At 46.4% G+C, this 144,179-nt stretch overlaps 2 protein-coding genes across 6 annotated transcripts; one reads left to right on the top strand and one right to left on the bottom strand.

Annotated features, from left to right (window-relative positions):
* Positions 1 to 27,257: 27,257 nt before the first annotated feature.
* On the bottom strand, positions 27,258 to 121,305 carry FZR1 (fizzy and cell division cycle 20 related 1). Of its 5 annotated transcripts, XM_078669956.1 has the most exons (15): positions 94,152 to 94,271; positions 83,731 to 83,891; positions 77,199 to 77,250; positions 73,196 to 73,321; positions 67,607 to 67,670; positions 67,290 to 67,417; positions 66,631 to 66,713; positions 64,275 to 64,458; positions 63,770 to 63,835; positions 63,003 to 63,105; positions 42,084 to 42,268; positions 41,754 to 41,987; positions 41,563 to 41,667; positions 40,444 to 40,536; positions 27,258 to 32,506 (listed from the first exon to the last, which is right to left on the bottom strand). In XM_078669956.1, the coding sequence occupies exons 4-15, from the start codon at positions 73,310 to 73,312 to the stop codon at positions 32,465 to 32,467; spliced, it is 1,404 nt and encodes a 467-aa protein (XP_078526082.1). In that variant the 5' UTR covers positions 73,313 to 73,321; positions 77,199 to 77,250; positions 83,731 to 83,891; positions 94,152 to 94,271; the 3' UTR covers positions 27,258 to 32,464. The 5 variants fall into 5 exon arrangements, with proteins under 5 accessions (XP_078526082.1, XP_078526078.1, XP_078526081.1 ...); XM_078669952.1 differs by lacking the exons at positions 83,731 to 83,891; positions 94,152 to 94,271 and adding an exon at positions 121,169 to 121,305; XM_078669955.1 differs by lacking the exons at positions 77,199 to 77,250; positions 94,152 to 94,271 and adding an exon at positions 121,169 to 121,245.
* Positions 121,306 to 121,510: 205 nt separating this feature from the next.
* On the top strand, positions 121,511 to 136,823 carry DOHH (deoxyhypusine hydroxylase). Its single transcript, XM_078669958.1, has 4 exons — positions 121,511 to 121,881; positions 124,917 to 124,993; positions 125,741 to 125,978; positions 133,123 to 136,823. Exons 1-4 carry the CDS (start codon positions 121,608 to 121,610, stop codon positions 133,437 to 133,439), a joined length of 906 nt encoding a protein of 301 aa, XP_078526084.1. The 5' UTR covers positions 121,511 to 121,607; the 3' UTR covers positions 133,440 to 136,823.
* Positions 136,824 to 144,179: the final 7,356 nt, after the last annotated feature.

Below are 144,179 nucleotides of genomic sequence, written 5' to 3'. Positions count from 1 at the left end.
CACCAAACAGGCGACTGCCATCAAATGGCATGTCCATGAGGGCATTCTGGACGTCCGGTGAGAAGTTGGCAGATCTCAGCCAAGCATGGCGCCGAATCGCCACAGTCGTGGACATAGCCCGTCCCAGCGAGTCGGTCGTGTCAAGACCACACCGGATCGAGTACCTCGCCGCATCCCGGCCCTCAACCAAGGCCTGGTTGAGCTTGTCCCGCACTTCCTGCGGGCATTGCGGCAAACACTCCGCGACCGTATCCCACAGGGAGTGGGTGTAGCGGCCCAAGAGGCATGCGGTATTACAAGACCGCAGTCCAGCGCTCAAAGAGGAAAAGACCTTTTTCCCAAATTGGTCATACCGCTTTGATTCCCGATCGGGCGGGGCCGATGGAAATGCGGACTGCGAAGTGGAGGCCTGGATCACCAGACTCTCCGGGGAGGGATGGGTGGAGAGGAAGGCAGGGTCGTCCGAACACGGACGGTGACGCCTGGCAACGTTCCGGTCAACCGGTGCACCGGAAGCGGGCCTAGACCAGGTGCCCAAAAGGACATCCGTCAGAGCCTCATTAAACGGCAGCAGAGGCTCCTGAGGGCATGACTGCGGTTTAAACACTTCGGTCAGAATGTTTGGTTTGACCTTAGCGACGGGGAGCTCAAGGCCCAAGGTCTTGGCAGCCCTCAGCAGGACCACCGAATAGGCAGCCCCCGCCTCAGACGCCACAGGGGTCGGCGAGACAAACCCAGTGTTGGGCGACTCGTCCAGACCACTGGCATCACCCAAGTCACCTACCCAGTCCACATCATACTGGCAGGCACGGGATAAAGGGTCCTCAGACCCCTCCCAACCCTCTCCATACTCGTCCTCATCGCCGTAGTCTGGGTCGACGATATAGACTTCGGGGTCAATGGGCCCCATCGGCGCCGGATCCGGCGTCGGACGACACCGGTCCGACTCCGCGTCAGGAGTCAGAGGGGGAATGGGGGTGGCGCCGCGCGGCGCCGGGGACCCGACGCCGGCCGGAACCGACGGCGGAGTCACTGCGCCGCGCGGAGGCAGTACCACGGGTTGGCCCAAAGGAACCGACGCCGGAGAGGCCGGTAGACCAGCCGGCGACGAACCTGAGGGGCCCAGCGGCGCCGGGGCGGGAGCCACCGGCGGCGTCGAGGCAGGAGCACCCGAACCGCTCGGGCCCCCAGACGGGACCGACGGGCCCGCAGGCGCCGTAGGCCCCGCCGGAGGAGACCTCGCCGGAGGAGACCTCGCCCTCATAGCCATGAGGAACTCCTCAATCTCCTCGCGCGACGCGCCTTCCCCAGGGACCGACGGGTATGGGGTAGACGGCGCCGACGACCCACGCGGGGCCGCGGGGGTGGGGCCACCCGAGCCCCCGGCCGCATCACGCGGGCGTCGGGGGGAGTCGGGGGTGCGATGACGACGCCCCGACCTCTTGTGATGCTTACCTGACGAACCGGAGGAATGGTGGCGACTCCGCGATCGTTCCCTCGACCGCTCCCTCGACCTCCGACCGGACCGGGACCGCTCTCGACGCGGGGCCGACACTCGGAGCTCGAGAAGCTTGCGGGACCGCTCCCGCCTAGCTTTACCAGTCAAGGCCCGACAGTCGACGCAGGACTCCACGTCGTGGTCCGCGCCCAGACACCGGAGGCAGAGTCGATGGTGGTCGGTGACCGACATCAGGCGGTCGCACTCGTCGCAACTCTTAAACCCAGGCATCCTACCGGCACCGTAGAAAGATTTAAGTTAACAAACACTTGGTCAAAAGACCGGAGTACTGCTCTTCGGATCTGCGCTAACTGGCGCGGAAAAAAGAAGAACTGACGTCAGCGCGCGGAGGCGGCGTCTATATACTCCAGCGACGTCATCACGGCGCACGACGCCGACGACGCGGAGCCGCAGGGGACGCCTGCAGACGACGCCTACCGACGCGCAGGGGTACTGCTACGCAAAAGTTTCCGGATCCAGACTGACGCCTGGGGATATTCTAAGGTAAGGAATAAGGTAAGGAATCTAATACTAACCTGTTTCTTTCAGATAACAAGGATCCTGTGAGAGGTTTCGGGGCATCACCCCTCATCAGCCAGGCTAGCTTGAAAGCGGTGGCATAGCGAGCACTGGAACTACGTCTGGGCATACCCTTCCCACATAGGGTGAAAATGCAACACAAAAAGAATGTTGAATATTGTCAAGCGTTCACCTCCAGTCACAGATCTGGGTAAAATCCATCGTTCTTTTGCTTGCAACATCATTACAGTTTGGAAAAAAACATGCATGCCAGCTTTCTCCTGCAGGCATGAATCAAGTCAGGGGGCACCACAAAGGTGGTTACAGGACCAAAATACTACGTAAGAAGGAAACGTGGTGGATAGAAACTCTACAGACTGTTGATCATGGTCTGAATATGTATAGAGAATTTCACAGCAGAATATATATATATATATATATATATATATATATATATATATATATATATATATATATATATATATATATACACACACACACCAGGGAGAGTTTAAAAGAATCAGAGGATTCCTCTTTTAAAAGAAAATGCTGGGGGAGGCACGTAATCACTTCCACGTCTCTCCGTGCCTCCCTTCTCCTGCCCATCTGTGACGACAGCGAGCTGCACTAACGCACAAGTTGCTACTTGTGTAACGATAGGCCCATGTACCCCGGTGCTTTTTGAGATTAAAGATTGATTTGTGGCTTCTGGAAATTGCCCAGCAGTTCCCACAACAATAAAGTTTTGCATAAGTGAAGAAAAAACGTATGCTGTGGTTTGGTTATGTGGCAAGATGAAGGAATACTGTCATTTTCCGTCACTTTTTTTAGCGCCTTTGGAGAACCTGCAGATTCACTCAAAAAGTAAGTTTTTGTTTATTTACCTTAGCACACATTTCGCAAAAGCACACACCCACTGACTGATTTAGTGATTTAGAGCAATACTTCAGCCTTCTACATAGGAGAGTGTTGTAGAAGGAAGGTTTTACTCAGTCAGCAGAGCTAGCATCTCGGTGGATGACTGCTGCCCAGGCCCTAACTCGTGGCCCTAACTTGGCAACGAAAGGAGCAAAAGGCAGCCGTTTGCTGGCGCGGGGCCGAGAGGCCCAAGGACTTGGCCGTAGCCCTGGAGTCCTTAAAGCGCTCAAGCGCATGGTCTGCCTTGTCGCCAAAGAGGCGACGGCCATCGAACGGCATGTCCATAAGTGTGTTTTGGACATCAGCCGAGAAGTTGGCAGATCTCAACCAAGCGTGGCGACGAATCGCCACCGTCGTTACCATCGCTCTGCCCAGTGAGTCAGTAGTGTCCAGCCCACACCGGATGGAGTACCGTGCCTCATCTCGGCCCTCCACAAGGGCCTGACCGAGCTTAGCCCGTACCTCCAACGGGCATTCTGGCAGCACGGCCGCGACCGTGTCCCACAGAGGGTGGGTGTAGCGGCCCAAGAGGCACGCGGTATTGACTGACCGCAATCCCAAACTCAGGGAGGAGAATACCTTTTTCCTGTAATTCTCGTACCTCTTGGATTCCCGGTCGGGGGGAGCCGACGGGAATGCAGTCTGGGAATTGGAGGCCCTGGATAACCAGACTCTCAGGGGTGGGATGGGTGGACAGAAAGCAAGGGTCACCCGGAGCCGGGCGGTGGCGCCTGGCCACGTACCAATCCACAGACTGCCCTGTGGCGGGCCTGGACCAAGTGCCCAAAAGAACGTCTGACAAGGCCTCATTAAACGGCAGCAGAGGCTCGGCCGAGCTTGACTGCGGTTTAAGAACCTCAGTGAGGAAGTTAGTCCTCACGGCCGCGACGGGGAGCTCAAGGCCCAAGGCCTTGGCCGCCCTCATCAGCACCACGCTATAAGCAGCCCCCTCCTCCGTAGCCATGTTAGGAGGGGAGACAAAACCAGTGTCGGGCGAAGTGTCCAGACCACTGGCCTCCCCAAGCTCTCCTGTCCAGTCAGCAGAAGACTGACACTCACGTGCCAGAGGGTCCTCAGACCCCTCCCAATCCTCCTCATCACCCACCGCCTGGTACTCAGGCTCAAAAGATGGGGCCGGGTCATAGAAATAGAAATCTCCCATCGGCGTTGAAAGCGGTGCTGGACCCGAATCGAGGGCAGGGCCAGGGACGACGTCGTACTGGGACGGCACCGGGGGCGACACCCGTGGGGCCGACGCCAGCGAGGTCGACCGGCAGTGACCCGGATCCGGACCCAGAGGGTCCCTGCGGCGTCGGGACCGAATTCGCCGACGACGCCAGGGCCAAATCACCCGACAGCGCCGGGGCCGGAGCGCCCGTCCCGCGTGGGGACCCAGTCGGGGCCGCTTGGCCCGAAGGTGCCGCGGAACCCGACAGAGGAGCGAGCGACCTCATGGCCATGAGGAAGTCTGCAATCTCCCCCGGCCTCGCGTCCTGCCCAGGGACTGGCGGGTGTGGAGCAGGCCGCGACACCTGCGGCTCCAGTGGAGCCGCGTGGGTGGTGTCGCCCGAACCCCCGGCTGTGTCGGGGGGAGTCGGAAGAGCGATGATGCCTCTTCGACTTCGCGTGCCTCTTACCGGAGGACTTCGAGCCCGAAGACCGATGACGACTCCTGGAACTGTGGTGGCTCCGGCCCCTCGACCTCCTTTCGGACCGGGATCTCGAGCGGCGGGGCGGACTGCCAAAACTAGAGTCGCTTACGGGACCGCTCCCGTCTAGCTTTAGACGTCAGGGCCCGGCAGTCGGAGCAGGACTTGTTTTCGTGGTCCAGGCCTGAACAGTGCAGGCACCAGTGATGGGGGTCAGTAACCAACATCAGTCGGATGCAGTCGACGAAGGGCTTGAACCCGGGCATCCCTACCGGCAATTGACTACGCCCATCTCTTTTTGGATGTTGACTTATTTGCGCAAATTGAGAAGCAAACAGATTTGTGTGCCAAACTATTTCTGATGGAGCATGGGGTCACTCTCGGGCCTCATTCTTGGGCTTACAAGTGGACTTCCACTTCATTAGAAGAGTTGAAGATATTTTTGGACCTTCCGTTCAAAATGGGGTTAGCGCAGAAACCAACCTTGCAGTCCTACTGGTCGCATTGGTTTGGGTAGCCCCATCTTCGTACCGTACATAAGCAGAGATTTTATTTTGCTATTACAGCTCATGTCAATGACAAATCGGCTGCACTGTCCCGAGACCATCCAGACCATGACATGTTCAAAATTCGGCCTGTCGTGGAACATTTGTCTGCCAAGTTTCCAGAGATTTATACTCCTGGAAAGAACGTAGCCATCAATAAGTCCCTGATCCTGTACAAAGGGCTACTGCTGTTCAGATAGTACATTGCAAGCAAATGAGCTTGCTATGGCATCAAGCTGTACATGCTGTGTGACGAGCTCTACTGGCTGTGTGAACAGCTTGAGAGTGTATACAGGGAAGGACTCAACTCTTAAACCCTGTAGGTTGTCCATCCCCGCTAGAAGTCACAGAGAAGATTGTATGGGAGCTTGTTCAGCCACTCCTTCACAAAGGTTATAACCTTTATGTGGACAATTTCCATACGGGAGTAGAGCTGTTCAGTGAGCTGTACGAAGCTGGCACTGTGGCCTGCAGTACAGTACATTATCGTCGCAAAGGATTCCTGCAGGAGCTTGTTTGTAAGAAGCTCCAGAAATACCGAAGCACTGCATTGCATTCCAACGAACTGCTCGCAGTGAAGTTCTCGGATGGGCATGACATGTATGTGCTCACTACAATTCATGATGAGAGCACTTCCCCAGTCACGGTCAGACGGCCGTAGTTCACAAGCCCACCGGTATACTTGATTACAACAAGTACATGGGTGGAGTGAATAAGAGCCTTCAGGTTCTTCAGCCATACAATGAGAGTCATAAAACTCGCACTCAGTACAAGAAACAGTTCATCCACCTGATTGAGATGGCAACATACAATGCGTACGTTGTTTATCGTCAGACAACCACAGGAAGACTCCTGCCTTTCCTCGACTTTCTGTTGTCCGTCATTGAAAGTCTTACTCCTACAGAAGCAGCAACCTCCACTTCATATGCTCTGGAGGATGTGGCAAAGCTGCAGGAGCGACACGTTGCTAATTGCATTCCCGCAACAGCTAAACAGATTCAACCATGTAGTCACCGTAAAGTCTGCTGTAAACATGGCAGGAGAGTCGTATTTACTGTCGCTAGTGCCCATCTCACCCAGCACTCTGTTTTTAAAATGTCTTTATAATGTACCATACAAAAGTGAAGTATTGGGAAATTGACTGAAGTGGAGCTTCCATTACGTAAACCTTTCAATGGCTTTACATGGATACCTACCTTCCATGGGCCACTACTTCACTAGGCAATCTGCCGTAGAATTTCTGTGCCTCTACTTTAGGAAATCATGGACTTGCTTATGGTCTGTTCAACAGCCGTCGGAATGTGGTTGGTGTTGTGTTCACCAATTGACAAGTGCTTTGTAGTCCCCACACTGCCAGTGGCGTAAGGAACATGTTGAAGGGGCCCTCTTGCAAGGTACATGGAGGGGCCCCCACTCCAGATTTAATACAGAGCTCCCAGGCCTGAGTACTGTGCTTAGGGGGCCCACTGCACCTCTGGGGCCCCAAATACCGTAGGGGCCTGTGTTACACCACTGCACACTGCACAGAATGGTGGACGGAACATACGCCACGTTGTCATAGATTAACCTGTGTGGCAAAATTGTATGTAAAGGCTCGACTAGATTGTGAAGTGCTTTTTCAGGAACTTATGTATACAGCACAAGGACCATCCTGATTGCCCACAAGAACCAGAGTAAGTGAAATAAGAAATATATCCAGTGGGATTTATTCATCAACACTTCCACTTGCTTTGAAAGTGTGTAAGGAGTAGTTTCTGTCCTGTAACTCCAGTTCTGTAGTAGGGGTATCTCTGTTATAGTCATAATATAGTGAATAGTCCCGCCCATGTGCGTGGACCCCGGAGCAATCAAAAATAATCTCTTACAGTGTCAAAAAATGCAGAAAAGCATAGACACTTAAGAGAGAATTTAAAGACAGATAATGCAGCCTAAAAAGGCTACACTGTCCAGTACTTCAACTAGAAATTCCACCATAAAATCCACAAAACAGCAAAAGCCTGTACAGATTTCCATTGCTTTAACAGCAAACTCCCTCAGGAATGATAGAGAGAAGAACCTGGACAGACAAGCCCCATAGGCTGCCATTATGTGGGTCAAAACAGGATACTGTGCCTTTAAGAGAACTTTCCAGAACCTTCTCCCAGTATCCCAGAATGCATAGCAGGTCCAACTTACTTTCAGTTCTTTTTGAAGGCGTAACACGCCAGACCTGTAGCATTCCGTACATGAATATCTCTCTCCACCGGGGAGGAGGGCGGGCGCTTATGACTATAACAGAGATACCCCTACTACAGAACTGGAGTTACAGGACAGAAACTACTCCTTCTGTAGTAGGGGATCTCTGTGTATAGTCCTAATCTAGTGAATAGAATGGCAAGCCCATCCCCACACCAAAGCGGCGGTGGAGAAAAGAGAAACAACACCACTATTGTGCGAACAGATTTCGCAGCGAAGCCTGTCCAACCTGAGCATCTGCCCTAGCATCAGAGTCCAGGCAGTAATGCTTAGCAAAGGTATGAACCGACTTCCAAGTGGCCGCCTTGCAAATTTCTGCAATCGGAACATTACGGAGCAATGCTGTCGTGGCAGCCTTGCCCCTGGTGGAATGAGCCTTAGGCTTACCTCCTAAGGTCTTATTAGCTTTTTGGTAACACAGCTGTATGCAGGACACAATCCACCTAGAGATAGACTGCTTAGAGGTCGCAAGACCCGTCCTGACAGATCGATAATTGATGAACAATTGGTCTGACCTACGAATATCACTGGTTTTATCCAGATAAAATTTCAGCACCCTCCTAACATCCAGGGAATGCAAAGACCTTTCCGCTGGAGATGAAGGATTCTGAAAGAACGTAGGTAAAGATATAGTCTGGTTGATATGAAAATCAGAAACAACCTTGGGAAGAAACTTAGGGTGAGTACGCCTAACAACCTTAGCAGCATGAAATACAGTATAAGGTTCTTGGCAACACAACGCCTGAATTTCACTCACCCGGCGGGCCGATGTAATGGCCACCAGGAACGCCGCCTTCCAGGACAGGTGCTGCAACGAAGCCTTATGAATAGGTTCAAAAGGCTCCTTCATCAATCTGGACAGCACCACATTCAAGTACCATGAAGGCGAAGGAAGTCTGACAGGAGGGAACACTTTCTTCAAGCCTTCCAAAAAATCTTTGATCACAGGGATCTGAAAGAAGGAAGTCTGTGAAGGGCATTTCCTGTAGGCAGTCAAAGCAGCCAGATGAACCTTAATGGAATGGACATTAAGGCCAGACTGCGCCAGATGTAGCAGATATGGAAGGATGACATCTTCCTTGCATGTCGTAGGGTCATAGTTCTTAGACTTGCACCATATGCAAAACCTCTTCCACTTGTAAGCATAAGAAGTCCTAGTGGAAGGTCGATTAGCCTCCTTCAGTATGTCCATACAATCCTCTGGGAGATTCAGATGGCCATATTGCACTATTTCAGGAGCCATGCCGCCAAACTCAAAGACGAGAGGTTGGGGTGCACCATTCGTCCCCCGAACTTCGTGAGAAGGTCCGGCCTGCACGGCAGCTTCATGTGAGGAAGGAGAGACCGGTGAAGCAGGTCTGTGAACCACCACTGCCTGGGCCATTCCGGGGCAATCAGAATCATCTTCGCCCTGGAGTGGGAGAGCTTGATGAGAACCGCTGGAATCAGGGGAATGGGTGGAAAAGCGTACAGAAAGCTGTTCGACCAGTTGATCCATAACGCGTTCCCCAGCTGGTAGTACCTGGAGGCGAAGTCTCGGCATTTGCTGTTTTCGGCGGTGGCGAACAGATCTACGTCTGGAGTGACCCACCTTGCGAAGACTTCTCCTAGTACTTCGTCGTTTATGACCCATTCGTGGTTTTCCTGAATCAGTCTGCTCAGCTCGTCTGCCTGAACATTCTGCACACCTGGCAGATGAGTGGCTGTTATCGAGAGTCCTCGAGCCAGAAGCCAATGCCAGATCGCCTGCGCCTCCTGAGACAGAGTGCGTGATCTCGAGCCCCCCTGCTTGTTGAGGTAATACATCGTGGTCGTATTGTCCGTCTGTACAAGCAGAGAGTTGGTCCGGAAGGACGGGTGAAAAGCCTTCAGCGCCAAGTGAACAGCCCTGAGTTCCAGGAAATTGATGTGGTACGTGGACTCCGACGGGGACCACGTCCCTTGAATCTGCAGATCTCCGGAGTGCGCTCCCCATCCCAGGAGAGAAGCATCCGTCACGATAGTCTGAGTGGGAATGTCCTTGTGGAAGGGAACCCCTCTGAGGAGATTCTCCGCTGAACACCACCACTTCAGAGACTGAAGAGCATGCAGAGACAGTCGTATCTTGTCGTCCCAAGAGCCTCTCCTCTGATCCCACTGATCTTCCAAGCACTCCTGCAGCGGTCTCATATGCAGCCGTGCATGTGGTGTCAGGAAGATGCAAGATGCCATCGACCCCAGCAGAGAAGACACCGTCCTCACTGTCGTGGATGGAGTGGACATGAGAGCCTGAGCCTTCCGAAGGAGTGATAAACGTCGCTCTTCCGAAGGAGACACGCTTGCCGACAGCGTATCGATGGAGGCTCCCAAGTACTGGATGCACTGGACCGGAGTCGGGACAGACTTGGACATGTTGATGTGCAACCCCAGCTTGTTCAAGAGAACGCACGTCTTCTGGAAGTGTGCTTGAGTTTCCGAGAAGGAGGAGGCCTTGATCAACCAATCGTCCAGGTATGGGTAGACAAACACCTTGTTCTTCCTCAGGTGTGCCGCTACCACTGCCATGCACTTCGAGAACGTCCGGGGCGCAGACTTCAGCCCGAACGGAAGTACCGTGTACTGATAGTGATTGCCGCCGACTTGAAATCGCAGAACTTCCTGTGTTTGTGTGCAATGGGCACATGGAAGTACGCATCCTGTAGGTCTATGGCGCAAAGCCAGTCTCCCCGCTGCAGCTGAGGATAAATCTGATGCAACAACAGCATGCAAAACTTTTCTCTGCGAATCCATTTGTTTGCCTGTCGCAAGTCCAGAATGGGCCTGAACTCGTTCTTGTCCTTCTTGCGGACCAGAAAGAACCGGGAGTACAGACCTCTTCCTCTTTGAGACAGAGGTACCTCTTCTATCGCCCTTTTCCTTAAAAGGATGTCGGCCTCTGCCTGGAGCTCGCGCAGTTGATACTGCGAGCTGACCGGAGGAATCGATGGAGGAGGGCTGATGAACCGAAGACTGTATCCATTGCAAACAATATTCAGCACCCACTTGTCCTGAGTAATTTTTCTCCACTCTGCCAGAAAAAATTGAACGCTTCCCCCCACCGGAGCGGGTAACGGACGAAGGGGAAGTAACCGCTCAGGGTCGAGACCCAGCCGGGCCCTTGGTCGCGGTAGAGTACTGCTGTCCACCTCTACCCCTCTGACGTTTCTGGAAGGGTCTTCTGTATTGCTGCTGTTGTTGCTGCTGCTGCTGTTGCCCAGAAGACTGTCCCCTTCCTCTAACCTGCGACCCGAACCGTCGTTGGAACTGGCCGTAGGGTTTCTTTTCTTTGGGCTTCTCCAAGCCCACAGCCGTCAGGGTTTCAGCCTCGGCCTTCATCCTGGCCATTTCGTCATCTGCGTGTTTCCCGAAGAGGGTGTCGCCGGAAAACGGCAGATTTGCCACTCGTTGTTGCGCTTCCGGTTTGAGCGACGTCAGCCGGAGCCAAGCATGGCGTCTCTGATTGATACCGTGGCAGTATCCATGCGCGGCAAACAGGGAGATATCCGCCGCGGCACTGATGGCCTGGTTCGAAACCAGCATCCCTTCCTGGACGATCTCCATGAAGTCCTCTTTCCTGTCACGCGGGACAAGGTCCGCAAACTGTTCCATGGAATCCCACAGTGCACGGTCGTACCGCCCCAACAACGCCGAGTCGCTGGAGGCCTTCATCGTCGTGGAAGACGTCCCACACGCCTTCCGGCCAGCTGAGTCAATCCAGCGGCTCTCCTTATCCGGAGGCACAGTGGAGGACGGGGAGGTAGCATGTAGTTTCCTGGCCGCCGTCACAATCACCGAATCAGGCACTGGGTCCTTCCGTAAGAAGGCCGGGTCCGACTCTGGAGCCCTGTACTTCTTGACAAGCCTGGAGGGAGCGGCTTTCACCACCGCCGGCGTAAGGAAGAGCTGTTCAGCAGGCTCAACCAGTCCTGGCACCAAAGGCAGTAGGGGGCGAGACAGGTGCTTCGTGTGCAAAGTCTCGAAGATCACAGAAGTCGTGGGCGTAGGGACCGTCACCTTGATCCCCAACTTCGCCGCCCCTCTCAGGAGAACCTCCTGGAACGTGCCAATGTCATCTATCGGAGATACCCTCGTCTCCGGTGAATCCGACAATGTAGGTGAATATGAACGGGTCCCAGAGGCCGAACGGGACCTGGACCTATGCCTCCTATGGCGATGTCTGGATCTCGAGGAGGATCCGTGTCCACTCCTAGATCTGTCTCTCCTCCCTGAGCGTGACCTCGATCTCCTGGGTCTGGGACGCTCCATCGGCTTCCCCGGGTCGGACGTCTTGGGCTTAGGAGGAACCTTTGACTTAGGAGTTTTCTTCGGAGGTGTCGGAAGTCTGGGCATCGACACCGATCTCGGTGGAACCGGAGCCTGTGGTCCTGCAGGTAGAGGAGGCAATGGAGGAGGGGTCGGAGCCCTCGGAGGAGGACCTCTAGGCAAAGGAGGAGGAGGAGGAGGTGTAAGAGTCTTCTTCGGGGTATACACCTCTGAGTACGCCGTTCCCGGCGAACCACCATCCTGTCCTGACTGAGGGGAGCCCCCCACAGTCCTCGGCCTGTCCTTACGACCCCCTGACGTCGAAGACCGGTGTTCAGACGTCGAACGTGGTCCCCTCGGCGTCGACCGGCTTCTATGCCTCGACGTCGATCCCGACCAGATGGACGAACCTCTAAACCTCGACGACGAGCGCTTACGCCTCGACAGCGACCTCGACCGCCTCGACGTCGACTTCTTCTGCGCCGGAGACCTCTTCCGCCTCGACGGCGACCTCGCCCTCTTCGACGGCGGCCTCGACGACGAGGATCCCCTCGACGATGACGATGTCCACACCCTCGACGGCGAACGGCGGTGTCGCCTCGACGGCGAGCGCCGACGCCGGGTCCTCCGATGCCGTCCACTCGACGCCGAAGAAATCGACACCGGGTTCGACGGCGGCCTGTGTAAGTCCCTCGACGTGCGACGTTTTCTTGACCCAGAGCCCTGGGGAGACCGGGAACTGGCCGTGGACCTTCCTCTCGACGTCGTGGTCAGAGCAACCGACCCAGACAGAGACCGTGGATGTTTGCTGGACTTCCTGCCCCTGGGGAGCCCCCCAGAGGCCTCAGCATGGGCAGTAGAAGCCCCTCCAGACCCATCTTGAGCCTTCAGTCTTCTTTCTTCCAGGCCCTGAAGTCTAATCTTCCTCCTGTCCTTCAGGGTCCTGCCAGAGAAGCCTCTACAGATCACACACTCCTCAGGGATGTAGGAAGAGGGAAGGCAGAGGATACACACCTCATGGGGATCTGACTTGGCCTTCTTCCTGGAGCACTCCGGGCATTTGTCAAATAATGCAGGCATTATGGACAACAAAAGGGTGCAGAAAACCAAGAAGAAAGTCACCAAAGTACTTTAAAAGTACACAAAATCGAATTTAGTGAAAAAACACCAACAAAACCCTTGAAAAGGGAGAGCTCAATGCTCCAGGGTCCTGCTTGCAGGAGCCGGAAAAAAGAACTGAAAGTAAGTTGGACCTGGTATGCATTCTGGGATACTGGGAGAAGGTTCTGGAAGATTCTCTTAAAGGCACAGTATCCTGTTTTGAGCCACATAATGGCAGCCTATGGGGCTGGTCTGTCCAGGTTCTTCTCTCTATCATTCCTGAGGGAGTTTGCTGTTAAAGCAATGGAAATCTGTACAGGCTTTTGCTGTTTTGTGGATTTTATGGTGGAATTTCTAGTTGAAGTACTGGACAGTGTAGCCTTTTTAGGCTGCATTATCTGTCTTTAAATTCTCTCTTAAGTGTCTATGCTTTTCTGCATTTTTTGACACTAAGATTTTTTTTTTTTTTTTTTTCAAAAACCTTTATTGTGCTTGAGAAGGAGAACAAATACGGGCCTACAACCAGCAGGCCGGCCACGATACTGTAGGCACAGATGTAAGCAATGCAATTCCCCAGCGGCATCAGACAATACAGCATCAATTAGCAGCAGTTACACTATACGGGAGCAGGTCGCCAAGGATAGGAGCAATGAGGTTTAAGTTTTTTAAATATGATCTAAATAGAAGTCAGTGAAGAATAGATTCAAGAAGAGCTGAGTCCGTACAGTAGCTTCACAACACGGGTAGGCAGCATAATTAGGATCAACAATAGAGATAAACACCCCATGGTATGGCAGTACAATGCAAACAACAGGAGTATCAGTACACATTTATGCACCACCTACAGCGCCACCCACTCCCCACTAATCCCATGTCAGACCCAGAGCAGAAAAAGAACAAGAAAGCGCAGAAACGATAGAAAAACAAGGCCCATAGAAACTAAAAAGAAAAACTAAATCCATCCCCCCACCCTACAACAATCCGGAGGCTACGGCCTACCCCCCCCCCCGGTAAAGTGCCTGTCGCCCTCTAAAGAACCCGAAATATAGAGAAGAGAAAGAAAGAAACGAAAAGAAATAAAGATTCTCACTCATGAAGAGGAGAAAAGGTAAAGAAAAAACTCTCACAAGTGATAAAGGGAGCAAGGAAGGACAGTCCCAGAACTCCCAGTAAAGAAGGGGGGGGAGGAGCCAATACAACAACAGAACTCCCGGACACCCAGCCAAAAAGGACCCATACGCCAGTAGAATCGAAAAAGGACAAAGGCCGAAAAACAAGGGGGTTACAAATGCGGTACACAAGAGCACAAACCGGACCCATGAAACACCACCCCAAGTGTAGAGTAGACAACAGGACATGAGCCGCTCCAAACCACAGTCGAGGTGTCAGGATAGACAAGAAGCAAATTAAATGTGAGGAGCTGAAGCGTTGATACGCGCCAAAAAGGCGCCACAGTTATGAACCACAGAAAATAGGCCATTGCAAGTGAACAGTCGGAACCCCCTAGCTCTACATCAGTCGCAAACGATAACTACATCATGGTACCCGCCCGAAACCCGCCCCAGCCAGAACAAAGATTAAGATGGCCGCCCCAGGCAGGGCAGAGACAAAAAGAAATAAAATGGACGCCACCCTGTACAGGCAATCCCCCGTCCCACGGAACATTGCTGGCAAGTCAGGCACCCAAAATTATTTCAACAGAGCCGACGGCTCGCTAGGTACAGGATAGCCTGTTGTAGTGCCGACTACGCCGCAGACAAGAGTGCTATGGTAGAATGGATGCACTGCGAGCGAGAGCTGAGCCATAAACAATAACATCCAACCAGCTGGAAAATCAAGTCGCACTCTGCGTGTGGTCACACAGCCCCCCTTACAACATCTCAAACCCAACCCCCATCAGGTAAGAGAACAGTACAGCAAAGAGACCGTCTAACCCTGGCCCGACTTCAGACGCCCTCCAGTACATAACCCTCCATGAGTGTCGATCCCCTCCACAACAAAGGAATAAGATGGAAACAAAAAGGAGGGGGTAGACTCACGAATACAAAATGGAAGGCGCCACACATCCACGAATGTATCGGTCACAATAAAAGGAGTCACAAAAGTACTCAGAGAAAGCAGATACAACAGGGGGAAAGGCGGAGGCTCTGAAGAGATAGTTTTCAAGGGGGCCAGGAGTAGAATAGACAGCAGTCCCATCTCCGGTAATAGCAGCGAAGGTGATGAAACCGCAGCCGACTGTGGGAACAATGTATCAAAGGCAGAGTCGATGTGCGATCGTCCGCAAACGCCAGTCACGGCAGAACTAAACTCAGTCCAACTGGAAACACTCGGCAACACAGTGTCATTAGCAGGAATCATCAAGGGAGCGATCAGTGATTGACGAGAGCAGCCCCTCCGAATCTGCGCCAGGTCCAAGGCAATGTCGTCGAGCGTGTCACTTAACCCCTGGGAGCCTCGCAGTAGCGTCGCCCGCAGGTCACACAGGGCCGACAGGATATCTCCATAAGACAGAGTAGGCAGCGCGCCCCCACTGCCCACAACACCGGTTGAAGCAGGCAAGGCGATCCCCGGCACAGCCACGATATTACGAGCAAGGGGCAATGGCGGACGGCCATCCCCGTCCCACAAGTCAGCGGGGACATACATGGCGCCCACAAGCCAGTAGTAGGAGCCTGGGGGGTGCGACACGGGGCAGCAATTACTCCGTCTCCTACCGCTGCGAGTTAAAATATAGCGTCGCCAATGAGGAGCCCCCGTCAGCAGATTCAGGCAGTTAGGGCAAACGGGCGGTCAGCCAGATTCGGGAGAGTCCCGCAATGGATTCGAGTCATCCCCTCTCAGCACGAAACAAAGGAGCCGGAGTGCCGTGCGGCCATCCCTGTAGTGCTTGTCGATCACAATGTGTGGCACTCTGCGGCATCCGAAACGCTGTCGACCACGTTCCAGGGAGAGCTGCCTCTGTCAGGATGCGGGCGCTCTGCAGGCAGGTTTCTCGTCCCCACCACGCCGAGGTCCGGTAGTGAGCGGCGAGGAGCGCTGGGGCAATGGCGTCGGGACGGGCACCCGGCTATCTAAGCCTTCCGGACGAGCTGAGAGTCCGGCGGAACACGGGCGATTGCAGCACTTCGCCCCCGTCAAAGCAGTCGACGGGTCGGGCAGGATAGTAGGCAGGATAGCTTGACGGGGCTCAAGGGCTGGCGGAGCCGGGAGCCTACGCGTCCGCTCCGGTCGCCATCTTGGCTCCTCCCCCCACTGTAAGATTTTTGATTGCTCCGGGGTCCACGCACATGGGCGGGACTATTCACTAGATTATGACTATACACAGAGATCCCCTACTACAGAAACTCAATTACTAACGTGTATCAAAAGCAATGTTATTGAGAAAGGGTACTGGACACAATATAGTGTATGAGGATTGTTTTCAAGTCTTTAGTATTGGTTATGAATTGGTTATGATACAAGTTAGTAAATTCGTTTTCACACTTTGAAAGCAAAAGTTGAAGTGTCTGTGAACGAGTCCCACAGGACATTTGTTTGACTTATTACTTTAGGAAACCTAGGTCAGTATTTATCAGCGTGTTTGACTTAGTTTTGATGGTAGATAGGCTTGCTCAATTTCAGGAATGAGCCCTCTGAGAAAGGCTTACTTGGACACCCCCAAATTGCATCCACAAACTGGAAGGAGTTGGATTTAGCACTGAAAGTGCGCTGAAGACGCATGAAAGGCATGTTTTCCTGAATCTCGTGGTTGTCATGGAAGCCATTAGTAAAGGTTAACTAGGCATTAATTCGATAATCTTCAGACAGAAGGAAGCGGTTACTGGACATGTGGTAAAATATAGTCCAGTTGATTCCGTTCAGTGGAGTATGAATGTGATAGCCCTTATATGGCGGTGGTATGTTGATGTGAGTGCACTGATCTGTTGGGATGGGCCAGTGGCATGAAAGTCTTGTGTGTGGTGCGTTAATGGCAAGCGAATGGACCATAAAGCGGTTGGTGCGCCTTGAAGTGGCTTTATGGCTCACCTTCAGATGTCTCGGTTTCAATATTCACATACTTTGATAAGTATTTGTGCTTTGAAGCCTGTACTTCTGGAGGTGCTAAAACCAACCAGTGCAAGTGGTGGATTAACTTTAACAAATTAGTACCAGATTTATATCTGTGGCGGTAAGAAGGCCTTTACTGAACTTTTTTATTTTTGGTCATTATGGGTAGCTATGGATTTTGGGCCCTAGCTCAGCCGGCATCTAGGCAAACCTGCACATTTTAAAAAACATTTCAATCAAGGGAATCTAGGGGTGCATGACTTGTGTGGCTCTCACCAGGTAATATTACCTAGAAGCTGCTGCAAATGCCAATCGTTGGTAAGAAACACACATTTTCATCACATTTCTGTGACAGAAAGACATGGAATGTGTGGAGCCACAGGTTTACTACCACCCTGAGTTCTCCAGGTCTCCCGATAAAAATGCTACCTCACTTGTGTGGGGTCATATGTACGCGAAAGGGTAGAGCCCAAAATGTATTGTTGAGGCATCAAAATTATTGATCACAAAATGACCTGGTTTTGCAAACCCGTGTTTTTGGTCCAGTGCTTGGCAGCCATCTAGGGAAACCTATCGAACCCAGGCATTTCTGAGAACTAGACATCCAGGGGATTCCAGGGAGGTATGGCTTGCGTGGCTCTCCAACGTTTTCTTACCCAGAATACTCTTCAAACCTAAAATTTAGCTAAAAAAATCATATTTTCCTCACAATACTATGTAGGAAAGTAGAGGGATCACCGAGCCGGCACAACTTTCCTACCACTCAGCATTACCCAGGTTTTCGGATATACATACTACTTCACATGTGTGGATGGGCCAAGTGGTTGCTACAGAAAGCAAACCTTTAGTACAGCAAACCATTTGTGGATGCCATATTTAGGAGAAAAAACAAACACTTATCTGGAGCACTTTTTCCCTACTAAAAATGTTGCTATATTTTGCCTACTTTCTCGGTTCCCTCCAAGGGAATCCACAATCCCTAGGTACCATTAGACTACCCAGGATGTTGGAAAAAAAGTTTGCAAATTTGCAGTGGATACCTTATGTAGAAATAAAATTATGGAGCCCTAAGCGCAAACTACCCCAAAATGTGCTCAAGACTGGAAGAAAGGGGGGGGGGGGTTAGAGAAGAGGCCCAGCAATTACAGACATTTGTGAGTTTTTTAGTTAAATGAATTGGCCCACACTGTATCCCACAATAGGGCAAAATCCCTTGAGAGTAATACTTCATAGTGGCTACCTGTTTTAAATATAACTGGCTAGCATGGTAAACTAATATGTAAGGCTCCCTGTTTTCCGTTTTTACTGATTTTTACAGATAAATACAGACAGAAAACCTTTATTTTCATGTCTATTTTTAAATATGGATAAAAACGGAAATTAGGTTGCTTTTTGAGTAATTCTAATTACTGTCTGCCATGACTGCCAGGCTGTGTGGATTGATAGGTAAGGGGGCTAAAAAAGAAAGGAATTTTAGTAAAGAGGCTTTAACAGAAGTAGATCTGCACGAGGTTGATACTCAAAATGTGCATATTTTCTTCTAAGTGCATTGATTTAACTTTTGCAGGTGCTTACAGCATTGAAACCTGGTAGGCATTCAAGCATGAGTGCATATTTACCGGTTAAATAAATGTGGAAATATACTAATTTCAGCTTTATTTTTCCACAAAACCCATCATAAATATGGATAAATACAGATAAAATCACCCAAAAATAAATATGGATAAATACAGACGGAAATTTCAAAAAAATAAATACCATAAAACCGGGAGCCCTACTAATATGCCATGATACTAACGTAAATGAATAAGGAGAAAAGAGTTTGTGGCTGCTATTACCATGACTTTTGGCGAATACATTTCATTAAAATAAATTATTTTCTTGGTATTGGTTTAGAATACGTTTATGCGTCTTTGGGTTTATTCCATTTAGATTTGTACTTCTGATTTTTATGAAGGATCAAGTGGTGAAAATTGAATAGAAAATGAGGGGAATCATAATAGTAATTCCACCGCATATGATCCAATCCTGGTTTTGAAGGTAGTTTTGTATGGATTCGTTGGTTGCTGGAGTGTGAAATTAACACACAAAGTGACTGTAGGCGTATTTAAAGGTAATGGAAAATCACAGTAATGGTTTGTTAGTTCGAGAACAGAATGTTGAGGGAACAAGTCACGTCGGTAAGTGATTAGAGTTGGCGGAACCATAACTGACAGATTTGGTGCTCTAAATGGTACTTGTGGCAGGCTCTTGACTTTACATACTATTGTTTGGAGAGAGTTGGTTAATCGTGTTCTAGACACCCTCATATACTAATGTGGACTGGAAGATGGAGTAGTTTCTGTTCTGTAACTCCAGTTCTGTAGTAGGGGTATCTCTGTTATAGTCATAATCTAGTGAATAGTCCCGCCCATGTGCGTGGACCCCGGCAATCAAAAATAATCTCTTAAGTTGTCAAAAAATTGCAGAACTGCAAAGACACTTAAGAGAAAATTTAAAGACAAATAATGCAGCCTATATCCACAGGCTACACTGTCCAGTACTTCAACTAGAACTTCCACCAAAAATCCACAAACAGCAAAGCCTGTCCAGATTTCCTTTGCCTTTACTGCAAAACCCCTCAGAAATGATAGAGAGGAAGGCCTGGACAGACAAGCCCCATAGGCTGCCATTATGTGGCTTAAACAGGATACTGTGCCTTTAAGGAAACCTTCTAGAACCTTCTCCCAGTATCCCAGAATGCATAGCAGGTCCCACTGACTTCAGTTCTTTTTGAAGGCGTAAAACGCCAGACCTGTAGCATTAATTACATGAACAATTCTCCACCGGGGAGGAGGGCGGGCGCTTATGACTATAACAGAGATACCCCTACTACAGAACTGGAGTTACAGAACAGAAACTACTCCTTCTGTAGTAGGGGATCTCTGTGTATAGTCATAATCTAGTGAATAGAATGGCAAGCCCATCCCCACACCAAAGCGGCGGTGGAGAAAGAACATGACGCCACTACTGTGCGAACAAATTCCGCAGCGAAGCCTGCCCAACCTGAGCGTCTGCCCTGGCATCAGAGTCCAGGCAGTAATGCTTAGCAAAGGTATGAACCGACTTCCAAGTGGCGGCCTTGCAGATTTCTGCAAACGGCACATTACGGAGCAAGGCTGTCGTGGCAGCTTTGCCCCTGGTGGAATGAGCCTTAGGCTTACCTCCTAAGGTCTTATTAGCTTTTTGGTAACACAATTGAATGCAGGACACAATCCACCTAGAAATGGACTGCTTAGAGGTAGCAAGACCCGTCCTGACTGATCCATAATTGACAAACAATTGGTCTGTCCTACGAATATCTTTGGTTTTATCCAGATAAAATTTCAACACCCTCCTCACATCCAGGGAATGTAAAGATCGTTCCGCCGGAGAGGAAGGATTCTGAAAAAACGTAGGCAAAGTTATGGTCTGGTTGACATGAAAATCAGAAATAACCTTGGGAAGAAAGTTAGGGTGAGTACGCATCACAACCTTAGCAGCATGAAAGACAGTATAAGGTTCAGTACAACACAACGCCTGAATTTCACTCACCCTGCGGGCCGATGTAATGGCCACGAGGAACGCCGCCTTCCAGGACAGGTGCTGCAACGAAGCCTTGTGAATGGGTTCAAAAGGCTCCTTCATCAATCTGGACAGCACCACATTCAATTCCCAAGAAGGCGAGGGAAGCCTGACAGGAGGGAACACCTTCTTCAATCCTTCCAGAAAGTCTTTGATCACAGGGATCTGGAAAAAAGAAGTCTGTGAAGGGCATTTCCTGTAGGCAGTCAATGCAGCAAGATGAACCCTAATGGAATGAACATTAAGGCCAGACTGCGCCAAATGTAAAAGGTAAGGAAGGATGACATCTTCCTTGCAGGTCGTAGGGTCATGGTTCCTAGACTGGCACCAGATACAAAACCTCTTCCACTTGTAAGCATATGAAGTCCTAGTGGAAGGTCTCTTAGACTCCTTCAGTATGTCCATGCAATCCGCGGGCAGATTCAGATGTCCATACTGCACTATCTCAGGAGCCATGCCGCCAAACTCAAAGACGAGAGGCTGGGGTGTAACATCCGCCCCCGAACTTCGTGAGAAGGTCCGGCCTGCACGGCAACCGAATGTGAGGAAGGAGAGATCGGTGAAGCAGGTCCGTGAACCACCACTGCCTGGGCCACTCCGGGGCAATGAGAATCATCCGAGCCCTGGACCGGGCCAGCTTGATGAGTACCGCCGGAATCAGGGGAATGGGTGGAAAAGCGTACAGAAAGCTGTTCGACCAGCTGATCCATAGCGCATTCCCCAGCGACCCCGGCTGGTAGTACCTGGAGGCGAAGTCTCGGCATTTGCTGTTTTCGGCGGTGGCGAACAGATCTACGTCCGGAGTTCCCCACCTTGCGAAGACTTCTCCCAGCACTTCGTCGTTTATGACCCATTCGTGGTTTTCCTGAATGAGTCTGCTGAGTTCGTCCGCCTGAACATTCTGCACACCTGGCAGATGGGTAGCCGTCACTGTCAGCCCTCTGGCCAGGAGCCAGTGCCAGATCGTCTGCGCCTCCTGTGACAGAGTGCGAGATCTCGAGCCCCCCTGCTTGTTGAGGTAGTACATCGTGGTAGTGTTGTCCGTTTGCACAAGCAGGGAGCTGGTCTGGAAGGACGGAAGAAAAGCCTTCAGTGCCAAGTGAACAGCTCTGAGTTCCAGGAAGTTGATGTGATAAGTGGCCTCCACCGGAGACCACGTTCCCTGAATCTGCAGAGTCCCGGAGTGCGCTCCCCATCCCAGGAGAGAAGCATCCGTCACGACAGTCTGCGTGGGAATGTCCTTGTGAAAAGGAACCCCTCTGAGGAGATTCTCCGCCGAACACCACCACTTCAGAGACTGAAGAGCATGCAGAGACAGACGTATCCTGTCGTCCCAGGATCCTGTCCTTTGATCCCACTGGTCCTCCAAGCACTCCTGCAACGGTCTCATGTGCAGGCGTGCGTGCGGCGTCAGGAAGATACAAGAGGCCATCGAACCCAGTAGAGAAGACACCGTCCTCACTGTTGTAGATGGAGTCGACATAAGAGCCTGAGCATTCCGAAGGAGAGATAATCGTCGCTCTTCCGAAGGAGACACGCTTGCTGACAGCGTATCGATGGAGGCTCCCAAGTACTGTATGCATTGGACCGGAGTCGGGACCGACTTGGCCATGTTGATGTGCAACCCCAGCTCGTCCAAGAGAACGCACGTCTTCTGGAAGTGTGCTCGCGCTTCCGAGAAGGAGGATGCCTTGATCAACCAATCGTCCAGGTACGGGTAGACAAACACCTTGTTCTTCCGCAGGTGCGCCGCCACCACCGCCATGCACTTCGAGAATGTTCTCGGCGCAGACTTCAGTCCGAATGGGAGTACTGTGTATTGATAATGATTGGTGCCGACTAGGAACCGCAGGAACTTCCTGTGTTTGCGCGCAATGGGCACATGGAAGTATGCATCCTGTAGGTCTATGGCACAGAGCCAGTCCCCTTGTTGCAACTGAGGATAAATCTGATGCAACGACAGCATGCGAAACTTTTCCCTGCGAATCCACTTGTTTGCCTGTCGCAAGTCCAGAATGGGCCTGAACTCGTTCTTGTCCTTCTTGCGAACCAGGAAGAACCGGGAGTACAGGCCTCTTCCCCTCTGGGACAGAGGCACGTCTTCTATCGCCCTTTTCCTTAACAGGGTATCGGCCTCCACCTGGAGCTCTAGCAGCTGAAACCGCGAGCTGACCGGAGGAATCGATGGAGGCGGGCTGGTGAACCGAAGACTGTATCCATTGCAAACAATATTCAGCACCCACTTGTCCTGAGTAATTTTTCTCCACTCTGCCGGAAAAAATTGGATGCTTCCCCCTACCGGAGTGGGTAACGGATCCGGGGGAAGTAAGTTCCTAGGGCCTAGACCCAGCCTGGCCCTTGGGCGTCGGAGCCGACTGCTGGCCTCCCCTGCCCCTCTGGCGCTTCTGGAACGGCTTACGGAACTGTTGTTGCTGTTGCGAATGTCCCGAAGCCTGGCCACGTCCACGGCCTTGTCCACCGGACCGCCGTTGGAAAGAGCGGTACGGCTTCTTTGTCTCCTTAGGCTTCTCGAGGCCCACCGCCGTGAGCGTCTCGGCCTCCGCTTTCATGCGGGCCATCTCGTCGTCCGCATGTCGTCCAAAAAGAGACTTGCCGGAGAACGGCAGGTTGGCCACCCTCTGCTGTGCGTCCGGTTTCAGGGACGTAAGACGGAGCCAGGCGTGACGCCTCTGGTTGACCCCATGGCAAAACCCATGAGCAGCCAACAGGGAAGAGTCCGCTGTCGCACTGATGATCTGGTTGGCCACCAGCATCCCTTCACTCAGCACTTCCTGAAAATCCTCACGCTGTTCACAAGGCAAGTGCTCCGCAAAACGCTCAAGGGAGTCCCAGAGGGCGCGGGCGTACCGACCCAACAGCGCCGTGGCACTCGCAGCCTTCATGGAGGTGGCGGCAGTTCCACAGACCTTTCTCCCTGCCGAATCCATCCACCTGGACTCCTTATCCGGGGGAACCGTGGATGACGGAGCGGAGGCATGTTGTTTGCGTGCCGCCGTCACAATGACGGAGTCCGGAGGTGGTTCCGCTCTCAGAAAAGCCGGATCCGAATCCGGGGCCCGGTACTTCCTCAGCAACCTAGATGGCGCCGCCTTTGTCACCGCTGGGGTGAGGAAAAGGTCCATAGCTGGTTCCTCCAGGCCCGGTACCAGAGGAAGGAGAGGGCGAGACGAGTGTTTTTGGTGCAACGTCTCAAAGATCACGGACGTCTTCGGCGTGGGCACTGTCAGGGGTATGCCCAGCTTCGCAGCGCCCCTCAAGAGGACATCCTGGAACGCCACCAGGTCATCAATAGGGGACACCCTCGTATCCGGTGATCCCGACAGGGTAGGAGAACGATCCCTGGAGCCAGATGATCCCGTGCGGGAGCGAGACTCGCGCCTCCTATGGCGGCGTCTCGACCGCGAGGACGATCTGTGTCGCGACCTGTCCCGTCTCCCAGAGCGAGAGCGAGAGCGAGACCTGCCAGTCCGTGGCCTCCCCACCGGTTTCCGTGGTGGAGTCTTCCTCGGAGCCTCCTTGGGCGCAGGTTTAGGGGTCCCCTTAGGAGGTACAGGCAAAAACGGCAGCGAAGTGGACCTCGGCGGAGGCACCTCCGGCTGCGGTGCCGGCCCACGCGGAGGGACCTGTGGCGGCGGGTCGTCCGCTGGAAGTGGAGGCAGCGTCGGAGGATCCTCTTGAGGCAGAGGAGGAGGAGGAGTGACCTCCTTCGGAACAGGTGTATGCGTCGACCGAGGCCGAGAAGGAGTGTACACCGCAGAGTACACCGTGCCCTGTGATCCTTTAGGCGAAGAGGGCTGAGAGCCCGCCCCTTCAGCCGGAGACCGCTTCCTCTTGCGTCCCCCACTGGAAGCCGTGTGACTCCTGGGACTAGAATCCCTCTTGCGACGTTTTGGAGAGCCAGACCGACTCCTAGACGTCGACCTCCGTCTGCTCGACGTCGAGCGTCGCTTTTCCGGCGTCGAAGGGCGTTTCCTTGACTCCGGCGTCGAACGCCGCCTCCGCGACGTCGACCTCTTCTTCCTCGGCGTCGAACGCCGATCCCTCGACGTCGAGCGCCGACTCCTCGACGTCGACCTCTTTCTCCTCGACCTCTTTCTCCTCGACGTCGCACGCCTCCTCGACGTCGAACGGTCCTTCCTCGACGACGAGCGTCGCCGTCGTCGTCTGGATGTTCTCGACGTCGAGGATCCCCTCGACGTCGACCGGCGGTGTCGCCTCGACGGCGAGCGCCGATGTCCATGACGTCGGTATGAAGCCCTCGACGTCGAAGACGACGTCGACGGCGGCTTCGTCCACGGTGGCTTCGACGTCGAGTCGTCCCGATGTCTCGACCCGGAGCCCCGGGGAGAAGGGGAGCACACCGCCGTCATCCCTCTTGACGTCGTCGTCGACGCTATCGACGTCGACGGAGACCGGGATCGCTTGCTGGGCTTCCTGCCTCTGGGGAGCCCCCCAGAGGCCTCAGCAGAGGCAGAGGGAACCTTCCCTGACTGCCCAGACCCACCTGCAGCCTGCAGGCGCCTCTCCTCAAGGCCAGACAGCCTGATCTTCGCCCTTTCCTTCAGAGTGCGAGTTGTAAACTGCTGGCAGATGACACACTCCTCAGGGACATGATCTTCAGGGAGGCAGACGATGCAGATATCATGTGGATCACCTCTGGCCTTCTTCCTCTCACATGCTGGACACTTCACAAAGAGGCCAGGCATTTTAGAGCCCTAAAACACCTGAAGCAGCACACAGAAGAGAAGAGAAAACCAAGAAAGTAAACTGCAACACTTTTAGAATGCAAAAGTGCCAAAACATGCAATAACCCCTTGAAACAAGGGAGAGCTCAATGCCAGGGTCCTGTAAGCAGGAGCCGGAAAAAAGAACTGAAGTCAGTGGGACCTGCTATGCATTCTGGGATACTGGGAGAAGGTTCTAGAAGGTTTCCTTAAAGGCACAGTATCCTGTTTAAGCCACATAATGGCAGCCTATGGGGCTTGTCTGTCCAGGCCTTCCTCTCTATCATTTCTGAGGGGTTTTGCAGTAAAGGCAAAGGAAATCTGGACAGGCTTTGCTGTTTGTGGATTTTTGGTGGAAGTTCTAGTTGAAGTACTGGACAGTGTAGCCTGTGGATATAGGCTGCATTATTTGTCTTTAAATTTTCTCTTAAGTGTCTTTGCAGTTCTGCAATTTTTTGACAACTTAAGAGATTATTTTTGATTGCCGGGGTCCACGCACATGGGCGGGACTATTCACTAGATTATGACTATACACAGAGATCCCCTACTACAGAATACCAATTATGCTGGGTTTTTAATTTTAGTTCTTCGGGGCCGGTAACTCCTAGTATGTTATTCGTTTATTAGGAGGGTGGAGATTTTTGATGGAGATTATTGAATGGTGATTGTGCCCATTAAATGATGGCAAATTTAGATTTATTAGCAGGAAGGTAAGAACAAGGTTAGCAGTCACTACACAGCCTACTATAGAATGTTGTGATTAATAGATGTATGCGCCTCAGTTTTGATACATCCAAGTTGTAGGTGTGAATCAAGTATCAGTGTTGGTATTTCACTTGAGTGATTTGAATCTCTTATTTATCAGCGTTCTATGGGTATTGTTTTAATTTACATTTATGACGGACATCAGACTTGAAGTGAGATATGGTGTTTATTTGAGGGCTTTCAAGGTATACGAATCTGGATAAGGTAGAATATTTTTTTCGGTCATATGATAGGAAGAGTCCTAACTTAGTGATGTTGTGGGACAATTAACACACAATACTCTCAAAGGAACACAAAGGAACGCTACTGCCAAACTGTTGGGTGCTGGAAGAAAGAATTGCGAGGGATGTGGGTCTGGGAGCATGAAAGGAACCCCATGCTATCCACCCCACCAAGTATAAGTAACATAAATACTAAATAACATATTGCAAAAGCTTTGCATGGTTTCTTAATAAAAGATTCCAGTTTCATCTGAAATGTAATATGTTTTTGACTGTGTTCCGTGATGCCAGGTTTGACAGACTATGGTAGAATGGAAGAATTCCAGGGGGTCATCATCAAGAAGAGGGTACCATGATGGAAAGGTCTTTCGATTGTAAAGGAAGTTGGCTGTGAGACCCCAAACCTTTGATTATGCTTGCAAAGGAGGACGAAGACTTCGAACAAAGGATCTGTCAGGAACCCTTTTGACCTTCTTAAGGGCATAAACCCATAACGGAGGCATAGCTGTTTCCTAGCAAGTCTCATGGGAGAGAAAAAAAAAGAAAAAGGATTCCCATGATACAAAGTAACTTGGTCATTTGAGCGCTATCACCACACTCAAGTAGGCCTACGTAGCCATTGAATTTTGATCTATTCACCAATTATTACTTACCTGATAGAGAAGAAGCTGGAATAAAAACTGGTGCAACAGACTGGATGTCAATGACCCAGGCAGTGGGATTTGATTTGAGTGATAGTTTCAAGATTGTTGTACCAGTATGTCACACCCTTAGCAGCACTGGTTGGGTCACAACATAGCTGAAAAGAAATTTACGCACAATTTCTTTTAACCCTCCTCAGCACTGGATCCCACTTTTAATGAAGGTGCAAAGTCAAAGAATTTAACAATCAAGGTTTCCACTAAGCCGCCAGATTTCTCAAGATTGGTTACAAAAGAAAGAACTGAAAAAAAAGGATTGGGAACACTTTCCACATATTCAGCTTAAACACCAAGTTGAAACAAGGAACAGAAGAGACTTCAGATAAAAGAAAAAAACACAATCAGAACTAGCAACAAGTTCAATAATGTCTTGCACCATTTACTTTTTATAGAAACAAGATCAATAAGACAACAGACACCAAAGCATAAATTCACAATCGGTTTAATGTCAAGGACATTTCTGTACACGAAGTTCACAATATATAGTCCCACCTTCTCGGATGTATGAAACCCAGAATGTCAGGCGGTCCATATACAATTCTCTTGAATTTACTTAGAGGAAGAACGGTCACTTAAACCAAACAACTGTACAACCTGGTTATTTTTTTTCTTTCTTTACAGCTTAGGCTCTGAAAAATATGTTGATGTGTTTTACCGTCCTCCCTAATTTACAACCAAATATTTAACACATTAAGACTACCAATCAGCAACACAGGATCCAGGACAAAAACTACAAACACGCACAACCATGCACACAGACCCCAACACTGGATGGCAACCTAAGTAGGAAAAATGCCAAATACTGCTCTTTTTATGCCATGACGCTTTCCTGATCTCACCAAAAGTGCCAAGAACACAATGTTCAATAGCGACTTCAGTTCAACGGGTGTTATGTACCGCTTTGAATTCACACAATGCTGTTTTTCAAACCTAGTACTGGCTAGCACTTATTTCATAATGATATTATTGGGACTGATGTCAACGATTGATTTGACCGTACTAATGTTGACCTGACGAGTGGAGTAGCACTCTAGGCGGAAGTTGGTTAAGGCCTCCTATGGCAATGTGACATCTCTCCTGGCTTCCTCATGTTTGGTGTATGGGATGATGCAACACAGCTTAGTAAGTGTTCCAAGCACCTCATTTGTCAAAATGCACCTATGATGGCTTTGCATGTCTTCTAACCATCTTTTGTAATTTTAAAATAAACAGGAAAAAACATGACAATCTTCAATCATGTCACCTCTTCAGTGCTCCAAAAATATTGTAATATAAAAAATATCAAACACTTGCTCACTTGAGCTACCAAAGCCACTAAACAAAACATCTCACATCTCTAGGATATACACTTGAGAGATAGACTAAATATTTTTGCAATCTTCAATATCAGGGTTAATAGCCATGATGTCTTTGTTCCATTTTCTATCATTCTATTCATTGTAGAGGGTATTTATTTTTAGCATACGTCATCATTGCAAATTGTAGATACTAAAGGCAAGGAGAAAGTCAATTTTTAAATTAAGGCTTTGCCACCACAAAAGTTTAAGAAATGGCTCTGTAAAAATGTAATCAAATTGACAAACTGGAAAAGGAACCACAAGACCTGGTCTCACATGCGTCATTACAAACGAGGGGATATAAATACACTTTGTGATTTCCTTTTGAATGTGTCAAGATCTTGTATTCAAATGCAACACCATTCAACCAAAGCAATTAAGATAAACTAGTAGGGAATACGGCCAAGGCCACATAAAAAAAAAATGGGTGGGCTATCATCCTTTTAGTAAAAAAACAGAATCTCAGATAAACCGGTTCAAAGACAAATGGTACAACTTTAAGGAGAAACTAAGAAGCGTAAACTGTCAAACTTTAGGTTAAGAAAACAGTTTGCAGTGTAGAGAGCATGAATCGCAATCATTCCCAAACCTGTGAAACTGGCTTAATTTCTAAAATCACACTAAACGGTAAGGAGGGTTTGCCCGAGGATTACAGCTTACATTTGGAAGAAAGAAGTTATTTCAAAAATAGTGATGTAAGGCTTCTGTGAAGTCTCTATGAACAAAATATTTATCAGCAGCCCTGCTGCCCTAGCTCGAAAACAACTGTCGCCTAAAATCGGTATGGAAAACCAATGGAGACTGTCTCCTAAAAACTAGAAGGCAAAACAAAAAGCAAACATTGCTAAAAACAACTGTGCAGTGGGTGATTAATGGCATCACAGAGAAAGTGAGCTTTCTACATCAATCTTTACAATGGAATGTTTGGCACGGTTCAATGTATCCATGAAAAACTTGTGGGCAAATTAGTTCTATAAGGCTCCGTGTCAATTTTTCTTTGCGCTACGCCAATGTTAAGGCATGGGTGAGTCGACTGAGAGAACAGCAAGGAAGAGTAAGGCTGCTCAAGAGCAACGTAGAAGCAAAAGCTGCAGCAAACTGAAAAGTCATTAGCTCTTCCAATGTCAACTTGGCCAGCGTGCCCAGGATACGCCTGTCCCGGACGGGAGGCAGGTCCTTCGCTTTCCTGGGCGTGAAATTGTGGAACAGCCTTCCGGTGGCCCTGAGGCTAAATAGAGACCTACTTTCCTTTAGGAAGAATTTGAAAACTTGGCTTTTTAATCATTAATCTGCGTCTTTTTCACTCTTTCCTCCCAGCTGTCTAGGCGCCAGGACACTCTAGCTCGAGTAGCTGTGCGCCCAAACAAATACCCTATTACATTTCAAACATTAACTAGCTCTTTAAGAGAATGGGCTCTTTTTAATTCCCTGTTTCCTAGTGTTCACAGTATCCAGCACACAGAAGCGGGGAGCCGATGGGCATTATCCAGCAAGATGAAGGGTTCAGAAAGTAGACATCTGAACTTGGAATGTACTTTAATGCAGAGGATGTGCCTGTAAATCATGGCTTTTTCTTAACAGGAATGGTTAATGCCACTCTGCGAATTAGGTTTTGTGTTCCAACTGTTTCACTTTAAACAAGGAACATGTGTTCTCTTTTTGTCTCACTCTTCCAATAACCATCAACCCTGGCACTGGTGACCCCTCGCTGGGTCCAAACATGTGGCACATTTTTCCGAAATCTATATCCAAGATGGCAGACGGAGCAAAGAGAACATACATGATGGGAAGGAGGCAATTAGAAAATTGTTAGTCTCAATAAACAAAGAGGGCATTTCTTTAACAGGAACAATTAATATAATAAGATCCAAACCAGTACAGAAAATTGACTTTTTTAGATTTTTTTTTTCTCAAATCAAGCATCAGTCAGGATGTTGAGAGTGAATTTAAGACTAGTTGAGCACACTACCTTTAACAGCACGCTGGTAGTGTGGCGAACAAATAGCTATTGTCCCACATGTAGGTGAATGACTGAAGCGGTCTTTTTTAAATAGTAAGAGTGGATCCAAAAGCAAGAAAGGCGGTACAGCCAAGGTGCAAAGTATATTCTGAAAAACTGACTGAACTTAAGCTCGCTCAGTCATAGAAAAGTCAGAATGCCTCACCACCTGGCAACATTTTCCTCCAAATCAGTATTGAAGTTTATCTTTCAATATCTAGCATAGTTCTTGAAAGACACAAATATTAAGTGCTTCCATTTGCCTGATCCTCAAAACATGCATACATCAAACATAATAATATATTAAAAAAACTAAGTTAACAGCAACTGAGCCAGCGTTAGATGCCAGATGCCCTGTTAAGGCAGGTCCTAAAACAAGTATTAAATAGGGGCTGTTGTGTTTCTTTCACAGAAAGATGTAGAGCAAAATGCAATGTGTTGTCTCAGTGCTGACATGTAAATGATTAAATAAATACCCCCCCATATGTGTAAGGATTTTGTTTTGCTTTTTTTTTTTTTTTTAAATCAAGTGATACACTTTCTTTGACCCCCTGATCTGCTCAGATTTAAAGTCGCTTATCAGTTTTTAAAAACTTGAAAAACAAACTATTTTCCATGTCCAAGAAAGCAGAAATCTTTAAAAATAATCAGAATTTCAAACGTTTTGAAAGATAACACTCAGTTGGAAAGATTTGGAGATCCCAGTCATAGAAGGCAAGACACCTTAATTCAGATCTTTCACCGGCAGGTTGGTTACAGCACAGTTTAAGTGGAAAGCAAAGATCAGGCTTCTCTTAAGACGCCAAAGTGAAAGTCATGCAGGGACACGTGCAAGACTGATGGATACGCTCTCTATACGCTCTCTACAACATTCCCCTGTAGCCATCCAGGTCTGCCAGGTACGCCTCCGGAGTTACACTCAAAAATGACATTGCACCCAACTAAAGACAGCAAACAATAATAAAGTTTAAATTACCTGCGATGATTTGCCCTCACTTTATCACTCAAGCACTAGTCCTCAATGCACTCACTTCCTGTCCGAGAAACATAATTAGACTTCTCTCCCTAAAACCAGCTCCCTCTAGTTTTTCTAGCTTTACTTTTTCCTGCCACTTTCTCACATGCCCACTTGTACCCCTTTTCTACCACCCTACACACTGCCATTTTCCAATCTTGCAACTCCAGCACCTGCTGCTCCACTATTTGGTTAACTGCTCAGAAAGCTGCTGTCGGCTTCAAAAGATCGCAGAGAAATCAAATATATAATTCGCTCCAGCAAGAGGAACTGATGCCCCGGGATGGTCAGTAAAGCCACATTACACATAGAAAGCAAGAAAAGCGGAAAGTCATTTGAGCAAACGTACAGCTAATCTGAAGATGAGACACCACCAGAGGCGGCCCAGCCCATAAAATAACAGAGCATCAAAGTTGGAGGATTTGCAATCACTTTGAAGAAAAAATATTAAATATTATATCGTTCTTACTCAACTATTTAAGTCAAATGATAATTGGTTACATTCACTTTTGTTTTGGTTACCTTCAGTCTACTGAACTTGGATTCCTTAGTTTGAGCAACTTTAAAAAAAAAAAATAACTATTTGCTGGTCTTTAAATCTAGCTTACTTTTGTATACTTATTTACTCATCTTGGCTCCCAATGGAAAGTTCAAATTTGCCATAGTGGGGATCCAAGTAAATCCACAAAGCCAAGTTACAATCTACAACAAAACATCCAAACGGTACAGTTACACCCCTCCCTCATTTATGCAGTGTGAATGTCCACGTGAAAGGTCGTATGGTCTACGGTTCCACTTACTGAAGCTCTGTCTGTCGATAGCCTGAATCCAGATGCATGGCATGTTCTTAAGATTGTGCAACTGTGCTGGAGAAACAAGGTTTTGGACGCAAAATGCAGAGTAACCCACTGCGGAGCTCCTAGTCTTCCCAAAGAGTGATCGCTCGTTCTGATGACTGTCCACACAGCCAAACCGATGTGCAAAGTAAAGATGCCATGATACGTCGTCCCACTCATCTGCCCTTAATCTTTATGCAAACGGAAAAAAACTTGAGGCCATTGGCGACTTTCCCGTTCTCACCAAACAATGTCCAACACGATTCACAAAGAGTTATTTATTAGGATCTCAAAAGGGTCCACAAAACGTCTGCTTTCCCTCCCTTGCCCCTGTCCATTGAACACATCCGGCTCCTCAATGCTCAGATCCATCATGCACAGAGATATAGATTTGTGGTGTTTCCCCCAATGATTCACAACTGAATTATGTCCAAGAGTCAAGGAGTTTATCGTATCCTGGTGAAGAGGTTAAGTACTGAAACAGACTCCTAGAAAAACAAACAAAAAGTGAACAACAATTAATGACAATGTTAATGTCTGAACATGAGGCTTCAGGCTGTAGCATAACAAGGTCTACTGTACTGGTACTGGTCTGTGTCTTAATCTTTCTACAAATTGCAAGCATGCCAAAATCTTACTGTGACACTAAGATGATGTTTTGGAGTCCTCACCACAGAAAGGGGAGGTGGGGCAGTGAGGAATTTACAATTGTATAAAGAATCCCTGTGGAGAGCTGACTCTCTATATAGTGTACTTAAGCACAAGTTACTACTTGTGTAACGATATATCTGTAAGAGACATTAGTTAGTGATAGATTCCTTACCGTAGAATATTCCCAGGCGTCAGACTGGATCCGGAAAGTTTTGCTTAGCAGTACCCCTGCACATCAGTAGGTGGCTTCCTGCGGCTCCCTGTCCATCAATGGCGTCGTCAGCACCGAGATGATGTTACGGAGGGTTCCTAGGCGCCACTCATGCGCGCGGACGTCAGTTCTGTACATGACTTTCCGCGCCGAAACGCAGAGCCATGCAAGATACTGACCATTGGTGCATAAAACTAGGGCCCTAAAAGGGTGACCTTAACCCTAGCAATCAGTTCGCAGAACGGGGAGGACGGGTGGGGCGGTAAGGAATCTATCACTAACTAATGTCTCTTACAGATATATCGTTACACAAGTAGTAACTTGTGCATCTGAAAGAGACACGTTAGTGATAGATTCCTTACCTTAGAATAGATACCCCAGCAATACCAACCCGATGGTGGGTCTGCGAGCAAAATTATACCAGGAAGTCACGGAGCACAGATCGGCCAAAGAAGCTGTCTCTCCGGACCCGACTGTCAAGGCAGTAATGCTTGGTAAGAAAAGAAGAACGGGTCCTTAAAACCACCTTGTCCGGATGAATAGAAAGGAAAGGAGGTTAGAAGAAAGAGTCTGGAGCTCACTCACTCTTCTGGCAGAGGTGATAGCAACCAGGAAAGCAGTCTTTAAGGTGAGAAGACGCAAAGGACAGTTATGAAGGGGCTCGAAGGGAGCGCACATCAGAAAAGTCAAGACAAGATTTAAGTCCCACTGAGAAATTATGAAGGGTACGGGTGGAAACGTATGCGTAATGCCTTTAAGAAACGGTTAACAACCGGGGACTTAAAAAGAAAAGGCTGATCTGGAAGCCATAGAAAGGCGGAGATGGCCGAAAGATAACCTTTGATACTGCCCAGAGCAGAGCCCTGCTGGGCCAAGGAGAGAAGGAACAGAAGAACCTCAGAAAGAAGGGCAGAAAGGGGATCCACAGCCTTCGCTGTGCATCATGCCACAAATCTGTTCCACCTGCAGGGATATACCGTTTTGGTGGCGGGACGTCTGGCTGCCAGAATTACATCACAGACTTCAGGAGGAAGATCGAAAGGTGTCAACTGTCGCCGCTCAATCTCCATGCATGGAGGTGGAGGCTGGACACGTTCGGGTGCAGAACCGTCCCCTAAAGCTGCAACAGAAGAGCCTCCCAAAGAGGCAGACTGATCGGGGTATCGATGCTCATACTGAGTAGCTCGGGTTATCACACTCTTCGAGCCCAGTCCGGAGCCACAATAATGACTTGGGCCCGGTTGCACCTGATCTCCTTCAGCACTCCGGGCAGAACTGGTATAGGCGGCAAAGTGTACAATAGACTGCAGCTCCACTGGCAACGAAAAGCGCCTCCGAGCGAGGCCCGCCTTGGAAATTTCAATGCGCAGAACTGGCGACAGTGCGCGTTCTCTTCGGTGACGAATAGATCTAACCAAGGCTCTCCCCACTGCTGAAAAAGACCTTGCGCCACGTCAGAGTTCAGACGCCATTCGTGACCCACCCGCATCTTGAATGTCGTCCACCCAATCCTTGTCGGAATCACACTGCCGGACACAGGGGTCCTCGAAGCCGTTCCAGTCCTCATCCGGCTCCGGAGTAGAGGGAGCCGGCTGCAGTGGCAGGGCCGGAGAAGTGGCAAGCGCCGTCTGGAACGGCAGCGAAAACGGCACCGGCCGGGGCCGAGCCGGAGCTGTATCCCAATTCAGATCCCAGGCCGGAACGAAATGGTCTGGGAACCAGGGCAGGGGTGGGGGTGGGAGAAACGGCACCCAGTGCAGCGCTGGGGCCGGAGCAAAGTGCAGCGCCGGGACCGGAGCCAGCGGCGCTGCACCCTGTGGCGCCGGAGTCGGAGCCGCCGGACCAACAGGATCTGGACATGGGATCACGGGGCCCGAAGGTGCGCCGGCGGGAGCCCGGGGCCTAAAAAGGGGGTCCGTGACAGCACAAAACTCTTGCATCTGTTCGGGAGTGGCCGACGGACCCGGGTATAGCGGGTAGGCCGCGGGACCCGCCGGCTCCAGAGGAACCGCAGGGGCGGATCCCCTGTCCCCCTCCGGGGAACGACAGGGGAACGTCGGAGATCAAACACGCTTCTTTGACTTCTTTTCATGGCGGCGCTTACCTGAATCTGAAGGCGAAAACTTGGAGCCCGAGGAGCGACGGCTCCAGTCCCGCGAGCAGTCCCTAGTCCCGGAGCTGGGGTGAGGAGTGCCGGACCTCCAGCAACTTCCGGCGCCGCTCCCGCAAGGCCTTTGGGCCATGGCTCGACAGTCCGGGGAGTCATGGTCGGTCTCCAGGCAGTAGAGGCACACATCGTGGGGTCCGCCACAGACATGTTACAGCGGCACGACCCACAAGACTTAAAGCCAGGCATCCCTACGCGCACCAGGAGACAAGAAAAGGAGCCAAAAAGTCTCAAAAAGGTAGTAAAAAAAAAATTACTGAGTTACGTGCTCAATCCGGATCTGTGCTTTTGGCACGGAAGAAAGACAGAACTGACGTCAGCGCGCATGGGTGGCGCCTAAGTACCCTCCGTGACATCATCTCGGCGCTGACGACGCCAGTGACGGACGCCGAGCCGCAGGACGCCACCTACTGACGCGCAGAGGTACTGCTAAGCAAAACTTTCCGGATCCAGTCTGACGCCTGGGGATATTCTAAGGTAAGGAATCTATCACTAACGTATCTCTTTCAGATATGAGGTACACTGTGTGTGTAGTCTCTCCAGGCAACCCTTATTGGTTTACAGAGGCAAAAACAAGAACCCTAAGCTGTCTCTTTTGTGGTACTGTAGGCGAGCAGTTTAGACTATCAGAGAGTAGTGGTTAGCATTTGTGGTACTTACAGAGGCAATAAATGAGACAGACACTGAAAGAATACATCCAATACCAATTTAGAAAAGTAACTCACATTTTTATATGCATGTTGATACCAAGAACTTTGTAAGCAAATCAGAAGTTTTTAAAATATCGAATTTCACAGGTAAGTAAAATGTTCGATATGATGAGTCTTTCCGTGCAATGCTTTCCAGCGGGAGAAAATAACTTGAACGGTATACAGGTACTTGCAGTAGGTCTCCGTGGGTCCCCTTCAGGACTTAAGGTGGTACAGGGGTAAGGTCCAAAGTACTTCCAGCAGTTAGAGTTAACCTGCCCTGGGGTGTCCGGATGCAGATCCGGTTGGGAGCCTTACACACTACACCAAAGGAGAGCAGGGGTGCCACCTAAAAAACAGCTGCATAGTGGGAATTGGGGACAAGTCAGGAGCTCCCATGGGGGGGGCGTGGAGGGTGGGAGGGAAATTCGGTTCACAAAGGTTCTGGGAGCAAGGCATCACACCACACTGTTTAAGAACCTGGGCCAGGGTGTTCAATTGCAAGGGGTTTGGTCGGCTGGGCTGGTGCGTCGCCGGGCCTTCAGGTTGTGTTATGGCGCTGCGTAGTGGTGCATCTTTGAGTGCCTATAGGGGAAGACGCCAAGTTGGAATGTTGGTTCTATGCGTACCCCAAATTAGCTGTATTTGGAGGGGGCTATGATCAGACAATGTGCGGGCTAAGTACTCTGCACGGGGCACTCTGGACAAGGCTGCCGCTGAGCAGAATATTGCATCAATTCTAGTGTATATGTCGTGAATCACGGAGTAATCAGAGTATATACGTACCATAGAGTGCTTGCTGAGTCAAGCTTTGCTTAGTTGCATATCCCTGGCCCAAATCTTCATGTGGTGTGTCAGGCCTATGGATTGTGTGCCTGGGAGTGGCGGGCGTGATCGGTCCAAGTTTAAATCTTGTAAGCAGTTGTAGTCCCCCCAATATGTTGGCACCAACAGATCACTTAATAAGGACGGGGTCATGGTTTGTAGAAGCAAAGCTAGCCACAAATTTGGCACATATGATGAAACCAGTGTTATTGGTGTACCATCTAAGAGACCCTCCAGGATCGTATATCGACCATGTGGGTTACCAGAGTATGTAGCGACTGAAGCGGGGTCCCGGGTGCCACCCATATCAAAGTTTCCCTGGCATAACATCAATACGTAGTCCCTATCACTGTACCCCTCCAACGCTTGCGCAGTGGTGAGAGGGTTTGCTGGATAAGGTGTGTCTCAAAGTAGTGCCATTGCAAACTTATGCCTACGCAAATATTGATATACCTTGCGTCAATTAGCACAGTCAGGTAGTCCTCGTACGATCCAGGCGAGCAGTAGGTTGTTACTACCTAACATCTTTTTTGTGGGTAGTAAACAGTAGGAGGGTATGTCCACCCTTGTAGTGTATCCGGCAGTTGCTGAACCTCCCCTGTGGCAGACATACCCAGAGTATTGAATTGGTGGCGTTGCACATATTGGGCATAGTATACAGCAGAACGGAACCAACTGAATTGAACATTTACTCTACCCAACTCCCTCCACCAGGCCAGTTTGCCAACGGACACAAGACCATCTCCACTGATATGCAATTTCAAATAACAGATAATATGAAGGGAAAAAAAAGGATATCTGAAAGGATACTCTGAGAAAGAAAATAAAAGAGCAGCAATAAAAAAGGAAAACATAGCAGTGCACTATCAGCCACTTATCGTCTACGTAGGGGGGGAGCAGAGTTGCATGGCGTGGCCGCCACATCTGTGCATGCTAATCATGATCTTGATGTCAATATATATGTTCGTCACGCAAAGTTGATTTTTGCTGCAGCAAACTGCAGTGGTGGAAGTCTCCTTAGTTACTGTATAAGTTCCCTAAGAGCCGTGCAGAGGGATCATCTGAGTTCTTCCACAGTTAGCGGCGTTACTGTGGGGCCTCCTCCTAGCAACGCTGCGTGCTGTGATTCCGTTAGTGGTATTCTTGGTCTGGCAGGGCGTCTGTTTCTGACCCTGATGTGGAGGGCGAGACCGGGTTACTGTAATGTTCCATCTATTTGATGGCTTGTTCCCTTTCCCTTGCCGCCTGGGCTTTGTGTGGGGCACTATCCACAGCCTTCACTACGGTTACTACGCAAACTTGCACTTTTCCACTGTCGGCGGGGGGCCGGCAGCGATGCCGCCGGGGCGCTAAGCAAGCCCGTTCTGCTCCACCCAGGTCCAAGCTTTTTCAGGCGAGTAGCAGAGAATGGTACTGTCCTTGTGATGGATACGCAGTGTGACTGGGTATTGTAGCACATATTGTATTTCGTGACTCCGGAGGCATCGCTTGACGTCAACATAGGAAGATCTACGACGTTGTACTGACATCGTGTAGTCAAGATAGATATGCACCCTGGCGTTTTCTATTTGCCATGGGCCGCGGGCCCTCGTTACTTGCAGGATATGGTCCATATCCCGTTAGTTGAATAGGCGTGCAACCACCGGTCTGGTGCGGGAGGGATGGGTTGCACGGACGGGAGGGGGGTCCACCTGGTACCTATGTGCCCGCTTGACCGGGAAGAGTTTAGAAATTTACCATTGAGAATGTCCGTAGAAAACCAGGTTTCATGGAATAGCTCCATGCTTTGGCCATCGATTTGCTCCGGTAGGCCCACTATGCGCACGTTATTTCTACGGTATCTGCCTTCCTGATCGTCCACTCTGCTCTTTAGGTATTACACTTCATTTTGGATATCTATTTTAGGACCCAACGTGGTTTTAATGTCTAAGACTGCCGCCATTGAATCATCAAAATGATGTGAGTGGTCTGCGTGATCTGTAGATTTCAAGGCCATCAATTGTATGTCACCTTCCATGACGGAGGTCTGATTTGTTGTATTCACCGTTGGAGTTTGTGCCTGGTCAGCTGATGATGCGTAAAGTTAGGGTACCGTGTGATCGGCCTATGACTCCCACAGTGATAGGCCCACTGAGAAATTGTCCTCTTTTCACCCTTAACGTGCCTGCAGCAAGGGCTGTTGCAGATCGTGCTTTTCAAGTGTCCGTGCGCGCAATAAGGGATGCACCAGGGTTTTCCCAGTCTCGCAGGGCCAAAGTACCTATCCCTCGGTTCAACTGCCACTGATTGCTGGGGGTGGGAGAGAGCCTGGGGACAGCTGCGGCCTGTCCTTTTGGGTCAGTGAGTTCCCGGGGTCCTCTAGAAAAACCACCACCACCTTGCTGGCCCTGTCCATTGGAGCATGGATGCACCAGTCCAGAATGCACACAGCAGTTTAAGTCTGAAGCCCGGATAGCGGAGGCAAATATTCTCTTTCCAAAGCCACTTATACGTTTCAACCACCTACTCGTAGGGCCGGCAGGCAGTGGGAGGCTTCAGGGGAAAAGTGTTAAGATTGACTTTACTTTTGGAAGTGAGCACCATGACTTTTGGGAACTGGATTTTTCAATAAAAATCATGGTAGCCAGGGGCTGGTCTCTGTGGTCTGCCACAGGTCAGCTGATTGGAAAGGCTAAGTGTGACTTAGGCTGAGTGACTGTAGGATTTGCTGCAAGAGCCTCCTTAAATGTTAACAGTGGCTCAGATTAAGTAGGACCTGGTTGAAGAATTCAGTCAAGAAACTGGCTTTGTTTTCAGAGTAGGCAACTGCAAGCCTACCACTTCTGATGCTCTACACACTATTACAGCAAAGAGGATATTTTCTTCTGTTTGAGGACATGGCGGAGAGCCCAGCTCTATCCCTAGTGAAGTATCTAGCCCACTGCCATATTGTAGGACTAAATACACTGCCCTTCAGTCAGTATAGATTAGACTGTGCCTCCTAGTCATCATCAGTGTTGTGAGGAACATCAGGCGTGCCCTGGAATGCATTAGAGAGACCTGAAGACAGCCTTTAACCTCCACTATTGCAGACTTTGAAGGAGGGGCTTGAGGGGGGGCTGTGCCTTAATTATTTCATAGCCCACCATTACCCTGGTGAATAATCAATGTCAGTTTGGAAACAACTGGATCTGGTGGCAACGAGTAGGCATCGGCAAGGAAGGAAAAGGTGTACTGTGAAGAAATTAAACTTCTGGAGGCATTGATATTAAGTTACTGCACATATTTAACCCCATTTCATCCTGGTTTGATTTAAAACATCTGTAAAACATATATACATTACAAATTACCATGGCATCAACTATGCAGATAGTTGACTGCTATCTATTGCCATTGTTGGGAGGGAGGGGGGGCATCACGAGCTGCTCATTTTTTTCACCACTTGTGATAATGAAACACTATAAAAATTAACTTTCTTTTATTTTGGGTATATTTGAAATTTTGCTCCAAGGAGCTTTGCAGCACATTGATTCTGGTGCTGCAATAAAGTAATCTAACATGGAGTGTGTACGCGAGAGAAAGTGCATGCGAGTCAAGGTGCACAAGATATGACAGAATAAGAATCTGAGACATGACAGTGGCTTGTTTTAAACATTAAATTGTACAAATTTACAGTTTAAGGCACATGGAGATGAAGTGGATTTGCCCAGCTTTCGATTTTTTGCTCAAGCGCCGAAGTCTACATATAAAACAATCTTCAGATTCCAAGAGCGCTAACTCAACCATTAGATCTCACCACCTACTGCAAACATTCAATATTTATGCAACTGAACAATGGAGGGTAGTAAATGAATTTAAGACACAAAGGACTCTAGAACTCACAGATACAGAGAAAGACTTTACCTTGGTAGACCGCGTTTTGCTGAAAACATTCCAGAACCTTAATGTTTCGTCCCCTGCACCCGTAACGATGGCCTCGCCATCTGGAGACATTGCCTGGGAACGGGGGATAAAGAGTAAGTGAAGAAAGACAAGTTGAGCCTCTAACAGTTAGTTACATCAGGCTGAATATCTATTTGGACCTCTGAGGCGCTCTCCATTACATGAAAAATATGTCAATGAAAGGCATCATTCTGGGATTTACCAAAACTTCTTCGGCTGGCAGTAAAGAAATACATTTCATTTAGAGTACGGTGCTTTCTTCAGAGATGCAGAAAATAAACTGAGCCCATCTTACCTTTTGCTATAGCATTAGCGATGGCCATGGAGGACATTAGGTTCAGTCAGTCTGTGGCAACTACTAGCTTCTCACTGTGTCTCAACTCACAGGCAGCTTGAGGTGTCAGATGCCACATACGGGAATGCCCTCTCACCTGACGAGCATGCATTTCTCTCTACCCACCTTCACCATGAGTTACAAGCACCTTCAAACAATTGTTTTTAGTCGCCATACTACGGTCAATTCAAAAAGAGGCATTAAAAACAACTGTCAGCTATAAAAGCTGTTGAGCAGGTAATATTCCACTTAATGCAAATTTCAATACATTTAATTGGGTTTAGATCGCTGTACAAATCTAACAGAATGCACTGAAATTACCTTGAGTGACATGGACAGGAAAGACATGCCACCCTCATCACGCTCCCAAAAACAAAAACGTTTGTATTAAAAGCATCACAGAGAGTGGGGAAATCAACAAGAATCACAATTCAAATGAGTAGCCGAATGAGATTTCAGACCATATTGTGGTGGTACAATCTCAGTGCTGTACGTAACACTACAGAACACTTTCCCTTCTGGTCCAAAGGCCGAGAAACAAGTGACTACTTCAGGAAGCTCTGGCCAGTCTAACTACTCTCATCCTCCACTGAGATCGACCCTGCAGGAAGCGCTTGCGTATCTGTGGGTAGAAGCTCTAAAAAAAATCCTCATTAATATCAACAAAAATTAGTCTTGCACGGCCATACGCTGCTTCTGATGGAGAGTTACAGACTGGAAAAAGTTCAAACAATGATCTTACTTACCAAATATAAAACTCTGTACGAATGTCCTGTTAATTTGGCCACTTGTGTCAGGGAGGGATACTTCCAGACAAGGATTTGGTTTTGAGAGTATCCATGAGTGCTCACCTGAAGTAAATTCAACAGACAAACATTAAAAGCCAGGCTGAACAGAGCTCTGATTTGTATGTAGTACCTCATCCGCAACTACTCACCAGTTCATTGGCATGTTTTGACCATGCCAAGTTGCACACTTGGGAGCCTGTATCAATGCACTGCAATGGTTGGCCCGTCAAGGTGTTCCAGAAACGGATGCAGCGGTCTGCTGTGCCGCCACCAGAAGCGAGTAGGCCATGCTGATGGGGAGACCAGGCAATCGCTTTTACGGCTGCTAAGTGCTCTGTGTACTGCTGGACTGGACTGAGGCTGGAGTGATTCCACACCAGTAGCTGATGTGAGGAGAAAAGGGAATGTTATAGACAAATGTGTGGCTGCAACACTTTAAAAAGTATGTGAATAGAATTCAAGTAAAAATGCTAGAATACCTTGTTGTCATTGCCACCTGAGGCAAGGAGCTGATGATCAGTAGACCATTTCAACCCGCACACCTCTTGCCGGTGACCTTGCAGCCGTCGCTCAGACTGGAGTGGAGGGGTTCTAATGTCTCGCTGCAAAATCATTCTGTCTCTGCTCCCCGAGGACAACTGGTCAGCGTTCCATGCTAAAGCACCTGATGCAATTGCCCAGAAGAGAAGGAAATCTGTGAGCCTCCGCCAATCAGAGCAGGCCATTCAGCAAATATTAATCCAAACAGCGATAAATGGCACTAGTCAAACAGACTATGCCTTGTTTTATACAGAGTGGGAGTGCTATGTACTCTAGATAAGGAAGGTAAACTTCAGCACAGGGGTGATTCCTATCAATGCATGCAAACTAGACGCAGAAGTGGTTTGTACACATCTTAGTGAGGGGGGGCGGGGGGCATGATGGCAGGACAACAGGAGAGCACAGAAAAGCAGCATTGTATGAGAGTCAAACAAGTTACTTACCTTCGGTAACACATTATCTGGAAGAGACTATCTAGCTGCAGATTCCTTCCCTCTGAATTTCCCGTGTGACGTCGTTAGCGCCATCCAGGCACGCGGTCTTCAGTACTTTACGTTTTTTCACGGTCAGGAGCACAGAGCCACAAAGTAGCTGAGGTAAATGTGTGCAAACCAGGGCCCTGAAAAAGGGAATAGCCCGAGCCCTAACAATCAGTCTGCAAAGTGGAGAGGCATGGGTGGGCCTGTAAGGAATCTGCAGCTAGATGAAGTCTCTACCAGATAATGCGTTACCGAAGGTAAGTAACTTGTTAATCTGATAGAAACTTCTAGCTGCAGATTCCTTACCTTTGAATTAGATACATAAGACATACTCTCCCAGCAGTGCGTTGCGGACTAATTCCTCACACTAAGAAGTCCTGCAGAGCCAAACAAGCAAAATGCCCGTCCCTGCGGACTGAACTGTCCAGACAGCAGTGCTTGGCAAACGTGTGCAAAGATGCCCATGTTGCTGCCTGACCGATGTCCAGGACTGGGACACTCCGAGCCAAGGCTGCAGTCGCAGCCTTCCCCTGGTGGAATGGGCCCTTAATCCCTCAGGAGGCTGCTTCTTAGCCAGGTCATAGCAGATCTCAATGCAGAGAATGGCCCAGTAAGAGATGATCCTTTTCTGCACTGCCCGACCCTTCTTAGCTCCCACGTACTCCACAAAGCGTTGGTCGTCCACACTGAAATCTTTTGTTCGGTCAAGGTAGAACAACATTTTTTTTGGGTCCAGACGCTCCTCTTCCTTAGAGGGATGTGGGGGAGCAAAAAAGGTGGGCAGCATGATAGTTGTGACCCCATTCCGTCTGGGTCAGTCTATCGGCAAAAATTAGAAATAAACAGATAAGAAAAGTGATGACCAAATTAAGGTCCCACTGCGGCAGAATATAGGTCGTAGTCGGAAACAAGTCAGCCAGTCCTTTCAAAAACCTATTTACAATTGGAGACCTAAAGAGAGAGGGTTGGTCAGACAGCAGCTAGAGAATAAAGAACCATTAGGAGTACCCAAAGCAGGGCCCTGCTGGGCAAGGGTTAGAATGAGTAGAAGAACAGTGTAAAGAGAAGTAAAAAGCAGGTCAAAAGACCTTTCTGTACAGTATAATACAAACTTCTGCCAACAGCAAGCGTATACCATCTCAGTGGAGGGCTGCCTGCCACCAAATTGAGGTTGCATACTTCAGGAGGAAGGTCAGAAGCCCTGAACTGCCGCCACTCAATCTCCACGCATGGAGGCGCAGAGTTGACCGGTTTGGGTGGAGGACTCTCCCCTGCTCTGCGACAGAAGATTCTCACGAAGGGGTAGCCTGATCAGAGAATCAATGCTCTTTTTCAGAAGCTCTGGATACCAGACTCTCCTCACCCAATCCGGAGCCACGAGAATGACTTGGGCCTGGTCGTTCCTGATCTTCTTCGGAGCCCTAAGCAGGAGTAGTATGGGTGGAAAGGCTTACAGCAGCCCTGAGCTCCACTCGTGACGAAAGGCGTCGCCGAGCGAAAGCCGCCTTGGAAACTCCAGCGCGCAGTATAGCTGACCCTGCGCTCTCTCTTCTGAGGTGAACAGATCTAACCAAGGATCTCTCCAGTTCTGAAAGAGACCATGTGCCACTTCCGACTGGAGACGCCATTCGTAATCCGAAAGGCATTGACGGCTGAGTTTGCCCGCCCTGGCGTTCAGTTCAGAGAACTTGGCAGGTGTTGTATTCCGTGCTGTTACAGACATGTCCAGAGACGCAGGGCCTCTCGACACAGAGTCCACAACGCAGTGTTTGCTGCAGTACCACTTGGCGGTGGTGTTGTCCGTGAACACCTGGACTAACTTCTTCTTAACAGAGGGAAGGAATGCCTTCAATGCCAATCGAATCACTCGAAGCTCCAACAAATTGATGTGGAGCGCCGACTCCGCTGGAGACCAGGGTCCCCTGATCTACACCACTCCCAGGTGGCCACCCCGTCCCAGAAGTGGAGCATCTGTCACAACTGTGAGATCTGGTTGGGGAAGGGAGAGGGGTCTGCCATTGACCCAATCGCAGGTCGTCAACCACAACTGCAGATTTCTTGCAGTTCCTTCCCAGATCTGTACCAAGTTGGTGAGATTTTCCTGATGTTGTGCCCACTGGAACTTCAGGTCCCACTGCAAAGCCCGTATACAACACCTGGCATGCTTTGCCAAAAGGATGCAGGAGGCCATGAGTTGCGTCAGCCTCAGAGTCAGTCTAAACGCAATGGAGGATAGAGGCTGAAACATCGGCATCATAACCTGAATATCCTGGACTCACTGCTCGGGAGGATAGGCCTGAAACTGCACTGTGTCCAGAACAGCCCCGATGAAAGAGAGCATCTGAGGAGGAGTCACCGGCGACTTCGGCACGTTTATAGAGAACCCCAGCGAATGCAGGAGGTTTGCCATAGTCTGAAGGTGGGAGACGACAGCCTGGGGCGAGGACGTCTTCAACAGCCAGCCGACGAGGTAGGGGAAGGCTGGCACCCCTAACCTACGCAGATGAGACTCGACCAGCGCCATCAACTTGGTTAACACCCGAGGAGCACAGGTAAGGCCGAAGGGGAGCACAGTAAACTGAAGTGCTCGTGGTCTACTGTTGGACTTGGCCCTTTTGGCAGGTTCACCCCTAAACTTTTTGCCTTTTATGTGACCTGATATTAGTAGTTTTTGGCCTCTGCGCACTTTTGCACTGTGGCCCAGTGTAAAGTGCGTGCGTGTGCGCTCTGAGTGTGTGTGGTGAGATTGGCCTGCCCTCCCATAAGAATGCATGGGGGATATGTGTGTCCATGGTAATTCCTCGTATTAGAGGAGTGCAGGGGCAAGTTTAGTATGTGCGAACTCGTGAGAATAAATGCTGCACAATGGTGTGCGCAAATGTATGGTGACTGGTGGAGAAATGCCACTTTTAGAAGTTGGCATTTCTGTGTGCAGGGTGTCTGCCTGCCTGATGTGGAGTGCATGTTTGGCTTGTGATTGACAGGTGCTGGATGGTGTGGTTGGCTCCAGGAGCCAGGATGAGTCTGCCCAATGGTGAATAGGGTGATCTGCATGTAGATAAGGGGGGGTGCACCTGGGACCTGAGTAGGGCTGTGTCTTCCCTCCACAATGCTGGCTCTGCCCCCTGTGGTGCGTCTGAGCACCTAGCCCCCACCTGACAAAGGAGAGAGGAGCTGAGCACAACAAAGTACTACAAAGCTCCCCCAAACCAGTTGCACCTGGTTTTTCCCCCAGCCATGTGCTGTGTCACAAAGAAAAAGGGTGTATAAAAGAAGGGACTGCGACCTCATAAAAGTGCTCTTTGCTGTGCTGATCCGGACACTGGGGGGGCTGCTGCTGCTGGGCTCCAGGAGGAACCACCACAAGGGACTGCATCCCTGCTGGAGGGCCCTGTGTGCTGGCCTGCCTGAGCCCAGCCTTGTGCCCCCCCTGACCTTTTGCCTTTATTGGGAAGAGCGCTGCGCTCTTTATTGCTGGGAAGGCTCTTTACTTTCATTTATGGGGAGCGCTGATGGTCTGCAGTGCGAAGCTGCAACGTGTGAGATCCCCCCCCTCACACTGCCTTTCTAAAGCGGGTGCCCACCCCGCAGTTTGAGAGAGAGCGGGTGCCCACCCCGCTCCCTGCATACTTGGGAGAAAGCGGGTGCCCACCCCGCATTCTCTCTTATTTACTTCGCAGGAGCCCACCCCGCATTTGCTGCCAAGAAATCACATCAGCAGCCCAGGATCCCAAAAAGGGACTGCCGCATCGGAACGGCGAACAGGAAGTCAGGCAAGACTGTCTGTTAGTGGGCGGACCGGCCAACAGAAAGCAGAAGACCGATGGGCTTTCCCAAGCGCGGCCGGAAATCAGCAAGCGGGGCTCCCGTGAGCTGAGGGAAGCCCCACGTCGGCCCAGGAGAAGGTGACCCTGCATCCTGGAACCAGGCAACCGTGCCTGGGCATTGTGAGCCCCTGTGGAAGGCCAGTTGGCCTGGGGCCAATGTCAGTGCGTTGCGCCCCCGATTGGGGCACCCTGGCTTTATGACCATTGTTTTCTAAAGTGTTTTCTGCTTGCGAGGCCCAGTGCCTCATATGGTGTGTGTGCATAATGTATTTATGCAGAACACTAAGGCAGGGGTATCAGGCCAAACGATCTGCACAATTATCCTATATATTATGGTTCAGTGAATTTGTTGTGGGTGCTATTAACCTGAAGTCATATACCTCTAGACTCCCAATGATTCAAAGCAGCACAATGGTACAGCACCCCACATAGTATATCTTTTACAATAACATTGAATGCATTCTTCAAAAAAAACATTTCAGTAGGACTTGAGGTTCTTTTTTTCTTTGCTTTTATTAACAATCTTCCAGTTTAAAAAGAAGAAACTTCAAATGTCACTAAATTAGTCAGCTCAGTAGGACACTTGTGAAGCAAGATGTGGTGTGATCTAATTGTTTTTCACAACCAGAAAATGTATCATGAATCTATGTTTTAAATTGTAAATAGCTTTTTGTATAATATGTGTATTTGTATGTTTGTTTATTGTAGCCCTGAAGAAGTCCTACGGACGAAACGCGTTGGCTATGTTTCTTCTTTTTAAACTGGAAGATTGTTAATAAAAGCAATACCATAAAGACAACAGAATACACAGTACTATGTTTAAAAAGCCCACCTCATGTAACAGCATATTACATGCGGAAAGTGCGCATCCAGCCAGCACTATCAATGCCATCCCTTTTGGGGAAATGATCCGTGCAAGGCGCAATTGCAGCCTTGACGTCTCATTTAAAGAAAATATTGGCCAGATTAAAAACAATTTCAGAAAACGAGGATATTCCATGGCCAACATCAAAAGAGCTGAACAGAAAATACAAAAGGTTGACAGAGTACTTTAATCCCTAAATCCAAAGACCTGAAAATCTCAGAAAGTGTGTCATTTATAACACAATACAACTTACAGAGCAATCACATATACAATGTCCTTAGACGTAATTGGCATCTTTTGCAAACAGCCAACTTACCAACTGGCACCATCAGCACAAAACCCAAGGTTATATATCGTAAAGGCAAAACAATCAAAAACATGCTTTGCCCCAGTTATATTCAAGACCCAAAGAACAAGAAAAGCTCAACAGCATGGTTCCCTGAAAAACCCAATGGTTTTTTCACATGTGGAGGCTGCAACATGTGCCAATTTGGCTTACACAGAAAATCCAAATTCAGACACAACACTGAGAAGGAGTTCTCTATAAACTCATTTATAAACTGTAACACTCCGTTCTCAGTGTATATAATCATTTGTGCCTGCAATAAAATCTATGTAGGCAGCACCATTAGATGCTTAAAAATTCGCATCCAGGAACACGTAAGGGCCATAAATAACAAGGACGTAATGTACCCTGTCTCAATGCACATTCATGAAAATCATCCAGACGAGACAAAAATAACATTCTATGGCATAGATCATGTACAAACATTGAAAAGAGGTGGTGATAGAATGAAAGAACTCAGACAAAGAGAGGCTGCATGGATATGTCGCCTTCGCAGCACCTCCAAGGGGCTCAATGTTAATAATGAAATGTATCATTACCTTTAGATGTTGTTGACCCTTAAATAAATGTATAGCGTGATACATGCCTTATTAACTCGCAAAAGATCACACTGAAACAAACTTTGGATTTTTCATCCTCTACAATAGTGGAGGGTGGGAATATATCTAAGCTTGTTAGTATAGGCAATATCAACCTAAGGTATCATGACTGATTTCATACATCAAATATGATAGGCAAAGATGTGAATATGCTGGCAAAGAGAACATGCTCTTTTCTCCTCTTGTTTTTTCTCCTTCTGTTTTTATTGTTATTGATTGTTGTTTTTGTCATATTTAGTGTGTTATTGTCTTTTACACCACTGTATCGTTTAAAAATGCTGTGGAAGACATTACATCTATTAATATTAGTCAAATTATGTACCAGATTATCCCCCACATGGTGCTCTGTGATCACACCATTAAAAAGATACTGTTATGCTCGTAGGCAAACTGGCCAAATTAGACGAGGCAAATAAGCTTTATCCATGCTTACTGATGAAATGTCTTTTAAACCAAGGCTGACCACCCAATAAGTTACATGCAACCATCTTGAGCAAATAATTTTTTGCCATCGCTACTCATTTCTTTAAAATATGTTGTTGTGATATTGTAGTCCATTGATTATCATTCAAACCTTTTGGATAGTCGAATCAATTCACCTGTATGGTGGTGTTATGATATTGCACCACAAGGGGGACGATGTCAATAACAATATTTATAGAGTACAAACTGTGCACATTACTTTAAAAAGCGGCACATGTCATCCTCGACAGTGTTAATCCACATAAAGTTGTGCTCATCGCTGAAAAAGAAACAAAACAGTTGCAAATGCCACTACTTTTTCAAAATAACATTACTTGAATAAACATGTGACCCAAACAATATGTTTACCGTGAAATAAATTCTGTTTGTTTTAATCTTTTTTCATTTTCATTTGACACTTCTATTTCAAAAATGATCTCACAATATATTGTACAAATATTAAAAACCTGAGGTGCGCAACAAATATCAAATACAGTGATAACAAAATTTGTTAGATATTTACAGTGTAATACAACTTATTCACCATTCAATCTCCACTCATACAACACTCAATCCAGTACAGATAGACAAACTCACAACAAAACATAAATGATTCGAAACGTTCCTGGATGCACTCTCCAGTAACACAAGCCAAATGTTTTTTTCGGTATTTACAAATTTTACTACGTTAGAGATTCAATAACAGATTCTTTTTGGCTATTAACGGGGTCTACGCGTTTCGAACTACCATTCTTGCGTAGTTCTCTTCAGGACCAATCTGTAATGACAAAAAGCAACAAATCTATTGTTGGGGGGGGAAAACATATTCTCTACAGTGCCCTACCCCTGAAACTCGAGTGTCCTCACCTACCTTGTGCTCGACAAAACAAGCTAGAAGGGTTGTGATCCCAGTCTAAAAAGCAACAACAGCACATGACCAAATCAGAAAAGCATTACCACAACCAGCACACTGGCATCCAACATGGCATTCATCACCCTGACTTACTTGGGAATCACTGTGCGCTCCCAGGTTTGCCTGGCTCGCCTGTCTGTGGGGAGACAACAATGGAAACATTGTTGGTTGTAATTCTAGATATGCTCCGAACAAGGGACCGAATCAAGCACGCACTGTTTACCTGTTTGGGGCGAGGCAGGCGTGTTGAATGCAAAAGCGTTTCCGTTCGTTTGGCCGTTTTATTCTTTGCCGTTCTGGGGGGACAAACCATTCGAAGCGCATTAGTGGATTATATCCATTGCTGCGGGTGGTCGTGCTGATTGTACAAAGTTTGTGGAACTTACTAGGTAAACGGTGAATCGCTCGCGTCTGAAACACCCGGCGTCTGGATGCTGCATTGATTTTCAGGCACTTCCTGGTTCCTCTAGAGTTGTGGGTAATGTAGTTCTCGGCGGTTGCATGTGGACGGCGGCCCGACTTTGAAGTTCCAAACTCACTTATCATGTTGGCAATTGATAATGCGCTTTTGGTCTGTTTGATTCACCCCTGGCGGCAGTGTATTTGCCACAATTATACATATGTTATAGGGGAACGGCAATTGTTGGATTTCGTGAAGGCATTGTCCGCGATGTTGGGAATAAGCCCCGGGTGCAATTAAAGGATGCGTCAGGCATAGGTTCATGTGGCCAATTCAACACCTGTAATGTCGGGTAAAGGAGGGGTCATGTGAGCCCAGTATAAATCCTCATTTTGTCCATGTATACCTGCATGGCACATCGGTCTGACTTATAATTTGAAAATTTCAGACAGTTCGTTTAATCCAGAGAACACAGTGTTAAATTTCAAAATGAGCATCGCCTCTCTTTTTATCAATTTCGCATCCAAATCGCCTCCTCTGATGTCATTTTCCACTTTGGATATGACTGTCCACGTTAATTCATTTTCATGGTGGTTCTTTTCTTTCCAATGGTTGACCAAAGGGGCATTCACAACACTATTCTTAATTCTAGATTTGTGCTGCTGGATTCTTACTCGAACCTCTTGATTAGTTTTCCCGATGTACAAGAGGTCGCATGGGCACAAAATTCCATACACGACGAACCTCGTTTTACAGTTCGAGAATGTTTCGTGTTTCCAATTTGTTGAACCATGAGTGAATATTTTGCCTTCTTTTGTAGACTCGCAGCACGAACAATGGCCGCACTTGTGGTGGCCTTGAATTGGAGGAAGGCGTAACATGTTTCTCAAATCTGGATTTTTTGTCGTGGGTAATGCTGCTCTTACCAAGTGGTTGGAAATGCTGTGGTTTTTTTTTAATGCAAACAGGGGTTCCTTATGCAACATTTGGTCTAAATCTTTGACCAGATGCCAATTTTGTTTCACTGCTTTCTTTAAACCATTTGAATTTGGACAGAAGGTTGACACGAATACCATCCTATCAGTATTCTTTTTTGGTCTCCTTTCTAGTAAGCATTCTCTTGGTGTCCACCATGCTCTTTTGCGTGATTTCCTGAGGAGTTTTTTAGGGTATCCGCGTTGTATTAAATTATTGGTTAGGACCTCTGCATGCCTTAGATATTCCTGCTTTTCTGTGCAGTTCCGGCGAATCCGAAGATACTGCCCGTAGGGTAAATTTTCTTTGAGGCTGCGTGGGTGGTTACTCCCGAAATGTAATGATGTCGGTACTTTATGAGGTCGTTCGCGTTCCTCTAGGTATACTTCCAGGGGGCGCCCAATAGTTTCGGGCTGCGGTTCGTTATTAGAACCGATCTCCAAATTTGTGGATTTCTTCTTAAAACCATTTGTGCACCATGTGAAATCTTATCTACAAGATACAACAGATTTCCTGAACAAACTAACCAACATCCAGTTTGATAAAAATAGTGATCTAATGGTAACCATGGATATAACATCCTTGTATACGAGAATACCTCAGGAAGAAGGGCTCAATGTCCTGGAAGTATACCTAGAGGAACGCGAACGACCTCATAAAGTACCGACATCATTCATCAAAAAACTTGCAGAATTTGCTCTTAAAAAAAACTACTTCAACTTTAATGGGCAATTTTTCCTACAAACAGGAGGGGTGGCGATGGGGTGCCCCTTTGCCCCAGAATTAGCCATCCTATTCATGGCAAAGTATGAGGAAACATTCGTTTTCACAAATAATCCGTTCTCCCAATGGATAACTAATTGGCATCGCTTTATCGACGATGTGTTCTTCGTATGGACGGGGTCAGAAGAAGCCTTAAAAAACTTCCATCAATGGCTCAACAACAGAGTGCCAATGATCCATTTCAGTCTGGACTATTCATGTGACAAAATGCCATTCTTGGATGTGGAAGTATATCCCTCCATGGGCGGGCTGGTAACAACGCTATATAAAAAGCCCACGGATCGGAATAAAGCATTACATTTCGGGAGTAACCACCCACGCAGCCTCAAAGAAAATTTACCCTACGGGCAGTATCTTCGGATTCGCCGGAACTGCACAGAAAAGCAGGAATATCTAAGGCATGCAGAGGTCCTAACCAATAATTTAATACAACGCGGATACCCTAAAAAACTCCTCAGGAAATCACGCAAAAGAGCATGGTGGACACCAAGAGAATGCTTACTAGAAAGGAGACCAAAAAAGAATACTGATAGGATGGTATTCGTGTCAACCTTCTGTCCAAATTCAAATGGTTTAAAGAAAGCAGTGAAACAAAATTGGCATCTGGTCAAAGATTTAGACCAAATGTTGCATAAGGAACCCCTGTTTGCATTCAAAAAAAACCACAGCATTTCCAACCACTTGGTAAGAGCAGCATTACCCACGACAAAAAATCCAGATTTGAGAAACATGTTACGCCTTCCTCCAATTCAAGGCCACCACAAGTGCGGCCATTGTTCGTGCTGCGAGTCTACAAAAGAAGGCAAAATATTCACTCATGGTTCAACAAATTGGAAACACGAAACATTCTCGAACTGTAAAACGAGGTTCGTCGTGTATGGAATTTTGTGCCCATGCGACCTCTTGTACATCGGGAAAACTAATCAAGAGGTTCGAGTAAGAATCCAGCAGCACAAATCTAGAATTAAGAATAGTGTTGTGAATGCCCCTTTGGTCAACCATTGGAAAGAAAAGAACCACCATGAAAATGAATTAACGTGGACAGTCATATCCAAAGTGGAAAATGACATCAGAGGAGGCGATTTGGATGCGAAATTGATAAAAAGAGAGGCGATGCTCATTTTGAAATTTAACACTGTGTTCTCTGGATTAAACGAACTGTCTGAAATTTTCAAATTATAAGTCAGACCGATGTGCCATGCAGGTATACATGGACAAAATGAGGATTTATACTGGGCTCACATGACCCCTCCTTTACCCGACATTACAGGTGTTGAATTGGCCACATGAACCTATGCCTGACGCATCCTTTAATTGCACCCGGGGCTTATTCCCAACATCGCGGACAATGCCTTCACGAAATCCAACAATTGCCGTTCCCCTATAACATATGTATAATTGTGGCAAATACACTGCCGCCAGGGGTGAATCAAACAGACCAAAAGCGCATTATCAATTGCCAACATGATAAGTGAGTTTGGAACTTCAAAGTCGGGCCGCCGTCCACATGCAACCGCCGAGAACTACATTACTCACAACTCTAGAGGAACCAGGAAGTGCCTGAAAATCAATGCAGCATCCAGACGCCGGGTGTTTCAGACGCGAGCGATTCACCGTTTACCTAGTAAGTTCCACAAACTTTGTACAATCAGCACGACCACCCGCAGCAATGGATATAATCCACTAATGCGCTTCGAATGGTTTGTCCCCCCAGAACGGCAAAGAATAAAACGGCCAAACGAACGGAAACGCTTTTGCATTCAACACGCCTGCCTCGCCCCAAACAGGTAAACAGTGCGTGCTTGATTCGGTCCCTTGTTCGGAGCATATCTAGAATTACAACCAACAATGTTTCCATTGTTGTCTCCCCACAGACAGGCGAGCCAGGCAAACCTGGGAGCGCACAGTGATTCCCAAGTAAGTCAGGGTGATGAATGCCATGTTGGATGCCAGTGTGCTGGTTGTGGTAATGCTTTTCTGATTTGGTCATGTGCTGTTGTTGCTTTTTAGACTGGGATCACAACCCTTCTAGCTTGCTTTGTCGAGCACAAGGTAGGTGAGGACACTCGAGTTTCAGGGGTAGGGCACTGTAGAGAATATGTTTTCCCCCCCCAACAATAGATTTGTTGCTTTTTGTCATTACAGATTGGTCCTGAAGAGAACTACGCAAGAATGGTAGTTCGAAACGCGTAGACCCCGTTAATAGCCAAAAAGAATCTGTTATTGAATCTCTAACGTAGTAAAATTTGTAAATACCGAAAAAAACATTTGGCTTGTGTTACTGGAGAGTGCATCCAGGAACGTTTCGAATCATTTATGTTTTGTTGTGAGTTTGTCTATCTGTACTGGATTGAGTGTTGTATGAGTGGAGATTGAATGGTGAATAAGTTGTATTACACTGTAAATATCTAACAAATTTTGTTATCACTGTATTTGATATTTGTTGCGCACCTCAGGTTTTTAATATTTGTACAATATATTGTGAGATCATTTTTGAAATAGAAGTGTCAAATGAAAATGAAAAAAGATTAAAACAAACAGAATTTATTTCACGGTAAACATATTGTTTGGGTCACATGTTTATTCAAGTAATGTTATTTTGAAAAAGTAGTGGCATTTGCAACTGTTTTGTTTCTTATTCAAGTGTGGCAAGCAATGCCTGTGGGAGCCCATACCCAGTGGTTTTGTGTTCATCGCTGAAAAAATCACGCTTGTTACCAAAGTCTTGTATACAGCGTTAGGGTCAGTCGGACATTGCTTGGCAATAACATGTCGATTGCTAGCATTTCCGAAAAATTCCTTCGCACATGCCCCAGCTGTCTTTACATAACGTGGTTCGGGAACCAATACGAAAGAATCTTTGGCAAATAGATATTCGCTCATATCACTTTGCACATGCTGGCCACTTTTATATAAATGTGGTGCGTGAATTAAGACGGCAGTCTACAGCATCAAACATCTGCTTAAATGATAACTACCCTTTTTTCTTAATCATAACATACGAGTGCATGACATTTATAGTCTTTATCTGCCATGCACACATGCTATATGTAATTCGTCTGCCAGTTCCTCAAAAACATTTTTATTTTTTCAACACTCTGTGTAACATTGACTGCTTACGTTGGTTTGTCCATTACAAGATGGCGGCCACAGTTGCGGTTGTTCTGAGCACAGACTCACGCTTATTGGACACAGCTGATGCAGCTTTGCGGGCTATTTAAACTCGTGAATTTTGCCCACATCTCTGAACCTTGGATCGAGTGAGACGGCAGACGCGGCGCTTAACCGAAGTAAGTAGCATAAGGGGCTCTTAGACTTTTTTTCGTTTGGGAAAGTTTTTGCTCGTGACATTGACTAGACATTTCCCTTTAAGGAGGGTTTGTTTAGCTCGGGTTTTCCTTCTCGTGACTATGCCTCTGTAAATAAATTTGATGAATATTTGGCTGTACAGCTTGGGGGCCTCGGTCTTTGCCCCTGGCCATAACGGCACTGCTACATGTCGCCTAACATATCTTTTGACACCTAACGAACAAAAAATTAAAAGAAAATGGATTTTTCTCATGTGCCAATCGTAACTTGAGTGGAAAATGCATATATGAATTGCATTTTGTAAGGTACCAGTTGGTGCTCTAATGTTTATCATGGTAACGGCATGGGGGAGCACGGTGAAAATTTCTGTGGGCTCTAATGTTATGTTACAATTAGAATTTTGGCAACTTTGCATTGTTTAGAATTGCAAATACGAGATGCCACTCCATTTCCACTATGTACTGCCTTAGCCCCTAAACAGCACTCTTGAAACTAACTATTGAGGGCTGCTCTATTGCATCACCCAAATGTTTTAGAATAAAAGCAAGATGTTCTTCTAAAAAGCATGATAACATTGATAAGATATGAGCGATTCTTATGCTATAAATATTTTTACTTCAGAAATGATGGGGTGTGGACAGTGAATAGATACGTCCTATATGACCCGAGCTCAGCACAAATAGAAGGATTTGACTGTCATCCTTCCTCGCAAGGTATGTGTTACAACAAAACAACCTGCAATCACAATTAACTTTCTCCTACGGCGTGATCTTTAATAACACATGATCACATCTTTTTTTGTTTCCTTTTCCACCAGGCCACTCATGCCTTATATATTCTTTGACGCTCAATAAACTAGAAAATAAAAAGAAAAGATATTTTTCAAAACAGCCACAAATGAAAAGGTTTGTGTTATTGATGCAATTGGCATTCACACAATCATGTTATGATTATAGGTGCACTATTACAAATCTCTGTATTTCCTTTATTAATAGGCCGTTATTGACAAATTCAAAGCCGTGATGGCAATTGCCTCATAAAAAGATCTGTGTAACAACTTTGAAATACGTAGAAAAACTTTCCGGTAAGAATCAGTCCCGTGTTGTTATTATCTTCATTTATTTTCACTTTTCTAAAATCACAGCATAGGGTCCACATAAAAAATTGTTCCTCTCTGTCCTTAGTCAAATGCACAGCATGGCCAGCTTTATCACTAAAATGTGGGAAATTTTGCTCATGTAATCCTAATGACTGTTTTGATATAGAGAAATATATGTCATAAAAAAGATAGAAAAATAAGATATTGAACGAGTTGTTCTAAAATCTGTTGTCCTCTACTCTTCAAGAAACTTCAAATGTCACTAAATTAGTCAGCTCAGTAGGACACTTGTGAAGCAAGATGTGGTGTGATCTAATTGTTTTTCACAACCAGAAAATGTATCATGAATCTGTGTTTTAAATTGTAAATAGCTTTTTGTATAATATATGTATTTGTATGTTTGTTTATTGTAGCCCTGAAGAAGTCCTACGGACGAAACGCGTTGGCTACGTTTCTTCTTTTTAAACTGGAAGATTGTTAATAAAAGCAAAGAAAAAAAAGAACCTCAAGTCCTACTGAAATGTTTTTTTGAAGAATGCATTCAATGTTATTGTAAAAGATATACTATGTGGGGTGCTGTACCATTGTGCTATAATGTATTTATGCCTCCTAATGTGAATGCTGAGGTCAGTATTGCACCAGTAATTACTGGTTGTGCTCTACATCTATAGTTTGTGCTACAGTTAGTAGAAATTAGCAAATGTAGAACATATACTAAGTGATGATTCTGACGGTGGTCCATGTGGCCCTGTCATGTGTACATAATCCCCTGTGAATATTGCCCATGCCAGTTGGCGCAGTGTAAATGTGTGATTAGGTTTCTAATGTGTTTCTTATAATACAAAGGCTATTTTTATATATAACCTTGTGTGGAGTACCTTTTGTGGTGTGCCTAGTGTGTTGCCGCGGTGTGTGTGTGTTGCGCAAACGCTTTACACATTGCCTCCGGGATAAGCCTGACTGCTCGTGCCAAGCTACCATGGGGGTGAGCAGGGGTTATCTTGGCGTGTAACTCCCTTGCCCCGACTAGAGTGGTGGGCTCTGCCTGGCTTTGGCGCAGGCCTTAGCCAACCAGAGAACCCATTTCTAACACTTACCTTGAACCGCAGGTAACTGCTTTGGCCCAGGCAGGATGGGGATGTGAAAATATGCATTCTGCAGGTCCAACGCTACCACCCAGTCTTCTTGGTCTAGGGCAGACAACAGCTGAGCTAAAGTAAGCATCTTGAACTTCTTCTTGAAGAAGAGATTGACAGTCCAAAGATCTAAAATGGGCCTCAACCCTTTGTTCTTTTTTGGAATCAGAAAGTAGGGGAATAACAGCCACTGCCTACTTCTGAATCTAGGATCCTCTCGATCGCTTTCCCACCAACTGTAGTGATGTGGTCTTGCGGAGTCAAGACTAGGAGTGCTCGGAGGCTGCAGAGGGCAGGGTGGTCGACGGCTTCTGCCTTCCATTCCTAGGACGTAATTAACTGTGTCCACATCCCCGCACTGCTTAGGAAGCATGCGCTGGACGTTGGGTGGGATAGGGCTGATGTGGCTGAAAACCCCTTCAGCTGCCCAAAAGGAGGGAAAGCTAGACTGGCCACGAGGAGTAGAAGAGAGGCCCAAGGAACTAGCCGTAGCCCGAGAGTCCTTGAAACGCACTAGGGCAGAGTCTGCCTTTTCCTCAAAAAAGACGGGAACCATCAAACGGCATGTCCATCAAGTTTGCCTGGACATCGCCCGAGAAGCCAGACGTTCTAAACCAGGCGTGGCGCTGCAAGGCCACCATCGTTGAAATCACTCTGCCCAGCGAATCAGTCATGTCAAGGCCACACAGTATGGCAAATTTTTCAGCATCTCTCTCGTCCTTAACCGCCTGAGAGAGCACAGCCTTGGACTCCTCCTGGACTTGTGGCAGGATGTCAAGACCACTCTGGCTGCAGTTTACATGGACAGATATTTCAACAAGAAAAGCCTTCTCAGACAAAAACCTTTAAAACATCAGCATTGGAAGAAACGTCATGTGGTGTCTGGTTATTTCCTGCGACGGTGCTTGCTCAGTATCAGACCACAGGGTCTGAAAATGGCGAGTGCGTGGCGCCGTGATAAGCACCAGGGTTGCTGCTCTAGTGTTTAATGTCACGCGACTCGCAGCTGCATGAAGCGCGCGCTTCGATTTTAATCTGCGCACTTCAACTGTATTCTGACCGGGAGCAGCAGCATTTTTCCAGAGTTCAGGTTATATCGAGTTTCTTCAACAAACCTAGATTTGTAGCTATTGCATGCGCAACGAGGGATACAAGTAAGGACATCTTGTTATTTAAAGACTGTGAACTTTCCCAGGAATATTTCCACACGGAGCGGAAACTAATTCAGCACCTGTTTCTTGTCAACCTTATTGAAATTTCAGAGACTGTTTATCGGAGCAATTAATAGTTCTCATTACTCCTACTTGAAAACGGCAACTTTAACTTTCCCATTTTGTTAGAGTGATGCAGAACTCGTATTTCTTCTTATTTTCCGGTTACTTTAAAAAGAACTTCTAATAACTCCTTAGTGACAGTTTTAACTAGGGCAGTTCACAGAAGCCTAACAGTTGAAGATAATTATAAAAGGCGTCTGAATCTGTGACAGTACTACAGATTCAGAGAGGCAATATCCCCTTCAGAGAGAACAGCTATAACCTATGGTTTTGGGGACATTACTCGAGGGCCAGACAGAACCAGAAGAGGTGTCATATCCATCGCCATAGGTTGTCTCTCTCTCAATTTTATTGTTTTATCCAATCCCCCTTTCCCTTCTACGTCAGGGGTTGCTACAATATTTAATGTTGGGCGGCAACTGAGGTGGAGGGGCGTTGGGACCAGCATCGACTCCTGTGGACCACTGGCTTCTTGACACAGGACTTGCGCAACCGTCTCCCAAAGTGAGTGGAAGAAACGGCCCAATAAGCATGTGGTATTCACCGACCATAATGCCAGGCTGGACGAAGAAAACATCTTCCCAACTGATTCCAGCCTCTTGAATTACCTATCCGGAGAGTCGGAAGGGAACACGCCCTGGGAGGTAGAAGCCTGCACCACCAAGTTTTCTGTGGTGGGGTGTTGGCTGAGGAACTTTGGGTCACCTGGAGCTGGGCAATGGCAGTGTGCAATTGTCCTATTCACAGGAACCCCTCTGCTAGGCGTGCCTAGAAACACATCAGTAAGTGCTTCATTAAAGGTCAAAAGGGGTTCAGAGGTGAAAGTCCCAGGCTGAAACACATCGGTCAGGTGATTAGTCCTGACCTGCACAGAGGGCAACTCCAGTCCAAGGACCTCAGCTGCTCTTTTGACTACCATGTAGCCACAGTTGGCGAAGAGAGCATGCCAGTATCTGGGGAAGTGTCCAGTCCACTGGCCTCCCCAAGTTCCCCCAAACCAGTCCATCTGCTCTGCGGAGACACCCAGGTGTTCTAAAGGGTCCATAGACCCCTCCCAATCCTCTCCAGAGCCTAAAACATCATCAAAATGTTCAGGGAACAACAAAGAACCTCTGGGTCCAATTGGCATAGGAATCGGTGTCGAGTAGCGCTGTTTCAAAGCTGTCGTCGGTGATCAGGATGGGCCTGGAACAGCCGGTGGGCACCAGCATTTACAAAAGTGCCGACTATGGGTACGCCGCCGGGGAAGGTCACGATGGCAGGACCAGCACCATCCAGGATACGATCCCTGAGGCCCCACCGGAACCGTGGCCGGAGCAGACGGCATCAAATCTAACGGGGCCCCTTCCGACCGGTGGAGCCTGAGGGCTCACCAGAGGGGTCAGACCGCTCAAACGCGGCGGGGTCATTTCGGCTCCCAGAAAGAGAGGTAGGTGAGAAGTCGACCCTGGCTCCTGCTCCGCAGAACCGTACCTAGACAGTCGGAGCTCCTTACCTCGTTCGTCAAGAGACAGTCGAAAACAAGATGAAGTCTGCTTGGACTTCTTCTTGTGCCTCTTCCAAGTGTACCGATGATCGAGTGGGACAAAGAGGACTAGGGGCTCCAGGAGCAGTCTTGCGACCTCCTCTTCTTTGAACGAGACCGGGACCTCCGCAGAGTCTTACTGGATGGTGTCAACTACTGGGCCCACAAGGACCTTCACAGCCTGCTCCCGCAAGGCATTCGAAGCCATTGCCCGACGGTCCGAGCATGACTGAGTTGTAGTCGCGCTCGAGACACCAGAGACAGACGAGGTGGCTTTCGGTTACAGAAATCACGTAGTGACATTCACAGCACGGTTTATACCCAGTCTTCCTCAAAGACATTCTCGCACACGAAAAAATTACGTAGTCGTCAAAAGTCAAAAAGGGCCTGTCAAAAAGTAACAGAGGGGTAGCTCTTCTCTGGATCGGCGCTTAACTGGTGCGGAAAGAAAAGAACTGATGTCTGCGTGCCTGGGTGGGGCATATGTAGGTGACCGCGGCATCATAACCGATGCTGCCGACGTCACGAAGGGCCGAATGGATCACCCGACTGCACGCGCAAGGGGTATAGCTCGAGCAAAAGTTTGCAGATCCAACCTGACGCCTGGGAAATTCAAAGGTAAGTAATCTGTAGCTAGAAGTCTATCAGATCAAGACAATTCCCCATGAAGAATCAGGCACAGACACAACATGAAGAAAAGTGGAGGACATTCCTCTAAAGCAAATCAAACATATGATCTATGAGAAATTACATGTAAAGGACTGTTTTAACCAGAAGGAAGAAAGAGTGGGGATGTTAAGGGGCATTACTTTTTTCACATTCTGTATGCTGCCCTAGTTGAGATACATTTACTCTAGGTTATCCTCTGGCTACATTGAATAGTCTTGTTTTCACAGAGAGTGTACCAAGAGGAGAAATGGGGTTTATTAAAAGAACACATTACTGGGAGATAAGGGGCAATTAGATACTTAATCCTGCGAGTTAACAAAACAAACTTGACCACATTATCGCTTGTGATTTAGATCCACTTTTATTAAATGCAAATATAAATACCACCTGCTTTTCCAACCAGTCTTGTATGCCCAGAGAATAGAGCACCTCAATGGTAAGCGCAAACTTTTCTACAACACCCAACTGGTCTGATTAGCAGGTCTTCCGCATCAAAGTGATCCCTATATTTTGCTATTTACGTCCATATGGACAGTGGTCCATTTCCACATGGCTGTCATAAAGTGGATAAATTGCAGCCATAGGCAAGAGAAATGTTTATTGTTCTATGATCGATTGGGGAGACCAAACAAGGTCAAAGAGACTGGTCGCTACATGCACACCATTTCTGATGGCTGCTTAAGAAGAAGAATATAAAAGGAGACAACTTTTTGGTGGATGTCTTTTATTCTAGAAAGCCGGCAGCAACATGGGAATATAATTTATAAATAACAATGTAACCCAACTGCTTTGGTGTTGGCATGTGGACAAGCAACTAAGAAATATACTTTGACAACCCAGTCAGGCTTTTATAGCTCCATGGAGAGGGTTGTACCAAATAGTTCTTCAATTTCTAAAGTAGAAGTCACAGGTTTTAGTCACTTGAGTTAATGTGACCATCACTAGGAACAGCAAATTCTCTGATATTTTCGATTCATGTGATGTTGTTTGTTTAAGGTTACAGCGGCATTGGTCCATTCCCATTACTGGCCCAGCCACAATGGCTATCGAGTTCCAGAAAATTAAGCTAGAAAATATGAAGCAGGATTGCATTAGCATTGCTCACCCTTTGAAAAAAGACCTTGCATTAAGATAGTACCCTTTTTCCCCATAAATAGAGGGGGGTCGAAACAATACATAAGCCTAAATACCGATAGGCCTCATTTCGGAGTATAGTATTTAACCTGTAGGCTTGGATAACGAGTCCAATTTCTTCCACTGAAGGCTGGTTTGTGACCAGCAAAACATACACCATTAATGGTATCTGCTAGGAGTCATTTGTAAATGTCACAGGAAAAGGAGTGCATTTAAAAATTCTATTAACACACAATAACCCAGCAGGGATGCTGGGGAACTGATGGAATCGGAGAGTGTTGTTTCTAATATTATATTTCAACTCAAAAGCAGAGCACACATGGTAAGATACGCATTGTAAATGAACATGCGTGGACGACAAGTTACAAATTACTAAATCACAAGCAGTGCACTTGTTAAGTGCCATTGGGGCAACTTGAACCTAGAGATATGCAAGTTGTTCAAAACGTGCTGCTATAAACAAGCTACATTGGCTTTTTCTAGAACTAACTTCACCAGATCCCAAAATGGAAATTTTGAATGAGGTTTGTGTCATGGAATGGCATCTACACTTGGCTTATAGTCCAGCAACCATAAGGTTTTCGAATGCGCTGCCCCAGTCATGAGCGAAGGTCTATGCACATGGCTAATACTCCAGCGACCATACATTTTTACAGTGTGCTGCCTCTGTGATGAGCGGGAGGCATCACCACACTACAAATAGTCCCACAACCGTAAGGTTTCAAATGTGGTGCCCCACTGATGAGCAGGAGGCTGCCTAGTTATTTGATGCTCAGAGCAACAAACCGGACTCAAGAGCGCCTGGATACCTTCGTGAGTGACAAGCAGGTCTCGACAAATTCACCTTACAGGAGTTAAATTCAAGTAATGGAAATTTAAACTAATTATAGCATGAGTGGAAACTCAACTATAGACCAGATCTAGCAGACCCTCTCACACACAAAAGAAAAGAGAAGTTGGCAGATTCCATTAAGGTCAAAGACCTGTAACTACCTATCTCGAACAATAGACAGAGGTGTAAAACTGTACCCAAAGAGAACATGAAAGCTCTTTATTTGCTTACCAACTCTGGCTGTGTGGCCTTCGAGGATGGATAACTTTTTGCCAGCTGCTGCGTCCCATATTTGTACGAAGCCTTTGTGTGTTCCTACTGCAACGAGATTACCCTAACAAAAGAGGGAAAGTTTCAATACGGCGGAAATGTGGACACCTAGACAAATCAGTTTCTCTTTATTGCAGGTCGGCCTGACAAACAGCACAACAGCTTCCTTTCCATCTCCCTGTATTCCAGGCAACAGGCAACTCCCCCTAAGCAGACATCCCAAATGTTCCCACTAAGTGATCATGTACTGAAAATGCACAACTGTATAGGAGGCACGGTCATATCTTAATTATTACTGTTCAAGCGATTAAGATAAAAAAAACAAGCATATCAGAAAAAGTACATATCAGTGGGGAGTTGCACACTTCACGCTCACATACAGCAACCCCTGTGGTACCGTTTATCACTGCGCTTTGTACATTATACTAAACAAGATCAAGCAATAATCATCACGTTTATTTTATGCACTGCCATTTTTATAGGACATTTGAAAAATAAAGGCTGCCCTAGCATTTCTCAATCTTCTCTGCTTTATTGTATGGCATGATGACCAGTTTGAAGCATTGTAAAAGCAATATTTAAATAAACATTTGACAGAGACATTACTACACTATAAAGAGGACCCAAAAACGTGCAATATGGCATTAAGCATCAATTAGAAAAGAATATCTTATTCACATGAATCCTGTGCGAGTGTATAGATATAAACTTTTATGCATTATACTGACCCTTTCTGACCATCCCACAGACGTTACTGAGTCTCCTTCCACCGAGAGGTCACATAACCTCGTCACCTAAGATGGTTGAAGACAGGAAACAAAAATGTAATTTTCACCTAAAAGACTAGCGACTTGACCCTCTCCATGCGGACATTTAGGGTTCAAAAGTAGCGGTTTCATCAGTTTATAGTCACTTGTTATAGGGTACACGGAGCCAAAGAAGACAATTTCAGGATACACTACATGCAGATAATTTCAACAGGGACACCAGAGTAACTCTAGATTCATGGGCCAATTCTCCAATTTCCTGTCTTGAAGGACAGACCAGTGGCACTCGAGGATAAACTACCTCTTAAATCTTGGCTGCCAGTCCGGTGCAAAGTGCACAGCTAAACTGGGCATGCACCACCAATGGCTCACACAGTCCTGGAACCCAAGGGGCGATTTGCGGATTATTCAGACTGTATGGGATGCTCGAGACTTCCACTAAGAAGCAACGCTTGCAGTTCCTCACCTGGCTCGTACATGCGCTCCACAGGTACACACACGTCCCAAGGCCTACGCTAAGAACATTCAAAGAGGACCAGTCCACCAAATTTAAGTAGAAATCATCTTGCAGTTCAGGTGCATCAAGAACTTTAAAGGGGATCTTGGAGATCTTACGGGTTGGTTTTCGTGGGGACCGCAACAGCTTCTGACTGTAGAAAAGAAAAAAAACACTTCAGATGGAGACTCTCATCCACCACTGAAATTAGTGCTTGTCGAAGTTATCATGAACATTTAAGACTAAGGAGGCGGAAGAAAACGTAACATGTTTAAAACTAGATTACAAATAAAAAGAATGACATGAGGGAGGAAAAATGTTAGGTGTTACAGCAGTACTCCATTTTGGGTTCCTTCTCAAGGTAGCTGACAACTAATGCATTAACTCCAATCTCTTCGGGAATGGAAGTCTCCTGGAATGCTCTACTACAAACGAACAGTTACTCACGTTTGTCTGCTAGGTAAGGATTACCAATTTGCACAGACACAGGTCAGTCAAACTTATTTATGGACACCGAAAGCAGGAGAACCACTAGCATACAGCAATAATACGACTCTTCTGCCTGGAATGATATCCAGATTAACAAGCATAAAACAGAATATCACGAAATCATCAAACGGGTAGAAGAGTCGATGAGTCCATTGATCAACTTAAAAAGTTATTTGATGAGGTCTGTCCAAAAGGAAAGATAAACATAAAAATGCAGAAACAATGTTTACAGATGTTTGGATGGACATTCATATCACTGCCCCACAACTATCCACGGACAAATGCATCACAGGAGCACTGTTTTGGTGCATAAAAGGCTCTTTCAAGCAAACAATTATCTTTTGGAACTATAACAGCAGTAGTTTTCTTCGGTATGTTAGAAATTTGTAATTTGGTTTTGCTTGCGCTGTACTTGAAAAATCTATTGCTTTTAATATAAACTTAAAAGGGACTTGCATCCTCTCTTTACTGGCTTCTCATTGGTTCCTGCGCGTGCCACTTACCTTTCTTCCATTTCTATTGGCTGTAGCATATTTTCCTGCATTCACCAATGCTTGTTCCTCGTCTGCTCCTCAGTTTCCCACCGCCTAAATACTGTTAACATCTGCTTTGGCGGAACTATATTTTCATTAAGTTTTGCCTTTTTTTTTTTTAAAGCGCACAATCACCCGTAAGGGTCTCTAGGTGCTGGGGGCAGTCGGGAAGGTTAAGCAAGCTATTGCCCAGAGTCACATGGTGCTGGGCTAATCTGCTTCCGGTGCCGGGGATCGAACCGTGATCCCCAGATTCCAGAGTCAGTCGCCCTAGCCGCGGCGCCACACCTCTTCCCTTAACTCCTGGCGCATATTTATTTAACAATTTATCACCCAGAGAGATTATGTAATTTGCATAGAATCACAAAATAGTGCGCTGCACCACTGACACTTGAACTGGGACCCCCAGCTCCAGGGTCAGCAGCTCTGGCCGCTGTGCCACGTCCTCCCCACTCCCGTGTTATCTGTCAGGGAGCTCTTTCCTTCTCCCAGCCGATGATTGATGAAAACAGCTCTTTATTCATTACATAGGCGAAACTGATGCATTATCAATGCTTGTATTTTATTTGCTAGCATCAGTCAAGGTGGGCGTCTTTGTCAGGTTGCTGGGACTGAAACGGCGTTTGCATCCCTTAACTTCTAAACCATTCTGCTGATCCCAAAAGAGAGGTGCCAGGTAGACCATTCAACTAGCCCTAAAATAACGATATAGAGCAAGACTTTGGTTATCGGGCTTTATCTTGAAGTTGCCTGTACAAGTTCTATTTCCATTCATCCCATGGATACCCAATTCAGCTAAAAGAAGCACTAAGCAATACGTGAGGTTCATTAAGTCCATTGGCAGGATCACAGCTTGTGGAATCTTTTCAGACCTGTGAAGTGACCCTTTCAGTCTTTTCAATGAGTCAAATACCCAGTAATACTTTTCTTGGGAGCCCAGCCCTTATTAGTGGGCATAAGACGCGATAAAGAGAATTAGAGGGTCGCCACGGATGTTTCTGCATCTTTGTTTGCTCCTAGTGTTACACCAGTGTTGAAATATGTAGTCTTTTTAAAAGAATGTGTCACCCAATAAGAAAAGGCCTCTATTTTAACTCTGATGGACGCCACAAAGCGACCATGAAAGGCACCAGGTGCTACATTGAGGGACCCCTACTGGTCTGAGAAAACATTTGAATAAACAAGGCATATAGCATAAAAAAATTCAGGATGGTTCTTACAACTGGTGGAGATAAAGGAGAGCTGCACATTTTAGCCTCATATAATGCACTCTTTATGCCACCACCGCCCTCGCCAGGACTGACCTTTTGTTGCTGATGGGCGACAAGGAGTATGGAGACACTTCGTTTCCGTCATCTGGGCTGGAGCGCTTTGAACTGAGGGAATACTGCAAGGAAGGAACACGCAAGGTGAGAGCGGCTCATATGGGGGCTGTCGGTCAGCAAGGAGCAACTCACGTTTTATGGAATGGCTAAAAGAAAACAGCAGCGGGCAAAACAAATACCTTTTGCGTTTACGAATGAGAAATGGCAGTACAAGCAAGCAACCAGCAAGCTATAGGCGTAAAAATCCAACTTATAAACATACACGTTGTGGGTACTGAAATGGAGCATGTGATTGGAGTGGGGATACTAACTACTGTTTGTAAATGTATTAAAACTAGGAAAACTCTGAAGGAGTTAAGCTATGCGTGAGTCTAAACACTGAGCTGGTTGCACACAGACCCCTGCAGCAGGCACAGCAACCCACTGCGATGCAAACAAACATGTGAGAACACACTAAGAGCTGCACAGAAGAGCATGTGTGGGCTCCTGTTGCATCTTCAGATCTAGCTGGGATTCACGCCTCTGAGACCAGGCCCTCCCACAGCACACCGCCCAGGCCCGGCTGTGACCTTCACAGAGGTCATCATCCCGCCCCAGCGGGCGTCAGTGAGAGGACAGCAGGGGGCGCTGCGGCTTACCGTGAAGAGGCTCCTCTTCTCGGGCGTGGAGGGCTGCAGCCGCCGGTCCTCGGTCTGCGGGTCCTGCACCTTCTCGATGCCCGCCCCCAGCAGCTCGTTCTTCAGCAGGGCAGAGTATGCCAGCCCATCTGCTCGGAAACAATAGGAGAGAGTCTGAGCATCTGCCTGGCTGCGGGCTGGAGAGGGAGGGGCAGGCTTCTTGCCCCCACTTGTCTACAGGTCACATCCATCACGCCCCACAAAGCCCCGCACAGATGGTGGGAACAAGAGTTATGCGCGGGGTGGGGGAGGGCACCAGTGGCAGAGGGCATCCATACCTTTGCCGTTGTCCGAGGTGGCATCCTTCGCTTTCCTGTTCTGACTTGGCGACTTCTCATTCTCCTACAGAGCACAACAGAACAGAGGTTTCAACAATGTGCGGCTCACACCAGCGCCCCCATCTGCACAGTACTCAGATGTACACACATTATAGAGGCCGAGATCTTTTTACTTTTTTAAGCGGGCGGCTTATAATTTGAGAAGTGAAACTGCCGAATTAAAAAAAACTCAAATATGTTCATTAGAAGAGTGAAAATGCAATCGAAAACATCATTAAAAGCCTGAAACATAAAGGGGTCTGCTCTGCTTGCAGGTTCGCTGGAAACATACATAGGCTACTTTAAAGGCATATGGTTTAAGGAAACAAAATAAATGTACATTCTGTGTGCAGTGGGCAGCAGAATGAATGCACAGCGTCTCAACACTTTTGGACCCACCCTCCCAGGGTTATTAGCACATTTTCAATTCAAATCTTTAATGCAAGATTCAGCCCAGTTTTCTTTCCTTAGATTTCTGCTTCTTGCACTTGTAATAGCATAAAACAGAACTAAATGGAAGACAATGTGCAGAGAAAAACCCACCAAATTAGAACAGCTGCCTGTGCGTGGATTAAGGTAACTTGCATACTGTGATGGCCACCAACTGGAGCGCAAGGCCCGCGTCTGCCCTGCCACGCAAGATGTACCACTTAAAGTAACGAATCACCAGAGATTGAATATTTGGGCGGTAAAGAAGGCGAGTATACAACCATAGTGACCCAGAAGAGATTGGACATAAGAGGTGTCGCAGGGGTAAGTTTAGCAGGATGAGAGCAAGAGGCAAATTCAAAAAATTATAACAAGAAACATGGGTGCTGTATTTAAAATGATTTAAAAAGACAGCTTTTAGACCCAAAATAAACATGATAACTCTAAGGCATTGCAATTTGAAGATTTCTACGATCAATGCCTTGCAAAGTGAATAATTCCTTCGCTCAACTCTGCTCATACACGCCGTGAATTTTGTTAACACTATCTCCCCCGGTGAAGCACAGTCATGATCTCCACATGCGATCGCTAAATGAACCGCCATCACTGACAGCGCATGCGGTCGGTGAGACCATCCACTGTACCAAAGTCCAAGGGACTCATGGTATGAGGAGGTGGTATGGAGAAGTACTGCGAGTAGTTTTCCACTGCCTACAAAGCACCCTCAGCTCCACGCCGCTTCATCAAGCGAGGTTTGCACACACCACAGACAACCCCAAAAATAGAAGTCAATATTCATCACCGAATGACGCTGGCAATCGCCAAGTACAAATCTAGGTTTTCACTGATGGTTTGGTGGAGAAGCCCCGTTAGTATTCTGCCATGGTTGACAGGTCAGTAGAAATGAGCTTATCTGAACAAATCCCAAATACAAGCATATCTTAACCAGGTCACTTTCAGAACTTTATGGAAAGCTACTGGATACACAAGTGGGAATCTTACCACAATGATTCAGCCTGTGCTCCTCACCCATCTATAAACCACCCCCCTTACAGTGCGAGAGGAGCTCATATTCCATTGGCTGGATACAAGCCCCATCACATTTATCCTGAAGATACTTGTAGGACACCCCCGCGCCGCACGGCCACCAGCTGCCGCGTGTGCCCCCGCCTGCCGCTCTCGCAGCCTCGCTGAGCCTTCCCGCCCTCTGGCCACGCCCCCCCGCTCGTTGTTTTGCCACATTTGTGCCATTGCTCGTTTTTTACTGTATCTCTGTGCCTTTCATTGTTACTGTATCCTGTGCTGTTTACTTTGTCCCCTGCTAGTATCCCCCCCCTGTGCTACTGTCCCCTGCACCCACCCGCCCCGCTCCCCGCTGCCGCTTCCCGCCGCGAGTGTAGACACGCCCCCTTCCTCCCCGCTCCCGCCTCCCAGCTGCCCCTCCCTCCCTGCACTTCGCCATAAATGGCGACCGTGCGCACGCGCAGCGTTGACGCGCAGCGGAAGCGCCGATTGTGCGCCGAAGGCGCGCCAAAGGTAAGCCCGTCTGCGCCCGTCCGCGCCTGGACAGCGCCCAGGGCCCGGACCCCTGGCCCCCACCGACGGAAGACGAACCGACTGTCCTACGGCGCCACCAAACTCATCGCACTCAACGCCGGCAGACTCCCGAGATGCTACAGAGCCGCCCCGGAACGCACCCACGGACCCTTCTGCTGCAACTCCTGCAAGTTCACCTGCATCCGGACCTGCACCACCCCAGCAGTGCTCGAGACCTCGACGAGCAACAGCAGCAGCCACCTGAAATGCATCCTGCTCAACACCCGCTCAGTCCACAGACACGCCGTCGAGCTCTGGAACCTGATCGACACCACAACCCCAGACGTCGCCTTCCTCACGGAAACCTGGATGAACGCCTCCTCAGCGCCCGACATCGCCATTGCCATCGCCATCCCGGACGGCTACAAGATCATCCGGAGGGACCGCGTCAACCAGACCGGAGGAGGCATCGCCATCATCCACAGAAACTCCATCCGCATCACGACCAACACCGACGACACCCTCGCACCCGCCGAGCACCTGCACTTCCAGATCCACATCAACCCCAAGACCACCCTCAGAGGCAAGCTCATCTACCGACCCCCGGGACCACGCACACAATTCAGCGAAGACATCGCCGACTTCGTCAGCCCGCATGCCCTCCCCTCCGCGGACTACATCCTCCTCGGGCACCTCAACTTCCACCTGGAGAACAACAACGACCGCAACACCACCACCCTGCTGGACAACCTCGCTAACCTCGGACTCAAGCAACTGGTGACCACCCCCACCCACTACGCCGGACACACACTCGACTCCGTCTTCTCCTCCAGCAAGGACATCGCCTTCAGCCACGCCACCGGACTCCACTGGACGGACCACAGCTGCGTCCACTTCAGCTTCAAAAGGACCACGATCCACCACCAACAGCAACAGGTTGCTCGCAGAAGCTGGAACAAGATCACAGCCGACCAGCTCGCAACTTCCCTGAGCAAGAACCCACCCACCAGCGCTACGAACCCCAGCCAAGCGGCCACCAACCTCACAAAGTGGATCAGCGACTGCGCAGACGACCTCGCCCCCCTGAGGACCCCGCCTAGCAGACCCGGTAGCAAGAAAGCCCCATGGTTCACCGACGAACTCAAGAACTCTAAGAAGAACTGCAGAACCCTTGAGAAAACCTGGTGCAGAGACCCAACACCGGACAACATGACCACCCTCAAGCTCGCCACCCGAAAACACCACCAACTGATCCACACCACCAAGAAAACTTCATTCAAGGAACGACTGGATAACAACGCACACAACAGCAAGGAACTCTTCAACATCGTTAAAGAGCTCTCCAACCCCAACACCGGAAACAACGACATCACCCCGTCGCAAGACCTCTGCAACTCCCGCGCCTCCTACTTCCACAACAAGATCGCGGACATACACAACAGCTTCAGCACTCTACCGACGCACGCTACGACCGAACCACCGCCCCCCACCACCACCCTCCGCGCCTGGACCCCGATCAGCACCGAAGACACCATCCGCACGATGAACTCCATCCACTCGGGATCTCAGACCTACCCCTGCCCTCACCACGTCTTCAACAAGGCCGACGCTGTCATCGCACCCCACCTGCGGGACATCATCAACACCTCCTTTGACACCGCCACCTTCCCGGAGAACTGGAAGCATGCCGAACTCAGCGCCCTACTAAAGAAGCCATCAGCCGACCCAGCCAACCTCAAGAACTACCGACCCATCTCTCTGCTCCCGTTCCCCGCTAAAGTCATCGAGAAGACCGTCAACAAGCAGCTGGCCGCCTTCCTCGAGACGAACGGATCCCTCGACCTCTCGCAGTCTGGCTTCCGGGCCAACCACAGCACCGAGACCGCCCTAATCGCAGCCACCGACGACATCCGAGCTCTGCTCGACAACGGAGAAACAGCGGCCCTCATCCTCCTAGACCTCTCCGCGGCCTTCGACACTGTCTGCCACCGTACCCTAGTACAGAGCCTCAGCAACGTCGGAATCCAGGAGAAGGCACTGGAGTGGACCATCTCCTTCCTCGCCGGAAGTACACAGAGAGTCCGCCTCCCCCCGTTCAGATCAGAAGCCACCGAAGTCATTTGCGGCGTTCCTCAAGGCTCCTCACTCAGCCCAACCCTCTTCAACGTCTACATGAGTCCCCTCGCAGCCATCGCACGCCAGCACAACCTCAACATCATCTCCTACGCCGACGACACCCAGCTGATCCTCTCCCTCACCAACGACCCCGCCACCGCCAGAGCCAACCTACACGAAGCGATGAAAGAGGTAGCCGAATGGATGAAGAACAGCCGCCTGAAACTGAACTCGGACATGACGGAAGTCCTCATCCTGTGACCCTCACCCTCCGCCTGGGACGACTCCTGGTGGCCCCCCGCCCTAGGCAGCGCCCCCAAACCAACAGACCACGCACGCAACCTGGGCTTCATTCTGGACTCCTCCCTCTCCATGACCAGACAAGTCAACGCCGGCTCCTCATCGTGCTTCAACATCCTACGCATGCTACGCAAGATCTTCCGGTGGATCCCCACCGAGACCAGGAAGACTGTCACCCAGGCCCTCGTCACCAGCCGACTGGACTACGGCAGCTCCCTCTACGCCTGAACCACCGCCAAACTCCAGAAGAGACTCCAGCGGATCCAGAACGCCTCAGCACGACTCATCCTGGACATCCCCCGTCGCAAACACATCTCCGGACACCTGAGAGACTTGCACTGGCTCCCGGTGAACAAGAGAATCACCTTCCGTCTCCTCACCCACGCACACAAAGCCCTTCACAACCAAGGCCCAGGATACCTCAACAGCCGCCTCAACTTCTACGTTCCCAACCGCCAGCTTCGATCGACCGGCCACGCCCTCGCCGCCGTCCCCCGCATCCGAAGAGCTACCACAGGGGGAAGGTCCTTCTCCTACCTCGCCGCCAAGACCTGGAACTCCCTCCCGACCCACCTCCGCCTGATTCAGGACCACCTCACCTTCAGGAAGCAGCTCAAGACCTGGCTGTTCGAGCAGCAGCGGACCCCCCCCTCCCCAAGCGCCTTGAGACCCTCCGGGTGAGTAGCGCACTATACAAATGCTTTGATTGATCGATTGATTGAAGAAATTAAATTATCTATAAAACAATCCCCTCTGCAGGCAGAGAGGGGTACAGCCTTGTAAAGCTGGAAACAAGTTCACTCACATGTATGCCGTGGAAGGTCATGTATCTATAAACTAATCCCCTCTCCAGGCTGAAATGAGCTCAGCTCCCATTGGCTGGACTCAAGCTTACTCACATTTAGCTCGTGGAAGTTCATCCATCCATTATTCATTCCCTCTACAGACAAAGAGGAGCTCAGCTCCAATTGACTGGATACAAGCTCACTCACATTTATCTTGTGTAGATCCATTCATCTATGAAGCAAACACTTTCCAGGTTGAAATGAGCTCAGCTCCCATTGGCTTGATACAACCTCACTCACATTTACCCCGTGGAAGTTCATTAAGCAAGCCCTCTCCAGACTAAGAGGAGTTCAGTCCTGTTAAGCTGGAAACAAGATCACTCACATTTATCCTGTGGAAGTTGATGCTCCAGTTTGCCCCAGCGCGGGAGGGAATAAAGCGATCCCCGTGCTTACTGGGAGAGGACATTGGAGAATTGGAAGGAGTCAAAGTGCGCCTCATCTCTGGAGCCTGAAAGAAAAGATGGGCCCGTTATACCGTTATCCTCAATAGTGACATCAACAGTACTAGCAATGCAGAGTATTAGAAAACACACAGTCAAGGGGACATTAGAATGAAGCGTGCGTGACAAGCGCTAGTCCATCTGTATTGAACGATGAAGACCAGAGCTCCCAAGAAGAGGCTTGCCACTGAGTGGGAGTATGTGTGGCTATACCCGTAAGCAGTAAATTCAGTAGGTCTCTAAAGTGACTCCAAATTGGGGTCTTTACAATCATATTCAACGCCTCGTCAGGGGTAGTAACTGCTATATAATTACAATATAATACAATATCTGTGAAATGACTGTGGCAAGCACAATAGACTCCATGAAACGGATCCCGTTTACATGCGTAATCTAATGTCGGGAGACCTGCTTTAAAAAAAACACCAAAAAAAAAAAAAAACAGGCTTATTACACTGCAACAAAAGCTTGAAGAAATCTGTACCCTACAACAAAAGCTAAGGCAGCCCCCATGTGGATCTCAAATCAAACAGCAGTCGTGCATACTGCTTTGCAATAAATGCACCTTTATTTGCCCGAGCATTCTTAAGCAGCATAGAGGCAGCATGGGCACCATGCAAAAATCTCAGCTCTAAACTAGAACATACGCTGAAATAAGAAGTTTAGTTTAGTGTTGGTTTTTCCCTACCCTGGCAAACGTTGGTCGAGGGTTCCTGCTGCATTGTCTAAATGAGATATGTACAACCCCAGTAAGCTTCGTCGGCAGCCTTCATTCCAAATCACGTTACAACCTGCCTAGGTTTTCATAAGCGGGCAGTGGAAAGTCAATATTTCTGGCTTTAATGTACCCACACAGGCATTCAATAAAGATGTTTACTTTGCAAGCATAAATTCGGTTTATCACATTAAAGCCAGCCATGCCTGCTTTGCAAAGCTGGAGGAAAAAGTAGCAAAAAATGAATTCTTTCTGTACTGAAAGCATTTAGGAGATAAATAACTGAATGTGACTAACAGCGTGATGTCTCATTGTACGTTTCAGACGTAAAATAGTCACTCATGTATGCCAATGGAAGGAGTTCCTGGAAGGCGGAATGACGTCAAACAGTCAAAAACACGATGTGGAGAGTAATACTGCGTTGGGTGGAGCCAAAGGCTACTCGGTATATTCTAAAGAATTGGTAACACAAGTTAACAAATAGCAACACCTAAGGAACATAGAAGCATAGAAGCACAGTGAGGGTACGAGGCAGAAGGAAAGAGGAAAATCACAGGTTTTTTGGGGTGAAATATGCAGGCTGACTGTGGATGGGCTTTACCCACATCTCAGTCGGAGAGCTCTCAGGACAGGAGCAAACAAAGCTTCAATGGTCCAAGTAAAGAAGAGAGTAGGCTCTTACAACTGAAGCAGATAGCCAATTTTATCTAGTGGCGGGGCTAAAATCGGTGCCAAAACCATTGGCAAACTGTGTTTTAAAACTAGAACTGCGATGCAATGCGTCATTCTGGCACTTGTCGTTGCAGTCTCCCGGACTTAATTTTTGACCTGTTCTAAGTTTTTTGAATGATAAATGAGTTTAAAGAGCCCTATCTGTCCTTCCAAACCTTTTGGAGGTCTCATTTACCTATTGTGGATCCTAACACGTGGAGTAAATTTAGGTCTATTTCGCTTCTGCCTGCTTAAGCCAAAATTTTAGAGAAGGTGGTTAACCGTCAACTCTCCCAGTATTTGAAATTTAACCACCAACTTCACGATACACAATCAGGCTTTCGTAAAGGTTATAGCACAGAATCCACGCTCTGGAAGTGTCCGAATGTATTAAAGACAACCTCGATCAGAATGCCATGGCTATGGTTGCGTTTCTGCATTTGTCTTCGGCATTCAACACTGTCTCGCATTCAATCCACCATAACAGGTTGTGGTCTGTTCAAATCCAGAGCCAAGCATGGCTTAAAACCTACTTGGAAGGCAGGTCTCAGGTGGCTTTCCCCACTCCATTTACATCCATTTTCAAACCTCCTGACTGTGGGGTGCCCCAGGGCTGAGTCCTGGGTCCTCACCTTTTCCATGGGTGACAGCCCTCGCCAGCTTGGCAGAAGCCTGGGGCAGACATATAATCTCTTATGCAGACGATACCCAGCTCATGCGGACCTTCCAGAAGAATCAGATGGAGGCTCTTCATGCTTACAAGCATTGGTCTGGGGCGGAATGCCTGATAAGTGCCTTAAGCTAAATTTGGGGACATTTAAAAAAATAATAATAATTGGGCTCCAGCCTCCACTCAGACTCTCACAAAAGGTGCCTATCAGAACTGGGCCCACCTCCTCTACCCTTCTAGTGTTTAAGAAACCTTGGATTCAAATTCAATTCTAATCTAATCTGTTCTTTGAGGTACAGATTAAAAGAGGTCTAGACCAGTTGCTTTTTTACTTTAAAATCTCAGGACAAATCTTCATCTAGTCCCGGAAACCAATCGGAAGACGGTGGTTCATGCCTTGGTGACATCTAAACTGGATTATGCGAACAGTCTGTACCTGCGCTTGCCTTCTTACCTGCTGCATTGCCGGCAGATCATTCAAAAAGCTGCAGCACATTTAATTCCGAAGGTGCTTTAATTCTGAAGGTGCTGCCTAGGCTATCAGTTTCCGCATCCCTTACCTAATTTCACTGGCTGCCTATCAGTATCATTTCATCTGAGAGGTCCCATGTATTTGAGAAGACAAAGTGTTTACTCAAGAGTAGAGCCCTGCATTCCAATAATATGATGCCATTACAAGTTCCAAGAGTGCGCAGGGAGAGAAGGGGTGGCAGATCTTTCATTTTCCTGACTTCTAAACTCTGGGATGCCCTTCCACCTGCATGTCGCGCCATTTCCTCTGAATCAATCTTTCGTACACAGCTAAAGAACTTCCTCTTTGCTGCTGGGCTATAAGGTTTTGATTCCCCAGTGGTTGGGTTACTCTGGTTTTCTGCTGCTAGCACCAGGACGATTCCTACGAAGCAGATGCGCGTTTTAAATTTTGGTTCTTGTTCGAGGTTCTATCACAGAACTCCATCTCAAAAATTTATTGGAGGACCATACTTCCTAGATCTATGATTAGTGTGGTATATGTAGTAAACTGGCATGGCAAACCGTCAGAACGCTCACGGTTACAAGGGTGACTTATATTACAACCAATCCTGTTTTTGTGATCCAATCCTACCTATCAAGTCGAGTTGATGCTAAAAAGCTAAAGCACACTGACATAAGCTACAAGGAGACACTTTCTGTGAACCACATGAAAGATAAAAACTTAATTGGGCAAGAAGCAGTAAACAGGGCCTTCTCGAAAAGGATCAGTCTATCGTACTACATAATAATGGCTCCTCACTGCAACACAGAAGGACCACATACGAACTTGCAAAGTCTGGCAAAAGAAGAAGTCCAAGCTGACCCGCCTGATAAGCAAGGACATCCTTTAAAGAGCAGAACTGGTTTGGCTCTACCCCGTAGCACTGATCCACTGGTGAGAGGGTGGCCTTTATGCTTGTCAGAGCGGAAGCAGACACATTTCTGTTGGACAGCAAAGAAATGGCAGGCTCATCAAGTGGGGTCTTCTTTGACACCAAGATGGTGTGTGGACATATCTATGTATTTTTTCACTCCCCTCGTTAGAACCGTGAAAAAGGAGGCACATATTGAGAGCCCCAAGACTGTTTCATACATATTAAGAGGAGAACATTTCTCATCTTTAGACTGACCATTTCCTGAAGTACTAGAGCACCTATTTGAAGCTCGTACGGAGAAGAAAGTGAGAAAGCAAGTACACGACTTTAAGGAGGAATTTTAACTTCATACTGACAAAACTGCATTCGAAATTCTAAACCAGTAATAGTCTCATATCTACCTCGAAGAAAGCAGATGGGTCATCTTCGTCATACCATGACTGGAGAACGAAACTAGGGTGAAATATGTAACAAACCGCAATCATTAATGGCAAGCATAAGGAAGGTAGAGTGAGGTTCATATTTCAAAGTGAGGTGTCGAAATACAAACTAAAACACTTAAAACTAAGTTACACAGAGAATGACTAAAGCGCCCCATTTCTGAATTTCAAAGAGCGAATATCATTTGTACAAGGAGAACTCGAACTGGAAAGATATGATCGACAAAATCACAAAATCAAACCATATAAAAAGCGAAAGAACCTGGGACCCAAAGTTATCTGAAGACCACAAACAACTTACAATTCTTTCTCTATACGTATGCTAATATAGTCAATATGTTTTTAAAAAGAGTAGTTTGGAGGCAACATAAACCTCACGAGATGCCATGTACTATCCACTTATGATTTCTTTAGGAAACGAATATTTTTCAAATATTCTAATTCTCAACACATTGGAAACTGCCTTTAATTTGTAGCCTAAATGGGGGTTACATATTTTATTCAGAATAAAAGTTTGAACCGGTTGCATCAAGTGCTATGATCAAATTGCAGTAGAGACGGCATTATTAGTGCCAGGGTGGGAATACTATTAGCACAGATTTTGGAAACTAAACATAGAACTTCAGTGCATCAGAAGTACTCAAGGCAATACATGGAATGCTGTATAGGATAGCAACTACAACAAAGGGAGCCACTCCGCTACATCAAATAAGTCAGGATTTCAAGCAATATTCACAAAAAATAGTACACCTACAGCCCTCAGGGCCCTTATAAATGCAAAAGAATGTCTCTGCTAGCGTATGGCTAGAGCGCTGGGGATTACAAACGTCTTTCTATAATTTCATATAAAAACATAAAAAATTTGAAAAAAGGAATAGTCTCAGTACCCCAAACTACTGATTCACTTTTTGATCACATTACTGTCACCTCTAATGAAAGAACATTCCCCCACGGGTTGTGAAGTCTCACCATCGTTTCTCCTGCTTTATGTATGTATTACATCAATCTAAACAGTCTGGTTGGATCTGACCTCACGTATAATAGATATTGTCCATTCGTAGGTATGCTATCTAAGACCAGAAGAAATTTCCAGCGGATGACATGACAAGAACTTTAAGTGTTGTATTAAATAAGGAAACGAAAAACAGAGGGCACCCTTCAGTGAGGTAAGGACCAACAGACCATTTGAGTGGATGTAATACAGAAAGCAGGGAAACCAAAGAGGTCTTGCCACAGGGTGCTCTCAATACAGGTTTTTTTGGGTGGTTTTGCCGATGGAGATGCTCAAGCACTAGATAAGAACCTGAATGGATGAATTAAGTTAAACTAGGCTCAGGCGTATGTATACAAGTGCAAGAAAATGAGAACACTAAACCCATGAGACAGAAGGTAACTATATAGTACAGTCCGTTACATTGAGAATGACCATCGTGGTGGCAGTATATGGTAACAAAGGAATATCTCATTGGGTTTGAGGTTCGCGAATAAGTATAGGAATATGGTCATATCAAGATTTATTAAAAGAGATTACTTATGATGTTCGGTCTTTCATCAGTACAAGAGATTCATGACATTGAAAATAGTGAGGTTGTAATGTTTGTTCTTTATAATCTGAGTCAATGTAATGCGACCCAAGTGACTTGGGATTTTGTTGCACTGAAATGAATATTTGAAAACAAAATTATAGAAAGACGCATTTGTAACAGCGAACGAGGCATAAGAGAGAAAGAACTTTGAATTTCAAGGGTCCTGCGGGTCATAAAGGGAACGCTTTTTGGTAAATGCTATATTGGATGTCAGCATTTAGATGCCTAACACTCGGGTAAAGCTTAAAGTAATTTTGAATCTTCGAGATAAAGCCTTGAAATACTGGTCACACTAAAAGAATTTTAAAACTAAAAGACAACAGGATAAAGACGACATCACTGCTTGACATTAAAGTTACCTTTCAAAGGCTACCTTGATATAATTTGGGGCGAAAAATAAAATAAATCTGCATTGATGAAATTGAGGCTACCAAGGCCCACCACACAGTGAGAGCATTTGTACATTTTACTACAGAGTTTAACAACTTTCAGTGGGGACTTGAACAACAGAAGAAGACAGAGCTAAGCAAACCTGGAAGAAATTGCTTTGGATTGGTTTGCGTAAAATTAAGCAGGTACCGGACCAAATAAATTCCACAATTGAAGCAAACTTGTATTACATTTGGAAACCTGATAAACATCTTAAGAACACTCCTACAATAAACCAATACGATTTAATCTCAATGCCGAGAAAAAATATAGGCTGGTGAGGTAACATTAGAACTGAGCCAACTATCAAGTTGTCTCAGTAAGGAAACAACAGCCTCCCCCAACTACAATGATCTGTAAATTATACATCAATGAATCCAAGCAAGGTCTTCACAGCCTAGAATTCTCCAAAGCTTGGTAAACTAAATTAGGCGATAGCAAGAATGGACAGTACATATAACGCAATGTAAAAAGGTACTACTGCTAAAACCATCAATGATGGAATCAAACTAGTTAGGTTAGGATGATAAATAAACAACGATGTTAAGATGAGCCCAGCAAATGATTTGGGTGTCTAAGCAGATTTTAGAATGCTATTGTGGGTGGGAAACTACTGACGGTCTACTGGGTTTCAACTGCTCACATTTTCATTGACAAACACTGAAAAAATAAACAGATCGGAATTACAGAAAATGTATTTCAAATATTTAATACAAGTAAAAAGGCACTACTAGGTTGAAAATATCCATCATAATGGTAGAGCTGAAGTTTTCCACAGCAGTGTGATTCTCACTTGATGACACAATCATGCCACATACCTCCACCACAATGATTAGTCAACACTCCTGCGTAAACCTCAAAGGTTTGAGGGGACCTTAGACTAATGTAAAACTACTGCGCTATTAATAACACTACTCTGGGTGGCAGCACACCTCTCAGAAAGGAAGAGCCACCCAGCTTCACAGAATACAAGGAAGAGTTACACAAATGAAACATTTAGAATTATTTCCTTGAAACTAGTTCTAAAATGTCTTGCATGCAGAGCATACACGTTGCTGCAAGCCAAACTGATAAGGCTTTTACCACAGCAGAGTCAGTACAGGTTATTACATTTGAATTAACTTCTCAGGCACAATAACTGAGAGGATGCTCAGCACAAAACGTGCTGAGAAATGTAAAACTGTCCTCAAGGGAATCCCCATGTTAGAGGATGGGCTCCCAGAGTAGCATAAATCAGACTAGAAAAAAGGAAATAGAAATCCCAGATTTAACACAGCAGAATGAAAGTTCCAAAGGTATAGTCAAAGGGATTTTTAATCCTTCATGAAATAGGCTGCAGGAATAGGTACTGTAGTTGGCATCTACATTCTAGGTCAAATCTTACACAATATCATAATAGATTACAAAAAAGTCTGTTTAGGTTAAGTTGGTTGTAGGGCAATATTTCATAAAAAACAAAACTTAAGGAGAATTTAAGTTATGGTGGTAATGTACCCTTAAGTCCTACACATATAAAAACACATTTGAAGACAGGAGCAAAATTAATAATAGTATATGATATTCCACTACATATAGCATCCACATCCTCGCCTTGGGCAACAGTCCAGAAAGGGATAATTGGCTTTCAACCCCTGCTTTCCCCAAGTCTTGATCAAGGGGCAAGAAGCATATTCTTGCCAGCTATCACATTCCCCCTTAGGAGCCCATCAATGGCCCCAGGCAACATAGAACACGAAAGGCCCTAAGCAGTAATAAGAACCAGAGGTATTTACGCAGTAATGAGTCTCAATAGCCCCAAGCGGTGAAGGGGTCACTTACAGGTACACACTAATGGATTTAACTTTTCTTTTTTATGTCAATGGTAGTTTGAGGGCAGCAGGGTTTATTTGGGAATTTCAACACCACCCTGTGTGGCAAAGGCAATGTGTACCAACTTTAAAAAAATAATTTTCAATAGGAAACAAATCTTCACCCTCATTACTCCAAGAGCGTGAGAGATTTTCTCCATAAGAAGCAAATTGGGGAATTTGAGGAGGCAGTAGTGATGCTGTGTGATTAGTCAGTACCAGACAAACTTTTCCTGTTAAAACTCAGCATCACCATTAATTATCTGTGGGGGTCCAAAAGGCAAACACTAAAAATGAAGGAATTATACTTTCAAAATCAGAAAAGCAAATCTGTGATAAAGAAAATCTGCCCACCTTCCCCGTCAAGTGTAGGCCCTGCAGATTTTAGCCTAGGAATTTGTAATAGGTCTTTATAATATAATACACCTGCTTCATTCAAGCAAGCACAATCTGTTAGAACTGTCGTATAGTTGTGCCTCATCTGAACTATTACTACTGGCTATGCTGTTTGGGTCTGATGGCAAGGCGCTTCTGATTTTTTACTCTCTTCTGTTTGGAACAGATTGACTTAGAGGTGACATTATTAGAGACAACCATTACTCAATTTATTGCCTCCACTTGACTGATGTCCTCCTTTTTGAAGGAGCCTTTTATGTGGTTCATATTCCTAGACATTCTGAAATTAAAAATCAATGTCGAATGCTCAATTCTCAGATTACTGCAATACCTACGAGCCTCCTTCCTTTGGCTTTTCAGTAAAACTACGTAGATGAGGCATACACAATTAATTCACATATAGTTATTCTAACTACATGATCTGAGCCCTAGGACAATTGCACAGTGGCTCCTTCCGACTGCTGCCTAGTAGAGTTCTAAGATCAAATTTTGACATGGGTGCCACAGCAAGAGGACCATCTACTGAATACCAGGTTTATGGGAAACCAGGCCCAGATAAATACCTTGAGATGCCAGCATATATCAAAGCCCTTGGAGCACCACAAGACCCATACTTCCCATTAAATGTTTGTGTGGGTGCTTCAGGACCACTAATAGCCAACCACAGGGGATAGATATAGAAATGTGTTTATATATATATATATATCTACGAGCCCAGCCAAAACAGAGGTCATTCTTGTTGCCTTCCGCTATCAATAAGCCTTTTGTCTTAAATGGCTCCCCAACATGAACACCGCCACCCATGAACTCACTTGCATGTCACACCTCCACAAAAAGCATGACTCAAAGTTGTATGTGCTCATCATTTGATAGTACCTCTTGTTCAGAGTCCACCAAGTAAAAACAAGCTATAAACAACACAGAATCAACTATCTCCACATAGCTAAATTAAGCCTTGCCTTCCCAAAAAAAAACGATAGAACCACTATTCAGTCCCGACACATAGGGTAGTGAAGGGCACCCAACTGGAAGCAAAGCAACTTTAAGGTTTAAAAGATGGGCAACCACATCACTTTCACGAGGATGAACTACACAGACCACCTCTAGTAGGCTTGCACCTTTAATCAAGAATCATCTCCAACTATGTGCCACACTTTCGCTTTTCTGCAAGGTGTGAACTATAGAAGTACCAATATAAACTGTACCATTAGAAATCAGAAGCAATTCATGCTGTGCTTTTTGTATCACAGTCGGATGATAGATACGTTGTTTGCTTCCAGATTAATTCACGGGCAGGCCACCTCCACTCAAATCCCTTTCAGACCTAATCAGTAAACACTGAAAATATAGCTCAGCCTTCATGTGCAACATGAGTTTGTGTTAGGGAAGATACAGGCTGTAAAGATGAACCAGATAACAGAGGGTGTTCTCATACAAGGAAATTCCTAATTGCAGCTCAAGAGAACATCCAATGAGCAGATGGGAACAGTCACACACATCTTAACTTATACTCAACATGGTGCCTACAATGTTTAAGATCATACTTTACTTTGGTTCACTGTCTTCCAACCTATGCTAATGGCGGACCTGAATGCAATCCAATAATCTGTTTTGACATCTTCCGAACAACCAGGGCAGTCTAGCCGCTCTGACCGCAGCCACTACTTGGCCTTCAGTGAAAAAACACGGGGCTTAGTGTTGACAGAGTGACAGACTGCAACCAGGCACCAGAGCCCTTGCCATAGGCTTCCAAAACCACAGGGGTGAAAAGAAATATAGTGTTGTCAAATATATTTACAGGGATGTAAAAAAAAAAAAAAGAATGATGGTCAAGGATGGAATGTGATGAGGCGAAGTAATAAAAGGCAGGGTGGTTACATATTCAAAATTCTGATGCTGGCAATGAAGTTTTCAGTGACTACTTTTGTTCACCGTACAACATCGTTCCGTGGTTGGATTGAAGTCACTCATTTATAAAGAAAAATACACTACAGCAAAGACAGGTGGCAGACGTAGGATCACAGAGCACGCGACTGTGCAAAACCTGCAGCCTCCTCAGCCATCTACTCTTTTGAACATCCAGTTTTCAATATGCTTGCAGAGCAGACGAGCAGAGGTTTAGCAAGCACATGGAAGCATCAACACCCACCCCAAACTGGCAAACCCTGGCCTGCTCCAATACTGGAGCGAGGCTTCGCACTGCGCGGCCATGCACAGTAGAGTTCTGCAACCTACACAAGGCATTGTGTTCTCGTTCTGGATGTTGATCTGGCGTAGGAGGCGCCTCTCGTAATCCTGGTCCATGGCGAGACTGTGCGGCTGGGGGAGCGGGGAGAAGGATGTCAGCACACCTCAGGTTCTTCTAGGCATGAACACTGAGCCCCAATGTCAGTCAGCTATAACAGAAGAAATACATCAGATGAGAAGTATTGAGTGAGCAGAACAATTCCTACAGAGAAAGCGTACAGCATGGAACCCTTTTGGTAATTGGAACCAAAGTACTTCTTACCATAAGCGTACGAGTGTGGACAATCCTTTGATGTTCCATGACCTGCTTTATTGGAAGGTACAGAGAGACTTCCAAACTAGTGCGGCAGATTTTTCTCTTAATACAACAGAACCAAGGTTAGCGTCACTGCTCAAGCAAAACCGAGAGCTGCTATACCAACTCACAGAAGTTTCTTTATTTAGCTGATCCCAAGTCTAGCACTTAAAATAAAACCTGCGTGAGAAAGTGCTGTTAGTAGAGTGTTACACAAGTACCATTATGTGTGTCCATGCTGAGAATGCAGAGTCTGTGGTCAATAAAGCAGACTCAAGGGAACTTGCAGAAGGCCAGTGACACAGAACTCCAACATGCACAGGTGCCGGCAACAAAGACCCCACTCATACACAAAAATAACCCATGTTCAGCTGCACAAAGGTTCAGTGGGCTTCACTACAAAATATAGAGGCACCGGGAAAGATCATGTACCCAGTACAAGGAAGACAAGCTCACTCACACAACAACACAAACTTAACAAGAAAAGACCCAAACGAAGGCAATATGGATTTGGAAATGTACACTCCGATCCAACTCCAGGGAAGTTACTATTCAACCCTATTTTCTATTGATGTGCGATGCTCTTCCGTTTACTGACTATATTAAATTTACTAACAACCCTTGTACATTTCCAAATTCTTAAATATATTTGAATTAGGCAATGTGAGGTGGTGAAAGTGCACATAAATGCGATTAGAAAAATAAATACATGTGGTTGTGGGGGACGTTTCCAATCTTCCGATTTGGGATGACATGATAGAGATCCCACTGACATCATATCAGGGGCCAATCCCAATGCATCCGGTTATCGCTAGGGAAGCCTATATAGTAATACCTTGAGCCGCGACAAGTACTGCGAGCGATTCATTTCTAATTAATGAACGCTGTCACAGTGCTCTGTTACAGGGGAAAGCTAGGATAGTGGTAACAGCGTCTGCATCCCAAACTGCTACAGGTTAACATTTGAAGTGTGTTAGACAGAGAAAAGGCAATGTTCATGCCATTGGGGATGAAGACAAGACAGTCTCACTATCGAAGCTGTGAGCTAGAAGTGGTTGACACACTGTCACAAATGCCACCTCTGTGCAAGCCATAGTCACAATCTGGAAGAGGACACCTATGCTCCAAGGCCTGGTTCCACTTCTTGAAACATATAAGACCCCACCTGAACCTTCAGTGCGACGCTTTCTTGCAAGTTTGTCTGCACAGGCCCTTGCACAAAGCAGGACAAGCTCGACGCACCTCCGCTCTTCCCCAGGCAACGGAGAAGGGCCCGTGTCAGAAGTAAAACACAGGGCCATGCCACTTCACAACAAAGCAGCCTGGTTCCCATGCCGATTGGATGTCAAAGATTAACGCAGCATGCTACCCTTGCCAACCAATCACAACACAGTTACCAAACCAAACACCTGCAGTGGCTACCTTGTAATCTTTACATCCAAAAATGCTCTCAGGGGGAATGCTGGTCTTGCACATGTGAACTCAGCCCTCAGGGCAGCAGGGGGCGTGGCGGACACTGAAAGGCCAAGTTTACTATTCTAACTCCAGGCCTAGAATATCTGGGGAGAGAGCAACTTTCCCTCAAATTCCAGGAGGCTTATTTACTATTCTAACTCCAGTCTTGGAATATTTTGGGGAAAGTTATACATTCCCCAAGTATTTTTAGGACGGGTTGAAAAGTAGTCATTTTTAGTGGCATAAAGTGAAGCCAGGGAGCAGCTCATGGCAAAAAACTGAGAATACCCACGAGGTCGATGGCGAGCTAGCAGTATCTCAGATTTTGGTTCCAATTAGCTCGTGTATAACTCTTTAGGCCTGTTTGAGAATAAGCAGCTGCACCCCTCTGAAGACAGCACTTTAAACACTGTTCATTCATGTGATGCTTTAGATGCAGACAATGCCTGCTCACCAACTTCTTTAAACTTATTTTCTACTTTATTTCTCTACGTCTGCCTTTGTCTCTTCTCTTTCTATTGCTGCTTTTTCTTTTTTTCTGTACTTCCTTTCTTTCCTTAATTTGCCATTTGTCCCCCCCCCCCCTTTAGCTCATGGTTAAGGCTCGCCTACTAAACAGCACAAGCTGTCTTTAGGTGAAAAGACCTATTGTCAGCTTAAGTGAGCCTAGGGCATACTACTACAAAAGTGCATGTGTTTTCCAGCTGTCTACCTTGTGGATTGTTCCACCTCGTCCGCGCTGAATTGGGCCTCTATCCCACTCATTTGCTTATCCCCCTTGATGCGCTCGCCCTCATGTGCCGCTTTAATTCAGTAGTTTGCCTTTGCCTGTGATCTGTTCTGCGACGAAATACCCTTCCCGGGCTGATTTGTGCGCAATATAAATTAAATGAGCATACTATGCGCGTGTCCTATTTCCCCTCGCTGCCACCCCACCCCCACACTACTTCTGCTTTGCTTTCTCGCTTGTTTGCTTTTCCCCACACACACTCCGTGTTGCTTTCCCCCTCCTCCATCCTCCGATTCTGCACCAACGCTGTGTGTGTTGATCCCACTTACAGTGATTAGTTCACCACCTCGGATTTGCTTAGTTGTGGACAACAAACCAAGTTAGGCAGAAAGTTGAAGTGTTTCCAGTCTCAGCTCTCGAATTTAGAATAGCGTCATCCTGTGTATTCCATGTCAATGAGACATTTATCTTTTAGCGGCAATTCATAAACAAGAGCAAAAGGGCCGTAAATTATGTTGAGAACCCCATAGGTAAGCCTTTCTAGAATAATACCATGTACCTATAATGCTATACTAGAGCAGGACTTTACTCCACGGATGGTGTTTAGATTACCTGCCTTTATGTATTATTATCTAAAACCTGTATTAGTCAGTGGCTCCCAGTGGTTTTTATTAATCAGAACTTACTCCAACTATAGGAAAGTTTGGAAACGCCTGTAGTACCCTAAGTTAAGGAGGTTAGACCAGGTGCTTTTATTTGCATATTGTGATCCCAATAAATACTGGACCAGCTTTATGCGACTCAGACTGTACACTAGAAAAAGTATAATTTGTATGTGTGGTATTTGTAATCCATTGATGCAAAGCCATAGATGGCAAAAACTGTTAAGAAAAGAAAAATCAATACATAACAGAGTGCAGTCCAATAAAAAGCTATAAGTGGGTACAGAATTTGTAGGCCTAAAACACGTCAGACCATAAGCATGCAGGCCCACAATTTTCTGAAGCAGATATCTTTGATATGCAGATTCGTAGCAGTTTCTGATTTTCTTTTTCATCCAGATAGGAAAAGGCCCATGGACATATCCACCTAACCCCCTAGTCACCCATGTCTATAATTCTTCACTCAGCAGAAAGGGGCGGCTCCTACGTTGGAAAGTCGCCCCACTTTAAATCCCCCTAAAGCCCTAGAGATGAAAAATAAAATGGTAGTTCATTACCATTTTATTTTCCATCCCCCTCCTTGAGCTGAGCGTCACGGTGGGGGTGGGGCCGCTGCAGACTGACAGCAGCAGGGAGGAGGTTGGGCTGTCTAAAGCACTGTTTGAAGTGCGCTGGCCGTCTTGTGACGGCCAGCCACACATGCACACTTTAAGCCTCTCAACCCAGCTGTCTTTGGGCAGCTGGCTCAAGAGTCAGTGCAGGCATCCAGTGCGCTGTGGAGCGCAGAGCGAGGCTGCACCCTCCAATCAGGGAACTGCTCACATGCTGCATGTGAGGAGCACCAGGATTGGGCAAGGGAGTTCCAGCAAAGAAGAGGTCCGGAGTGAGGACGTCAAGTTAGATCAGTTTTATTTATATAATATTTTGTGCGCCCTCCCTTCCCGCAGATGGCAGCCGCCACTGCATAGCAGTACTTTAAACCAGTTTATCCTACCTGACAAATAAAGACACATTTCGGCCTCAAACTTCTTTCTATTAGCCAAAAAGAGTCCTGAATCTACGTCAGGTAAGCTTGGCTCCCTGTAAAAGGGCAATATTCAACAGTACTCTCTGCGACTTAGACATTTGAAAGATTCTATAAGTTGTAGCTTGCTGAAACTCACACTTTCACAACTCCATGCATGCAGTGTTCTTGACGTATTCTGGAAAAAACAACTAGATCACTTGGTCACCAGCAATCGGTAAATGATGACCTAGAAAACGTGAATTGGGTACATTTCACCTTAGTCTAGAATGAAGCGACTGCAGTTACTCTGCCTGAATACTCCTCAACAAGAAGTTGGGACTGGGCCATAGACCTCGTTAATCCCAAAGGGAAAATAAGTATTTCAATCAAACGAGATCTACATCCCCACTTCGTGACCCATGAATCATAACCTGGATGTTAAAAGAGCTCTGAGATTTTATTGGCGGATCATTAAGTAGTCATGAAGTCTCCTTTGGTCTGACATTGTTTTGTTCGGAACGGTAATAATGCAAACATAGTAGCTAGATTCATTCTACCCCAAGCTGCAGCTACCCTCCTGTTCATGTTAATAGCAGAGCATACATTGATCACCTTCCAAAGTAATTTTGATTCAGTCTTTGAATACAAATAAACATTTCCATGCTCTTGGCTCTGGAACCCTGTTTGCGGGGGGTACGGGGGCTTTTGGATAGCTGAGGGATCCGAAGGCTTACGACCATAGACTATGTGTCTCGGACTTCCACTGAAAAAGAAGGGGCAAGCTAAGAGCCGCAGGCTGACAAATTTTGGAATCCCTTGTACAAGCATCTGAGGGTTTCTGAAAGCAAAGCCGGGATGAATCGTAATCTGGATTGCAGAAAAGGACTGAATGACCATTATTCAAACAATGGCAAGTAATGGTCCTTATCTGTGCAAGTATCATTGACTGTATCTAGAATGTAATGGCATTGTTTAACCCAGCTATATGTGGAGAGTTCACCAACTACAGTAAGATCTATTGGCTATGGTGACAAATCAAGAAAATCTAACCCCTTCTCCAGTCGACACCATTCCAAGCTTGAAGCCACTGCAATTTCAATACAGAGAATCAGCAGGAATCCCATTTCGAAGCGTTAAACTGTGGTTGTCTAAAGGAAACCAAAGTTAAATGCCCAAAAATCCCAGCCTTTGGATGGTAACTGTATGTGAAGCATTCACATTATTCTTTGCTGTCATGCTCTGAGAGTGTTTTGAGGGGGTACAGAGCCAGCCACGTTTTGTTGGGCCTGCAGCTCAGAGAAAGGAGGTTCTTCTGCTCCTTTACAGGATTATATATCTAATCAAGGCTTGAATGGACATGCAGTGGCTGAACAGAATCATGGCACACTGAGTTCATTTGATGGGCAAGTGTATGTATGCAGTTTCATGCTTGTGTAGACATTTACTGTGAAGTTTCAATTTATAGGGCGCCCATTTGCCTTGTGTAACAGGGTAGCTTCACTGTGCCTCTCTTTACACCTTGACGACCATCATCTGAAATTCAGACAACTCACTAAAGGGTGGTAACAGTTGTGTTTAACCCGTTGGCTGCTGCCGTCGGCCAACGGTCGTCGCGAGCACTACCTTGGTAGTGCTGCGTACGTCCGTCGGCCAACGCTGCCCCACCCGTTTTTCGAACGTTCAGCACTGGAGCTAAACGTTCGACGCAGCCAACGGGTTAACATGAAGCGCACACTACTCAATGACATCCCAGCTTGGCGGATGCACTGAAATACAATCCAAATAATTAAAAGAAATTGCACGACATTGAGAGGAAATACTTTCCGAAATGTCGGAATAGTAATAAGGTTTTAGACAAGAACAAAATATATATCCTCTTTATCTTACTTTGCTCTCAATCGGGAATGCAAGCATGTAATGTCTAAATTTTGCCTTCATCCCTCTTAACACACAACCTGAATTTTACCGTCCTACTCCATCTGTGTTTCCTCTATGTTGTCCTTTTACACCCTCTTGCATCTTATGTGCTCAACCACGTACTCTTCAGGGCATCATCAACCATAAACTTCTTCACCTGATCCACCACGCTTCCTGGACGTCTCATGCTCTGTCACTTTTCTGCATGACTTCATGCCCTACGTTTATGGTCCTCCTAATTTTGTTTTTAAGGCATTGGTCATCTGATTATCCATAACCCTCCTCCAATAAAAAGAATCTACTCAATGGCCACTGTCCATCTGCATTCTGGGTTCACAGTTGTTAGGTCACTCCTACCCTAGACATTGATGTCGTTTGAGGAAAAAAAGATATGCATTTCTTGCCCACAATGTACTGTCCTCTCCGGTAGAACAAAGCCACATTCTAGGATCTATAAAGCTGGTGCACCACACTATGATTGACAATTGGACTACAAATGTCCAGTTTCACACACTAAAGCAGGAACAGAAAGGTCAGTATACCCAGCAAGTGTGATGACGTGCCATTTGACAATTGAATCAGGAGCCCAGGTTGTCCTTTTACGAAAGCAAAACCCAGATGTCAGACATGCAAGCTCACTGCTTGTGCCCAATGTGTGCATGTGCCAGTCAGTGGCGTAGACACCGCGTGGAGGGCGGTGATTTTCAAAAAGTCTGCAACCTCGGGTAATGATGAAAATGTAAGGAGGGTCTCAAGATGGAACCCAATATTTATTCTGACAATTTTTAAATAAGTTCAAAGGGTCAACAACATCATTCTTTTTAAATTTACAGAGCACCAATACTTCAAATAGGAGCTTGCACTCCTGTGAACTGATTATAGGAGGCAAAGCAAAAGCAGACTCAAACAAGGCACAGCCAAAACGGTTCGATAACAGAAACATATACCTGAACAATAGACAAGGGGATTCCAGAGCCATAGTGATTAGATTGAAGCATGACATTCAGGAATCTGCTCACGACAATCATGAACATTTTTAAAGCTTTTGTGTCATCTCAGGGCAGACTACTTTGCTAAAAAATAAGCATACATTATTAATGAAGAAGCTATGGAGCTGGAAGTATCAGGGGGATAACAAGAAAAATAAGCAGGCTCTACAAGACAAACAAACTAAACAAATGAAAAAAGTAGAAGTTGTAAAGCCATGATGAAACTCAATAAGCTATATATGACTAGAGAGCTTGACAGTAAGAGGATGTGGACTGTACTGTTAAAACCAATAGCCATGCCGCCCAAGAAAACATCTGTGGAATCAGTATGTTTATGTGATACAGCCAGGTAGCTGATGCTGTACCTACCGACTTGTACAACCTGCTGTTATTCGGAAATGTAACTTCTCAATCTACCAACACAATTCTATCTGAAATCAAAGGGGCGGCGGGCGCCACTACCAAATATAGCACACCTTCTACATTGAGAACATCACTATCTTTGGTATTTAAGAACAAGGTGGTAACACCCAACTCTACCAATGTTCCACATCTTTACTTTATTATTCAGCAGCGATTCTATAGGGAGAATGTTTATAATCTTCAGGCGCTCGTCCGTCCCTTATTGTACCTCTGTGGCGACATGTTAAAAGCAAAGGCAACAGGAATAAATACAATCAAGGTGTCTTGTACAGTGCTCCTTAGCAGCCAGGCCGGCTTAAGCAGGCATAAGCATCCCACATATACCCAACATTATTGCTATCCACTAATAAATCTTAAAAGTTCAGCACTGCATCACCATTTTTGACATCTCCACCAGCTACATCTCTTTCCATTAAAAGCTAGAATGCGTGGCAGAACTCCCAAACTTCCTGTTTTGCGAGAACTCAAAGAATTATATTAGACATTATGACAAGCCTTCAAAGTTTAAACTACTCAACAAGGATTTCACAAACACTTAACAAGTTACCGAATCAGATTCAACCCAAACTGGTGGCTAACAGAATTCCAGTGCCATAATATCAATTTGCACATGAAATGGTCCGGTGATCTCTGTCCAGTCAGCACCACAACATGCTTCCCTTGACGACAGCATCAGCACAGGGCAAGGAGTGTCTATAAAGCTACTCATCTGCCACCTCAGGTTGAAACACAATGGTGGGCATGGTAAAGCTCAAGTCTGACGCGGAACAAGTTGCCACATTTTCCAATCCAAAAGAACAATCCAAACAGTGAATGTCTAAGACCAGAGTCTTAGACAACAAAGTCGCTTTTGCCAGAATGCACTTAGCAAACAAAGCAAAACTGACAGCTACTACGTATAGGGTCGAAACCGAGAGCTACTACATGCCGGATCCAACCAGGTTCATCATTCACCCCAACTTTTTAGCCATTAAGTCTGTCCACTGTCATCAATATATTGGCCTAAATTAGGATCTTATAATAGCCAAACTTAGTAGATACCCAAATGACCAATGAAATTAAGCAAAGCAGCTTCTTGAAAGTACTCCATAGCAGTAGAATACATGTAAAAAAAACAACTCAAAATTTAAGACTAGAGAAAGAGTTGTCTAGTACTGGGGGGCCATAAAGAGAACTGGACTACAGATGGTTTCTATACAAATGCCAATGTAGCAAGAGGCAATCTATTGCTCTTTGTGGACAGCTAACTAGTGTGCTAGGCCAAGGTAAAACAGACTTAAAAATACCCGCTTATACACGAAGTAGAACCACTCTTCAGACGTGATAGATGATCTGAGGGAAAAAATATCTCAACCATGAAATAAGTTACATTACATACATTAGCACCCTACTGGAGGTAGGCTTCAATATACATCTCTTGCAAGGCTCAAACCCAATCAATGCACTGCTCGGTTTGTAAAAGACAAACCTTAAAATCAAAGCTCCATTGGAACAACCGTGATCCACCAACTTAAGGTTCATGGATCGTTCACTTTCTGAATACCAATAATAGTCTGCAGGGAATTTCCAGTGGCTACTGTCACCTTTTAGACCTGTGGGCAACATTCATTAATCTCACAGGCATTTCGTAAAATGAAGAAACGTGGCATTGTCCAAACACACTTAGTGACAAAAGATATCTGTCAAAAAAGTTACACAACCAATATACTTCTTAATAGGAGCAGCATTTAAGACGAAAATGAGTATCGAAACCACGTATCGATACAGATATCAATGAAGATAAAATGTGTCAATAACTTAAACATATGTCAGAACAATCCATCTAAATTTAGAAGCATACAATGACGCGACAGACAAAACGATGACAAACTGGTATGGGTCCCACAATGAATGAATAAGTATTTGTAAAGGTGTGCTACGGTAGCTGTACGTGTGGAAAGAGGGGGCACTGGCTGCATCACAAAAATAAAATAGGTACAATGAAGCAATAAGCACAAAGGGATAACGAAACCCTGGTTGGGGGCGTGGGACGGTAGATTACTGGGATTTGACAGATTGTTACGTACGTGCGGGTATCTATCTATACTTAACAAACATGCCTGGAGACATTCTGTACAACAATGGAGATGTCAGGTTATTTAAGTGTATACATATAGTGGGGTATTTATACATGAGTATTACCTGTCACTGCAACAAACACTTTTACATTACGGAACACATTTTCTCACTAGGTTGGAGTCGGTGATTTCCATAGACCTATAATTTGTAATCAAGTGCTTTAATCAAGAATAAACTCCAGATCTCCAGGTCCAAGACAGCAAATCTCCCACGACTGTGTCTGTGGTGGGGGCATAACAAGGGGAAGTAAGGAACAGGGCACCTAAAAGGAGATGGTCGGGAAAGGAGGGTTAAGGGGCGCGCAACACAATGCCAAACAAAAAGGGTGATGGTAGTGGGTCACGGGACAAAAGAAGGGGATAGAAGTGGGAGACGTCGCTACAAATTAGGTGATAAGGTGGAGGAGCATTACAATAAAAGTGGGTGTCACGGGGGGTGGGGGGGGCGAGAATCGGATAGGTTTGTGATGGGGCGGGGGCTGCAAAAGAGGAGTGTAAACAGACCATGGGGGCGACGAGGCAGCTGCATAGGCAAACAGGGCATCAGAAGGGCGTTGATGGGCTACAGGATAAAAGGTAAACCTTATAAAAGGTGGCTTGATGCTGTATCTCTCCACAGCCGCAGTCGGCAGGCTCCTCTTCCTGTCCCTGCAGGCTTGCTGCACCACTCTCCGGCAGGCCCCTCTACAACCCTCCCAAAATAGGCCTCTCTGTCCAGCACCAGTCTCGTAACCCCCTGCATATTACCATGCCCCTCCCCGCGCGCCCGCCGGTGCACCCCGGCCGGGGCCGTGAACCGTTCCCTGGGGTCTCACCTGCGTCCCTCCGGGGGCCCCCGTTCCTCCCACAGCCCGCTCTTCTCCTCTCTCCGCACCCCCCGCCACCTCCGGCCGGCCTCTCACAATATGGCGGCCACAAGTCGCCCGTCCCCTCCCTCCTGCCTCCGCGGCGCGGAGCATCACGGGCCGGCGTGACGTCAGGCTGTTCGAATGAATACAAACCTGGGCTGGAGGCCGCGCTCTGTTGCCAGGCAACAGGGATCAGAGCAACACCGGGGCCAGTGGTCCAGAGCATCCCTCGAGCCGGGCACCTGTCGCAGCACAGGGGGCACAGGCAGCAATGTGCCCGGGAATCTGAGGACGGGGACGCTCGGCACTGCCTGCAGGACACTATGAATGGTGCAAAAAATACTAAGAGAGTGCGGCACACAGCAAAGACGGATTCAACAATATCACACTAAATACTGAGGGGCTTATTTACAAGCCTCTTGCGCCACTTTTGCGTCGTTTTTTAACAAAGTGACGTACGGGTGGCGCACAGGGCTTGTAAATAAGCCCCTCAGGGGCTTATTTACAAGCCTCTTGCGCCGCTTTTGCGTCGGTTTTTTAACACGGGAAAAGTGACGTACAGGTGGCGCATGGGGCTTGTAAATAAGCCCCTCAGGGGCTTATTTACAAGCCTCTTGCGCCACTTTTGTGTCATTTTTAACATGGGAAAAGTGACGTACGGGTGGCGCACGGGGCTTGTAAATAAGCCCCTCAGGGGCTTATTTACAAGCCTCTTGCGCCACTTTTGTGTCGTTTTTAACATGGGAAAAGTGACGTACGGGTGGCGCACGGGGCCAGGGGCTTATTTACAAGTCTCTTGCGCCACTTTTGCGTCGTTTTTTAACTTGGGAAAAGTGACGTACGGGTGGCGCACGAAGCTTGTAAATAAGCCCCTCAGGGGCTTATTTACAAGTCTCTTGCGCCACTTTTGCGTCATTTTTTAACATGGGAAAAGTGACGTATGGGTGGCGCACGGGGCTTGTATATAAGCCCCTCAGGGGCTTATTTACAAGCCTCTTGCACCACGTTTGCGTCATTTTTAACATGGGAAAAGTGACGTACGGGTGGCGCACGGGGCTTGTAAATAAGCCCCTCAGGGGTTTATTTGCAAGCCTCTTGCGCCACTTTTGTGTCATTTTTAACATGGGAAAAGTGACGTACGGGTGGCGCACGGGGCTTGTAAATAAGCCCCATAGCTTTTTATTTTTAATATAGTACACACATTTCCCAAATGTGCTGGAGCGCTTTACAGCAGACATGGCATTATGGGAAATGATAGAGCATTCAAAATGACTAAATATTACAAAAAAATAACAAAGTAAGGTTGAGAATTACAAAATGGTAAAGCAATACAGAAAAAAAAATGGTATGAGAAATATGTACGTGAGTGAAAAGGTTGTAAGCAACTGATAAATGGAGGAAGTGTAGTTGTCTATGCCAAGATTAGTTGCAGTTTCTTATCTAAAATATCATTGAAGGAGGAGGAGGGCTTTCAGATCCATTTTGAAAGTCACCAGCGAGATGGTAGTGCAAAGGTTTGGAGGTAACAAGTTCCAAATACTGGATGAGCTACCCTAGAAGGATTGCGCCAGTTGTTCCCTTTTGAAGTTCGGGTGTTCTAGCAGCAATGTTTTGTCATTTTGTAATGGTTTTGAAGTGAAGTGAATTTGTACTTGTAAAGCGCACTTATACCCCAACCGGGGTTTCCTGGCGCTGTACGCATACCGCTGTGGAACCCTTCCGGCTTTTTCCCTGTGAAAAGTCCATTCCTGGGCACCCCCAAGGTGAAGCCAGGCATCCAAGCGCTGCTGGGGCCGTTGTGGAGATTAAGCAAGCTATTGCCCAGAGTTGCAGAGTGGGACCCATGATTGGAATCGGCACCAAGGCGAGAATTACCAGGTCCGAGGAAATTGAGCCCAAGACCCGCCGAGGCAGGAATTGAACCCTGGTCCCGGCCCAGAACTCTGCATCAGGGTCTGCCGCTCTAACCATTGAGCCACACTTCTCCAGAACCTCTTGACAGACTGAGTTTGCCCTCCAGGTAACAGGGAATGGATGTGTGTAGAACCTTATGGGTGATGTAAGCGGTCTTGTATAAAGCCCTAGTTTCAGTTGGCAACCAGCCAAGTGTGACCAGCGTAGGTGTGATGTGGTCATTCCTTTGGCCTTGAAGATGAAGCGTGCTGCAGAGTGTAAGATCGTAGGGAATGGTGAAACAGTATGGAGAAAGAGAAATGAAGGACAGGACACTACTTCATTTAAGAATATGGTGGACGTTTCCAGGCATGGGCTTTTAATCTAAAATGACAACACACCAGGATCAGCTGGGAGACACTCATGATTTTTAAATCAAAACTATTATGGGGCTACCTAGAGGTGGGTGAGGCAACAAATTAACATGGAGAACCGAACCAGATTCAAGCCATGGCTCTGGCTTGCGTCTTAGAGCCCATGTGCGAGTCAAGCCCTAGTTTAATCGGTAAATCATACGACAAACATCATGTAAAATATGATAATGTCTCTTCAAAATAAAAAATAAACTGTATTTCTTTAACATGTGGAAGCTTAGACATGAAAAATGTACATTATAGCACTGTATTGAGAAGAACTTATGAAACATTATAGTTTTTAGATGTGAATTCGAAACCATTCCTGCCATTAATGAAGAAACAGGCAAGATGGTTGTCATGTGAACCCTGCATTTGTCCCAGATTCTGACAGACAGATCAAAATTATAGTCTATTAAATCAAACACAATATGTTTTTGTCCAGCTGGTATTCTGAACTTGCATATTTGAAAGTGCTTTCACATGCAATAATCAGCTAAAGGAGGATTCGTGAAATAAAATATTGGCCTAAGATCACTCAGTTTGGTTATGAGAGAAGGCCGCAATTAATCCAGATTTTCTATTTTCACTTTGAGCAAATCAGCCACTAAAGGGTATCTATGTGTTTCTTCTTTTTACTCCAACTGTTAAAACTTTATTTTTACCACTTTGTGCCTGAGGGTAGAATGAGGGTAGCAGGCAGAAGCCTCATTAAAGCTGGAATTCTTATGGGCTTGAGGTTCCACAGGACCTCGAGCTGAGTCATAGCCAAGCTTCAAGCTTGAGCCTGGCTCTAGCTTTCAGTGGCTTGCAATGTCTAATGATATCAGCATACATGTCAACATTTGAATTTGAATTTGAATTTGAAGGGTTTTGTATAGCGCTCATACACCTGGCGGTTTCTTGGCGCTCACTGGTAACAGCTACTCAGTTGGTCGGAAGAGGGGGGGACGGTAAAGAGAATCAGGATGAAAAGGCTTGGGTAAAGAGAAAAGTCTTGAGATCTCTGCGGAAAAGGGGGTATTGAGTGCAGGATCTGAGGGACAGTGGGAGAGAGTTCCAAAAAGCTGGGCCCGTGGTAGCGAACCTGGAACCACCCCATTTCTTCCGTTTGAAACGGGGAACCACGAGAAGGTGGTGAGAGGAGGATCGAAGGTCTCGTGATGGAGTATAGGGTTGAATTGCTGAGTTGATGAAGGAGGGGGCGGATCCTGTCCTGGCTTTAAAGATAGTGCAGCCGAGCTTGAATATGACGCGCTGCCGGACAGGGAGCCAATGGAGGGAGATAAGAAGAGGGGTAACATGGTGTGATTTAGAAAGGTTAAAAACCAGCCGAGCGGCCTGGTTTTGAACCAGCTGGAGGCGCCTCATGAGGTAGTCAGGCATGCCATGGTAGAGGACATTGCCATAATCTAGGCGAGATGTCACCATGGCCAGTAGAATTAGTTTGAGCGCGTCTGGGGCGAAAAATCGTGAGACTCTGCGGATAGTTCTGAGTGAGAGAAAGGCTGATGACACCACGACAGAGACTTGGGAGTGTAAGGAGAGTTGGTTATTGATTCTGAAACCAAGGGTTTTGACAGAGGATACAGGAGTGGGTGGGGGACCTAGTGATGGGGGCCAGAAGGAGGAGGACCAGGGACTGGAGCAACCACCTGTCAACACCAACTCCGTCTTATCGGGGTTGAGTTTCAGGTGGTTGAAATTCATCCAGTCCTGGATAAAGGTCATGATGGACTGAACCTTGGACATGGACTCTGGGGCAGAGGAAAGGTGGAAGATGAGCTGGAGATCATCTGCATAATTGTACGCAGAGACCTCCAGCTGCTGCAAAGCAAAAATGAGGGGGGCGATGTAGAGATTAAATAAAAGGGGGGATAATGAGGAACCCTGGGGTACACCACACTGGATGGGTAACGATTCCGCAGAGAACTCTCCCAGACGAACCGCCTGAGTCCGACCGCTCAAGAAGGAGGACAACCATAGTAGGGCTGTTCCTCGGATTCCCGCCGCCTCGACCCGTGAAAGTAAGATGGTATGGTCCACGGTGTCGAATGCGGCGGAAAGGTCTAAGAGGATCAGGGCCTGATGTTGATCGGTGTCCATTCCTTGTCGGAGGTTATCCAGGACTGATGTTATGACGGACTCAGTTGAGTGGGCTGGGCGGAAGCCAGCCTGTCTTGGGGCCAAGGCCCCATGACTTTCCACGAAGTCACTCAGTGATTTGACCACGTGTCGTTCCAATACCTTTGCGAGGAAAGGCAAGAGGGAGATTGGGCGAAAGTTAGCATGGGCGAAAGTTAGCAGGGTCGGAAGGGTCTGCTCCAGGTTTTTTGAGGATCGGTACGATCACTGCCGATTTAAGTGCTGGGGTAACGACGCCCTGAGCCAGTGAGCTATTGAGGAGCGCTAAAGGTGGTGAGGGGCAGAAGGTGTAGATCTGCTTTAAGATGTAAGCAGGGCAAGGGTCCAGCGGGGAGCCGGACTTGACCAACGGAAGAATTGAGAGAAATGAGTCGGTCGATAGGGGAGGAATTGAGTCCAGATTAGCAGTGGCTGGAGGACGTCGGTGATCAGTGAAGATCGGGGATGGGGGGGGAATTTTAATTTTAATTTTCCTGATTTTATCTAAGAAGAAGTGATTAAGGGAGTCACATAGTGATTGAGAGGGTGATGGTTTGAGTGAAGCTCTGTCGGAGAAGGCGAGGTCTTGGATGATAGAAAAGATTTCTCTCGGCCTGTTCTCCGCTAGTTGGATTTTAGAGGAGAAATAATTTTTCTTTGTGTCTAGTATGGCTTTCTTGTACTGAGTGAGGAGTTCAGTATACCTAGTTTTAGCAATGGGGCAGTAGTTTCGTCTCCATTGTCGTTCGGCTTGGCGGAGAACGAGTTTTTGGTTCTTTAGATCGTCTGAGAACCAGCGGTTTGCGTCTTTAGAGCGCTTGGTTGCGATACGTTTTAGAGGGGCTACAGTGTCGCACCCGGCTCGTAGCCAGTCGGTGATGGCGTCTACCTGGCCAGAGGAGGGTAGCGCAGTCAGGTCGGGGCTGGAAGAGGAGAGGAGGGTCGATAATGCTTCGATGTCGACACGATTCCATGAGCGCGCCCAGACATTCCTCGCAGGAATGGGCTTAGCTGGTGGGACGGGGGCTAGGGATAGGGTGATCAGTGAGTGATCCGACCATGGACATGGGGAGATTGAAAGAGAACTGATCGGGCAGTCGCGTTGCCAGATTTGGTCTAGGATATGACCCAACCTGTGCGTGGGAGTATTAACGACAGATGTAAAGTTGAGCGACTGAAGAGAGTCTGAAAATTCCTTAGACGTGGCGCATTCCGCAGGGTCGGAGGGCCAGAAATTAAAGTCTCCCAGTACAATGATGGAAGAGTGGTTGACAACCAAAGTCGCCATTAGGTCTTGAAAACAGGGGAGGAACGTTTGGGGGGAAGACGGGGGTCGGTACACCAGGACACAGGTCAGAGGGGGAGAAAAGGAAAGGGATCGAACCACTAAACAGTCTGAGGTACCCATGGAGGGGGAGGCCAGGGGGTGGAAAGTGAGCTCCTTACGTGCGATCAAGGCTACCCCTCCGCCAGGCCTGGCCGAGGGGCGGTCGGCTCGAATGGCATAGTAGGTGGGGGGGAGTATCGCCAGCAGGGAGGGAAGAGAACTGTCTGAGAACCAGGTCTCAGTGAGAAATAATAAATCCGGTTGATGGGATTCCAGTAGAGTGAAGAGATCAAGCTGGTGTTTTACTGCTGATCGTGTGTTTAGATACATAGCCGTTATTGCTGGAGGGGGGAGGGCGTCTAGAGGCGGGTTCGAGGAAGTGGTCTTTAGGGGCGTGAACGGGATGTTAGAGTGGACTGACTTGTGTATAGTTAGTAGTCCCAGGTCAGAAATACAAGCTAAGGCAGCGGCAGGTAGAGTATTGAATGCGAGGAGCAGGGTATGTGGCCTCGGGTCTCGGTCGGTCGCGGACGGGCGCAGACGGGCTTTCCTTAGGCGCGCCTTCGGCGCGCAAACGGCGCGCCCGCTGCGCTCGTCCGCTGCGCTTCCTGAAGAGGCACATACTTATAGGATAGTAAGTGGATGGGCGGTGGGCGTGGCCTCCGAAGGGGGCGTGGCCTGTCAGTCGGCCGTGGCGCTGGCAATCGCTTTGCGCGCCGGATTTACAACAGCGGAGGGTCCGCTTCTGTGTAGCATAGGCTCTGGGTAAGAGTGCACGTTTTAAAAGCAGAGAAATTCACAATAGACAGTTTTAAAAAAATGCGAGCGCTCTCCCGGCTTTCCGCCTCAGGAGCAGCGTGTCAACAGTAAGGGACGCTCGTGATCAGCGTCGCTTTTGTTCTGTGGGCGGTGGGCGTGGCCTCCGAAGGGGGCGTGGCCTGTCAGTCGGCCGTGGCGCTGGCAATCGCTTTGCGCGCCGGATTTACAACAGCGGAGGGTCCGCTTCTGTGTAGCATAGGCTCTGGGTAAGAGTGCACGTTTTAAAAGCAGAGAAATTCACAATAGACAGTTTTAAAAAAATGCGAGCGCTCTCCCGGCTTTCCGCCTCAGGAGCAGCGTGTCAACAGTAAGGGACGCTCGTGATCAGCGTCGCTTTTGTTCTGTGGGCGGTGGGCGTGGCCTCCGAAGGGGGCGTGGCCTGTCAGTCGGCCGTGGCGCTGGCAATCGCTTTGCGCGCCGGATTTACAACAGCGGAGGGTCCGCTTCTGTGTAGCATAGGCTCTGGGTAAGAGTGCACGTTTTAAAAGCAGAGAAATTCACAATAGACAGTTTTAAAAAAATGCGAGCGCTCTCCCGGCTTTCCGCCTCAGGAGCAGCGTGTCAACAGTAAGGGACGCTCGTGATCAGCGTCGCTTTTGTTCTGTGGGCGGTGGGCGTGGCCTCCGAAGGGGGCGTGGCCTGTCAGTCGGCCGTGGCGCTGGCAATCGCTTTGCGCGCCGGATTTACAACAGCGGAAGGTCCGCTTCTGTGTAGCATAGGCTCTGGGTAAGAGTGCACGTTTTAAAAGCAGAGAAATTCACAATAGACAGTTTTAAAAAAATGCGAGCGCTCTCCCGGCTTTCCGCCTCAGGAGCAGCGTGTCAACAGTAAGGGACGCTCGTGATCAGCGTCGCTTTGTTCTGTGGGCGGTGGGCGTGGCCTCCGAAGGGGGCGTGGCCTGTCAGTCGGCCGTGGCGCTGGCAATCGCTTTGCGCGCCGGATTTACAACAGCGGAGGGTCCGCTTCTGTGTAGCATAGGCTCTGGGTAAGAGTGCACGTTTTAAAAGCAGAGAAATTCACAATAGACAGTTTTAAAAAAATGCGAGCGCTCTCCCGGCTTTCCGCCTCAGGAGCAGCGTGTCAACAGTAGGCAGAAAAGAAGGAGATGCTGAGAAATACATCATGGGCATATATTTTTTCTCATTGACCTGCCTTGATGAAGGGTGCGAAAGCTAACAAAAAGTAGTTTTGTACTTTAAAAACTGTGAGTCTTCTGATATGTAAGGATTGCCACCTTTCTGCAAAGTTTCTGCAAAAGTCTGGACGTTTTACTTAAATAGAACTTTAAATAAAATGTTCAGTTTTCAATTTTAACATGACTAATCTGTCTTTCTTTATTTTAATTTGCAGTCTGGTAAATTTGAGGCAGCTCTCCAGCCCACACTTCAGATTTCTGTTGCATAATTCACTCTCAGCATTCCTAACACTAGCTCAGACATACAGGGAGTACTACACCTTTATTTTGTTATGAACAACAAAACTATAAACTGCTGTTCCCTAACATATAAAGTACAAGGGCAATCATTCACAATCAATCTCCAACATATCTGGCTTACATATTTATCCAACAGTCTATTGAACTGTCTAATAGCCGTGCAGATGCACAAAGACAAACAAATATTAGTCACAGAAACCCTACGTCTGGTCATGACATCAGGCTCCTCACGCCTCATATCAAAGAAACAAGACAACAACTGGGGTTTGACTTCCATTGCATAATGGTCCAAGTCATGCACCTCTTATGACCTCTTTGGACATAATTCAATATCACATGTGTGCGCACCCACGCTAATGCCTCACAAAATATATGTACGTAGGGAAGGGCATGAAACCCACTTGCTTCCTTTGGCAAAGAGTTTCCTTGTCATTCCTAAGTGTACACATTCATGATACAAAACACAAATAGAAATTCTTATCATAAATCACTTAAGCTCAAAATTCCCTTGACCAGACTCCAACACAAAACCTTTCACGAGAACTACACTCATATACAATGTCCCCAGGCCGCCATCTCGCTTTAGTAAAATACACAACACAACAAACTATCACACCATCTCTATTTCACACAAGCAACACCCACATTTTCACAAGAACCACACATTTCACAACACCTCACACATAGAATTGCAGCTCAGTGACACCAGCTGGCCAAACCTAAATAAGTGCCAGTCTGAAGAAAGCACTTAACATCCACCCAGTACCGTGCCCTCTGGAAACTGCACCCGAAATGGTTGGGATGCCCCTAAAACACAGTGACAATAGTTTCCAGTAGAAACATACTGAAAAATGATTGAAACAATACAACAATTGAACCCTAGACCATTTCAGCAATAGAACTATTCACATCAGTAAGTAAAAAAGTATTCACAACATACTAGAGCTACATCAAATACTAGCATTCAAACGCAACACTGACTGATGTCAGTATATGGAAAGTGAAAAAAACGCATCACAAAACAATCACAAACATACTCCTCCTCCTGTACCACACATCTGCCAAATTTCCCATCTGTACTGAATGACGGCTCAGGTGAAACTTGTAGCTATCATCCACAACACTATGGGTCTCGCACACCCCCACATTTCCACTCCACAAGTTACTATCCATGCAACGTTTTGTGCCATGGTACTTCTCTTCACATACATCACACCCATGGGGTTCTACATAATGCAACTTATCACCTCAGGCTACTATTTCTCTTCCAACTCAGCACATAGCAAAGTCCTACCCCATGTAACTCTTCACAACAGGGTACTAAACTCCCTCAACTTTGCATACCACGAGATACTCCCCTATAAAACCTCCTGCAAAAGCAATGTTTTTCTCTATAGATATAATTTTACCATAGTAATGGGAGCTGGTGGGGATTGCATTGCATTTTCCTAATATTTTAGTCTACCTTCATAAAATGTCTGAGAATGTTTTCACCATTAGAGCTAAAAAGTGGATGTACTTCTGTGAGAATTTGCATACCACATTTGGCATTGTAAGAGCCAGTTACAACCAGCTTCTACTAGATCCATTATAGCACACGGTTATTGGACACAGGAAAAGGGAAATTTTGTGGGCTGGAATAAAAAAATCTTATATCAAGAGACTCCATTGGATACCAATGACCAAGTCCAATACGGTGGCCATCTACTCTGTATTTTCACTTACTGTTCTTAACTTTGGCTAAAAGAAAATTCAGTACTTAGAAGTTGTGTAACGTAACCTTACATCCAATGTATGATTTCTTATTTTCCGGCCGGCGGGTTGCACATAGTACCAGACATTGTTTCAGTACAGAAGCACAAATCTGTTTTTAGGAGAACACTTTTTTTTTATTTTAGCATACATTTTTGTTCACTGATTAATTTTCAAAAACCGTATACATGTTCTTATTTGATTGCTTCTGCAAAATTGATACTTGTCCAGAAGTTTTAGTCACTATCTAGAATTCCACTTGGTTGCAGGCTGTGACACTTTAAGTATGCAAAGGGGCGCCAGTGCAATCACAGAAAATGTGGACTACATTCCCCAGTTCTGTAGCAAAACAAAACTGTTCATCTTGATTGGACTATATACAATGCTTTAGGTGAGATAAAAACAAAGGTGGGGGTTTCTTAAAGGGATGTGAATTGAAAAGCTGTGATCCCTTATTTAGACATTGTGCTCTCTGCATAGAGGCCAAGGAGATGAATGGGCACGTAGTCCGAACATCTCTATGGTTCACTGACAGACACTTTGAGGAACTCATACTTCCTTCAGCCTCGGCTCCAGAGCTCTCAATCTTGCCCCCTCATACATACCCAGTCAAAACCTCAACTCACCCAGGTACTTTGGTCCTGATTGCAAGTATGGGAGTTATTTATTACACATGATAAATACCAAAAACAAGGGATATGTTATCTATTGAGTGCAATAAATACCACCTATGACGAGTTGCTGGGGAATGACATAAAGATTTTGGGTGTTAACACACCAAAGTTTGCATGATATGATAAATACGGTGTGTTCTCCCCCCCCCCCCCCCGCTAGATTTCGGCATTTTATGACCTGTCAAAATTAAACAAAGGTGGAATTACTTTACGCATTTGATAATTATCGGATGCGTTAAATACCTAACAACTCATACTTCCACCCTGTCTTTAAACAGGGGTTTACACATGGGTCAGAATTAACCATCCAAATTGTAATCAGTCCCTCAAAGACGACGCACTTCACTGCCTATAATGCAAAAGAGTCTTATGTTGTTTGAAAAAAACTACAGACCCATACATCTGGAAAAATCAAACACTAATAGGGAATCCGAGATGGAGTAAAATGTGAAATGTAAACAGTGACTACATTGCTTAACTGGATTGCTGAAAGAGTTTCAGAGTTTTTACAGGCCTTTTTGAGAAATCTAGTAGTGTCATTCTGTCTGTTAAGTTAAGGGCATATATGTCCCAGTGGGGACTGATTTCTTTTCAAAGTCAGTTTTTAATTAGTGCCGGTACTGATCAGGACTCGGCACACCTAAAGGTTCCATGTCACATGCATTTTCTGTGGTGCATTTGCTGAATTTATTAATCATGACACGCTCACAAAATAAATGTTATACTTCTGACCAGCAGGGGGCGCGGTAGTTTGGTGAAAGCTTCTGCGCTCGTGCAGTTCCCTCTTGTTGCTTCCTTTTCAGTGTTTTGGAGTCGAGGGAGGGGGCAGTGTACATCCCTGCAGGCTGGGACGCGGGTGGTCCCAGGGCTGGCCAGCATTAATTCCCTCCTGGACCCCAAGGCGTCCGTCGCTGGTACTTTGAATGTCCCGAGTCCCCCATCACTGGGGCTTCTCCTGGTCAGGTAGAGGCAGCGGAGCCCCCTCAGTCCACGTGCAGATACGCCTCCGCCACTTGCCCCTGCGAGGAGGCTCAGTTGACACAGCGGGTCATTTGCACCCCCCCAGCTGTTAGCAGATGACTCCGCGTCACCTGGACACGATTTTGCACGTTTCCATTCGCAGAAATTATCGTTTTCAGGTGTTTAGTCCCATTGAACTGAGCGAAGACTACAATTCCCAGAATGCACCTAGTTGTATACGTAAACCTCTGGGAAAATACTCGAGCCCCTGCTATCCCTCTCACCCATTGGGGTCTCTTGTGACCCCATCCCAGGGGTGTGCAGGCCTTTCTTTGCGCTACCTGAGCAGTCAATACCTCACCATTCCCACCTGCCCCAGATGCCCCACACGTTGCCCCCCATTAAAGTGTAAGTCTCCACCCCCTGCAGAACCAACCAGGGACCCACAGGGGAAGTGGTTTAAATGGAAACATAAAAGTGCAGGTACTCACTCGTGACTCTACCTGTTTGCTCCTGCGAAGTGCCAGTACTCTCCCATTAAATGTATTGCAGCAGTCCGGAAAAGTGTAGGTACTTTACCTCTCAAATGAGAAGAAGTGCAGGTATTCACTCTTGACACTACCTGTTTACTCCTGCAAAGTGCCAATACTCTCCCATTAAGTGTGTTGCAGCAGTCCTGAGAAGTGTAGGTACTTTACCTCTCAAATTAGAAGTAGTGCAGGTGCTCACTCTTGACACTACCTGTTTGCTCCTGCAAAGTGCCAGTACTCTCCCATTAAATGTATTGCAGCAGTCCGGAAAAGTGTAGGTACTTTACCTCTCAAATGAGAAGAAGTGCAGGTATTCACTCTTGACACTACCTGTTTACTCCTGCAAAGTGCCAATACTCTCCCATTAAGTGTGTTGCAGCAGTCCTGAGAAGTGTAGGTACTTTACCTCTCAAATTAGAAGTAGTGCAGGTGCTCACTCTTGACACTACCTGTTTGCTCCTGCAAAGTGCCAATACTCCCCCATTAAATGTATTGCAGCAGTCCTGAGAAGTGAAGGTACTTTACCTCTCAAATTAGAAGAAGTGCAGGTACTCACTCTTGACACTACCTGTTTGCTCCTGCGAAGTGCCAATACTCCCCCATTAAATATATTGCAGCAGTCCTGAGAAGTGTAGGTACTTTACCCATCAAATTAAAGAAGTGCAGATACTCAGTACCAGACAGTACTTGCCCATTTAAAGCACTGCATAGGGGTGTGCATGGATTCCTCTGCCAATCTCGTAATCACCAACTGAGATTAGGCCTCCATCCCTACAGGACCCAGAATTATACCCCAGAAATGTGCACATTTTTCTCTATTCGTTCATGGTTCCAGTGACCCACTGGCAGGTTGAGCGTAGTATCTTGCCCTGTATAGGTGCCAGTGACCACCGGGCCTGTGGTGGGCTCTCGATGCTGTGCGGGCGTTTGATGACCTCAGGAATAGGTGATCGTCACTGGTAGGCCTTGGCAAGGTCATCTAGTGCTCCCAGAAGTAGGTGTACCTCTCCTTCGTCGCAGGCCCGCTGCAATGCCTGGATGGGCGGAAGGGTCAGATGAGGCCCAACAGAAGCTGGTGCTCCTTTCCCTGTACCTGCTGCTCCTGAGGCGGAGGAAGGGCCGGGGCAGGCCCCCAGAGGAGGCTTCTCGGAGGGTACAGGAAGCGCAACGGAGAGGCTTACTGCGACAGTACCATGCTCTACGACAGAAGAAGCTGCTTTTGGTAATACCAACAACTTGTTTTTCATAGCATCATGCTGCCACATACTTGCATTGCGCTAATGCTGTTTTCCATTTCCACAGTACTCATTTTTTCGACCTCCTAAGGATAAATAACAAATTCTCCTGCAAGTGCTCACAGTTGCAACCAGCAGGTTGCACACAAATTCCTTCATTTACTCACGTACAGGTGTATGCATATGTCCATTAGCTATGCAGTTCTTATTTTGTCCCGGTGGTTTTCGGTGCTCAGTGCCAGCACTTAATTATCAACACTTATTGCAGTCTGCCAAATGGTGGCACTGTTCATCTAATTTAGGGATGAGCACAACAGTTGTTTAATAAGGAAATAAACATAAAAAAGTACTAATACCTGCTGCCCAAGCCGGTCTTCTAGCTTTGGGGGCTTGCAGTAATCTAAATGACCACACGTGTAGGAGTGTGATGGTTAGTAGTTGTGTTGGTATTGTTGTTGGCAGGGGCAATGGGTGGTGCAAGCTTCAGTAGCATCCTGACACTTATTTTTTTTATAAAAGTAAGCACTGTAGTTATGCAGTCCATAATTCCACCATTCAGCCATGGTCGGGTTTTTTGTACAAGATTTAGAGGTGACTTATAACTCTGCTTTTAATCTCAACGCCTCTGCTCTTAATTAAACCTCACACCTTTAACCCCCAAATTGACACAAAAGAGACCTCAACTCACCAGACACTAGGCTGGGTATCCACCAAAAGGGGCATTTCTTTGAAAACCAGTTTATTTGTAAGGGCTATTTGCCAAGGCATTTTTGTGGAAAACCTCCTAAATTTCAAAATTTAGTGTACATTTGAACACATTAATACAGTAGTCTTAAAACTTCTTCCTTCATAGGCTTATAGTTTCTCACAATCCTGTTAAATAGTGTGTACAAGCTAAACTATTGTGGTGAGGATTCTTAGGGTAAAAAGTAATGTTCAGTGGCCTTTTTCAAATCATCTCTGTAAATGTATCCAGTGTGAACAATTGTAAGTGACCCAAACTATCCTAGTAAAATGTGCAAGGGGCGATCCAAGGGAGATTTCAAAAGTAATTTTTGTGTTTTTTCTTTACTTTCTTTTTTTCTCTCTCTCTCTTTCTTTCCTCCTCTGAGACATTGTGACGGCTAGTGTCATTACTTGCTAGTTCTTCTTTGTTGACCCTAAAATATGAACGATTGCAACAGTGGTTATTGAACTCATTAAAAAAGGAGGACATGTTGCCATATACATTGTAAAAATGGGATTTTATAGACTTTGGTAAAGAAGCTGCAGTTATTCCGACTTGCCAAAGCCTCACGCTTTCCTCGATATCCCATCAGGCCCCCAAGTGGACGTCAGTCCCAAAGTGTGAAGACCCCAGCACAAACAATTCTGCTGCCATTTGGTTGAATAGAAGAGTTTTATTCAAAAAGTCTTAATAAAAGTGAAAGGTATAATTTCACTGAAGTGGAAGACCGGTTGAGCACCTGAGAAGTTTTGTAGGTGAACTTATTTACAGCACTTTGGTTTAGTGTGATAAGATTTTATATCCCTTTGTGTGCATTGCAGTTAAAGCTGTTCTTTCTCTTCCTATTTCTAGCTATTGATGGCCCGACGGAGGCAGAGCAGGCTCTCTTCTGAGCTTGGCACCGCAGATCGCCGTGATTGGTGGGAGCAGGTGGCCCTCAAGAAGTTCGGGCCCCAAGACTGGCTGGAGAATTTTCGTTTGCCCAAGTCCACCTTCCTCCATATTTGCGACCAGCTGAGACCAAAGCTTTGCCACCGGAACACCCGTCTAAGCACAGAGAAGAAGGTGGCTTTGGCTCTCTGGCGTTTGGCCACGAACATTGAGTGCCACGTCGCAGCCGCTCTGTTTGGCGTCAGGCCATTGGTGGTACTGAAGTGCGTCAAAGAGGTGTGCCAAGCGGTCATTTCCCTCCTCAAGCCACACTACCTTCGCTTGCCCCATGATCACGAGTTGGAGAACATGGCCCGGATTTTCAGTACCTGGTGGGGTTTCCCTCACTGCATTGGTGCCGTGGATACCATCCATATCCCTGTTGCGTCCACAACACACTGTGACGATGACTACAAGAACGGGGAGCGCTGGCACTCCATGGTGCTGCAGGCCGCAGTAGATGGGCTTGGACAGTTCTGGGACGTATGTGCTGGGTTCCCAGGTGGGATGGATAACGGGGATATCCTGCAAAATTCCTACCTGTGGACCTTGACTAGGGACGGCGGCCAGTTGTCCCAACCTCAGCGACACTTCAGTGGCCGGTCTTTGAAGTACGTACTGTTGGGCGACACGTCGTATCCGCTGCAGGACTGGCTCATGAACCCTTACTTGGACTGCGAGAGACTAACATCTCCCCAGTTGCACTTTAACGACCAGCTGGAGCGGGCCCACAGCGTGATCGAGAACACATTTCTGCGTCTAAGGGCACGCTGGCATTGCCTCCTGCAGCCGCACAACCCCACCGTGGTGCCCACCATGGTACTGGCCTGCTGCGTCCTTCACAATGTTTGTGAGATGCATGCCAGCCCCTTCAACCATGCCTGGCTGGAGACTGTGGAGATGTCCCACTTCCGCCAGCCAAAGCATCCTCCCTCCCAATCGTTGGATGACTGCTTGGCAGAAGAAGTGCGCCAACTCTTTTGCAGCTATTTCCAGAATACAGACAGAACTAATCCCAGGCAGGCTTCTAACGGTCCTGAACGCCCCAGTAACGAAAGTCCTCGCAAATGTTCCAGTTTTCAGCAAATATCAAAAACCGATTAAATGGCACATTACTTTTTGTGTGATTAAAGCTCCAATTAATCTTGTCCAGCAATAAAAGGGGCATCATCAAGTTATAATGGTTTCCAGTTTCAGTGAGGCACCTATGCCCCCCCAAGCTGAAATGAGGTCTGGAAATGTATGCAGGAATACAATGTGTTTTTAGTTTAGGAGAACAATCTTTCCATGCATCTCATCTCAGTCCATCACTTCTCCATGCACTTTACCACAAAAGAACAACAGTGTTGTACAGGTCTGTTTTCTCTATATTCATACGATCGTCACACTGTTTTGATGAGTCGAAGATTTTGCCCTCGGAAGGGGTGCGTAAAAGGCTATATTAATAACCATATAATGCGACAGAGTAGCTTGAACTTCACCATTTACGTGTTTAAGCCTGACCATTGCAGGAATCAGAGAAGGCATTTGGCGGCAATTAAAAAGAACATCCTAGGGAAATATTAAGCATGTTTCCCTTTCCCATAATCTGCTGGAACGCAGCAGCTGTTTTCTGAGAGAATACATTGCACAAGACAAAGTGCTATGAATAATGCCAAAACTAACCCTTGAAGAACTGCTAAAAAACAGAGCATCACATAATGAGTGTGTGTGTGTGTATGTATGTGTGTATATATATATATATATACACACACACATATATATATATCTATACTACTATTATAAAGAGAGAACTGTGTCCTTTGAGCCAGGTAAACTCGAAAAGAACACCACCAATCCAAACACCCAAGACATCTTTGAAAACCTCAGGGCAAGCAGAAGAACATAGGCTATTAAAAAAAAAAAATATACGTTGTTTAAAAAATTTAGAAATAAAAATAAAGTAGTCCCTTGCAAGTAGCGCCGGCCGCGACGTCTGCGTGATGACATCATTTGCGCTCCCTGGCAACATTTCCTGAAATGGCGGCGAATCGTGCTGCCCGGGGTGTCCGAGGCTGTGCAGCTCTGCAGATCGTGCCCATTGACGGAAGATCACGACCTGCTGGGAGGACTGCCTCGGCCCTGCTTGCTGCTGGGCGAAGTGGCGGCCTGTGCGGGCGGGGCGCCTGGAGCGGGACCGGACAATCCCTTAGAGCGCGGACGGGGGTGAGTCCTGGAGTGACTGGCGCTGCTTCATGCGCGGGGAGTGGGAGGTAGCAAACTGTGAATTACAGGAGGAAAAGCGCCTGGAGCGGGACCGGCGGCTGAGGTAAGGCTCAGGCTCTCCAGGACACGGGCGGGAGGGGTAGGGGGCGGGAGGTTGGCCCTGAACAATGGCGGCTGAGGTAAGGCTCAGGCTGCGGGACACGGATAATGTCGTGGCGGGCGGGGGCCGGGGCGGGAGTGCACGCAAGCCTGAAATGCTGCCCCCAGCCCCCTTCTGTCCCGGGCAACGCTGGGGCGGGCTGCTAGTATATATATATATATATATATATAGATACACATTTGTATAGATACACACATATTTATAGGTACACACAGATATATTTGTGGCAGGACAGAGACACCTTTTTGTTAAAGCATGAGGTTTAGAAGAAATTATACCTATGGGGGCACCACATTATGTAGACTAAATTACGTTTCACGCTAAGGCAAATTGTGGCCTATTGTGGCTAATTCTAGGGTGGTGTTAATTCTGCATTTTGTCATTGTAACACCCTACTCTGTGGAAAAATGTTTTGCTCTCGTTAGTATCAGTTTATCCCGTGCATAGAGCAATCTGTAAGTGAAAGAGGAGCGGTTAAACTTTGCAAAGGCTGTATCGCCATGCGACCCAAAATGTGGGCTTTTTTTTTTTTTTAAATGTTCAATCTATTTAAGCTAGAACATTTTTAGGTCTCGCCTTTACCATTCCGAAGGAATGGGAAATGGCGAGAATTCAAGTGCTCGAACTGATCGTGGCGTTTTCTTCGAGTGCACGTGGCCACAGGCACGCGCTTTTGGCCCATACACTTTCATGGCCATCTGTTCCTCAATGTCCCTCCCACCCTTCGTTTGATCTTGCCGCGAGTTCAGGCTAATGGCCCTCCCCCAGCACAGAGCGCGCATCGCGGCCGCACAGCACATCAAAGGGCTTCTCCCAGCGTGTGCTTTGTGGCTTCTCCTCCCCTAATTATGTGGCCGGCCGTACTTGTGTTTCCCGGCCGCTTCCCGGCCGCTCTTGTTGGCTTTGTGAGCTGATGGCATGTTTAGTTTACACACACAACGTTTCTCTCGATTTTCTAGTTGTCTGTATTAGGAATATATATATTTTTGGGCTTTTCTAACAAAACGCACCTAGCTGTTGGCATTTACTTTAGAATTCACGGATACATGGAATCTTTAGTTTACAAACAGTTTCCCTCGATTGTCTTGGCTCGTTTTCTTTGTTTCCTGCTCATCTCTTCATCTTATCTCATCACATTTGCTGTGCAGACAAAGACAGAGTTCAAAAGTCAGATGCTTTCCGAGAGCGCCTGTTCGTGCCCGAACCCCCTTCCTGCTTGCTGCTTCTTTTCTTCTTTCTCCCCTTCGTAATAAAGTGGCAAAGATGAAAGACTCCTCCATACATTTTTAACTGTTTTAATCCTTGTTCAAAGCGCTATTTGCTCTACACTGTAAAATGTTTTGTACTTAAAGGCGCAACACGCATCTCAAGTCTGTCAATTCAAATATTCAATTGTTTTTTTTAAGGAAATGCATTTCCCAGTCAACCATGAAACTGAAGCCTTATGCCAACAACTTATGTCCAGATCAGTGATGATTGCTTGGCAAAGAATAAATAGTAATAATAAAATACATTTTCATGCAGATTTTAATAATGCTAATCAGTAAGTGGCCACATCAAAGGCTCTGTGCCACTTTCACCCACACAGCAACACTTACAGACACGCAACGCCACTCACACCCACGCAAGCCCGCTATCATCCACGCAACACCACACTCACCCACGCAACGCCACTCACCCAAACAACACCACTCACACACGCAACGCAACTCACCCACGCAACCCCACTCATCCACGCAACCCCACTCATCCACGCAACGCCACTCACCCACGCAACGCCACTCACACACGCAACGCCACTCACACACGCAACGCCACTCACACACGCAACGCCACACACACTGTAAACGTGTTTTAGCGTCATTTTCTTGAGGGATAGTAAAACTCAACTCTTTAGCAAAACATTGCAACGCAGACTACTTTTTAATTTATAGGTATTAAAGTGATTTTAAAATCGTAGGGAGCCTGCTGTTATCAAACACCACACGATGAATGTACCTTAATTACATTCGTATGGACTACCACGATATTCCAGCAAAATTTCGGATGTGAAACCTGTTGCTATTCAGTGCATTTTATACCGTTTACAAAACAAGCGTTTCCAGCCCAGACATAAGACAGCGGTTTCAGACTTGTGTACACGATACAGTGAGTATTTGTAATATAACTCAACCACTTTACTGCGTGGTTTAACCCTCACCTCACACTAACCGTCCAGCTACACTCACAGCTCTTGTAAAAACGCCCTTTCCAAGAAAACGCAACCCCTTTTAACAAGCATTAGCATAGCCAATAGGTCTCGTGTCTGGGACCTTATAAGTGTTTAGCAACGCAACAGTTGATGTTGTTGCACCAGGGATATTGTGCTGCATAACTAAATACTAATAAGGTCCCAAATGCGAGACCTATTGGCCATGCCAATGCTTGTTTTTCTATGAAATCTGCAAATTAGGCAGCAGATGGTGGATTCTGTAGCTAGTGCATTAAATCCATGATTATGCTGAAAATGCCTCATTTGCAGAATCACATAATTCCAGTGGCCCTGACAATTTATTACACTTACTGTGAATTTTGCTTTTCCAGTCATCCTAGCCATTTAGAGGCACAGACTTGTCAGGAAATATTTTTTTTTAACGCATTTTCACCTTTGAATATGACTTGCTTCCACTCGCTCTCTGTACATCTCATTCTGGGAAGAGGCCTCTGAGATTCCCCAGTAATAGAAGTTAGTATTAAGAGGAGGTGCCTTCAAATTGTTTTTGTGGTAATAGTGCCCACTAAAATGTCGGCAGACTTGGCATATGGTTAATGTTGGCGTAATTCCAGCCGATGCAAATAACGACTTAAGGGGCATTTTAATTTTGCAGGCTCTTTGAATGATTTTCATTTTAGTTGGCTTAAGCATGAAAAATGTCCACACTTAAACCACTGAAAAGCAATGGGTGGAGTGGGCATGAAGGAGGCACAAAAGGAAGATGCTCACACGGCCTAACTCAGTGTGCAAAGCATGCTGACAGGCAGGAAGGCTTGTAACTACCAGAGCAGGGGTGGGAAGCTAATGATACGATGAATAGGGCCAAGGTAGGCGAGTAACTGTCAGTGGCGGTAGATGGACTTTGAAAGTGGTGAGCGTGAGGTCAAGTCTTGAATTATATATAGTTTGCAAGCAAGCGCAGCAAGTGTGCATGACTGTCACAATTGATGTTCATGGGGAATCTCTCCACAGGATCGTTAAAAAAAAAAAAAAGCCCCAAATGCCCTTTCTTTGTGAGGTGCCGTGCATGGAGCACAAGTGCAGTGCCCATGTATGTTGCCGCTGTGTAGTGCAGTAACCCTCCCTCCGGCATGCTACATTGATATGTATCAATATTAGGAATAGCAATGACCTAATTGCAATTCTATGCAATTCGCAATTAGGTAAATCGCTATTCCTAATGTATGAAACTCCATGAGTTTCATTTAGCGATTCTGAGGGGGTAGCAAATCGACCTACCACATGAATAATAATGAGGTAGGTCGCAATTTGCGACCCATTAGGTATTGCTAAAATCACAGGGATGGTGGCCTGCTGGGGTCAGCAGACCACCGTGTCCGAGACTGCTTTTAAATAAAGCAATCTTTTTTTTTTAATGCATCCCATTTTCCTTAAAGGAAAACAGGTTGCGTTTAAAAGAAAAAAATGAAAACTTTTCTTTTAATTTTTTTTAACCCCTTATATGCGTTCGTCGGCCAACGGCCGTCGCGAGCACTACCACCGTAGTGCTGCAAACGTCCGTTGGCCGCCGTGGCCCCGCCCACTCCGCTAAACTGACGCACCGCGGCGGAATTGCCGCCTCGGTTAAGAGCAATCTGTGGTCCAAGGACGGCACGTGGGTGGGGGTGGGGGGTAAATGTACTAATACGTTTTAAAAATGTACCTGTTCGCCGGCCCGGTCCCGGGTTTTCTTGGCTCCTGCTTCTGCTCTCCAGCATACTGCAGAAACACGAAGCAGGCAGACTCCCTCACCTATGCCAATCACAATACTACAATGGGAGCGTTGTGATTGGCAGGATGGCGCTCAGCCAGACGCCTATGGGGAGGCCATTTTCTTTATGTAGGCTGCAGTGCAGCCTGCATGGAGAAAGGGTAGAGTACGCATGTCTGGTTAAAGCGGCCGCAGAGGGCCGACCAAACCAGTCATGCTCACTCAGGAGTGGGCACACCACTCATCCCCTGCTCGTAGAGCAGCCCCGCCCACCCACCCGCCCACTACCAAACACTTCTGCTTTCTCGCAGTACGAGAAGCAGAAACATAAAATGATCGTTTTACTATTTTTTGTGTCTGCTTCTTGCACTGCGAGAAAGCAGTGGGGCGACGCTCCTCTGACCTAGTGGAGGAGCTGCCCCTGCCGCTAGTTGATTCCATTCCTTTTCCTCTACGTACCTCCCCTTAATTTTCCTTGTCCAGTATGTTCCCTCCCCCACCCACTCCCATTGTTTCTTGGCTTTACCAGTCCTTTCCATTCTCATTTCTCATAAATTTCAAGTTATCCAATGTCAGCAGTGAATGTAAGTTTATGTGCAAAAATGCACAGAAAAACAACTGTAATTGAAATGCCTTGCACCGGATTTACCAATATTTCCTGCCTTTGCCTCCCTTCTTTCTGACGTTCAGTTCATCCATCTTCCCTTATCCTCCTTGTCGCACTGCCTCTCCATCCCTCTCTCTTCCTTCTCATTGCCTCTTCTACTCATTAACTTACCGTACCCTTTAATCTTCTTCCTCTTTTCCACTGGATCGCTTACTTTAGCGATTTCAAATGGCCACATGTGAGGAACATCCAGTTCATCTGTTCCTGATTTATTTGTGTTCCGATACTTGTAGCTTTCTTTTTTTAACTGAAAAAGGAATACTACAAATACCAGAATGCAAAGGAAACCCATGACTTGGTAGAACTTTAACTATCTTTCCCTCAGCTGTCTACAAGTTCCTCCTTGTTCTATCTCTGGCTCACTTTCACATTATCTCCACTACTTACCTTTCTCTTTTTGCTATGTATGCATTTTCCTCTCAAGACACCTGCCTTGTGCCTCAATCTCTCACCCAGTCTGCTTCTCTTACTCCCCATCCTTACCCTCATCCCTGTGTCTCTCCAACTGTGATTCCCCTCCTATCTCAGAGGTGATCGAGCTGCCAGACTCCAGGAAACAATTGCGGGGAAAACCATTGTCTTGCTGCTTTACAGTGTTAGAAAATAAACTGCAAGGCGAGTGGGAGTAAATTGCTTTTCCTCCGTATAATGCGTTGATTCTGAACTGAACGGGTTATGTTAAGAGTTTGTTTTTCTAAATAACATAATTTAACATTACAATGAGCGCTTTCTGGGGCAGGCAGCAGCTCACGGACAGCACAAGCCGCGTTGAAAAGTGTAAGGCTGGCATTGATATGCCTAGTTTAGAACACCAGCCACTGCCCAGAGGCCTCACTGTAAGCCTCCACCTGCCCTCAGCTGCTCAGAATAGTCAAAGTTACCAGAGCATTTCCAGAGGAGTACTCCAAATGTTGTTTGCTGTTTTATAAATCTCAAACTCGTTCCAAAGGTATTGGAGCGCTTGACATGAGCATCAGCTACTTTACGCAGCGTGACATTACTCACCCAAGGAACGGTTTGTAGAGAGCACCTTCACCAGTGAATCCAGGCCAGTGTCACAGTATGAGAAACACCGGCACACTAAGCAGTATATGGGTTTTAATTGTGCGACCTGGCTTCACTAATGACGCCCGGTTACAGGCACATTGGTTGCTCCTCCTACCTGCTGGGCAAGCTATAGTGCCTAGGTGCCTGCTGATATGCAGAAAGCACAACATAGCTCAGGTCACAGAAACCTCGCTGTTGAGCTGATTCTCTGCTGGCAGCATCGTGACTTGCAGCAGGTCCTCGAAACAAAGCGCTTTATCTGACCCGGCCAATCAGCTGATGTTTTTCCTAAATCTGGCAACTCTCTTGAAAGCAGTTCAATATCTCATGCGTACTATCCCGTGATTCTGGGCAAATAGCATAACCTTCTGGTTCTTAAAAATGTCAGACCTTGTGTAATGTAACCAGGACACCCTTGTAATGCGTGCCGATACCTTTGGGTCCAGTTTACAAACTAAAGTCTTCTGCGTAAACACCACTTGACTGCTCAACAGCAATGAAATCATCCACAAAAAGCATAATAATTGCAGCTTAAAGGGGAAATGGGTACCTACCAAGCTGTATTCTGTTGGGCCTGTGCTGCAACAAACAAGGGCTCAGTTTCAGCTACATAACACTTTCAAAAGTGAAAGCACACTACACGAGAGGAAACGAACGAAGAGAGCAGCCAGCTGCACCCCATCTACAGCTCACCCCTCCTGTTATGACTGTTTAATTGTTGCCACCCACTATTTCATTCTGTCTCCTCTCAATCTCCCCTGCCTTTGAAATGAATGGAATTGAGTGAACTCCTAAGGGCACTGTGTAAAGCGCCTGAAAAGTAGCCATATTCACAACATTGTAACTCTGTAAACCCTCTGCCATGATGTCACTGCTGTAGGTCGAAGAAGACCTCTGTGGGCAAGTGCATACGCAGCAGGACATCTGCAGTTTATCACAACTACCCCATTAAAAGTAAAGGAGCAGCCAGCAAGTAGTAATTTGTTTTGAGCTGCTCGACATTTTTAAATTCTCTCCTTGCCTCTCCCATCAGGCTGGTTGGGCGATGCCACTTTTGCCCATTACCACCATCCACCCCTGGTAACTACTGGCAACTAGGTTATTATTCTCATAAATGTGCAATATTCATACAAAAAAAGTTGATGAACCTAGCTTCTAAGCAACAAATTGATTTGAAGTGTGCCTATGAGTCCTAATGGTAGAAACTAGGCCTGTGTGACATTTCTATTATACTGGAGTAATCCGAATAATTGTAGTAATTTTGCTTTACTCTTTTGATGCAAAATTACACGATTAAGCCAATTTCTGTAAGTATGAGTAATTTGGTACAAAACCCCAATCTTAAAAGCCAAGGGATAACACATTTAATGAGCTCATATGGCTGCTACTGTTGGTGTTTTGTTGCATTCAGCACTTCTTCATTTTGCACTAAGAAAATAGAGCTAAGTACATTTAAGATGCTGGGATGCGTTTTGTGCTCAAAAAGTAGAGCCAAATGCTGGGTTAGGCTCTTCGCCTAATTCCATGTAATCTATTGTAATTTTGTATATTTACTCCACAGTAAATTATGCAAGAAACACCCACCTCTAGTAGAAATCATGCCTGAAATTTCAAGAACTTCACCAGTTCACATGAAGCTGCACATTGAACGCTTTTTGGTGTCATGTGTCCACATTTATGCCTTGGTAGAAACACCATCATTTGACACACATTTCCTTACGTACTGTTTTGGGAAAAAGGTTGAGAATTTTGTTGGTCAGCATTTGACTTTTAATCTTTATGATTAAGATGTGTTTGTTTAGGCTGAAGGAAGACAGGGGTGGTTCTGGTTCAGTGGGACAAATCTGGATGAATGATTCCTATTCCGATCTGAATTCAGACCGATGCGTGGGTCTCTTGACTGACACTTTTCCATCAAGACCGGCTGGCATGGTTGTGGACTGATTTGTGAGAGTCATGTCCGTATGAAGGTTGTGTTAGTGGTACTGGGTAGTGTATGCATATGACTTTCAAAAGTTATGTGTTGTTGAGTATTGTGCACTATCCACACTCCACCAACCTTGGCTTCGTTGCCAAGATCAAAACAATTGTTGTTACCTTTTCACCTGTCAGTTGAAAACACAATCCGAAGTAAAACAATAAAAATGTCTGGGCACATTTACGTCATTAGCACCAAGTGAATCCTAGCCCAGGATAGGAGCATAGGTTACAAAAAAGGTTCTAATCAGACCTTTGTGTCTCCGGTATAATGATCACTTAAGCCTGCTTATTTGTTTAGGTGAGAAAACTGTGATGAAAATCAGTATAATTTGAAATACATGTGCACTGCATATATTCTGTATAAATTTAACATATTCACTGGTATGCGGTATATAAACTATTAGTACACACTGTGCCTCTGAATTTTTTATTGAATAACCTGTTTTTGGTGTTGTGGGTAATGCTGCAGTAACTAAATTTACCACCAATTTTCCAATCTACAATCTAAAATACCAGCTCTGGTGTGATTTACACGTATAGATAATGTCTTTGCATAACTGCAAGGCTTGAAGACAGTCATGAAAATGTGTGGCACTTCATATGGCTGAAATCAACTGAGCAAGTAAAGTTGTCCCTAATTAACTGGCTCTGCTGCTTGTTTAAGGAAAACAGGAGAGGATTACAGTGCCATTGACTATGTATGCTACCTTGTACTTTTTGGCTGTACGTTTGCCATGAAAACTCGGGTATCTGCCATCTACTCCTTTATACAGTAATGATTGTTAATAGAGCTGGCAGCCAACCTATTGACTCCGAAGGAAAATAAATTGCACAGGTGAGTCAAGTGGCAGTCCCTACCCCCACCTCACGGATGTCAGCTGGCTGCCAGAAGGTGTGTACTAGATTTCAATAGTATGCACCTCTTGAGAACAGAGCCTTCTAATCTTTGTAACTGAGCCTAGGGCTGCCGAAGCTCACACTAGCAGTCACAAGGTGAGCAGAGCTGCTTTGCAGCACTAGAAGAACCTAACTCAGAAAAAATTATGACTGCCTTCATAGAAAAGTAATATATATATATATATATATATATATATATATATATATAAAAGATTCTTGCACTTCTTCACCGGGTTTAAAAAGTGTTATATGGCCCATGTTGCTGGAGGTTTTGCAACTTAAGAGTGAAAAATGTAATCACAGAAAACAAATGTTGATTTTTGATTATGACAATGCTAAAGTTGTAATATTGTCTTTAAAAGTAAAGATTATCATGCATAAGTTATTTTTTATGCAGCAAGATTGTTCTGTACATCACGCTGCGTATTCATTGGCTCTGCTTCAGAGATTCTGTTGTAAACCCTGTCACTCAAGTGAAATTTGGTTTGATTGTATACTGCTTCGGAGATTTACTGAAACGCTACACATTTATGGCAAAGTAGCTTAGTAGCTACTTCCCCGGCTTCCTAGAACTGACCATAATCTAAAATCCTGGTCAGGCTTACTCCCCCTTTCAATCCTCTGAGCTGAGATAATTAGTGATGTTGAAACTCAACTTGCCTTGTGGTGTTAATGTGAGATGCTTGGCCCATTCGATAGTGTACATTTAATAACCAAATGTATTCTGGGAATTGTAGTTTCCCTTTTCTTAATATGCACAGACATCATACCAGATTACAGTGGTTGTGTTTATAATTATATTGACGTTTTAAGGTACTATATTTTTCGAAAATAAACTAAAAAGAACAATTTCCAACATTTGATATTCTGTGTACTTGTGTGCATGCATACTTCTATTTGTATTTGAACACGTCAGTGTTCGTGATGGGAAAGTGGCAAACCCATGTTATAGTTGGCAAGCAGTCAGTCCAATATCTTGGACGACTGACACATTTTGTCTATCCTTGTGTTTTTTTGCCAAAATTACTTTGGTTTAGGAGCACTCCTAAATCATTATGTTGCAGAAAGTGGGTATTTTCTGATATGTATGCAATCCATGGAAAGAACAGCTTTGTTCTATTGGCAGTGAAGTGCAACTCAAAGGGTCACGCTTATAGCAATAACATATCACACATAAGCACACCGAAAGTAGAGAAGTGCCACACTTGAGCAAACAGAAATAAATCTTTGCAGCTACTACATACCATAGACCGACAGTAAACTGGCATCCATCCTCCCCTAAAGTTTTGGGGCAGCCCAGATAGTTGGAGTTGCATATCGTCCTTCTTCTGTTTCGTTGTTCTGTCGTGTATCCTAGTGCAGCCATTGTCCGCTTTTTGTTTCTATTTTCGAACCCGGCCATTACCATTTGGGAGCATGGAGAGGGGTGCGTGCCTATGAAAGATTGGGCTCATCGCTGCCTTTCGAAGAACACATCTTCAATTTTATAATCGGCGAAGTTAAAAGAAATAAAGAAGTGTATTTTATGGAACGCCCAAGCATTGCCTGCCCGTTAAAAATGTATTAATATGTATTTCCGGCTTTGGTTGGTCCCGGTTGTTACGCTGTCCTGTTCTAAGATGGCCGCGCTCTGTGCTTAGCACCGGTGCTGCAATTAAAGACACCGAGGCTGTCCGGGGAAAGATGGTGCCCCCGGAGGAGGTGCAGCGCCTCGGCCGGGAGCTGGTGGACCAGAGCCGGTCCTTGAGCCAGCGCTTCCGAGCGCTCTTCACCCTCCGCGCCTTGGGCGGCCCGGAGGCCATCGCCGGCATCAGCGGGGCGTTCCAGGACCCGTCCGCTCTGCTCAAGCATGAGGCGGCCTACTGCCTGGGGCAGATGGGGGACCGCGCGGCCGAGCCGGCCCTCAGGACGGTCCTGATGGACAGAGAGCAGGAGCCCATGGTGCGGCATGAAGCGGGTGAGACTGCCAGTCTACGCAGGGACTCTGGAATTATGTGGCTAGGGAGGGCCAACTTATGTGGTAGGGTAAGGTTCACAGAATTATGCGGCAAGAAAAAAGCAAGTTGTGTGCCATAATACTGCACATTTGGTAGATATCCGTTCTGTTAATTAATTAGTCATTTTTACACATTAACCCGTCAGGAGAATGGTTTCACCTTATATGTACTAGTTTAACACAGCAATACGCCACTGAAAGTTGAACAGTCAACTTTTGCAAAGTGTCTTCTGCTGCATGCCACACACATCAGCACATTTTAATAACTTTTGCTCTGTTTGAGCTCAAACTTATTTTAGAATCTGTAGATTATACAGCAGATGGTGGGTTATGTGGCAAATCCATATTTATGTAATAACCTCTGAAAAATCGTATAATTACAGTGCCCAGGGTATAGCCAGTTAATCGTGATATTTTCTAAAGCTCCTGCAGCCTAAAGGGTCGCTTGGGGCTAGTGCTTTTAAAGTGGATGAAAAACAAAGGATGAGGAGAGTAGACTTATTGCTTTATTGAACAATGGTCTTGGCAGCAAGAATCACTAAGCAGCCACTAAAGCCAAGGGTGTGGCCTAATGCATGTTATGAGTGCCATCGTTCTGAAAAATAAATATTTGATTCTATCTTTATTATACACCATGTAGCACAATGAGCGAAAAAATAACCTGTTCTGCCCCGAACGAGAACCATTAGCAATAAAGCATTTGGCAAGGTTCAGATAAGATAATATACCTCAGCAGACCTGATACCTCCAAGTCCTGGATCAGCAACCAGCACTGCACAAACTTCAGTCTCAATGGAAACCCTGGAACTGTATGGGAAAGCTTCCTTGCAAAATGAACAATTGATGGACCAAATGCTGAACAGTGTCATACATTCACCCCAGTACAGAGTTCTGTCCCAAATCCATAGTTTTTTTTAATTTCCATTCCATCATCGTTCTTAAGCTCACTTCGCCAACCCAGGTCGTACCCAGCCATATGCAAAGCAGAATTGACAGTGTTCCCCATGGGAACAGTCCAGCCTGAACTGCCAAGCCCGGTCCTACCTGAACTGGAAACCAGCATCCTAGACCCGGTTTCTGAGTTTCACCCCTCATCAGCCAGGCTTGCTTCACTCCAGTGGCATGGAGAGCACACTGTCCAGGCAATCCTTACCGCAAACAGTAAGGCAGCTGCAGGTAGAATACACAGTTTGTATTCTTGCCTAAAGACAAACAGCCAACAAGTCCCACTTGGATGGTCACAGAAACCCCTATTACGCAGGCCGAGGAATCTCTAATTACTCTTGGGGCCTATTCGCCTGCTTACATAGTAAGGAGGGAAAATGGTGAAAAAATAACTAATGTGCTCAGGCGAGTCCTACCTGAAAACGCAGAAGGAGAATGACCCTAGATTATAGGGGATTCCGGCTTCTTAAACAGAGAGTGGAAGGGTGTCCTTTATAGTCACACAGTCAAAAGGCCCACTGTGCCACGAAACCTACTCTGCACCCGCTCTCTGGTAGCTCAGTGCTGTGGTACAGGTTCCTTTTCATTTTTAGTAGTCTCTGAAGAAGTAGTGGAAATACATTTATTTTACATTTTAGGACTTCGACTTGCATCATAAAAATCATCGAAAGGCAGTACATTGGCAAATGATTGCAATGAGTCTTTAATGCCTCACCAGAGAACCATGCTTTCTGCCTTAACATTGATTACATGTGACAGATTTTTAGCAGCAAGGAGAGTACCGGGTGTCACCCTATTATGCTATACCTACACAGGATGAGATAGCAATTATCTTTTCAGTTAGGATTGGTTGATATGTTATGTTATGTTATACTTGGTTTTGTATAGCGCACGGCTACTCAGAGAGTGTCCCGGCGCGATAGTTCCAACACTCCTTCTGGTATTCGCTGTATAATAAAGATAGAAGCAATGATTACTTTTTTAGATGTCTGACACTCATTACTTTAATTCGACCACACCCTTAGCTACATAGCTGCAGGCCACGTCTCTATAATGCCTACTTAGTTATTTCTGCTGCTTACATCACTGTCCTATAAAGGAAGATGTGCAATGCCCTCATAATTTCTTTGTCATCCACCTTAAAGCACTAGTACCATGCAACCCTTTGTGTTACAGGCGCTTTCCTGTTTATGTACAGGACAGACTGTCTTATGAGAGAACCAGGCAGTGAGGTGGCCCTCATTTAGAGGCAGTCGTTTTACCTACAGTTCGTCTTTTAGAGGTACCCCTCACTAAAGATTCACCCAACATAGGCATTATATGAACATTGTCATATAGTGTATTTCATGTAGGAAGCCTCACAGCCTATTTTAGTGCAATAGGTTGGGAACCATCAAGAAGGACTACCCCTTGCACGCTCTGAAAGCTCTCCACTTGACCTCCCTGTGCCAGTATCTTTGCTTCTGTGAATCTACCTTCTTTAGTAGACCGTAAGGAAAGCCATGAACAACCTTCCCTCTTCTTGATAAATGAGAGCGCTGTCCGCAGTCCCATCCCCTTAGTGAGCCTCACCTTTGTCCGAGATTTGGGCTGAAGATAGTTGGCCATTGAGGTGGAAGCCAATGCCTCCTCCTATTGCTGATCACACCTTTAGCTCTCACTTTTCCGAAAACAAATAGGGCCCAGAAAGCCCAGCCGTTCCCGTTGTCGGTGCTTCTCGTTGCCTAAGAAGTGGTTCTGACAGATGTTTTGTTCTCATTTTTTTGTGTGCTCAATCACAAAGTTGGCCGCTCAAATAAAAAGAGATGTTGTGCTCATTGATGCTGACTGACCTTGCAGCATATGGAATATCCGTGTATAGCAGTCTTTGGGTTGCGAGCGGATGATACTTTGCACTCACTGCTGTTTGCAGTCCTCAGGCATAGCTGTTTCAGTATGTTGTACATCGCACCTCTCCATGCCTTGACCCACTTTTAACAAGACAGGTACTAGACATCATGTCTCCCTTCATCCTCCATGCTTAAACCTAGTGTCTCTTTCTTTCCTTCCAGGAGAGGCGCTGGGAGCCATTGGAAGCCCTGAATCCCTGGATCTTCTGAGAGAATATTGTACAGATCCTGTGATAGAGGTAAGTAAATACACCTGCCCCACTCACCCTCCAGTATGCCTTCTGTGGTGTCATGGGTCCCAGGTCCGGTTTTGTAGTACTTAAATTATTTCCATAGAAAAAATGGGCTCTGCTAGAACCGAATATCGCGATAACAGGGTCGTTTTCCCCTTCATTTTATTATGACTAATGCACATCTCGAATTTTTAAGGGATTTAAAAACAAGTTTTTGCTGAAATAAAACATTGTTTTTTGCAAGGTGTATATTCCTCAGAACGTCTGTGATCTTTGTCGTTGTAGTTACAGGGGATATATTTTCTTGTGACCTTAGTGAAATGTGATGGGGATGCTACAGTGTCTGGTCCCTGGTCTATCCAAGAGTAGTCTTCACAGTAGTAACCCCTGGGAATGAACAGAGGCTCTCCTCCTTTAGTGTATAGGTGTAACTTCAGTTATTACACGCAGTAGCAGTGCGATCTTGAGCATGGTATAGTCCAGTGACATCCAGTAAATAACGAGAAATGTTCTTTGGTGTCTGTATGTTTATTTGAACATGTATTCACTTGAGTATATGATATATCGTTAACCCAACTCCAGAGAACATTTTTATTGTATCCAGAGCATCTCAAATACAAATAGTCTTTATTGTGTGTGAACATGTTTATATGAGAGTGTAGATGGGGAAAAAGGCTTCTAAGATCAGTACCCTATGGACCTGCTGCTTTATTGTTACTGATTCACTGTGTTCTTTTTGTGTTACCTTCCCAGGTAGCGGAGACCTGTCAACTCGCTGTGAAAAGGATAGAGTGGCTGCAGAAGAACAAAGATAACCCTGATGCAAACCCATATCAATCCGTGGATCCAGCTCCCCCTCTTGAAGAGAAGGATGTGGTGAAACTGAGAGCGGCACTCCTGAATGAGTCTCTGCCACTCTTTGACCGGTACCGGGCCATGTTTGCTCTTAGGAACTTGGGTGGGAAAGCTGCCGTGCTGGCATTGGCCGATGGTGAGTTTTCCTTGACCAACTGATTTAAAAGTGTTTACCCCTGGTTTCCATTAGCCATCATTCTGTTTCACTTCTTGGCCTTCATTGTTATTTTCCATTTATCATCTCTGCCCCCATAATGGGGCACATGTTAGTCTTCTATGTCCAGTGAGCAAACTGTTTCACACCTTTGTAATAAGAGTGGCTATTTCAAAGTGTGTAAAGTTTCTTTATAGAGATTGCAGTGGCATCTTGGAGAATGTCTGCTGCTCTAAGTGGGTAATTGCTCCAAGTGGTTAATATATGAGTAAGTCTAGTAATGGGCAGAACCATTGACTTTCAGCATTCTCCCAGTAATGGCTATTCCATTATTACGATATTTGCAGAAGGAACTGAAGGACTTAGTGAGCCAGAAGATCACTGTGTTGGATTACTGTTAATCACTCAATTAGTGAATTTCTATGGCGTGGCTAATCACTTAAGAGGGTATCCAGGCTCTAGTTTGGCTCGGAGTCTGAGTCAAACAGCCAAGTCTTTAGTGCCCTTCGGAATTCCGGAAGAGAAGTGGAGGTTCGTAGCTGTGGTGGAAGGTTGTTCCATGTTTTCACCGCGAGGTAGGAAAAGGAGCGTCCTCTGCTTTGGTGGATGCAAGGGCCTGTGGGAGAAGGATGCGGAGCGTAGACATCTGTAAGGTTGGTAAAAGCTCATGAGATGGTTGATGTAGGTTGGTCCCTGGTTGTGAAGTGCTTTATATGCGTGGATCATCAGCTTGAATTGGCATTTGTTCTGTATGGGGAGCCAGTGAAATTTTCGGAGGTGCAGGGTATGGGGGTTCATCGCGGGAGGTCGAAGATGCGTCCGACTGCAGAGTTCTGTATGGTCTAGAGTCTCTGTAGGCGGTAAGTCGTGATTCCTGAGTAGAGGGCATTACCATAATCTTGTTGACTGGTGATTAGGGCCTGTGTGATTGTGCGTCTTGTGTCCTGGGGGAGTCATTTGAAGATTTGTCATAGCATGCGCAGTGTGAGGAAGAAGGCGGAGGAGACTACATTGACCTGGCATTTCATGGTAAGTTTGCTGTCCAGGATGATGCAGAGTGCTTGGTTGTTAGGTGAGAGAAATGGTCCTAGTTCCGAGGCCCACCAAGAGAAGTTACAGGGAGTGGGGTCGTGACCGAAGATCAGTACTTCCGTTTTGTCTTGTGTTGAGCTTCATCCATTTGGTGACGCTTGTCATGCATCTGTAGAAGTTGGTTCTGACGGGGTCTTTGGAGAGGAAGAGGACAAGTTGGGTGTTGTCTGCATAGCATATAATGTTCAGTCTGTGGGATCTGACAGTGTTGGCTAGGGAGGGACATGTAGATGTTGAATAGGTTTGGGCTGAGGGATGAGCCCTGAGGTACACAGCATATGATGTCTTTGGGTTTGAAGGTGAATGGTGGCAGGCGGATCTTCTGTGTTCTTCCAGTAAGGAAGGAGGTGATCCATTTGAGTGTGTTTTCTTGGATTCCGATGTGGTGAAGCCTGGTGATCAGCTTGTGGTAAGATACGGTGTCAAAGGCTTCCAAGAGGTCAAAGAGGATCAGTGCCGCTGCCTCTCAGCCGAGAAGGAATGAGATGTCATCTGTAGTGGCAATCTGATTGGTCTCTGTGCTGTGGTTGCTGCGGAATCCAGACTGGGAGGTGTCAAGGTGATAGTTCTGTTATAGATAGTCCGTGAGTTGCGTGTTGATGGCTTTCTCCAGGACTTTAGTTGGGAAGGGGAGCAGATACCCTCCCTCTCTCCCCACCCACCTCAGCACCCTCCCCTCTCGCAGGTCTTTCCACTTGGTATCTAACTAGTAACAAAACAAGACTTACCATACTGCGAGCAGTATTCAAATTGGGAATTCTTCTAAAAATTCATCTGATGGCCAACATGTCTCTAATGGATTCAGAAAACGAAATGTGTCTCAGGTTTAGAAAAAACAAATTTAGTGGAGGAAACATTCTTAAAAATATTTAGATTTTTAAAGAAAGTAAAAACGTTTTACTTGGATCTATTATCTGCCTTGTTCCTTAAGAAAATGCCAAGTCTTCCTGTACTTCTTATTCATCATCGGACGGAAGTATTCTATCCAACTTTTAATGTTTGTACTACTGTATTTGCTCTGCTCAGATTACTAGACAAAACAGTAGTTAGCCAGATTTTTAGGTCTCGCCTGTCGATGCGCATGCGCATCGAGCTTGCGAGCCTATTGCGGCTTAAACAACCTTTAACTAACAAGCAGGGAATCGTGGCGATTCCTTGCAGTGTCCGTGACTTTTAAGCTCAATGCGCATGTGCATTGAGCTTAAAAGCGCGTGCACATCAGTTCCCTCAGCCGCATCGCCGTCTGTTCCCTCAGCCGCATTCCTCCGACACCTTTTGAAGTGAAGCTTAGCTTCACTTCAAAGGCCCCGGCTTCTTCACACCCACATGCCGCTCTCCCCGCTCCGCCCCCTCCCCTGCCCGCCGTGTGCATGCCGTGTGCATTTCTCCTCCACCCCCTCCCCACAGCAATGCCCTCCGTCTTGTTTTTTTTATTTTAACTTTCAGCGCAAGGATCCCGCTTGTTCTTTATTTATTAAACACACGCTTCGCTCTTTCTCTTCTGCTTCTTCCACTCGCAATCTGCTTTTTATATTTTTTCCTTCTTTCCTCGCCCACTCTTTCCATGTTACTTCAGCTTTTTCCATTTTTTTTGCCCCTCTGACTCACACCCGATCTCCCGCCTTCTTTTCCGTCTTATTATAGCCTCTATGTGCTCTCACCTCAAACAATTCTACCCTTCACTACGACACTCCCGCCATTTCACCCCTTCTTTACTCATTCACACTCAATTTCCCGTCTTTTCCCCTTTCCTCTCGTTTCTTTTTTTCCTCACACTTCGTCCTATCTATATTTACCCATCTCCAGCCCTACTCTTCTCCATCTTCTTGCTCACGTTGCCCCTACAAACTTTTCTTCCTTCGCACTCGGTTTTCCTGCCCATGTCTTACACGCTCCCCCAGAGTCTCTTCTCGTCGCTGGCAGCCTCACCTTCTTTCTTCACCCTTCCTTCTCGCTCACGTTAGCCCTACAAACTTTTCTTCACACGCACTCGGTTTTCCTGCCCATGTCTTACACGCTGCCCCCAGAGTCTCTCCTCGTCGCTGGCAGCCTCACCTTCTTTCTTCACCCCTACACAATATTGCTTGTACATACAGTGAACATGACACACTGACTTTCCTTGGCGCACTCATGCCGATGTTGTCAGGACATTGCAGGTGGGGTCAAGTTAATGTTTAAAAACCATTACTTTGGGCCGCTTCCGTGTACTGCATGAGCAGTCCCTGTAACTTCTGCAGGCCAGCTGCTGCTGAGACGCTGACACTCTCCCGCTTTCTGCTTGGCGCCACCAGCCCTTCCTCCCCTCCTCCCCCCCTCCTTCCAGGGACGACCACCGTCTCACACCCCATCCCCATATGCTCCTTCCCTCCCACTCGCTGGCTCCCCCTCCCCCCCCCCCCCCCCCCCCCCCACCAGGCTCTCAATGCTTGTTTTAAACCAAGGCAGCGGGGGCTCTTCAGCGTGTCCGACTCAACATTTATCCAGTGACTCAACAAAACAACATTTAATCAAGAAAACTGCACTCAAATCATCGTAGGTTCCCAGCTTGACAAAATGTGTGATCGTTGTCAAATGACTTTGCTTCACCGTGCATCGGTTTACTCGAGAGTCGAATCCGAGACCTCTTGTGGACACTACGTTTAGAATGTGTGCAATATAATAAATAACACCCACCAGGCTCTCAATGCTTGTTTTAAACCAAGGCAGCGGGGCTCTTCACCGTCTCCTTTGCCTAAAACTCACATGGTCGCTCTTGGATTTATTTTTATTGGCCATTAACTCTGTGGTTTGCGCACTCTGTCAATTTTTTACAAACAATTTTTTATATTCTCCCACTGGGCAAAGTAACATTTGCTGTGGGCTTAAAAATATCAGCATTCGTTAATCACTCGTGCATGGCTTACTTTTTTGGTATCACTTGTTCTCTCTCTCTCTCTCTCTCTCTCTCTCTCTCTCTCTCTCTCTCTCTCTCTCTCTCTCTCTCTCTCTCTCTCTCTCTCTCTCTCTCTCTCTCTCTCTCTCTCTCTCTCTCTCTCCCTCCCATAACTCTCTCTCTCTCTCTCTCTCTCTCTCTCTCTCCTCCCATAACTCTCTCTCTCTCTCTCTCTCTCTCTCTCTCTCTCTCCCATAACTCTCTCTCTCTCTCTCTCTCTCTCTCTCTCTCCCCTTCTCTCTCTTTCTCTCTCTCTCTCTCTCTCTCTCTCTCTCTCTCTCCCTCCCTCCCTTAACTCTCTCTCTCTTTCGCTTCCCATCATTTACTCGCACACGCAACGCCACTCGCCCACGCAACGCCACTCGCCCACGCAACGCCACTCGCCCACGCAACGCCACTCGCCCACGCAACGCCACTCGCCCACGCAACGCCACTCGCCCACGCAACGCCACTCATCCATTTGCAAAACGGAAAATGTTAAACTCTTCTATTGCGAGACCTATTGCATTTTCAATGCTTGTTTCTTTAGCTGTCATTCAACATATTACCGTCTAGTCTTGATTTAGGCGCTTTCATGTCATTGTCAGTGTTTGGTCTCTAGTATAATGTCTTGCGCATTGTTGATGAAGAAGCAGACATTCTTTTGGTTATGTTGGACCCCTTGTGCTTCCTTCAAAATCATAGACCAACGGAAAAGAAATTACATTTTCCATTAGGTGGTTTTATTCCTTTGGAGTAAAGATTACAATGACTGCAATTTAGCAAAGAGTAATTTGTAAGCATCCACTCATTGTTCAGCAGTTCATGTAAATGAAATGAAGGTAACTCTGTTGCTGGGTAAGCAGCATGTTTACACAGGATGAACAGCTTGCATGTTATGGAATGAAAAACAACTATTTTCCCTTGATTAATGATGAGATAAATGTTCTCATGATTTTGTCTTTTTATAGGCACAGTTGTGTTCACAATATATAGGGTTTTTTATGCGGCACTATCTTAACATAGTAAAATGTTATTTTGTTGTCATCAGCTGTATGTTTGTAGTGTCAAAATTGTTTTAGTTTTTTTTGCTCTTGTGGGAAATGGTACAAAGTACATCACCTGGCTACTGTTATACGGTTCTTACTAATCCAGTAGGACTGTGCATTTAGAACAACAAAACTTCAGAATACAGAGTCTCAGTCTTCTTATATAATCAGTAAATGGTGGTCTGTTTGGCTAGCTCACCGTACCCCATCCAAACTCGTATCCTTCCAGAGGTATGGATGTTGTCATGACTTTGATTCCCAAGGAAATTGTGGTTTCAGGTCTAATCTTTTCGTTTGTCAATCTTGTATGCCCAAAGTACTCACAAAGAAAAGATACAACATTGCAACATTTATTTAACAGCTCTAATCTTTGTAAGTAAAACATGAACTGTGATTGTAAGAAAGATGACCCATTTTAATAAGCATTATTAGAATAGTGAAAAACACAAACAAGCCAATCATGGCAATTGTTGCTAATGCTGCTAAAGTTACTCCCATCTATTGCTAGCTTCTATGCTAAAGACAGAGTATATCGGGAGTACACATCTGCCAGGCCTATTGGAATGACTTACCCTATACCTTGGTACTGTATGTCAGGAAACCAGGCTTAGTGCATCCATTAAGGCACCTCCGACTGAGTTTACAGCAATCTTCGGTCTCAGGATGAAGGTCGGGGACAGCAGGACTGCATCTTACAGCAGCGTTCCATGATGATTCTGGCAGAAGTGAACATTTCCCCAACTTCAGCATGGACACGGTTTAAATAACAAAATGGCAAGCTTATCACACTGTGCCAAAGGTGCAGGGCATCATTTTAATTAGACTAAAGCAGAAGAGTCGTCTCCTTATGAGCACAAAAAATAAAACAATGCCTTGTGTGCTGCATGTGTGTGACACTGGATTTAAATGTCCTGACTATAAGGTGACAATGTCTATCAGAAATAAATGCGTGCAAGAGCCATTCTCGCAATAGGAAAAACATGTGCCAACCACCTTTAGAAAATGAGGCTGAGTTAAAATGAGAAACTAAAATGCAAGCCGCATAACATTACTTGTCAGAAATAATGAATGAGGAATCTAGCTGGGTAGGTACCGTTATAGCAGGGAGGCTACAAAATAGCTTAAGGATTGGCTTAATTATCTACCACTAAATAAACCATAATGTTACTCTGTGATCACTGGTTCACATAAAGTTGGAATTGCTGCTGTTCTTATATTTGAATTTATAATATTTTGTGCTACTGTTTTGTATATTTTGATTCTTTAAATATTAGAATGTGAGGGTATTTTGTTTGGAGCCTTGAAGTTGTCTTTGATGTTTCTTGATCAGTTGAACATTTTACGAAATTGGTCTTTGGAGTTTCAGTACTATCATGTTGAAACAGTTTCTTGATTTATGGTTATACAGCATGTCGGACTTTCAACTTTGGGTCTACAGCCCTCTGCCAGCTACTGTAGTCTCAGGGCTGAAGAGAATCCACTTATGAAACAGTCGCTCTTTAAATGTTTGGTGGGTGGGGAATACAAGGAACCTGATGCAGTTTTAAGAAATAGAAAAGAATCATCAACCTTCAAATGTAATACAGCATGTAATATATATATATATCATGTGATCAAGGCCTTGTTTGGCCGAAACGCGTAGTGGTGGTGTGGTGGAGAGCGGAATAAAAATCTAAGCACCATTACCTGGGTTTGCCTCGTCTGTGATGCTGCGTGACTGCTGCGAGACGTCCTTCTGCCTGATATATATATATATATATATATATATATATATATTTTAGCAGAACTTCGTTTCCTCATCCAGCATATAGGAAAAACGAAAACTAACCCAAGCAGGTAGTTTGCAGTCTTCCTTATTTCTTGTGCATAGCAATGACCGATATACATATATATATATATATATATATATATATATATATATATATATATTGAAAGTATGCTTATTTAACTGATGAACTCTGACTTTATTTTTTGCATGCTTGCTCTCATTTTTAATTTGGGCGAGGGGAGGTATATGAAGATGACTAGGTGCTTTTAATCTGCTTATTTATATGTTTTCTTGATTCCTCTGCAGGGCTCAAGTGTGGCAGTGCTCTCTTTCGTCATGAGATTGGATATGTACTTGGGCAGATGCAGCACGAGGCCTGCATCCCACAGCTGAGAGCCGCGCTGGAGACTGCAGAGGAGAACCCAATGGTGCGCCATGAATGTGCCGAGGCGCTAGGCTCAATTGCAAAGGACTCCTGTCTGGACACCTTGCGGGCATATGCCCGGGATGAGGAACGGGTTGTGCGAGAGAGCTGTGAGGTAGCGCTGGACATGTTTGAATATGAGAATAGTGACCAGTTCCAGTATGCTGATGGACTGAGGAAGCTGCAGACTGCGGAGTAGACTTCATTGGGCCTCCATAGGTACCACATGTCAAGCCCCTGAAGGCTCGAGCAACCAGAGCTTGGCCTCTTGGTGCAGAAAGCAGACTAACATGGTTAAATTAGGGATTACTGCAAATTACGATGCAAGTTTGTTTTATATTTGGCCTTCTCTCCAGTTATTGTGCGCTTGCACATCTTTAATACAAGTTCCTCTCAGCCTCAAATTGGAAGTCCAACACAAGAAAAGTAAAGTAACTCTTAAACCTACAGCCCTTACTCTAACTCCCTTCTTGGAGTATGGATGGAATTAAAAGGAATCCACCGAAATGCGTTGCCGTATCACACTTTATTTTCAATTTCTTATCCCTAGTGATGACAAATATTATTTTTAAAATCCTCTATGTTTCAGAAAGTTAGAGACCTGCATTAGCACTTCCAGATGGCATGTAAGGAGTGGCAAATGATTGGAGCCATTTTACTGTCTGTATTTGATAGAAGGTCTTTCATGGTATGCGAAATCAGCGAGTGCCTGGAAAAACACCAAACTGGGATGTTTTTGTGCTTACCCATTACTGGACTTGGCAGAAGAAATACAAGAAGGTTGGCAGGTGGGGAGGGAGGGCAGAATGAGAAAAAACGACTAATTGTTTTTTTTGTTAAGGGTATTTATATTGTGAGGATCAAGTCCCAGGCGCATCAGTTTTGTACATGGGCCTACGTGACTGCACCGGGGTTTAGAAGCACAACCGCCACGTTTACAAGAGCTCAGGCATGGAACTACAGTCACAGGCACCAGTGCAGCAACACCGTGCAACAGAGGAATGAGTAATGGGGGAATCGGGTAGTGGGTGTGAAATGGATGTTAAGTTCTTTCATGAAGGTTCAAAGTGAAGGACCCTTCTTGAATTTGGGGATGATTGTCCCATGGTAAAAAGCTGATGGGTGAGAAGGCCTCCCTTCTTGGTTTACCTTGGTGCGCTTTGAGATCAACAGTTAGTAGGTTCACAGGGACTGTGGTCAGGTTACTGGTCACCAGACGTTTTTCAGTTCAGTGGTCCAGATACAGAAGTGGATGCCTTTGTGTTTGGTGTAAAGTGGCTTGAATTTGATGCACGTTTGGGGGAGGCGGTGGGGGTACTCAAGCATTTTTTCTGATTGTCATTTTTGCATTGCCTGGTGATCAGATGTGCGGAGACGTGGAAGTAGCTTTTACAAAGGTTTGTATAGTTCATAGTGAACAGTTCACATCATTGTGAGAGAGGACGAGAGTGAAAACTAGTTTTAAGCTCTGTGCCTGGAGCAGCGTGTTCTGATCTTGTGGAAAAGGCTGGTCTGTTACAAGACGGTCTGGTGTTTAGTTTGAACTTAGTAAAGTAAGTAACCCAAGAATTTGGCTGAAGATGTAAGGGTGAAGCAGTAGCCATCAGGTTGCACATAGCTGAGACTGCTCCTCTTTGGGGTTGAAGGGGCAGTGGCTACTCGCACAGAGGCTGAGGTGAAGGATGTCCGATGTTTGCAAGACTCTAAGGTACACCTAAATATCCTCTGAAAAGTATGTGTAACGTGACCGCATAAAAGGCTTTCTGGGTATTAATAACCGCAAAGTGAGCTTATTCGAACACTAAACTAATCTGCTACAGTTTGAGAATGACAAACTCTTTACCAATACGTAACTACTACAGAAACATGTTTCCATGTCTGTAAAGGTTGCGGCTCCAATAAGCATGTCGGGTACAGCAGCACTCCACTGGTGTGCAACAATCTGTACCTTACCTGAACCGCTGATGTGAGGTTATGCTTGTTCTGCCTTAGAGTTTTTTGAGAACATGCTCCTTTGGGGCACAATCCATCCCACTTGCGACTGTGTCCTTTGACCCCAAAACTCCACCATTCAGAGCAGCTAACACGTGTGCGCGCTTGTACAGCCCAAGCAATACGAGCCCACAAGAACAGTAACTAGTATGTCCATCAAACAAGGGCATTGCACAGAGAACTATTCATTAACCTGCTTCTTTCTCTTATCAATGTGCTTGAAAAGCATTGACCTTGTCTAGATTGCTTTCGATGTACTGGGTGAAAGGTCACCTGGCACAAAGACAATAAAGCCATGATGACCTGGTAAATGCCCTCAGTGGTTGCTGTGTAGCTTCTATCTGCAGTACTGTGTAATTGCTTATTTTGTGAGCTGTCTTTTTAACGTAGCTCATCATGGGGATCGGCGCTCCTACATATTTATTTTCTTTTCTCAATCCAGTACAGAGACCTACACAACTTTGCATTACCCACAGGACCCACTTGTCCTCGTCCCTTTCATCACAAGGGAGACAGTACCATCCCGCCATACAGATAAAAGAACAGAAGAATACTAGAGCTCTCTCCCACCGGAAGTCTGCAGAATCTCATCAACGACTTCCTTCAAAATTTAGTGAAAATAATCCTTATGAACAAGTTCTTGCCTTAAATGACCATGGCTCGTCTGTCTCACGCACTGCCCTTGGATTGTATGATCTGTTGTGGGTTTGGCATGTACAGGGGAGGGGCGCTCAAACAGTGCGGGTAGGGTGTGGTGATGGCAGTTGGTGAGATTATAATACAACGGTGCTGACAGTATAGAGGAAACCCTGTAACCTCGAACTAATATTTAGGCATGAGGTGCCTGAACATTATGAAACATACAAACAATTACTATGCACACGTCAGATAAACAATTTCGTATCAATGTGTTCCGGGACAAACAGAGATGAAGCTGTTGGGTTGGTGAAAACTTTTATGTGGTTCTTTTTTGTTGAATATACAAACGCCAGCTGACACCTGTTTCTAGACACATCCGGTACTGAGCGGCACCGTAACCTATTACCGCAGGTTACCGTCCAGTCGTACCCGACAGTTCATTCGGAAGCACCCATTTCCTCTTGTTTACTTCATGACGTCGATGACCCAGAGTCAACACCGTTCACTCTACCTTACCCGAATACTTACCACGCCATTTACAGCCCTGATGATTCACAGGCTTCGTCCTGCTTGATGAAACACGTGTCGGCTGGCGTTTGTATATTAAACAAAAAAGAACCACATAAAAGTTTTCACTGCCCTTGGATTAACTACTATATTAGACTATCACTTGTGAAGCCCAGAGTTGTTCGGTTATACTCTCATAAGTTATGTTTGTTGTTCTCTCAGCACGCTTTGTATTATTTAAATGTGATGTTTTTTGATACCCCCTCACTGTTCCTTGCTTGCATTCTCAAATTATGTTGGTTTTACTCCCTTCCTATTTACGACACTCCAAATTGTGGAGCGCTCCGATACCCATCTGGGTCTTGTTCGCGCTATACAAAACTATAAATAAATAGTATCTATTGCCCCACCTCCTCCTACTGAAGGATACATAAGCAGTACCGACCCAGTATTTCTCCAGTTTTTTCTGTCTAGATCAACAGCATCAAGAGGGCGAGGGTGGGGGTTGCGAGGGTGGGGCTTGGACGGCTCTGCATTTTGTCATCCTGGCCGGAATTTCAGCAGGGCGGGGAGTCGGCCAGGGTGGTTTCACATCTCCTTCCCTGCGGGGTTTGCAGGGAGATATGTACAGTCTTAAAAGCATGCCGCGATTATTCGGTTTAGGAATTTTCTGATCAGTGTTTAGAGCCTCTCTGCTTTCGGTATGGATCTGTACATGTGTGGCCATGAGGGAGTGTGCATATGGGTAAGCCAGTGTTCGAGGCATGTGGGCTGCTGAATTCACATCTTATGCATAGATCGCCGCCTAGTTTTGGGTCCGGATGATTGCACATTGTTGTCCTGGAAGAGTCTTCGAAGTATCACGAGATAGGTGGCTCCTCCCCTGGACTACAGTGCGCATGGACATCCTCTCCATCCTCAGATTGTTTTTTTCCCCCATTAGGTTCGGATGTACTTTTCTTTACTCAAGTTTGGAAACTTTTCTACAAGGCCAAAAGGCTTTCGGGGTTGTCTGTATTGTTAATTCGATCGGTGCCGAGTTCTTGTTCCAGGACGTCGAAGAGAGCCGCGTGGCCTTTTCGACACCAGAGGCCCGATCGTCGATGGAACGGAGCCCGTTCAAACGATGCCCCCTTTGTAACTCTAAATACCCGCACATTGATGTTCACCCGGTGTGCAACAAGTGCTTATCACCAGACCACAACGAGGACAACAGTCTAGCTTGTGCTCGGTTCCGGTCGAAGAAGACGCTTAGGCTCCGACGTGCAGCACGGCAAACAATGACGAAGCCAGCGCCCGACCCGGTGAATATCTTCGACAAAGACGACGATGAGGTCGTCGAGACTGAGGATCCGGAACAGGCGTCGGATCCAGGTTCGGAGCACGACTCCAACTACTATGAAGACGACGAAGAACGCGTCCATGAAGAACAAAACGTCGAAGAGGTAAGGGACGACGTGTCCCCCATCGGAGCCGTCGATGACGACTCGAGTGATGAACCAGGCCCAACAGTGGGTACTGGGCCTCAAAAAGACGCTCAAAAACTTTCAAAGGCTCAGGTCGAGGCATCGCCGAAGGGCCTTAGCCAAGATCTTGACGAACATTCTATAGCCCCGCGTCTCGGCCCGGCTAAGAATATATCACACGAGCCATCGGTCGCCATACAGAAAGCGAAACCGAAAGCTATCGAGACAATAACAAAACCGAAACTGCTGCAAACAGTCCTCGGATCAAAGAGTGCGACCACATCGGTTTCGATGCCGAAGAAAAGTGTCGACGACCCTGCGGGATCGACCGCAAAGAGGGTCGAGCCGAGGATTGGTGCGCTAAAGTCCATCGCTAAAGCCAAGTACGTCGAACCGGCGAGGTCGGCGTCGACGGACAGCGACACAAACAAAGGACTCGAGTCTCGGAAGGCCCTCGAACCGAGGCACCGAGTCGAAAAACAACAGCTCGGCAAAACCCTCGAGCCGAAACCCAAAGGCGCCTCGAAGGAACAAGTCGAACCGAAGAAGAGCGCGCCTCCGACGCAACAAACACCGAAGTCCACACAAAGCCAAAAGCGCGAGGACAAGGTGAAGTCAGTCGGTCCAATATCAGCACCGGGCCCAAAGCCGCCGATAAAATTCGGACTGCCCCCAACAGCACGGCCTAAGGCGCTTGATCCGAACACAAGGATCGAACCGACCAAAACTGTGTCACTTGGGAAAAGGAGTCATCCTCTGGAAGAGGACGTTCTGTACCAGGAGCCCTCCTATGATAATCAGTCAAAGCTCCATATCGACACCGACACAGGCAAACTTACGGTTTATCAAAGAAAGATCAGTTCGGAGAATCCTCTGGACTCATATCAAATCCCGCCAAAAAAGAAGAGGGATTCTTCAACATCGCCTGTCCATTTTGAAGCTGTAAGGTACTATGGCCAGGACACTTCTGCAGGCTCACCCACACGCTCTAATGAGGATATGGGGTATGACTATGATGAACAATATAGTTACCCTGCAGGCGATGATCAAGAGGACCAGACTCAAACCTGGACAGACCCTATTGACCAGGGGGAGTCACAAACTATCCCTGATACTCCTTCTTACACTGTAAAAACTTCGCCAACAGAGGATACAGCGGCGTTTAACGCATTAATAGAGAGGGCAGCACAAAATCATGACGTGGACATGCATGCTGACCCAATTGGGGAGGATTTCTTGTTTGACACTTTCTCCACTTCGGAGAAATCAGTTAAGACATTGCCAATGTTAACGGGTGTCCTAAAACACGCTGGAGACATTTTCAAGGAAACCACAAGAGCAAGGGTTGTTAACCCCAGAATTGAAAGAAAATACAGATCGGCACCTGTGGACCCTACATACATTCGGGGACAGCTGCCGTTGGACTCTTTGGTGGTATCCAATGCTCGTAAACGTGCCAACTCCCAAACTACTGGTGATGCTCCCCCTCCAGACAAAGAGTCTAAAGTATTAGAAGCTTCTGGAAAAAGGGTGGCTGCTCAAGCAGCTAACATCTGGAGAATTTCCAACACACAGGCCCTATTAGCCAGATACGATAGGGCACATTATGACACATTAGAGCAACTGCTACAACATTTGCCAGATGCCTACAAGAAAGGAGCAGAAACTCGAATACAGGAAGGGAAACTGATATCCAACGCATCCATTAAATGTGCGCTAGATGTAGCAGACACTGCAGCCAGGGCCATTAACACAAGTGTCATGCTCAGAAGGCATTCTTGGTTGCGCATCTCAGGGTTCAAACAGGAGATTCAAACGACATTATTAAATCAGCCTGTAAACCCTGATTTTTTTTATTTGGTCCTGATGTGGACACAATCTTAGAAAAAATTTAAAAAGACACGGAGACAGCCAAATCTATGGGGGCCCTGCAGTCACAACAATTCAGAGGGGGTTCCTTTTGTCGTTCCAATAACACAGGAGCTACAAGAGGCCAGGCATCCCAACAACCTCAATACAATAAAGGGAACACACAAACCACCTATAATAAAACAAGCAGAGGTGGATACCGTGGCAACAGCAGTAAAGGCAGAGGACGAGGGAATAACAACACCAGATCCTCCGCCAATACTAAACAGTGACGCCTTGTCACTGCCCCCAGACCATGTAACACCGGTCGGGGGCAGATTACAACAGTTCTGCCGTCTGGGAAAGCATTACCACAGACAGGTGGGTGAGACAACTTATTCAGTACGGTTATTGTCTAGAGCTAACCTCAACTCCACCCAACATACCCCCAAAATACCGTCCTATGTCCGCAGAGCACATACACTTATTGCAGCAAGAAATTATCAGCATGCTGCAAAAAGGGGCCATTGAACTCGTCCCTATACAGGAACAGGGGTGTACTCTCTGTACTTCTTAATCCCCAAAAAGGACGGGTCTCTCAGGCCCATACTAGACCTCAGGCCCCTAAACCAATACATCTTGTCAGAACATTTTCACATGCTCACTTTACAGCAGGTCCTACCATTACTCAGTTAGGGAGACTTCCTCGCAACACTGGACCTAAAGGATGTGTATTTCCACATACCAATACATCCAGAACACTCGGAAGTATCTCAGGTTTACCTTCCAAAATCAGCACTACCAGTTCAAGGTACTGCCTTTCGGGGTAACAGCCCCCAGGGTGTTTACCAAGTGCCTAGCGACAGTGGCTGCGCACCCCTACGGAGAAACCATATTCACGTATACCCATACCTGGACGACTGGCTCATCCAAGAAAGTCGGCCCAGCAATGTGCCAGCCACGTGTCCTGCACTATTCGCCTCCTACACAGCCTCGGGTTCTCATTAAACTACCCAAAGTCTCATCTTCAGCCCACCCATGTACAACAGTACCTGGGAGTAACAATAGACACTCTGGCGGCAAAGGTGCAGCCAAACTCAGCAAGAATCAACAGCATTCTGTTACTCATTCAGAAATTCAGACCCCAACACTCGCTCCCAGCAAGAGTGTTTATGCAGTTGATAGGCATGATGGCCTCCTGCATCTTCATAGTCTCTCACGCAAGACTACACATGCGTCTGCTTCAGGAGTGCTTAGCACGGCAGTGGAACCAGGCTCAGGGACAATTTAAAAGACCTAGTGTTGGTGACCGGTCGCACATACAACTCTCTGCATTGGTGGATCCCACAAAACCTTTGCAGGGGACGACCGTTCCAAGAGCCTGTACCACAAATTGTGCTGACGACGGACGCATCTCTCCTGGGATGGGGAGCACATGTCCTACATTACACAGTGCAGGGACTATGGACGACACAGCAAAAGAAGATGCACATCAACCTGCTAGAACTGATGGCAATCTTCATGGCAATGAAGGTGTTCAAGGTACATTTGTGCAACACGGTCGTGTTAATCCGGACGGACAACATGACTGCCATGTACTACATACAGAAGCAGGGGGGGGGCACACTCTCCACAGTTGTCCCATCTAGTGCAAAGCATGTGGAAGTGGGCCATTCAGAGAAACATCTTCCTCATGGCGGAACACCTCCCAGGCAAGGACAACCAGATGGTGGACCTGCTCAGCAGGCACAGCCACCAGATGCACGAGTGGGAGATACATCATATGTTACCTCTTACATTTACACAGATGCAATCTAGCTTACAGTTCCATACGAATACATTTAGCTGCAGTGGCAGCTTATCTTCAGAACAGGCAGCTCCTTTCACTCTTCAGAGTGCCTGCTATTAAGGCTTTCCTAGAGGGACTCAAACGAATCATTCCTCCAAGACACCCACCTTCACCTGTCTGGAACATCAACGTGGTTCTAACCAGACAAATGGGACCACCTTTTGAACCTCTACATTCCTGTGAGATACAATTCCTCACGTGGAAAGTGGCCTTTCTGGTGGCTATTACATCACTCAGAAGAGTTAGTGAGCTGCAAGCCCTAACTATTCAGGAGCCATTCATACAAATTCACGCTAATAGGGTAGTGCTGCGAACTAACCCTAAATTTATGCCAAAGGTGGTGTCCCAATTTCATATCAATCAAGCTATAGAACTGCCAGTATTCTTCCCTAATCCAAATTCCGTGGCAGAAAGAGCTCTACATACCCTAGCCGTTAAAAGAGCTCTCCTGTACTATATAGACAGAACTAAACTTTTCAGAAACACTAAGCAACTGTTTGATGCCTTCTGACCACAACACAAAGGCAACCCCATTTCCAAGGCAGGTATAGCCAGATGGATTGTTAAGTGCATACAAATCTGTTATCAAAAAGCTAAACGCACATTAACAGTTCCACCAAGAGCGCATTCAACACGTAAGTTAGGGGCATCCATGGCTTTCCTAGGAAACATTCCTCTAGAAGACATATGTAAGGCAGCCACATGGACTACCATACATACATTTACCAAACACTACTGCGTAGATGTACACTCCAAACAGCAAGCAGCTGTAGGACAGGCTGTACTCAAGACTCTTTTTTCAGATTGCTGCAGCTGGCACGGGCAACCGCTGCTAGGAGGAAACTGCTATACATTCTATGCATAAGATGTGAATTCAGCAGCCCACATGCCTCGAACAGAAAATGCTACTTACCAGTATGCATCTGTTCTTGGCATGTAGGGCTGCTGATATTCACATCGCCCTCCCTCCTCCCCGGTGCCTGTCGCAGCTGTAGCACTCAGTATTAATCTCTAACATGGACATCACTTACTGTATCATACTCCATCCCTACCACAATGGCGAAAAGCAATCTGAGGATGGAGAGGATGCCCATGTGCACTGTAGTCCAGGGGAGGAGCCACCTATCTCGTGATACTTCGAAGACTCTTCCAGGACAACAATGTGCAATCATCCGGACCCAACACTAGGCGGCGATCTATGCATAAGATGTGAATATCAGCAGCCCACGTAGAGAAGAGGTGTAGCAAACTCTATGAGTGTATATAGACCCTAGACCAACATCTAATAATGCATACTATACAACATCCAAATAAGTATGTGCTGAAACAGTGATATATCAAAAAATTCTTAGATCTTTTTATTTCAGTTATAGTATATTTTCTTATTATTTTTTTCTTTTGTTTATAACTTTTTTACTGATTCATTTCATTTTTTACACTAAAAACATTTGTATATTTTATAAATGGCATTCAAGTTCTGTGAAGAAAGATTCTTACAAATAGAAAAGTGCAAAGACAATCAGTGTAAACAAAAAAACTACATAAACACAATATCAAGAACAAAATACGAGAGGTGATATACGATATAACCAGTCGTTGGAAGATTTGATGAAGGCAATGCGGTTGAATGGAACTACGCGCGTTTCGGCCAACAGGCCTTCGTCAGGTGACCGTCATTCGTACATTACATATATACAAAAAATGTGATATAACCTAGACAAACAGAACAAAGACAGAAAATATATATAAGTAAACAGCACATACATGAAGATCTATTTCAACAATTCATGATCCAAACCGTATCGGTATTAGAGGGTCTATAACTTTTCATATATAGATGCATATATATATACAGTATGTACATTTCAGTGCAACCACTCAATATCAATTGTACAAAACCATCTGATTATTTGATTTAAACTGCCAGATTACCTTTTTATTTATGTTTAACTAACTTTAGTTATCAACTTTTTACTATACATTGTGTTTTTTAACGTCAAATAGATATTTTTCCTTACATTTTTACTTTACTTCTAGATGTAATTGCATTTCTAAAGGGTTCAATAACCAACAGTTCCATATTTGAGATAAATGTTAAAAAAGGGGAGATAGAGAAAGAAAGATGGCTCTAGATATGAATAGAGTATTGATTAGATCAACCTATAACTTCCATTGCTAAAGAAAAAGCGAAGCAACCATTATTACTTACATCAAGAAAGTGGCTTTGTGGGATCAACACAGAATATTTGGTTCCTATGAGGGCAGCTATATTTTAATGACATCAATTATGCCATGCTGAAAAACAGACATATAGTCTTATTAGGACACTAAGTATTCATTGTACAGTGCTGTAAAAAATATAATGGCCTAAAACAAGAATATACCTGATAAGTTCAAGCAAATGACTTTCAGCGCACTTGATCTCGTGCGTAACTCAAGGGATTAAGTCCAGTTGTAATAAAAACGTTTTCATGGAACCTTTGTTGAAGTTGCCTGACTCTGTATTGTTGGAAGCAAGAGAAATACTATTTATATGCCGCAAAGCCCTTATTTTTATCAGTTAAGGTCTATTCAAAACCAATATACAAATGACGAACTCAGTCGTCTCCATATACATTGTATCACGCATGAACTATTG

This window comes from Lissotriton helveticus, chromosome 12 (genome assembly GCF_964261635.1).
Source record: "Lissotriton helveticus chromosome 12, aLisHel1.1, whole genome shotgun sequence".
Classification (NCBI taxonomy): Eukaryota; Metazoa; Chordata; class Amphibia; order Caudata; family Salamandridae; genus Lissotriton; species Lissotriton helveticus.
Note: the sequence above shows the minus strand (reverse complement) of the source record. Positions and strands in the feature narration are given on the sequence as shown.

Coding starts and splice junctions, on each gene's coding strand:
- FZR1 (XM_078669952.1), bottom strand. CDS start 121,290: ATGGCTGCACTAGGATACACGACAGAACAACGAAACAGAAGAAGGACG. Junction 66,714..67,289: donor AGAAGAGGAGCCTCTTCACG/GTAAGCCGCAGC, acceptor CCTTCCTTGCAG/TATTCCCTCAGTTCAAAGCG. Junction 64,459..66,630: donor TCGCCCATCAGCAACAAAAG/GTCAGTCCTGGC, acceptor TCTTTTCTACAG/TCAGAAGCTGTTGCGGTCCC.
- DOHH (XM_078669958.1), top strand. CDS start 121,608: ATGGTGCCCCCGGAGGAGGTGCAGCGCCTCGGCCGGGAGCTGGTGGAC. Junction 121,882..124,916: donor CATGGTGCGGCATGAAGCGG/GTGAGACTGCCA, acceptor CTTTCCTTCCAG/GAGAGGCGCTGGGAGCCATT. Junction 125,979..133,122: donor CGTGCTGGCATTGGCCGATG/GTGAGTTTTCCT, acceptor ATTCCTCTGCAG/GGCTCAAGTGTGGCAGTGCT.